Source organism: Notechis scutatus, chromosome Z, assembly GCF_049901735.1.
Source record: "Notechis scutatus isolate UNSWTSFEM ecotype Mainland chromosome Z, rNotScu1.2, whole genome shotgun sequence".
NCBI lineage: Eukaryota > Metazoa > Chordata > Lepidosauria > Squamata > Elapidae > Notechis > Notechis scutatus.
The window spans coordinates 141306174-141450352 of NC_142025.1; the positions used below are offsets into that span (position 1 = coordinate 141306174).

General features: G+C 41.2%; 5 protein-coding genes and 1 non-coding gene across 9 annotated transcripts; 2 read left to right on the plus strand and 4 right to left on the minus strand.

The window, feature by feature from the left end:
• Positions 1 to 2115: 2115 nt before the first annotated feature.
• On the plus strand, positions 2116 to 23844 carry PRSS8 (serine protease 8; the record flags this gene model as incomplete). Its single annotated transcript, XM_026683499.2, has 4 exons — positions 2116 to 2282; positions 4255 to 4529; positions 21119 to 21285; positions 21758 to 23844. Coding segments are annotated over 4 exons (990 nt in total), but the record flags the coding sequence as incomplete, so codon positions are not given.
• A 633-nt stretch (positions 23845 to 24477) lies between these two features.
• On the minus strand, positions 24478 to 45177 carry KAT8 (lysine acetyltransferase 8). Its single transcript, XM_026683489.2, has 11 exons — positions 44761 to 45177; positions 41561 to 41635; positions 38121 to 38296; positions 37295 to 37348; positions 36737 to 36901; positions 35880 to 35969; positions 32363 to 32503; positions 31155 to 31248; positions 30684 to 30834; positions 29421 to 29575; positions 24478 to 26047 (listed from the first exon to the last, which is right to left on the minus strand). The coding sequence occupies exons 1-11, from the start codon at positions 45020 to 45022 to the stop codon at positions 25983 to 25985; spliced, it is 1428 nt and encodes a 475-aa protein (XP_026539274.1). The 5' UTR covers positions 45023 to 45177; the 3' UTR covers positions 24478 to 25982.
• Positions 45178 to 50839: 5662 nt separating this feature from the next.
• Positions 50840 to 61367, minus strand: LOC113422496 (uncharacterized). Its single transcript, XM_026683490.2, has 2 exons — positions 61161 to 61367; positions 50840 to 53428 (listed from the first exon to the last, which is right to left on the minus strand). The coding sequence occupies exons 1-2, from the start codon at positions 61213 to 61215 to the stop codon at positions 52233 to 52235; spliced, it is 1251 nt and encodes a 416-aa protein (XP_026539275.2). The 5' UTR covers positions 61216 to 61367; the 3' UTR covers positions 50840 to 52232.
• Positions 61368 to 67855: 6488 nt separating this feature from the next.
• LOC113422486 (apoptosis-associated speck-like protein containing a CARD) lies at positions 67856 to 78775 on the minus strand. Of its 2 annotated transcripts, XM_026683472.2 has the most exons (3): positions 77618 to 78775; positions 75912 to 75971; positions 67856 to 70785 (listed from the first exon to the last, which is right to left on the minus strand). In XM_026683472.2, the coding sequence occupies exons 1-3, from the start codon at positions 77892 to 77894 to the stop codon at positions 70502 to 70504; spliced, it is 621 nt and encodes a 206-aa protein (XP_026539257.1). In that variant the 5' UTR covers positions 77895 to 78775; the 3' UTR covers positions 67856 to 70501. The 2 variants fall into 2 exon arrangements, with proteins under 2 accessions (XP_026539257.1, XP_026539258.1); XM_026683473.2 differs by lacking the exons at positions 75912 to 75971; positions 77618 to 78775 and adding an exon at positions 72453 to 72833.
• Positions 78776 to 88197: 9422 nt separating this feature from the next.
• Positions 88198 to 98531, minus strand: LOC113422484 (uncharacterized). Its single transcript, XR_015746119.1, has 2 exons — positions 98202 to 98531; positions 88198 to 90576 (listed from the first exon to the last, which is right to left on the minus strand). It is a non-coding gene; the product is annotated as an uncharacterized LOC113422484 (transcript).
• A 17800-nt stretch (positions 98532 to 116331) lies between these two features.
• TRIM72 (tripartite motif containing 72) lies at positions 116332 to 139454 on the plus strand. 3 transcript variants are annotated; one of them, XM_087948277.1, is made up of 8 exons: positions 116490 to 116587; positions 123038 to 123101; positions 125384 to 125811; positions 127463 to 127558; positions 129577 to 129807; positions 130476 to 130498; positions 135036 to 135154; positions 138336 to 139454. In XM_087948277.1, the coding sequence occupies exons 3-8, from the start codon at positions 125407 to 125409 to the stop codon at positions 138905 to 138907; spliced, it is 1446 nt and encodes a 481-aa protein (XP_087804403.1). In that variant the 5' UTR covers positions 116490 to 116587; positions 123038 to 123101; positions 125384 to 125406; the 3' UTR covers positions 138908 to 139454. The 3 variants fall into 3 exon arrangements, with proteins under 3 accessions (XP_026539255.1, XP_087804403.1, XP_087804404.1); XM_026683470.2 differs by lacking the exon at positions 123038 to 123101 and having other exon boundaries at positions 116332 to 116587; XM_087948278.1 differs by lacking the exons at positions 116490 to 116587; positions 123038 to 123101 and adding an exon at positions 116738 to 117812.
• Positions 139455 to 144179: the final 4725 nt, after the last annotated feature.

The following is a 144179-nucleotide window of genomic DNA, read 5'->3' on the forward strand; positions in this document are numbered from 1 at the left end:
GCTTCTGCCACCTGTTGCCCTGCTGTTCAAGGCAAAGTAACTTGGGAAGGTAACCAGAGTGTGTTCTTAGGTGCAGCATACTCGATACACTTCTTCCAAAATGCTCTTAAATAAAAATAAGGCCTGGAGACTAAAACATATGAAGAACGGCTGTAGGATTTGGGTTTGTCTAGTCTTAAAAAAGAAGAAGAAGAAGAAGAATTAAGGGTGACACAATAGCAGTATTCTGAGGAGCTGCCACAAAGAAGAGGGGGCCAAATTATTCTCCAAAGAACCAGAGGGCAGGACAAGAAACAATGGTTGGAAACTAATCAAAGAGATAAGGAACCTGGGATTAAGGAGAAACTTCCTCACAGTGAGGACAATTAACTAGTGGAACAGCTTGCCACCAGAAGTTGTGAGTGCTTTATCACTGGAGGTTTTAAGAAGAGTCTAGAGCAGGGGTGTCCAACCTTGGCAACTTTAAGACTTGTGGACTTCAACTCCCAGAATTCCTCAGCCAGCAAAGCTGGCTGAGGAATTCTGGGAGTTGAAGTCCACAAGTCTTAAAGTGCCAAGGTTGACACCCCTGCTCTAGAGTCAGTCACTTATCTGAAATATTATAGGTGCTCCTACTCGAGCCAGGAGCTGGACTAGAAGACCCTTCCAGCTCATTTGTTCTAGTGTCCCAAAAGTTGTGTAGCTCAGCATTGGGCCCAAATTAAGGCCAGTTTTGGATCAAAGAGTTAAGGCCAGGTAGTCAGCAGAATCAAGGGGAAATTGGCTTCCTTTGGACATTGGGTGTAGACAGATAATCCTTGACGTTCAGCTATTTTTTAGTGACCACTCAAGGTTACAACAGGACCAGAAAAAGTGACTTATGACTGTTTCTCACACTTACAACCACTGCGGCATCCCCATGGCTCATATTTATGATGGTTGCCATGTCCCAGAGACATGTGATCCCCTTTTGCGACCTTCTGACAAGCAAATTCAACGGGGGAAGCCGGATTCCCTTAACAACCGCATTACTAATGTAACAATTGCAGGGATTCACTTAACAACTGTGGCAAGGAAGGCCGTAAAAAGGGGCAAAACTAACTTAGGAACCGTCTCACTTAGCAGCAGAAATGTTGGGCTTAGTTATGGTCATAGGTTATGAGTTATGGCCATAATGCAGCCTCCCAAACATGGTTATAACTTGTGGTGGTAGTCCATTAGGTTACCCATGTGACAAATCCAGTTTTACGACTTTTTGTGATGGTCATTAAGTGAAGGCTATGGTTGGTAACTGAAGTGATAGTTCAGTATGGGCCAGGCTTTGCTGAAAACCAGAAGTAAATGCTGCTTTTCAGCGAAACGGTCATGAAACACAGGTGACTGTGGGATCCTAACCCATCTGAGGTGACCATGGAATGGGTGGTGGTGGTGGCGGCTGGAGCACTGCATCTGGATCATAAATACCCTCAGGTAGCTCTGTCACAACTCTGAACAATCTCTAAGCAACCGTAAGCTGAGGACTACCTTTATACGAATGGGGAAAAAAACATTTTTCATCAACGAGAGGTGTAAGTAACACATTATCAGGTGTCTTTATGTCCTTCTAATATTGCTTTTCTCTTCTTTTTCATGTCCCCCCCCCCACCTCCGTTCCTGTTCTGCAATCATGAAAGAGGTCAGCACACAAGGTAAGAGATTCATGAATGTTGCACCTTCTGCCTGTCTTTTTACCTTCCCTGTTTTTCTCCTGGCTAATTGAACTCTGCCCTCCCGTCTTCAAAACCCCATTTGCTTCTGTTTCTAAAAATTGTGGTTTAATGATCATACGTCTTTCTATGCAAATCCTTGATTCTGCGACCTTTTTCAAAATGGGAGTCACATGATTCTTGGCCTTCAAGATTGAAGTGACAAAGGTGCACGTGCTTACCTTTTCAGCAAGAAAAACAGGAAGGCACTGTTAAAATAAAGACCAGAGATTTCCTAGCTGTTGATTATTTTTCATATTAACTTCTCCTGGAACAGAAGCATATTCTTAATTTATCCCGTGGCTGTACTTGGCAGCCAACAATGAATGACGCAATATCATGAATTCTAGAATGGATTCCTCCCCTCCCCCACTCATGAAAATGTCATCTGTCTGCAGCGTGTGGAGTGCCTGCCCTGGGACGGATCGTGGGTGGTTCTGACACTCGAAGTGGACAGTGGCCATGGCAGGCCAGCCTGGACTTCAATGGTCATCATGCATGTGGGGCAACCCTCATTGCCCCCCAGTGGTTGGTTTCAGCTGCACATTGCTTCCCCAAGTAAGTCAAGCATCCCTCAAAGTTTGATTAGTGGTAAGGGCATCAGGCTAGAAACCAGGAGACTGTGAGTTCTAGTCCCGTCTTAGGCATGAAAGCTGGCTGGGTGACTTTGAGCCAATCTCTAGAAGGCTGTGAGTTCTAGTCCCACCTCCGGTTTGAAAGCTGGCTCTTTGGGCCAATTTCTAGGAGACTTGAGAGTTCTAGTCTTGCCTTAAGCATGAAATTTGGCTGTGTGACTTTGGGCCAATCTCTAGGAGACTGAGTTTTAGTCGCGCCTGGGGTTTGAAAGTTAACTAGGTGACTTTGGGCCAGTCATTCCCTCTTAGCCCAACCCACCTCAAAGCGTAGTTGTGAGCAAAGAAGTAGTAAGAAAGCACTGGTAGTCCACGACTTAACAACAGTTTGTTTCGTGACCATTCAAAGTTACAATGGCATTGTAAGAAGTCACCATTTTTCACACTTAGAACAGTTGCGGCATCCCCGTGGTCACATGATTAAAATTCAGATATTTAGAAACTGGTTCATATTTATGACTGTTTTTGTGTCCTGCTGTCATGTGATCGCCTTTTACGTCCTTTCTGACAAGCAAAGTCAATGGGGAAGCCAGAATCACTTAACAACTGGGTTACTAAGTTAACAACTGCAGTCTTTCAGGTAAAAAAGAAAAGTCGTAACATGGCCCAAAACTCGCTTAGCCCACGTCTCAACATAAATTTGGGGCTCAGTTGTGGTCGTAAGTTGAGCACTATCTGTATGTTCATCACCTTGAGCTATTTGTAAAAATAATAAAGCGGGGATTTAAAAAAAATCTAAAAAAAATATGTGGGTATTAGGAAACAAACCCCTGTGCTGTTAGTTTCTTTATAGAAAAAGTTTCAAGGCTTCTGGGTTCAGACTCCCAGAGCTTGATAATATAGATACAGATTAACAGAGTTGGAAGGGAACTTATAGATCATCTAGTTCAACCCCCCGCCCAAGCAGACCCTACACCATTTTTGATAGATGGCAGTCCAGTCTCTTCTTGAAAGCTTCCAGCGGAAACGGATGTGGCATTGTGGCGTTTGTAGGAAGCAAATTACTAGGAGATTTCAACTCTCTATAAGTATGCCTTCATCTTAGTCATCGCAAGTCCTGCTGTTAACCATTGAGAGTTTCCAAACTCTTTGGATATACAGATTGGTCCTTGAGTTATGACCACAACAGAGCCCCAAAATTTCTGTTACTAGGTGAGATGTTTCTTAAGTGATTTTTGATCCCTCTTATGACCTTTCCTGCCAGAACTGTTAAGGGAATCACTGCAGTTTGTTAACTTAGCTCACAAGGTTGTTAAGTGAATCTGGCTTCCCCATTGACTTTGCTTGTCAGAAGGTCGCAAAAGGGGATCACATGTCATTGGGACACTGCAACCATTGTAAACATGAGTCAGTTGCCAAGCATCCCAATTCTGATCATGGTTACTAATGGGGATGCTGCACTGGTCGTAAGTGTGAAAAATGGTAACAAGTAGCTTTTTCAGTGACGTTGTAACTTCGAATGGTCACTAAATGAACAGTTTTAAGTTGAAGACTACCTGTACAGTCAGTTTATGGCTATGTGTCATACTAGCTTAATGCTATCTTACATTAGATTAAGACAGTGGTCTCCAAACTTGGCAACTTTAAGACTTGTGGACCTCAATTCCCAGAATTCTCCAGCTAGCAAAGCAAAGCAAAGCTGGCTGGATAATTCTGGGAATTGAAGGCCCCAAGTCTTAAAGTTGCCAAGTTTGGAGACTCCTGCATTAAGATGTAGGCTATATTTAAACGTTGGGGGGAGGGAAACTCAGGTGGATTATGATTGCCTTCTTGCCATGCTTGGGTGCTTCCAAGGAAAATCTGTTTGGTCCATGCTGGGAAGAGAAGAGTGGGACTGGATGCATTTGGATGATCTTACAGTCTTAGGATCTCAGAAATGACCTTCCTCCTCTCCTCAGGGTGAATGAAATCGCATTGTATGACGTGATCCTGGGGTCCTACCAGCTGAAAAACCCCTCGCTAGACGTCAAAGTGATGCAAATAGACCAAGTGATTAAGCATCCTGATTTCAATGAAGAAGAAGGCTCTCAAGGAGATGTAGCCCTGGTGAAACTCAAAGCCCCGGTTCTGTATTCTCGGACTGTACGGCCGATCTGCCTGCCTGACTCTTCGGTCAGCTTTCCGGAAGGCATGACATGCACCGTCACCGGCTGGGGAAACATCCGTGAAACTAGTAAGATTTTCATCTATAGATTTCATCTAGGGCTGCCATCCCTATTCTTTTCCAAATCCTAAGCGGCCTCGAATGAATTAATTAATGAATTATTGGCCAAGCGTGATTAGACACACAAGGGATTCGTCTTGGTGCATATGCTGTCAGTGTACATAAAAGGAAAAGATACATTCATCAAGAATCATAAGGTACAACACTTAATAATAGTCATAGGGTACAAATAAGCAATCAAATCATACTAGGAAACAATTAATATAAATTGTAAGGATAGAAGCAACAAAGTTACAAGTGGGAGGGGATGGATGATAGGAATGATGAGAAGATTAATAGTAATAGTAGTGCAGACCTAGTAAATAGTTGGACAGTGTTGAGGGAATTGTTTGTTTAGCAGAATGATGGCATTCGGACAAAAACTGTCCTTGAGTCTAGTTGTTCTGGTGTGCAGTTCTCTATAGCATCGTTTTGAGGGTAGGAGTTGAAACAGTTTGTGTCCTGGAGGTGAGGAGTCTGTAAATATTTTCACAGCCCTCTTTTTGACTCGTGCAGTATACAAGTCTTCGAAGGAAGGCAGGTTGGTCGTAATTATTTTTTCTGCGGTCCTAATTATCCTCTGAAGTCTGTGTCTGTCCTGTTGGGTTGCAAAACCAAACCAGACAGTTATAGAGGTGCAGGTTGCTGTTGGTATTATAAATCCCAGAAATTCTCATCAACTAGCCGGATAAATGTGGCACTTGTGGCTTCAGTTGTACCCAAAGGATGACATGCTTTTTTATTTTCTGATTTAAAGTATGCAAGGATGCTGATATATACGAAATGGTGAACCATTTCTGTACAGGTAGTCCTCAACTTACAACAGCTTACTCAGTGACTATTCAAAGTTAACAATGGCATTGAAAAAAAGTGACTTATGACCTTTTTCACATTTATGAAAATTTTTCACACTTATGAGATAAGTGAGCAAAGAAATGAAACAACAGACTTTGATATTCTGAAAATCCATAACTGGCCTTTATTAAGATAGATACTGCAGTATCGTTCACCTTTAACCCAAACCGAACACAGTATGAGGAAAAGGGACACCCCTTCCAGTAAAAACCACATTATATACCCATAAATGGTTACATAAATGGTTATACAACGCTTCCTGTTTTTCACATAAAAATTACAGAGAATCCCATAGGAAAGTTGTGGGTTTTTTTACATAACTTCCCCCACTTGCCAGTGGAAATTCCCAACATTCTTCATTTCATCATTTATCTCCAGATATCCTGTTTTGCAAATAACAGAAGATTTACACAAGTGATCATTAATATCTATCAATTTGACTTATGTCAGAGCACCCTAGTACATATCTTCGACTTAAGCCAAGGACAAGTTTTGCAATCCTGTATAATTTTTAACAGAAAAACATATTGCATAAATGTTCTGATCTTTAAAAGTTCAGGCTGCAAACACAAAATGGCTTCAGTTCGGCTCTTTATATTCTCAGGTGTAATGGGCCAAATTTCCATATATAACAATCCACCATTTTTTCTTTTTAATCAATTTACACCTGAGAATTTCCATCAAGTTCTTGCAACATAAGCCTAACTTCCTGCTGACTAAAACTTTTATGCTTTACTTCAGTTTTCTTAGGCTTACAACAGCGGAAACACAATTCACACAGTGGTAAACATTTAACACAAATACATGAAATAAGCACTATTGCAATGATTATAACAATACCAAGAAATATCTCTTTTATCCAGGCAAAATCGGGCAACCAGGAAGTTAATACATGCCATATGTGTCTTAAAGCATTACTATTCATAACATAAGTTAAATGGGTAGTTATATTATGTAAAACTTTCAGCTTAGACTCAATAAATTGTGACTTGTCTTGAATATCGAAACAACACATTCTGTTGAACTCCTCACATCCGTGACCCATTCTAAGAAGTATATAATCAATCGCCACACGGTTCTGTAGCACAGACTTCCTTATTTCTCCCATCTCATCAGCTAGGGCTGCAATAGCAGAGGAAGTGACATTAATACTTTTAGCCAAAGCACTACCTAAATGTCCCAACTGCAAATTATTGTAATATGTAGCTCCCCAAGCAAATATTCCCAAAACACCTGCTTCTACTTTAGACAATACTACTACTTCATCATCACAATCTGAAGAATAAGCGTCACTAAGAGCTGATCTTTTCCCTCTATATTTCTTCACGTGTTCTCCTACAGACTCATGTTCAGCTCCCCACCAGGCCACTGGCCATCTAACTGTAGGATAAGCATGTATAATATGAGGTTCTTTATAGCAATCGCAATAGCACTTAGACTTATATACTGCTTTATAGTGCTTTACAGCCCCCTCTAAGCGGTTTACTGAATCAGTATATGGCCTCCAACAATCTGGGTCCTCATTTTACCCACCTCGGAAGGATGAGTCAACCTTGAGCCTGGTGGGATTCGAACTGCCAAATTGTAGGCAGCTGGCTGTCAGCAGAAGTAGCCTGCAGTACTGCAATCTAACCACTGCGCCACTGAGGCTCCTTTATTGCTCTTTATTGTTAGAAGTATCCTCATGTTCTTGAACGTGGACATGTTCATGTTCCTCTCTTACTACCGTATCATCTGGCACAGGTTCCCTATAAAACCTAGGATCATGATATAGATTAGAATTCATAACTTCATAGTATAACTTAGTGTCTTTGTTTATATTCTTAGCATGAGCAGTTGCCATAACAGTCATTAAACGGCCAATCATACAAGGTCCACCTTTTGCGTTAGCTGGTATAAATGCATATGCACCACAAAACATAAACCAACCTCTAGGTAAATACAACACATGTGTCATTCCATCTACTTCTTCAACCTCTGTACAATGAAAAACCTCTTCAGTAGGCAAATAATTAAAAATGGTTTTTTCATGCTTTTTTTCTGGATGCTTATACTTAACACAATCATAAGCTGGAAAAACTGCCTTAACTTCAATAACCAGCTTTTTCTGATTTGTCCATTTAGTTGGCTTCACAGGAGATCCAAACAAAGTAATCACTTTTGACAAATTATATAAGGTATAAGTATCAGGATGTATAACAATCCTAGATTCACCCACCAAAAATTTTCCTGGCACTGGAACTCCTATCAAACAAGTAGACATGATGTCTATAACTGTAGTCTCCCCCTTTACACAAAAAGAAGAACTGTTCAAAGCTACTCTCATTAATTCCAAAAAAACATTTTCACTTTTAACAACAGGCTCTTTTCCTTTAATATGTCTTACACTTCTACTTAAAACTCTTGGAGCTTCAAGATATCCCACTGTACATCTACCTCTCCAGGTAAATGGGAGTTTTGCAATGGCTAAACTGCCACACAAAAACATTAACTTCTTCGGAGCACTTCTCAATTCAATGAATGGCATAAATAATATCTCTTCCAGAGCTCTAAGTCTCATATAGGAAGGAGAATAATTGCCATACATTTCAAAACAATGATCATATAATTGCTCCATCCTCTTAGACAAATCCTTATGATTAATGGCAATGTCATATGTGCGGTTACATGTCAGGTATTTTCCCAAATACAAACCATCATCTAAGGTGGATCTTATACAGATTCCAGCCTCAGCCATAGGTTCCATTGATGTCAGTGATATCTGCCCTTCGTATGCTGACTGTCGGGTTCAGTTTGGAAACATAACAGTTGCCACGTTAAGGGATAACCAGGCAATATTTCAGAAGCCTCCATTCCTACCCCACACAAGGCAATAATCACTATCAACATCATTTTGACAAATGGGCTAGGTCCCCACCCACCTTAATGTATGTAGTTTTATACTTCAAAACTTACAACCAGTCAGGGACTTACATCCAATTCTTTATCTTCTGCACTCAAATGACACAATACCTGTGTACACCAATCTATTCTTTCATGTCTTAAAATAATCAACAATACAAGAAAAAAATGCATTACACTCAACCAAATAACCAACACCTCCTCCCAAAGTTCCATAAACCTAAACTGAACTAGACATAGACTCACTATCCCCACTATCTAAAAAAAATAAAGAGTCCAGTCTTTTAAAACTTGCTTCAGCCAGAGACAGGAGCCGGATCCACAGGTCCCTTCATACATGAATGATGTGTCCAACCTCGCTCATGTGTCCTCACAGCTGATTCAGTAGTCAACAGTACCTGGAACGGTCCTTCCCAAATAGGCCTCAGCTTCCCAAAGCTCTCCACTGCTTTATCAGGACCCAGTCTCTACTCTTAAAATTATGCGCTCGGAAATCAAACGGTGGTGTTTGTGCCAAAAGTCCTTTGGACCTTAAAAGAGAAAAACACTGGGACAAACCTTGTATATATTTTCTAAGAAAAATATCTTTAAGTTCTATTCTAGACATACTCACACTTCCAGTATAAGGTATTCCAAACATTATTTCATATGGTGAAATTCCCATATCCGTTCTAGGACAAGTACGCACTCTCTATAGAGCTAGAAGTAAACATTTCGTCCAGGGTAATTGAAGTTCTAACATCAGTTTCTTTAAGGTGTTTTTATAGTTTGGTTCATTCGCTCCACCTTACCTGAAGACGTGGTGTATCCAGACAGGTGAAGCTGCCAATCTATTCCCAATTCCTTCATAATTCCCTTTACCACATGAGAAGTAAAATGTGTACCTCTATTATTATCAATGGATTCAACTAATCCATATCTGGGTATTATAAGGGGGAAAGGGGTCAGTATATTGTACATGAAACCAAGGCATAACATAACTCAGCTGAGAATCTAACTTCTTTTTAGTCAAAACAGCTTTCAAGGCATTGATCCAGTACACATCTGATTCTCCAAATCGCGACCATCTGTAATTTGGAAGTTTTAAAATATGATTTGGCCATTCCACTGTGCAATATTCAATCATCTGTATCTTATCTAGGGGCGTCATATATTTAATTAACCAAGCCTCATTCCACTGATTAATCAGCTCTCCAAGAGGAGAGTATGCTGGAATGGACGGAACTTCACTAGTAACATCTGGTTTCTTAAACCAGGAATTCCAATTTCCCATTTCACCACCACCCCTTTCACACAGGAAATGACAAGAGAGAAAGAAACACAGTGCAGGCACACACTCCATACAGACTCCAGGCAAACTAAGCCAAATTTTAAAAAATGTTGCAACCCGATTTATATATAAAAAAAACCCAGATAGAGCTCACCTGATTCCCCAGTGCACCTCAGCTCTCGTGGCCACTGCAAGCCAGCACGGTCCCAGACTATGTCAATCAAACGCAGGCTACCAGGAGCAATCCCCGGACGAAGGCTCTTCCAAAGCACAACAAACTGCAGCAAAGTGTAGCAGGAGCACCCTTTTTGCAATCCAGAAAAACCAGCCCTCCAGAGGAAAACTGTCCTGTCTCCTAGCTGGCTCGCCAATTGTGATAACTGAGCAAAGAAATGAAACAACAGACTTTGATATTCTGAAAATCCATAACTGGCCTTTATTAAGATAGATACTGCAGTATCGTTCACCTTTAACCCAAACTGAACACAGTATGAGAAAAAGGGACAGACCTTCCAGTAAAAACCACATTATATACCCATAAATGGTTACACAACACTTCCTGTTTTTCACATAAAAATTACAGGGGAAAGTTGTAGATCTTTTTACATAACTTCCCCCACTTACCACTGGAAATTCTCCAATATTCTTCACTTCATCATTTATCTCCAGATTTCCTGTTTTGCAAATAACAGAAGATTAAGTGATCATTAAGTGATCATTAATATATAGTGATCATTAATATCTATCAATTTGACTTATAATGTCACAGCGCCCTAGTACATATCTTCGACTTAAGCCAAGGACAAGTTTTGCAATCTTGTATAATTTTTAACAGAAAAACATATTGCATAAATGTTCTGATCTTTAAAAGTTCAGACTGTGAACACAAAATGGCTTCAGTTTGGCTCTTTATATTCTCAGGTCTAATGGCAAAGCTGGCTGGGGAATTCTGGGAGTTGAAGTCCTCCAGGCTTAAAAGTTGCCAAGATTGGAGACCCCTGTTCCAGACAATAGTTTGAAGCCATTAATGAGAAAATGCAGAAGAATGTAAGCCAACATTCACAATGGTTGAATGCTTCCTTTAGAAGAAGAAATGGTTTGGGATTGTTTAGCTTGGAAAAATATTGACTGATCAAGGTATATAGAGCTATGCACAGACAATGTGGAGAATGTGGCCAAGGAGATTTTCTTCTTCTCTGAAAACAGTTGGATCAGGGAGAATCTAATGAAGCTGTGAAGAGATCTAGAATAGACAAAAAGGCATCTTTACACTACACAATAATTGATCTGTGGAGTTCATTACCGCAAGAATGGGGATGACTACTGACTTTATGGGGACTGGACACATTCATGAAGAATTGCTCCATCAAGAACAGATGGTCTTGAAGACTTAATGTTATTTCTGGGTTGATAACAGATAATTAGAGTTGGAAGAGATCTTGTAGGTCATCTGTTCCAACCCCTTGCCCAAGCGGGAGACTCTACACCATTTTTGACAGATGGGAGTCCAATCTCTTCTTGAAAGTCTTAAGTGATGGCGCTCCCACAACTTCCGAGGGCAAGCTGTTCCATTGGTTGATTGTTCTCACTGTCAAAAAGTTTCTCCTTATTTCCAGGTTAAATCATGTTCAGTTTCCAGCCTTTATTCCTTGTCTGGCCTACAGGTGCTTTAGAAAAGAGTCTGGGAGTTCAATAACCAGTCATTTCAGTGTGCAAAGATGTCTGACCACATATGTGGTGTTTATTATTTTATACTATTTTTACAAGCAAAGAAGAGTAACATAGATACAGTATTTGGATTGGAGAATAGAAACCACATGGGTGAAACCTCTCAACCACATTGGTACAACCTCCCAACCAATCCTTAAGACTAGTGGTGATATCGGTAAATGAGATCATCTATAAGTCCGGGATTTTCCACCTTCATCAAGATACACCTTGATAAGTAATGAGATCATGCAAATAGCCAAGATAAGTAATGAGATTATGCAAATAGCAAAAGAAGCCCATATAGGCATCAAACACTTCAGTTTGCTGCTAGCATCTTGCGCCATCTATAGGATTTCAGGAGCTACTACATTTCACTCTTTTTTATTTTGTTAGATAAAGAACAATCATAAAAGGAGTTAGGGGAGGACTCATAATAATCATTAGAAGAGCACACTTGCAGTTGTTTATATAGGGCATATACTTGACCCTTAGGCAATGTAGGAGAGGGTTTGGGGCAAAAAGCTGTGATACAAAGAGAAGGGAGACATTGAATAAGGTAGCATCCGCTAATTAAAAGAGCAATAATAATAACTGCATAGCGTAAAATATTTCCCATTAAACCTGTGGGTAGCCAAGCCCAAAAACCTTCCCAACAAGATCCTACATTATCCATTTTTAAATCTGAGGCCAAATTGTGTAAAATATTGAGCTTATGCTGGATGTTTCATGACTCATCAGAAAGATAACAACATAATCCCTGGAAACTTTCACAACCCAAATGTTGACGTAGAAGCAAATAATCAATAGCAGCACGGTTTTGTAGAATAGCTTTTCTTAACGTTTGCATCTCATGTTTGATTGCTGAAATTGCTGAAGAAGTAGCATTAATTGTTTTTGCTAAATTACATGCAACAGAATTAAGGTTAAGATGAGCACGGGTAGCAAGTGCTGGCACACCTACCATAAACACAGTAGTGCTACATATTCTGCTTTATTAAGTAAGGTTGCTTCAGAGTCACAAGTGTCATCTAGTGTGACCCCTCATCGTCGAGAACGATTTGAATGAGAAAGTTGTTGTTTAGAAAGCAAAACAGGAATCAGCCAGCTGAGGCAGCATTGCGCTTCATTAATATTAGCAGGAATATAATTAAAAGTTTCTTTACCACATGTAAAAAACCATCCTTGCGGCAGCCAAACATGGGCAAAGTGAAAGGAAGTCTCTTCAAAAGCTGTGCAGTTCAAAGTAGGTGAGATGTGAAATAACATGATTAGTTGTTTACCCTCGCTGAGGTGTGGCTCAAATGGCTCCTGAATAGGTATCAATAGATAAATGAATATATTTCCAGGGAGCCAAAGAGGGAACATGAATAACATCCATTTGCCAAAGTTGATTAGAGGCAAAACCACAAGGATTAATTCCTGTGTCCCCAGACGGGGGTGGCCCAGAGCATTGAGGACAAGATAAAACAATTTGTTTAGCTTGGTCAAGTGGAATATGACAAGCTTGTGCTAGGCCTCTAGCATTTTGATGAAAAAAAGAGTGACCGAAGAAAGGATCTGAACATAAAGTAGGTAAAATATGAACAGCAGCATCAGCATAACTATTGCCTTCAGCAAGAGGTCCAGGAAGGGAGGAATGACTACGTATGTGAGCTACATAGTAGAACTGCTTTCGATCCTGGAGCAGTTGCTGCAATGTTAAAAACAAGGCCGTGAGATTAGGATCCTGGGCGTGATATAAGCACCTGGAAGATTAAGAATAAGTTGACATACATAATGAGAGTCAGAAATTAAATTGAAAGGTTGTTGAGAAAAGGTTTGGAAAGCTAAAATAGCAGCAGCTAATTCTGAACATTGAGGTGAGGATTGCACTGCAGTGTAGGACACTTTCCAGGTATCATCATCCTTGTAAGCAATCACTCCTCTCGTTCGCCCACCATCTGAAAAAATAGTAGGAGCTTGAGGCAATGGAGAAGGAGAAAGTAATGGACGAACAGGAAAAGAAGAGGTCATTAAGCAAGCAAGCCGAGGATCTTTAGGCAAATGATATGCAACACGGCCTACAACAGGGGTCCCCAACCACCAGGCCGCGGACCGGTCCCGGTCCGTGGAGCACTCTGTACCGGGCCGCAAAGAAAATAAAATAAAAAAATGGCGGCTTTCTTCGCCTTTGGTGAATGCTGCTGGGATCAGGGATCAAGGACACAAATGAAAGAAGGGGAGGGAGGAAGCAACCAAAGCCTGTCCTGCTCTCCGGCTCAGCAGCTTCGGTTTCCTCCCGCCTCGTTCCTCTCTCAGTCTCTCTCTCGCTCCTCCACCAGCCCAGGAAGAAACTGCTTCAAAGAAGCCGGGGGGTGGCTTTTCCTGTCGCTGCAGCTCCTCCGAAGCACCCGTTCACCCCCACCCCGCCCGCCCACGCATGGCAGTTCAATCCAGTGCTCCATTCTGCCTGCCTGCCTGCCTTCGTTTCTGGTTGATTCGGAGCAGCTTCGGCTGAGAATAATAACTATTCGCCTCTTTTTATCAGCGAAGCTGCTCCGAAACAACCAGAAACGCAGGCAGGCAGGCAGGCAGGCAGGCAGAACGGAGCACTGGATTGAACCGGCGCAGGTGGGCGGGTGGGGTTGAACGGGCGCTTCAGAGGAGGTGCGGCGACAGAAAAGCTACTCACCCCGCTTTTGAAGCAGTTTCTTCCTGGGCTGATGTTAGAGGTCCATCGTAGCTCTGAATGATCCCTAAACAAGGACTACAGGAGCTTCCTAGGAAAACACACTGACTAAATGCTCCTCATTCAATTCCTGTTTTCACCAAACAGAGATAAGAGAAACATCTGCATTAAATTTTGTAGCTACACAGCTGGGCAAGACCTAGAACTAGAGAGACTGCAGTCAGGTGTCTTTAATGCTAGTTGTAGGGTAAACATAAAGTTTTGGGAATGGAAAATAGAACACACCCCCCCCCCCCGCCGCCAGTCCTTGAAAAAGTGTTTCTGCTTGAAACTGGTCCCTGGTACAAAAAAGGTTGGGGACCACTGGCCTACATAGTCAGTCAGAGCACATTGAAGAGATAAATTATTCTGAAAATAAAATTGAAAATCAGACTTTGGGATAGGAAAAATAATATTTATTAAATTGGTCCCATTTCTCCGACAAGCTTGAGTTCGTCCTAAAATTATTATTTCTGCAATAGTTTAAATAAATAGTTGGACATTTTGAGATGGGGCATGAGGTAAATAAAGCCATTCAATACAATATACTTTTTTTTCTGCTAACACTGCTGTAGGCAGTTTATTAGTAGGAAAGATCAAAAGAGTTAACTGACAATTTCTATGAGGAATGCGATCTACAAACTGAATACTTAATATATTATTAATCTGCTCAACTACAGCAAGAGCAGCAGGTGTAACTGTAATGAGATCTGCAGGTTGTTTTCTTTTAGTTAATAAATCAAATAATGGACTAAGTAAATGTGTAGGTAAAGAAAAATATGGATGAACCCAATTAAGGGTGCCTAACAATTGCTGCAAATTAACCAAAGAAATAACTAGGTAACTTCAAAAGAGGGAAAGCTGAAGCAGAATAAGATTGTAACATTTTATGGCCTAAATAAAGATAAGGAGAGTGCAGCTTCACTTTTTTGGAGCAATCTGCAATCCATAGACACTTAAATCATTTTTTTAGTTCAGAAAGCCAATTAGGTTGTATTTTTGGTGCTCCAATTAAAATATCATCCATATAATGATAGACTAAAACCAATGGATGACGTTTGTGAAAAGGAGCTAATGCTGCAGCAACGTAAAGCTGACATAATGTGGGACTATTTAACATGCCTTGTGGCAAACTGTCCAATGATAATGTTTATTAGGTTCTGAATGATTTACTGCAAGCACAGTAAATGCAAACTTTTCTTGATCAGAGGGGCATAAAGGAATAGAGAAAAAACAATCCTTTAAATCAATTACCATTACTTCATGATCTTGAGGAATCAAATTAGGGTTAGGTGTCCCACTGCAGGGGATCCATAGGTTGAATACATAAATTAATGGAACAAATAGACGCCATTTGCCACTAATAGACGCCATTTGCCACTTTTCTTTTTTATGACAAATACAGGGGTATTCCATGGGCTATTAGAAGGGACAATATGACCAGCAAGCAATTGATCACTTACTAGCTGATGGAGAGCCGTTAATTTTTCATGTGACATGGGCCATTGATCAATCCATACCGGCTCTGTAACCAGCCAATTCAATGGAAGGGCAGTAGCCTCAGTCTTCCAGAGTAAGGGTGGCTCCCAATTTACTGAGCAGGTTACGTCCCCAGAGGCTGACATGAATATCTAATACAAAAGGACAGACCTGTATGACCAAATCTGAATTAGACAAATGAGCTGAAATAAATTGTGCACTTTTTTAAAAACAAGTTTTATTCAATTTATCTAAAACAAAACAAAACAAAAGCTCTTTTCGGTGTACACCATCCAGATCACCACTTTTACATGCATATATGACAATAATTACCTATTCATTTTCTACATTCAATTTCCTATCTTATCCATTTTTAACCTAATTCTCCAACTTTTATATAAGAAAAGGAACAAACAATCCTGTTCACTAGTATTACTTTCATTCTAAACATCTTCTCAGTTCATTTCAATTTATTTCAGACATTTCTTAAACATTAACATTTCTTTTAAGCATGACCTTTTCCGTGATACTCTTTTCACACTTAAATTACTAATAATTCCCATGTCTTCATACTTATTACCTTTTAATTCTTTTACCTGTCAGATTTGCAATTCCATCGCATATTCTTTCCATAGATTCTAGATTAATACAAGCTTTTACGTACAAAATAGAACATGTTCCCCTCTCCTTTTACTAATTTGGGAGTGTCACCTCAGTGGTTTAAATATATCTTAATTTCCTCATTTTAATTCCCAATATATATTTATTTTAATTAGTTATAATAATAATCATTCCCTAAAAAAAGAATTATATAACATTGTACTTTTCAGTCAGATTCTGCAGTATATTTTCCCCCTTTACTTCCATAGAGTTTTATTTATAATACCAAAAAAAAGAAGAAGAAGAAAAAGCGATTAATCCATTTAGCTAGTCCTGGTCACTGATATTAATCTCATTTTAAAACATCCTTACAATTCATTTCAATTATTTCAATATATATATAATAAACATTGACCTTTCTTGTAACAATAAAAATAAGAACATGCATTCATCTAATAAAAAAAAAATCAGTGCTTTCCCCTCCTCTCAATGGTCTATATTCCCCTATTTTCTAGATAACTTGTAATTGCAAATATATTCTTATTACCCCTCATATCAGTGTGGAATCCCCTTTCTTAATCCATTAACCATTATCCCTATGTATTCTAAATAAACAATTTTTTCCATTATTTTACAATTCCCATATTTCTTTCCTTCCTGTTCCTGTTCCTCATTACCTCTCTTCCCTTTTATTTTCCCAAATCTTTTCTCCGTCTGATTTATATCCCTCTCCCTCTTTATATCTTCCTTCCCCTTCTTATTTTTCTGCTGTTTCTTCCTGTCTTTCCCACTTTTACAGGTATTCCCCTTTTTAGTTACTTTTTGGAATCTCCTATTTTTAATTTCTTTTTCCTCCCCCTTCTTTTCCCTCCTCTTTGTAATGTTCTTTGTGTTGATTGTCTATTTAAGATGGCTTCTTCTTGATCTAACTCCTCCTTCTTTGAAGTTTCTTCTTCATGTTCTTCAATCGCCATTTCCATAGCTTTTAACACCGAGCAAAATGATTCGCCTCTTGCATGTAGTAGTTCTTTCATATTTTTAAGCATCATTTTTAATTCCCACAGAAATATCATCGTTGCACACTCTTATATCTTATAGTTTTTAAAATCCACCAAGCTTCTCTTTTTCTTTTTTCTTCTTCAGGTTTTCTGAATTCACAACTATTCCAACACTGGGTTTATACCAAAGTCACCGATTAGTCCAACAATTTGTCTTTTCTTACTTTTTCTTTTATTCTAGTTCAGCTTTCACTTTCGGAGTACTTGTTTTGTTGTTTCAATATTTCCTTTTCATTGTATCGAATCAAGTTCATAGAGAAACAGGAATTTTTTCTTTATATTTTCCAGTTTAAATTTTGGCCACAAGATGGCACTTTCCATTATACAAAGTCCTCCCCCTCCCCCCCATTTTATTGTTGAGGGCTTTCCGAGCCTCAATATTCCAAAACAACCAAGTCTCCAATTTGTATATCTCTCCCTTCTTTTTAATACTCTTAAATCCAGCTTTAATTTATGCCTGTTTGTTGCCCATATATTTTAATTCAATTTATTTAAGTTTCTTGTTTCGGCTTCTTCCTCTCCCGGTTCGAAGCCCCATTCAGCTGTCAGAGTTATTCTCTCTCTCTCTCTTTTTTTCCCATCCCTTTATAATTCCGCTGCTTTCTTTTCTTTCTTAAAAATTCTTAAAGCATCAATCTTGGGGTACCTTTTATTTAGTTGTTGCGCCAAATTGTCCCGGTTCTTATGTTGTCCACCTCCTTCTTCTCTCCTGAACAAATCTTAATCCAGCTAAATCCTCCTCTTTAGGGTGGTCATTTTGGACCACCGCTCGGTCGTCTTTGGGGGGAAAAATGCCAAGCCCAGAGGAGGGAGATGCAGCTCTCCTCAACCTGGCTGGTGGCTTTCCCTTACTCCACTGCCCCTCCAAGGCAGGTTCAACCCATAACCATGGTGATTGGGGCTCTCTGATGAAAGAACATGGACCGAGGCCAGACAGTTGCGGTCCCCGGTCCATCGGCAAGGAGGGCTTAACCCGGAAGTCCCATAAATTGTGCACTTTGATGTGCATGTTGATGACCCTCTACACCCGACACACTTGGACAGGGCTCAGTTGGCCAGGCATCAGGCCACTGCCTGGCAGAAATCACTGAAACATCCGCTCCAGTGTCTAAAATTCCCCCAAAGGGTTTATCCTGCAACACAATGATCTGACGGGGCCATTGAAATGTAATCGGCAGCTAGTGATGGCAGCTATGATGGAAGCGGCCAGGTCAGTAGAACCAAAACCTCCTTCACCTCTCTCTTTTGACTCTCCCCCTGATGGGACAAAATAAGGCAAATGCAGGAGTTGAGCAGGGCTAGAGTAAATGGGCAAAATTTGAGGAAAATTAATCCACAATTGGACATAAATGATTCCAGTATAATCAGAATCTATCACTCCTGGGATAACAAAAATACCTTTTTTACCCATGCTGGACCGGGGAAGGACAAGCTCCACATAATTTTGTGGCAGGGGGCCTGATAATTGTGATGGAACTATTTGAACCTCCCCAGGAAATTTAAAATTCACTTCATCCTGCAGTATTAAATCAATACCAGCACTACCTCTTGTAGCAGCAGGAGTATTTTCTATTGTTGATTTATTGCCTCTGTTTGGACTGGGGCCAGAGACTGGCCTGGTCGGCCATTTCCTGACCATCATTCCTTTGCCCAGTGATAACCCTTCTGACACTTGGACATTTTGTTTTTGGTCTTATTTTCAACTCTTGTGTTCCTAAATTATGACGTCCCCATTTAAAATGACCAGGTTTACCACATTTGAAACCCTTTCTTTTAGACTTGCCGTCTTGAGACAAAGCAGCTATAAACAAGCTGCCTTGAGATAAAGCAGCCGCCAGCAAATTAGTTTGATAAGAAGCTGTTCCTACATTTTGACATGCTTTAATCATTTCCGCCAAATCAGGGTTAGCTCTCAGACCAATAATTGCCCTTCTACATCAGAAGTAGCATTTTCCTTTGCCAGCTTCATTAATAACTCCTGCTGAGCCTCAGGATTGTCTATCTGCCGCCCGTAAAGCATCCTGTAATCTGTTTATAAAGTCAGGATATGGCTCAGTAGCCTTCTGCCTGATATTAGAGAAAGCTTGATGAGGCTTGCCAGAAACCGGCACTTTTGAAAATGCTCAATAAGCACATTCTGAAGAAATCTGTTACGTGGTACCTGGTAAAACAGTTTGAGCATCAACTGGAGCAAAATTGCCAGATCCATACAATTGCTCAGGAATGAAAGCCCCCCGAATGCTGGGCACGCACAGCACATTGATGTCTAAACTCACTGTCCCAAACCACATATTGAGCTAGAGTAAGCAACATAGGAAAGGAAGTTTTCCAATCTTCAGGTACTAAAATATGAATTCTTATAGTAACTTCTAACATTCCTTGAGCAAAGGTACTTCCCAACCCCATATCTTTAATTCCTTTTCTTAGTTTCTGTTAAAATTGCATATGACAGAGGGTGATATTCTACTATTTGAGCTCCATTTTGATCTACTTGTCCCGTGGCATGCACTGGACACACAGAAAGCATTTCTGCTATTTCTTCTACACACACACACACACACACCCTTTGTCTAATTGTTCTTCCAATATTTTCCTTATGGGGGTGTACCCTGGCTGTGAAGCAGCAAAAGATATAATCTCTTCAGAAGGAGCTGTAAGTCCAATTGAAAATGATTTTGGGGAGATAATTTTTACCCGATCATAACCAGGAGGGGGCTGGTAGTTAATCGTTGCCCCATTGAGACATCGGAGCCAAATTGTTCTACTGCTTGATGGCATTAATACCATCAATGTAGTATTTGAACCGGAGCCCTGGGTTCAAGATGTAAAGTATGCCCTATCTTTATCCAATCCTGTAACCTGAGCGTCCCACGCTCAGGGTACTAGGGACAAAGCTTTCCTATCTCCCCAATCGGCTTTTTTATGTCAGCCTCAGGTACTTTTGCATCTGATTTATGTAACAGGAATTTAAGTTCCTGAGCATGTTTCTGCTGGTGATGAGATAGATTGCAGCCCATACTTACCTCTGATTGGTCCCGTAGGATATCATGCGCACCTTAGGTTCCAGATGAAGGCAAGTATGTTGGTAGCTGTGTCCCTGTAGGGTAATGTCCCTGGTCGGGCGCCACTTGTGGGAGTTCAATAATCAGTCATTTCAGTGTGCAAAGATGTCTGACCACATATGTGGCGCTTATTATTTTTATACTATTTTTACAAGCAAAGAAGAGTAACATAGATACAGTATTTGGATTGGAGAATAGAAACCACATGGGTGAAACCTGCCAACCACATTGGTACAACTTCCCAACTAATCCTTAAGACTAGTGGTGATGTTAGTAAATGAGATCTTCCATAAGTCTGGGACTTTTCACCTTCACCAAGATGCACCTTCACCAAGATAAGTAATGAGATCATGCAAATAGCAAAAGAGGCCCATATAGGCATCAGACACTGCAGTTTGCTGCTAGCATCCAGCGCCATCTATAGGATCTCAGTAGCTACTACAAAAGAGCTTGACCCCTTCCTCTCTGTGGCTCAAATATCGGAATACTGCTATCATGTCTTCTCTGGTCCTTCTCTTCATTTGACTTGCCATCCCCAGTTCCTGTAACAATTCTTCATATATTTTATAAAAGGTTGGGGACAGGAGGTCTACAAAGAGTAGCTTGATGTCATGACAGTAGGAGTAGAGCATGGCTCCATGCGCATTCATTCCAGAGACATCCGGTTGGGAGAGAAAAAGTGTGGGGCTAAGAAACATGTTGGACTGATCCAGAAGGAAATACTCTTTTAGTTGCCTGAGGTTGGTCAACAGTTGTAGAGAAGACCTCTTGACTTCCAGGAAGTTCTGAAATCCAGCATTTCTTAGTTTGGGTTCCCCACCCAGGGGAAGACTGTCCCTCCTACTTAACACTTAGAAATAAGATTCTTCAGGATGTCTTGCCTCCACACTGACTCTATACCGTCCCCTTCCCTGTAGCGAGCCTCCCCTCGCCCATGACGCTACAACAACTTGAAGTGCCCATCATTGGTCTGGACACCTGCAGGTGCTTGTACAGAAGGAACCCAGATCCTGAGGATTCCCACACCCTCCACCGTGACATGATCTGTGCCGGTTTTGTAGAAGGCAAGAAGGATGCCTGTCAGGTGAGGCCACTGGGAGGACGTTAGGGGTGCTGTTAGTTGGCCAAGTGAGGTGGTAGTGATGGCAGTAGGATGCCAGGCCCTGAAAGCCATCCTCTGCAGGAGTTATCGGACATTTTATGAGGATTGCACAAGAAAGCATTCCTTTATTAGAGGAGGCTAATAAAAACAGTTGGGTTTTCCAGTGCTTTAGGCTAGACCAGTATTTCTCAACCGTAGCAACTTTAAGATGGGTGGACTTCAACTCCCAGAATTCCTGGGAGGCTGGGGAATTCTAGGAGTTGAAGTCTACTCATCTTAAAGTTACCAGGTTTGAAAATCACTGCTATAACCTCTCTCTGTTTCTGACTCCTGTTCATATTATCAGACAGTATGCTTATTGGATTTTCTACTACTTTTCCCTTTGCAAACTCTACCACCCCTCAAAAAAACCCAACCGTTACATGTCTTTAATTCCTTTTGTTTTTATTTTTAGGGTGATTCCGGAGGCCCCCTATCCTGTCTCGTGGACAATGCCTGGTTCCTGGCTGGTGTTGTGAGCTGGGGATACAGCTGTGGGGCTGCCAACAGACCTGGTGTTTACATCCGACTTCCTTTCTATGCTGACTGGATTAAGGAAAACGTTCCAGAAGTGCAGCTTCAGCAAGTGACAGTCCCTACAAAGGCCACCCTAGGAGAGGCCTTGTGCTCCAATTCTACAAGAGAAGGAGGCGGCACCTATGATGACATCCAGCCCTTACCAGGCTGGAACCGGCCCCTCGACCCAAACAAGAGCCCTCCCAACTATTCTGTTTCCCTAGCCTACAGAGTTGGCCTACCACTTCTTCTTCTCCTCCTCCAGGCCTGCCTGTGGTAACTTTCCACTCCCACCCTGTTGTGCAGGGAAAGTGGTTGTCTTCCTGTTTTATCCTCCTGGTGATGGTCTCCCTATTTCATAGTCTGCTGTGCTTCAAGCTTTCTCTTTCCACACTGGGTGCAGAGAAGACAGCGTGATTCGATTAGGACGTGGTACTGTTCTGCCGAAGCCCGAACTGCCTCACAGGTGGTCATCGAGTGTGTATTTTGTAAATCTACCTGTGGTCTTGGCCTAGCGTATGGCTTTTGAAAAACTTCACTGCTTCACTCCTATTCCTGACTTTTACTCCGAGGATCTAATTCATAATTATCTGGGAGTGTCTCTTTTTTTGCCTCTTTCCCTGCGACTTGCTTGGCCTTTTTTTTTTTTTTTTTTTTAAATCATAGTTGGGATACAAATCTGTAATAAACCTGCTTTGTTACTGTGGACATAATTTCATAAGTCAGAGGGAGTCTAGTCTCCTTTTTAGGCAAATTCCTGAACTGCATTTGGATATGACTAATCTCTCTGTTGAGTAGTTGGCATCCTTCTCCAATTGCATTCCTCACACGTTTTGAAACGTGATCGGTTTCAAGGCAGGTTCCTCTCTGTCCAGTTCCTCCTTTCCTGCTCATAATGTGAAATTCTCTTGTAGCCTTCCTAACAGTTGTTGTGAAGACAAGGTCCTCCACAATAGTTGGACGTTATTCAAGGACCAAAGTTGAGCCCTTTGAAGAGTCAGTCAGCTGAATCCTTTCTTCCTTATGGATCGAATTGAGATCTGATGTCTTGCCCAACAGGACAATTCAGAGAGCAGCATAATGTGTCCTAACCTAATTTCTCTCTCTTAAAGATCAGTACCTTGCCAAGTATAGATAATGCCATTAGTTAACTTGGATTGATGGGAGGATTTTTACAGGGTTGGTAGTTCTACTGTCTTAGGCTGTCATGGTCTCAGCTTATGTGAAACAGGTCAAGGTAAGTACAATGCAACCACCGAGTTGTGGAAAAGGGATATATATTCTATAGGATCCCTTCCACCCATGTTTGGTTTACTTGACCCTCGTTTCTCCATCTTCTGGGCTCCCTATGTCACTTAGTATTTACCCACCCCTCCTTCTGGCTCACAGGCTGAATAAAAGGAGACTCGGCAGAGGTAGAGACTTTGAAACCAACCTGTTGCCTTTTGATCTTGGGCTGGGTGATCAGGCCCCTTCTGTGTGCTGCTAGCCTTGCAATTTTGCCTGATTTAAGTTGAAATTGTATAGGGGTGGAAATGTAACCTCTGGATGTTTCCGTTGCATAATTTATGAATCCTTCCAAGGTGGGATGAGGGCAGAGTTTCTGGGCTGTGTGTACACCTCAGTTCGGAGATACCATCAAGTTTTCATTTTGTGACACCAACTGTCAGCCTGACAGATTTATGGAGCAGCACGGAATCCAGTGAAGGAGATGAAGAGGACCGCTTGTTTCCAAGTACGTTTGGACAGAAATAACTCCTAGCACGGATGCAGAATTAAAAGAAGTGGGACTTGATCGAAATTCAATGAGGATCGAAACTGCATTCTTTGGGGGAAAGAGGATTGCGACTGTATTTAGATAATTTTATGTTTGCAACACACTTTTTTTTTTAAAAAAGTAATGTATGCATCATCTTTTAAGGAAAGATTAAAATCAGTTGCTGCTTTTGAAATGAAGGGTTTTAATAAACAGTAATTCTACACTAATACGGCTTTTATTTATTACCAAAGGGAAGCTTTGTGGACTTTAATTTCCCAAGAAATGTCAAGGTGGAACTAGGGAAAATTTAACAGATAGTGAAGCATTTGCTTATGAGCATTAAGATCTACAGGTAGAATTCTCCAGAAGACATGCAGGAAGTACCAGGATCTGCATTGCCTACAGCTGAGCATACTGACTCATGCAATTGATCTTGTCACATGAGCTGTGCAATGAATACGTGGCATGAGTTGGTCAACAGTCTGGGATTATGATAGGTGTGCAATTCTTATACAAAACTCTCACCGGACCCAAGCCGATCAAGAAAAACAACCCAGTCATATTGAGGTTGAGTGTGTTAGTCAAACCTTGTGAAAATGAGGAAGAGATGCATTCGTAAACCCCTTCACAACAAGGGTAAGAAGTGTGAACTACCTGTTACGAAAAGGACATAGTTTCTGTGACCTAAGCATACTGATACAAATCGGTCTTCATGTTCTGCTATAGGTTTGTTCCTCCTTAGAAGGATCTTTTCTCTAGTTTCCCAGCGCTGTTCCTTGTCGCTGGCAGTTTTTTCACTGTGCCACCATTAAGGATCAGCTGTAGTTCTTGTAAATAAGTCATAAAAATGGCACAGCACATGGGTTATGTTTTTTTTATTAAAATATTTTTTAAGCAGAACACACTATATATATATGGTATACACAATAAAAACTACAGCAACTATGTGACTAGATGTTTCTACCCAAGACATCCACAAGCTTCAGCCTCCCTCCCAAAATCACGGTCCTCAGGACTGAAAGTATGCGAGGACCTCAGCGGAAACGGGTGGTATGGAGACCGGCAAGTTTTTCCTCTTCGGTCCACTTGATCGCTTCAAGAGACTTTTGATCTTTTGGAAAAGTCCCTTCTCATTTGATCACCATCAAATGCGGTTCATACGATGGAAGGGGAAATGTTGAGTAATATCCTACAATATCCTTCTAGAAAAACTCCCAATCCGGAGTTTGTCTGTTCATCTGGGTAGCCATTTAGAAGGGCACCTAAGTTAAAAGCATGTTTTTTCCTACCCTCGTTCAGCATTTTGTTCCCAGAGAGAACCATTTCCTTTGAGGCTCTGCAAAAGGAATTAGTTAATTCCTTTTAGTAACATCATATAAGCAACACTGCACTATGGAATAGCCTTTTTATAGGTGCCTATTTCCACTTTTTCCTGAGTCTTAACACCCAAATCCTGACTCTCATGCTGCTGGCTACTCAGCTTTCAACTCTAAGAAAACTTATTTTTTGGGCAGCATTGAACTTAAAAATTGACTCTGGAGCCAGTGATACTACTTCAAAACACACTCTCTCTCTTTTCCCACATTGGTAATAGCTATGTGACAGTGGAAGGATTCAAGCTGCTTATCTAGTATACCTAAAAACATGCTTTGATAGAATGTCCAAAGTACTTGCCTCTTTTTGAAGATACGGAGAGTGACAACAGATCTACCAAGAGACTTAAGAGAATTTACAGAAGACACATTTTCCCCCAAAATTTTGAACCAGGCTGATTGTTCAATGTTTCAATGTTGGAGATCTCCAGCATCTCTTTTGGAGAAGTCAATCCTCCTTCCTAGCTTAGTCAATAATCTAGTTTTCAGTATTACTGATAGTAAATGGTGCCTCCAACTTGTGTCGACCATTTGCTGCTCAAATATCCAATCCCTGTGTTTATTTACTGCTCAGATCTTGTTCTACCATAATTCTGCCATATTTAATCACCTGTTAGAACTGTCAATAAGAAATAATAGAATGATTTATCTGCTCCTTTTATGATCAGAATGAAGATACCACTTCTATTTTAGAGAAGACACCAGGTTTGGCAAGAAAGGAAAAAAAAACAGTTCTATATGCAGCAACAGAAGAAAAAAAAGTGGGGGGATAAATAAGTAGTTCTTCATTCAAATGAACCCACCTAGGCAGAATTGCTGCAAACTCAAAAAACACCTGTTTTCAGGTGTTTCTCATAACCCCAAACTACCTGTTTCATGTATGTTCTTTCAGTACAAGACTGACAGCAATGCTAAATTACTGAACATATTCTAAAATAAAAAAAAGCAGATGTGGAGCCAAAACCTTTCAGTTTTTCAAGACAGTTTTTCCTTCACTTCTTGGAAATCTTGGCTTGCTTGTGTTTAGGAGGGGCCCATCTCAGGCAGAGAGAATCCACTGGAGAAAAGAGGGAGGAAAAAGGAAATAAGAAAACTTGGTAGGGAGGGTAAGGGGAAAAGAGCAGAGCAGTCAAAGCCCATCACCATCTCGAATGGGCATGGATGTCCCCGCCTCAACTGAGAATGCTGAAGAAATTGAACAGGTTGACCAAAGTGAGTACTAGAGAAAGCACAACAGATACCCACCCTGAATAAAATTATGCCTTGGGTTGGTAACATCAAAAACAAATGCAGGCTTGACTTACAACCATTCAGTGACTGAAGTTACAACAGCATTAAAAAAAAAAAGACCTATGACCATTTTTCACACTTACGATGGTTTCAGCATTCCCACAATCACCTGAACAAAATCTGGATGCTTGGCAGCTGGCTCATATTTATGACGGTTGCAGTGTCCCGAGGTCATGTGATCTCCTTTTGGAACTTTCTGACAAGCAGAGTCAACGGAGAAGACAGATTCACTTAACAACTGCAGTGATTCATTTAACAACTGTGTCAAGAAAAGCTGTGAAATGAAGCCAAACTCACTTATGTTGCTTGGCAACATAAATTTTGGGATCAACTGTGGTCCTAAGTTGAGGACTACCTGTAAGTGCCATATCAGATTCATTTTAGATTTAATAGATCCTTGCTGGCCATTCAGGCCATCGTGCAAGAGTTTATGCCTTGTTTGTACCAGCTTCACATCTCTTCAGCTCTGCCCAACAGGCAGCTCCTGACCCAGCCCCCCCCCCTTCTGAAAAGGAAAGAGATTTGTGAGGGGGTCCAAATAATCTCCCTGGAGCTCCTGTTATATAAATGACATGTTTAGGTAACAGGAGCAATGTCATCAGCCCCCTGGGGGAAAAATAATAATGCCCCTTTCAGAAAGAATTGGCAACATCTAATTTGTTCCAAGATGACTCTTAATAGACACTGGGCATGGTTGCCAATAAATTGAAAGCAAGTTATGTGGCATTTAAATGTTTGCACTCATAATATACAAATATTTGAGTTTCTTTGCGTTTTATGTATATTGGCAAGGGAGGACAGACAACGCTTTCTGCCTAAAACAACCTTGTTCTATGAATGTCCATCACTTGAAACACGCTTCAAATAAAAGGCTAGCCATTTCTCAGCGTCTCTTCTGCATTCCAATATGGGAACATGAATAAATAATCCTGCCCGGCTATCTTAGGGGAGTTAAATATTAACTGCCTCGGCTGGTGCAAGGGAAATGAAATCAGTTAACAGTTTGAAGTCCATTCCTTGGAAGGAATCCAAGTGCGTCAGTGTAGCTGGGACTAAAGGGCACGGCAAAGACCGGACAGCTGTTCTATGAGTCAGGAAAACTAAAAGTTTAGGAGCAAGAAGCCCTCAGCACTCCGTAAACATGTAGGTGAAAAATAGAACACAGAATAGGAGGACTTGGAAGGCACCTTGAAGATCTTCTAGTCCAACCCTCTGCTCAAGCAGGAGACCCTATACCATTCTCAGACAAGGGGCTGTCCAATCTCTTTGACACTCTTCTTAAAAGCTTCCAGTGATGGAGGACCCACAGTTTTTTAAGGCAAGCCGTAACACTAGTTAATTGTTCCCATTGACGGGAAAGTTTTCCTTATTTCTAGGTTGGTTCTTTCCTTGGTTAGTTTCTTTTCCTGCCTTCAGGACCTTTGGAAAATAGGACTCCCCCCCGCCTTTGTGGCAGCCCCTCCAATACTGGAACGTTGCTATTATATCACCCCTGGTTCTTCTTTTTACTAGACTAGATATACCCAGTTCCTGCAAATGTTCTTCATATGTTGCTTAAGAATGCTGCTTAAGGAAAAACTGGGAAACTGAAGTCACCACAGGTAGTCCTCAACTTACAACCACAATTGGTACAAAAACTACTATTGCTAAGCAATGGAGTCATTGTAAGTTGTGTTCACTTTTATGGCCTTTCTACCATAGTCATTAAGTAAATCACATGGACTTTAGCAGATGTAGCTTCCTCCATTGACTTAGCTTTTGGAAAAGCTAAGGAAAGGGAAAGTCACAAATGGCAATCATACAACCCTCGGACATTGCAACTCTCCTGAAAATATACCTGGTAGCCAAATGCCCAAATTTTGATCAGAGGGACCACTGCAATGGTCACATGTGCGAGGACTGATCATGAGTCACTTTTTTCAGCACAGTGGTAACGTTGAATGTTCATTAAATGAATGATTGTTAGGGCTTAAAAGATCGATCTCAAGAACTTTAGAGCACTGAAGATCAGGAAAAACTACAGATAGTCTTTGACTTACAACCTCAGTTGAGCCCAAAATTTATGTTGTTCAGTGAGACATTTGTTAAGTGAGTTTTGCTCCATTTTACAACCTTTCTTGAAACAGTTAAGTGAATTACTGCAGTTGATAAGTTAGTAACTCAGTGATTAAGTTAAGCAAAGCCCCATTGGGGTTTGCTTGTTGGAAGGTCATAAAAAGGGGATCAGGACACAGCAACGGTCATAAGTATAAACCAGTCTCCGAGCATCTGAATGTTGATCACGTGACCGGGGTGCTAGAAAGGTTGTAACTGTGAAAAACAGTCATATTTCACATTTTTCAGTGCTGTTGTAACTTTGAACAGTCACTAAGCGAACTGTTGTAAGTTGAGGACTACCTGTATATGTTTTAGAGAGAAAGAAAAACAGACATCTCTACACCCACACAAGAAAGTTAAAAGACAGGAAGCAACATGCATGAAGACGGTTAAAACTGGGAATTTAAAGAAGTGATAGGTGGCATTAAAAAAGGAAGTAAGATCGAGGCAATGCAATTGTAAGACTGCTTGGAAGCCGCTTCTGGACTTTGTTCTTGAGGTGGAAAAAAAATGAAACTTTGATTTTGGGTTTTACCGATTAGATAGACTTGTTGTTACAGAAATGGCTAGTTTATGCTACTATGTAAAAGTATAAGTTGAGGTTTGATGTTACTGCCTTATCCTACGGCATCAAAGGGAGTTGGAAGTAAATGACTTCCCCCCCCTTGCTTCCCCCCACTCTTCTCTTCCCTTTTCCCTTCCCTAATATCCCCATTTACTTTTGTATTTCCTTTGTATGCTGTATTAAAAACTAATACATTGTTTAAACCAGAACTGCACAGGCAAAAAAAGTTGCGGGGGGGAGGGGAGCGCTGCAAGGCAAAAAGCTAAATCTAGCAAATTTAAGAAGTAGGCTGGAGATGATTTCAATTCTGCTATCACTGCAGATCTGGAAATGGTACGCAGGCAGAGAGAGAAAAAGAAAGAGAAAAGGGAAGGAGCGCCATGTTGAATATCCCAATACAGATCTCAAGACTTTGAGCCGAAAGCGGGATGAACTGCTACTGCGTCCTGCCCCCCACCATTTTCCCATTGGCCGGTACCTGTGATTGGCGGCTTCTTATACTGAGCACTTTTGAGATGCTCCTCCACCAACTTGGGAGTGACGCAGATGACGTGCTGCCCCTTCCAATACTTGACCATGTTCAGGGACTGCAAGGTGCTGATGATGTCATTCTGCGTGATGCTCGTCATCTGGCTGTGCCGAGGGAAACAACACGGTGCGCGTCAGCCAAACAAGGACCAGATAAGGGGAGGTCAGGGGCCCTTTTAAATAGGCCTCATGACGTTCAGTGAAGGCTGCTCCATGGTCAAATGCTACAGAAGGGCTCACGGTCTCAAGGCCTCAACACCCACATCCCTTGCTATAGGCCGTCCTCAGCTTACGGCCAGAATTTCCATTGTAAGTAAGGCAGTGGTTAAGCGAGTCCTGCCCAATTTTGTGACTTTTACTATGGTTAACTGAATTGCTGCGGTTGTTAAGCGAATCATACAGTCGTAAGCAAATCTGACTCCCCCCCCCCCGACTTTGTTGGAAGTTGACAAATGTTGGCTCCCAATTAATTATGGATCACACGACTGCAAGACTCTGCAGACATCATAAATACACGGCAGTTGTCAAGCCCCTGGATTTTGACCATGTGACTGTGGGGAGGCTGTGACGGTCATAAGTGTAAGGACCCGCTGCAAATCAATTTTTCAGGGCCGTTGTAACATCAAATGGTCACTAAAGAAATAGCAATTTAAGACTTATATTCCGCTTCACAGCCCTCTCTAAACAGTCTGCCCCCAAGAATCTGGCTCCTCATTTTACTGACCTCGGAAGGATGGAAGGCCGAGTCAACCTGGAGCCCCTTCAGAATCGAACTCCAGGCTGAAGGCAGAGTTAGCCTGCAATACTTACAACAGCTCATTTAGTGGCACTGAAAAAAGTGACCTATGAACATTTTTCACAAGACTATTGAAGCATCCTCGTGGTCATGTGATTTATATTCGGATACTTGACATTTATGATGGTTGCAGAGTTCAGGGGTCATGTGATCCCTTTTTGCGACAAGGAGAGTCAATGGGGAAGCCAGATTCATTTAACAACCATGCGACTAATTTAAGAATTGTACTAAGGAAGTGAGAAAAGTTGTAAAATGGAGCAAACTCACTTAACACATTTCTCACTTAACAACATACATTTTGGGCTCAATGGTGGTCATAAGTTGAGGACTACCTGTACTGCATTCTAACCACTGGGCCACCAGGGCTCTTTTTTACATTTTACTGCCTGTATGACTAGTAGCCCAATCTCCACTCACCTGAGATCCTTGATGGAAAGGGTGCCTCGGAAGTCCCGAAGAATCTCGAGTAACACCCAGGACCAATAGCTACGGTAGCTCAGCTTGCCAAGGTCCGAAAGGGGCTTTTCGGGGGATCCTACTGTGCTTTCCAGTTTGGAGAGCTCATAGCCTGGGGAGGAAGAGATCAGAAGTCAAGGCCTCAAAGCACCTCAGTTCAGGATCCAGGCATTTCAAGGGCAAGGAAAAGCTCAGACCAGATCAAAACTCACACGCTTTAACCAAGGGACTTCAAAATGTTACAGTTAAATATTCAGAATCGTGATTCAGATTAGGTACCCCTTAAGTGATCGGGATACCAGGGGTGGTAGAAGTTGTCATCAAGGGGACAATGGATCTATCTATAAATCCAATATCAGGAAGCAATGAAGAGGCTGATAATCAACTCTGAAGTTTATCCTTATCATTCTATGGCTAAGAAAACAAGCTTACTGAATGCGATGAGGAATTTCCCATAACCCCGTCTCTGGTAAGGGGGCAAGGTTAGGATACAAGCCACATTATTTCCATCTGGAGATTCCTTCTCCTAGAGGGGAAAAGAAATCACAGGAGTCAAACAAATGACGCCGTGGAATCTAACATTATTAAGCAGAGAAATCAAGATCCAGAAACATGTATTTTTTTTTTTAAAAAAAGTCACCAATTGCATCTGTTATATCTGGCAAATCTAAAAAGCTTGCTCTACTGTCATGGATGAAATCTCTGCTTCCTGTCCTGCTGCAAACTTTCTGCTAAACTAATTTTCGTATTGATTTATTTACCATTGTCTTTCCTTCCTTATGTATTTTAAAATTACCTATAACGTTTGTACCCCATCAATCATCCAAACGCTCAAGGTAGCCTGAATACCATGTTCTTTTCCAATTTAATTCTAAGAGCAATCTAAGAACAATTTCTTCTCTCCCTTTCTGTCAGATGTCAAATTAATAATAATTGAACAAATACTGACATGTTTCTGAAACTGGATTTTCTACTTCTGAGCTTTTCTTACCACACACTAATTTTAAACACACTAATTTTAAACACACAGAAATAAGATTCTAAGTGCTCACTTGGGAATGCACATAAAAGAAAAAAGCAACAGCACTCTTAGTTTAGAATATTTGCTGAATTATTTGGATCAGCCATGGTTTGGTAGAACTGAAACCCACAATGCTTGGATGGCTGTGTGCAAAATAAGACAGAGGTGGAGTGAATGGGGCCAGTACAAATGGCCTCTCTTGTAAAAAAAATTCCTGATTTTCATTCAGCCCTAATTTTCCAGAGCTTTTCCTCCTTTCCCTCTCCACAACCATTCTTGATATCATCCTTGCCCCTCCCAATCTTCCTAGGACCATCACTTTTCTCAACTTTTTCCCTGTTCACATGAGGACCCAGATTGTTGGGAGCAATGTAAACCACTTAGAGAGGGCTGTAAAAGCCCGGTAAAGCGATATATAAGTCTAAGTACTATTGCTATCTATCCCAAAGCCCTTGTACCTAGAACAACTGTTTTAGTCCCTGGGTCAAAAGAGGCTAAGTTTTGATTCAGCCACCAGTAGTGCACAGAGTATTTTGCACACCCCTAGGGTTTGTCCAACCCTTAAGATCACAGCTAGTTACAATTCACTCTCCACCCTGTGAACACCTGCAGCCAGTACCTTGGAAAAGTAGCCAACGATATGGGCTCCTTGCCTGTCCACCTCAGTAAGGATGTAGAAGACAAAGGGCTCCACGTCAAAGTAGAGGGTCTTATGATCCAGGAACAGTTTGGCCAAAAGACACAAATTCTGGCAATAAATCTGGGGGGAGCAGGGGGGAGGCGGGGAAGAGAAATCAAGAGGCAGTAAGGACACAAGCAAAAAGTATGGAATCTAGGATCAAAGAGAAGGAACACCGGCTTGCCTGAATGTTCGTTTTCTGTCTATGTGGAGTGAGCCCAGATAGGATGGGTTATCTCAGCTTAAATCAATAGGACTGAGTCTGCTCAAATTCAAGCTCCGCCCCTTTGTTGTGGCCACTCCCCAGCTTTCGACGAAGCATCAAGGCAGACAACACGTGATTCAACTACAGCAAATAAGCAGACACACATTAATGCACCCCCCTTGCCGACCCCTGACCAGACGAATCAGGGCGGGGCTGGACTCACTCCACAAAGACAGAAAATGAACATTCAGGTAAGACAATGTTCCTTTTCCTGTCTATGGTTACTTGAGTCCAGATAGGATGGGACAAAGAGCCTGCTAATTCCAGGGAGGGCAAAAGTCTGGTCCTACTTACGTCACTGTTCATGTACACTTTGCAGGACTCTTCTGCCGAAAACGGCATCTGCCGCAGCAAAAGTATCAATGCGATAATGGCGGATAAAAGGAGACAGACAAGACCAAGTGGCCGCTCTGCAAATCTCCTCAATGGGGGCTTGAGTAGCCTAGGCTGCCGTTGTCGCTGCACTCCTGGTGGAATGTGCTCTCAACCCTCTCGGAATCGGAAGAGCCATCGTGTAGTAAGCCTTAGTGATGCAGGCCCTAATCCACCTGCCCACCGTCATAGGCGACACCTTCAACCCCAAGGAATTGGGTTGAAATGAGGCAAACGGCGCCTCCGTCCTCCTGATGTAAGTCTTCAAAGCCCTCCGCACACCCAGAGTGTGCCAAGATCGCTCGAGAGAGTGGGAAGGAGCAGGGCAAAAATTGGGAAGGACAAGTTCCTGTGCTCTATGAAATCTGGAATTGATTTTAGAAATAAAGGAGGGATCTAAGCGCAGCACCAGTCTGTCTGCGTGGAAGACACACAAGTCCTCCTTGACAGAAAGAGCGGCTAACTCCGAAATCCTCCTAGCCGAAGTGATGGCTATGAGGAATGCCACCTTGAGAGGAAATACAAGGTTATGGATTTAAGGGGTTCAAAGGGTGGGGACATTAAAGCTTTTAGAACTTTGGGAAGGTCCCAGGTGGGAAATCTGTGAACCACTGGTGGTCTTATATTGGAAGCCCCTTTTAAAAAGTTACAAATAGTCTGATTGAGACAGGGAACCTTTACGATGCAAAAACACTTCCATTTGCGCCGACCATCTGTCTGCCAACTCTTCAGCCAAAACATTCTACGGGCAGCGATGGATGTAGTGATGGCCTTGGAGGCAAACCTGGCGCTATTCAAAGTAGCGTCTGCAGTGAATTCTGTGGTTGCGGCCAATTTATGAATATCCTGATGAATGCGCACGTCAGATGCAGGGACATGGTCCTGCAACTGGCAAAGCCACCATAGAGAGGATCTTGTGAAAAAGGAGGCGGCCGAAGCCTCCTTAACTGCCCAAGCAGCTGCCAGGTGAGTGCATGCACTGGAGGGATTGCTTGATCCTCTTATCTTCAGCTTTTAGTGCCTCTTCAGGATCTGTTGGATTGGATGAGGCAGAGATCATAGCTGCGACTGGTGCATCAACTGTAGGCACCTGCAGGGAGCTTGTTAGCTTGGGCCCCATGGTAAAGAACGCCTCTTGTTGGCCAACAGCGATGAGGAAGTATCAGGGGCTTCCATCTGTTTTTGTATAACACTGAGGAATAATCTAGGGACAGGCACCATTTCTGGTCTTACAGCTGGTTCATCGAAAAGTTGATCAGGTGGCACCTTGCCATCACCCTCTGTTTCACCAACATCAGCCCCAGGCCACAACTTTGCAGTTTTTTTGGCTTTGAATAATAAAGCCCTAAAATTCTGTGCATCAAAAATGCCAGTAAAAGAAGGTCTCTCCGGGGCCATATCCTCATCCTCTGAGAAATCAGATTCTTTCTTCTCTTCTTCAAGGGCTCTGCCAGCAATGCTGGGTAACAAAGGCATTGGTGAACCTCTGTCTCTGAAGGAACAATAGGTTTTTCAGACCTATTTCCAGAAGCCTTTGTTTCCTTCTGGACTTCTGGTTCAGCTCTGGCTTGAGGGGCCCTCCTCTTCTGTCTGCTTCTGGATTTTCCTTTGGAAGTGGAAGGGCTTGGTTCCCTTTCTTGCTCTTTATCAGCCATCTCACCTGGAGAATGAATTAATTCACAAGAAAGAGGCAGGGAAGGGAGGGGACTTGCTGGAAGGAGGAAGGAGAATTAATAAATCCACCACAAGTAATTAATGCAATAAAAAGGCCAGATCTAGAAACAAAATAATCATCTTTCCTGGTAAGCCGGCTTAGCAAGCCTGTGAAGGCAACTGCTGGGCTGCAGCACACCCTGCCGGTCACACACCAGGTTTTGGACCTGCAAACAGGTCAGAATGGCGCCCACGCGATTTCCTCAGTGCGGGAGACTCCCTGACGCTGGTCTGCAACCCAGCACTGGCAACGTGGCTGATAGCGCCCTTCAGCTGGGGGTAATCCCTGCCAGCTGGGATCGGGCCGATGCCCGATTAAGCGGCTACTTTGCTTCCTCCAAACGTTCAGCAAAGCTCTCTGTGGCTTCTCCCAGATCTTCAAGCCTGTAGGCTGCTGTGCTGAGCGTTTTGCAGCCAAGGCGATCAATACAGCCAACCAGGAAGCGAAAGAGAAACCGCAAGCAGTTTCTATTGCTGCCACGCTGCTGCGCCAATCAGCTGGCTGCCCTTATCAGGCCGATCGCCCAAGAGCCGTCCCACGTGGTCTAGGCTCCCCGCACTGAGTCTGAAGCCCTTCACGCTGTTTCCCAGTTCTGGGAGCTAAAATTAGCTCACTCACCAGTCTCCAGCAGATTCCAAGCCTCAAAGGTCTGTTTAAAACTTTTTTTCCCTTTTTACGATCAGGCTCCAATTACAGCTATATTGGAGCCTTGTAAAACACGTAGAGTCCTGGCTAAGACTGAGTTGAAAACTGGGGGGTGGCCACAGCGAAAGGGGCGAAGCTTGAATTTGAGCAGATTCAGTCCTATTGGTTTAAGCTGAGATAACCCATCCTATCTGGACTCACATAACCACAGACAGGAAAACTACCTGTTGTTTGGCTTATTTTAAAAGGGACTTGCAAACGTGGGGAGAAGTAAATTATATAGTAGTTAATGTCTGTTTATGACTGTTGAGAGTGACTGGCTTTGTAGCTGAAGAGCCAGATTTTCCAAACAACGAAGATGGAAAATGCAGGTTCCCAAAATAGCAAAATAGACACTTAGGCCACAAAAAATGAGCACAGGAACAGCCACAAGAAACCCTGCAGCTGAAGTGGACTCTTACCTTGTGATCTTTCCCATCCACCTCATATACTGAAATGTTGTTTTTGCGATAGATTTCTTTCCCTGGAGGTTGCCGCCACTGACATTGGCCCTGGAACAACAAGACGACAACCTATGAGTACCAAAATTGATGTTTTTTTTTTCCCTGAGGAATTCCACCTGATGACTTGTTCAATGCAGCTTCTGCATTTATTTGGCTTTTGACCAGGTTATTATTCTCCAGTTTCATTTTAGCATTGTTCGTTTAGATTTTTCCAGCTGATAGGACTGGAAGTACTGAAACTAAATACAGGTAACCTTTAACTTGCAGAAGTTTGTCTAGTGACCGTTCAAAGTCATGACGGCACTGAAAAAAAATGACTTACAGCCATTTTTCACACTTATGATCACTGCAACACCATGGTCTTGTGATCAACATTCAGCTTTTTGGCAACTCTTGACCTTGGCCTCTTGACTCGTATTTATGATGGTTGTTGGGTCCTGCCATCATGTGATCGCCTCTTGCAACTTTCTGACAAAGTCAACGGGGAAGCCAGATTCGCTTAACAACCGTGTTATTAACCTAACAACTGCAGTGATTCACTTAACAACTACAGCAAGAAAGGTCGTAAAACAGGGCACAACTCACAACAACTGTCTTCACTTAGCAACAGAAAATTTGAGTTCAACTGCGATTGTAAGTCGAGGGCTACCTGAACGCAAATTCAAATGTACTGATATTCACAGATCCCCAAACACTGCTTGCTCTGCCTTCTGATACTGTCCCATTCCACTTACAGGTTCTCTGGTGCTCAATTCTCTCCCGCCCCAACCTTCCCCAGCCCTAGGCCCCTGGCAACTGTCCTCCCCGTTGCGTACAAGGTGATAGCGGTAAGTCTTCTCAAACTTCATATACTTGAGGCAGTATTCGCAGATCCACAGCTTGGGCTGCTTCCCGTAGTCTTCTGGGAATGGTGAGAAATACCAAGCATCAATCTCATAGTTCCCGATATGGATTTTGTCCACGTATTTCACTTTGGTGATCTGAGAAGAGACAAAAGTAAGCGGTGTTCTACAAACACAATCAGAGCAATAGCAGTTAGACTTATATATCAAATATATATATATTCCCTGGCAGTGGGAAGAGACAGCTATAGCAATGGCACCTAGACTTATATACCGCTTCACAGTGCTTCACAGCCCTCTCTAAGAGGTTTACAGAGTCAGCCTATTGTCCCCAACAATCTGGCCCCTCATTTTATCAACCTCAGAAGGATGGAAGGCTGAGTCAACCTTGAGCTGCTCAGAATCGAACTGGTCAAGTGAGCAATGTGTTAGCCTGCAAAACAGCATCCTAACCACTGTGCCATCACGGCTTGTAATGCTCCCTTTTCCAAAACTCTTTGGGTTTCAAGCCAGGTACGGATAAACACTCACCGCCTCATGTTCTTTCTCCAAAGCTGCTGTGGTGGGGTCCATCTCAGCATATGTCTGTGGTGGGGGAAAAAAACAAATTGAGTACCAACAAGCATTTCCTGGAAAAACCACTTTCTACTGCCACCATAAAGATAGCAATAGCATCAAAAGTACAATTGTGTACAGGTAGTCCCCCGCTTACAACAGTTCATTTAATGATCGTTTGAAGTTGCAACAGCACTGAAAAAAGTGATGTATGACCATTTTTCACACTTATGACCATTCCATGATCACATGTTCAAAATCCAGGAAATTGGCAATTGGCACGTGACGGTTGGTGTCCTGGGATCATGTGATCCCCTTTTGCGGCCTTCTGACAAGCATAGCCAATGGGGAAGCCAGGTTCACTTAACAAATGTTCCACCTTCCCTAACTTAAGAACTGCAGTGATTTGCTTAACAACTGTGGCAGGAAAGGATGTAAAATGGAGCAAAACTCACTTAACAATGGTCTCATCTAGCAACAGAAAATTGGGGCTCAACTGTGGTCTTAAGTCGAGAACTGTGTTGTTTTTTTCCACCCCACCTCTGGAATGGACAGAGGTAGTCCTCAATTTACGACCGTTCATTCAGCAACCACAGCCTCTCCACTGCCTGAGGTGCCCCATGCTCCACATGATTACAATGGGGAGGCTCGGGATTCCAAGGGTGCCTCGCTTAATGAGAGCAGCAATGGAATGATTGTAATAAAATGGGCACAATTGTGGTTTTTGTGAGTTGAGGGCTACCTTCACTGTGTAGCACAGCACAAATTCCACCTTCCCAGCCATCCCTCCCTTGCACATCACCTTTTGGACATGGTTGATTTCGTCATGCTTGCGCTTCTGATTGCGTGTGATCTTGCGCTCGGGCTGCTCAGAAAGCTCATTCATGTATTGATCGGTATTCTTTTGCACAGCATCTTTGACTGTCTTGGTGAGGGCCAGGCGGTTCTTATCCACCCACTCATCCAGACGTCGGTTGACTGTGAGAGACGGAGGAGAGATAGGAGATTGCAAAAATCTCACCATTCCCCCCACTCCCCTTCTAGCCATTCCATACAAAATGTTCTTTAGCTAACAACTGAATTATGGGAACGAGAAGGCCGATCCACCCTGCCTTGCTCTACTTTGAGGTGAACAGAATCTACTGATGGACCTCTAGATCAGGGGTGTTCCATCTTGGCAACTTTATGACCCGAGGACTACAACGCACAGAACTCTGGCAGCTGAAGTCCGTAAGGCCTTGTTGGACATCCCTGATCAAGATGATCAGCAAGGATTTCTGACCGCTAGGGATTTATCAACAACAAACAAAAATCACCACTGGAAACAAAGCTTTGGCTGTTGTCCAAAGTTGTGCACAGCAGCTTCAATTCTGGTATTAGAAAAAATTAAAACCCTCAATTGACATTAAGCAGAGTCTTCATCCTAATTTCCATCAATAAACTCTCCTTCAGCTTCTTCCTTGAGTTCATTATTGAACTGAAGGCATACAATTTTTTCTTCTGCTTCTTTTTTCTTTCCTCCTACAAACTGGGATAATTGGCACAACATGAGTTACATCACACTGTGCTAAGGCACACTATGATGGTTCTTTATCTAACAATTTATCATTAGTGTGCAGAAAAAATACAACTTTACTTAGAAAGCTACCTAAAGCTACATCTACACTAAATCTCCCTAAACTCATCTAATCTCAAAGTCAACTTAATTTATGGAACAACGGTTCTTCCAGTAGAGCTTCCATCGAGGAGACCATGATCGTGTGTGGCTTCGATCCGTGCTTACCCTGTTGAAGGGGTCCCTACAGGACCGGAACCATCAGACCCTCCTCGGAGGGGTGGGGGAAGAGGGGGAGACCGACAGCCGGGTTGAGGGGAGCCGCATCTCCCCTCCCTGGCTTGCTATACTACCCTGGAAGACAGGGAGAAGAGGCAGTTTTAATGGCTGCCCTGAAGACAGGAAGCTACCAGGACTTAAGTGTGTGCTGGAGTGCTGAGCGGCGTGTAACCAGATAAGAGAAGCTGAACTTTTTGTTTTAATAACCCTGAAAAGCAGAAAGAAGGATTCCTCGCTTGAGAGTATAACAGCAGCGAATGGAAAACAAGAGGACAATATAAGGTAAATAAAAACTGAACTATAAAAGAGCTATAATCTTCGGGGGATGGGATTGGGAGACCCTGTGCTGTCTTCGTTCACTTCCTTCCTCTGCGGCCACTCTCAGTCAGTATTGATAGGAGGGGAGAGATCCAACCCTCGCCCACTGGTTTACGGGGTTCCGCAGGGCTCGGTACTCTCTCCGCTCCATTCAACATTTATATGAAACCGCTGGGTGAGATCATCCGTCACCATGGACTGAGGTATCACCAATATGCTGATGATACTCAGCTGCATGTCTCAGCCCGTGGTGAGTTAAGTGTTGCTGTGTTCTCCCTCTCACAATGCCTGGAGGCTGTTAGGGGCTGGATGGGGAGCAATGGGTTGAAACTAAACCCTTGCAAGACCGAGTGGCTCTGGGTCTGGGGTTCATTGGTTCAGGGAGAATTGCCACCTTTAGTCTTGGATGGGGTGGCACTACCCTAAACAGACCCTGTGCGTAATCTAGGGGTTTTCCTGGACTCACGACTTCTGTTCAAAGAACAGGTGGCAGTCGTGGCCAGGAGGGCCTTTGTGCAACTGTGGGTTGTGCACCAGTTATGCCCTTTCCCGAACCAACAGTCCCTACTCACAGTCACTCATGCCCTGGTCACTTTCTGTCTTGATTATTGCAATGCGCTCTATATGGGGCTGCCCTTGAGGAGCATCTGGAAGCTCCAGTTGGTGCAAAATGCAGTGATCCGCATGGTTTTATGCAGACCCCAGGGTGCACATGTGTCACCTCTCCTGCAGGAGCTGCGTTGGTTGCTGATTTGCTTCCGGGCGCAATTCAAGGTGCTGGTTTTAAAGCCCTTCATGGCTTGGGTCCGGGTTATCTGAGGAAACATCTCTTGCTAGTGACATCTACCTGACCCATTAGAGGGAGGAGGCAGGGAATGTTGCATGTCCCACCCCTGAGGGAGATACACTTGGTGGGACCTAGAAGAAGGGCCTTCTCTGTGGTGGTTCTGTCTCTCTGGAACAGAGATTAGAATGCCCCCCTCATTAATGCTATTCTGAAAGGAACTGAAGACCTGGTTTTGCTAACGGGCCTGGGGAACCAGGAGAGGGATGGAACCCATCAAATAGCTAGTGTGATCCGCTGTTGTCAGGGTTGGGGGTGGGAGTTGTTGTTTTTTTGTTTTTTTTTATTTTATTTTTTGTTTTCCCAAATTTTGTTCTATTGTATTTTACTAATTTATTTGATTCTTTTTGTTAGTTCTTATCGTTTTTATTTTTTCTTTTAAATATGATTTTACATTGTGTAAGCCGCCTCAAGTCACCATGGGAGAATAGGCAGCAATATAAATCAATCAAACAAACAAACAAACGAATAAATAAATAAATAAAATTAAAACTTTGAAAAGTGGAAGTGATATAGAGCCCCACTAATGGTACAAGACATTTTTTTCCTGGATGACTTTATGGAAAATTACTGGTCTTTTAAATGCGTGAATGAGAAAAGATATGAAATAAAAGACTTTAATAGAACAAGAACCCCGGAAGCTTAAAAGAAAAAAAAAAGGGGGAGATTGCAGCAAGAGGATAAATGAAGGCAATATCTTGGGACTGTTGAGGGTTGATGTGCAAAGGAAACAGAAAGTCCAATAAGGAAAAGAGAAATAAACGGAGCCTCTTGGCAAGGATTACAATTAACTTTAATAAAATAAAAAATAACACAATTGATTAAAAAATGGAAGAAGCAAGCAAAGAATTTAAGTTGGAACTGCAATCCGTGAAAGAAATTTATCTAAAGATTAGTTGAATGGATAATAATTTGAGATGATATTAAAAAAGTTGAAAATGTAACTATGACTATGTATAAATATTGTAATCTGGAACCACGCTGCTCACGTGAAGAGATGTGTAAAAAATAAAAATAAAAAACTTTGGGAATAAAAAAAATTATGGAACAACTTAATTTATGGAAGACTTCAGGAAAATAAATAAAAGCACAGTTATATTTAATTAGATTAATTCAGATGGTTAGGAATTCAAGGAATTATCATTCCAGTTTATCTGCAGGGCATGAGATTAGGGAAGACTGAACTAGATCAGGAATTCTAATTTTCTCTTTGTTATTCAGATCAGAATCTTAAAACACCACTTACATCCTACATAGTGAACATAAAATTCCTCTCTGGCTTCTTGTTCGTTGAGCCGAGACTGAATCACCTCTGCAGAATCTGAAGGGGAAGCAACCATAAATCTGGTTAAAGGACATTTCAGTTATGAAAAGTGAGAAATATAAGCCAGTAAAAAGACTACAAAGCACATCTTTTTTTTCAAAAGGCAGCAAGCTAGCAAGGAAAAAGCCTATAAAAATTTAGTTCATTCTTACCATTCAAGCTTGAGGCATTGATATGGATCTTGTGTACATGTAGTCCTGGACTCATGACCATTCAAAGTTACAACATCACTTGAAAAAAGTAATTTTTTATAGTTCTTCTCACTTACAAACATTTTTCATACTTACAAGTCAAGCATCCCCTTGGTCACATGATGAAATTTCCATTGCTTGGCAACGCATCTTGAGGTCATGTGATCACCCTTTGCGTCCTTCTGACAAGCAAAGTCAATGGGAGAGCCCAATTCACTTAACAGCCATGTTAGTAACTTACTATGATTCACTTAACAATTATAAGGTCGTAAAATGGGGCAAAATCCATCGATGTTCAATTGCAATTAAATTATACAATGTTCAGTATATTAGAGGTAATCCTCAACTTACAACTGAGCCCAAAATTTCTGTTGTTAAGGAGACATTTGTTAAGTGAACATTTGCCCCATTTTATAATATTTCTTGCCACGGTTGTTAAGTGAATCACTGAAGTTGTTCAATTAGTAATAGGGTTATTAAATGAATCTGGCTTTCCCATTGACTTTGCTGGTCAGAAGTTTGCAAAACAGCATCACGTTACCCCGGGACATTGCAACCATCATAAATAGGTATGAATCAGTTGCCAAGCATCTCGATTTTGATCACATGACCATGGAGATGCTGTGGAAAACAGCGGTAAGTCACTTTTTTCAGTGCCATTAGAACTTTGAACAGTCACTAAACGAACTGTTGTAAGTCCAGGACTACCAGTACTGTTAATCAGATGTAATAAGGATCACAATTTTAAATGACTGTACTGACACTTGAAGCTGGAAGAACAGACAGACATCAGGCAGCAGTATCAGTCTAGCTTTGTGTATGATGTAATCGTTTATATGAAAATGATCCTTCCATTGGTGGCTCCAAAACCGTGTTATCTGCTTCAGAGCCCAATATGATAAGCTTCCTTCTTCTCCTTGCAGAAATGGATTAAATGAGGACACCCGAGCATTTCACAATTATGTGCAGCTCATCTTAATGCTTAACCCTACACAGAATGAATTTGGCTTTAGATATTTTGTGGCATTTTAGGAATCTTTAAAGTAATTTGAGATTCTAAGTTTAAATCAATAATTGTCTTTATAAATAATAACTACTATGCCAGTGTTGGAGTTCGAGGACAACTAGTAACAAATGGGCTACAGCAGTTTTGTGGACGGGCACCAGAAGGGGGGTGGGGGGTGGGAGAGGAAAGAGGGGATGATTCTGTGTGACTACAGCTCCATTTACACAAATGGAGCTGCACATCTGAGCACACTTGCCCCCTTATGAGACCCGATACTGAGCCATGGCCCAGGGACCTCTGGACTATAGGCTTCAGGGCTGTTGGCTGAGCAACCAGACCCGGCAGCTGTAGGACAACTGGAAAAAAAGGAGTCTACCCGTCATAAATATACAAAGATTGAAAACAAAGAAATAATGACAAAAACCAGTCAATAGCAAAAGGCAGTGTTACTTACAGCGGCTTACAATCTGTGATGATACTTTTAATACCTCATAAAACATCATCATCTGCCTATCCCAGGGTCTTGGGAAGGATTCACAGGTAGACAAAAATGCCAAATTGGGTCTAAATATCTGGCTGATTGGGCAACCAACAACAATAATAACTTTAGAATTCAAACAGGTAAGCACCTGCCACATAACATCCCAGAATTAATAACTATCAATAAGAAAGACAGAAAATCTGGATAGTGATTGTTGCAGTACCTGGGGGCTGCAAGAATAGAAGAGAAAAAATTACAAAATGCAAAAAAACCCTGCAAATAGAGTGACTAGCGACTAGCATAGAAAGCAAAAATGGTATTAATAGTAATAGGCCCAAGTAAAAAAGAGGCCATCTTTCCTCACCTCTGGTAGAGGGTTTCCTGTTTGAGCAGAAGGTTATCGGACTAGTAGACCTCCAAGTTCCCTTGTAATTATGTTATTTTGTCAACACAAGGCAGCATTCACAGCTGCCTTGTATTTTTCTCCACAACAGTCATTCACTAAACTTCCAGGGACATGGGTAGGCTTGAATCTGGTCCTCCTTGGCCGTAGTCTAATATTTGAACTACAGGTAGGTCAAAAGACCAACATTGAGCCCACATTTCTGTTATTAAGTGAGACATTTATTAAGTGAACATTTTCCCCACTTCACGACCTTTCTTGCCACTGTTGTTAAGTGAATCTCTGCAAAGTTGAAAAGTTAGTAACAGAGTCATTAAGTGAATCTGGCTTCCCCACTGACTTGGTTCATCGGAAGGTGGCAAAAGGGGATTATGTGAGCCCAGGACCCTACAACTGTCATAAATACATGTCAGTTGCCAAGCATCCAAATTTTGATCACATGACCATGGAGATGCCGCAAAGGCCATAACTGTGAAAAACAGCCTTAAGTCACTTTTTTTCAGTGCCGTTGTTACTTTAAATGGTCACTAAATGAATTGTTGTATGTCAAGGACTGCCTGTACATTTAGTGACTGTTCAAAGTTATATTTGAAAAAAGTGACTTAGGACTGTTTTTCACACCTAATGACCATCGCAGCATTCCTATGGTCATGTGATCAATATTCAGATGCTTGGCAAGTGGTTCATATTTACGACGGTTGCAGTGTCCTGGAGTCACACAATTCGTTTTTCGAATCCCCTGGTCATATACATTTTTGCAACCTCCTGACAAGCAAAGTCAATGGGGAAGCCAGATTCACTTAACAACCGTGGCCAGAAAAGTCGTAAAGTGGGGGCAAACTCACTTAAACAACTTAGCAACGTAAGTTTTGGGCTCCCTAACGGGAGGACTCCCTCTGCTTCAAACCCCGGGATGTCCTAATCGTCGATCAAAGCGCATTGCGGCAAGCGTTACGACGACGCGAGTCCTGGAATACACAAACACACACAAACAGAGCGCTGAAACACAAAAGGGAGGGAGGGCGGGGAGGGGGCACTTACGCCACGTCCCGTCCCCTCGCCGACATAGGTAGGTCTCTCCGATCTCCACGGTGACTTCAGCCTCGCGAGAGGGCGGCGACGAGGACGGGCGGCTCTGGTGGCCCAGGCCTCCCGCGCTGCCTTGCCTCGGCGCCTCCTCTTCCTCTCGCCCCCCCGGCCCCAGGCGTCGTGAGTCCGAGCCGGGGGGGCTACCCCGGTCCCCTCCGCCTTCGTCCGCAGCGGATGCCGTGTTGCCTCCTCCGGGCCCGCCCGCCGCTGCCATGACAACCGCCACAGCGACAACAACTCAGGCGCGGGGAAGACACCCCAATCGCATCTAACGGCTCTCCCCCCACAACTACCTTACAGGCCCAAACCGGAAGTGCTTTCCCTAGGTCATCATAGAGAAAAAACTTCCAGGCGAGGGCGCATACGTGTGACGTCACCAGCACTGGTCACATGATGCCACTCCTTCCTCTTGAGCTGTACTGCTGGGAGACCGAGTTTCCTGGCGGTCTACGGAGATTCTATCATGGTTGTCTCAAAGGTGCTTTGTTTTTAAAGGCAACTGGACTTTTTTTTTTTTTTTTGCTAAAGTCCAGTTGCCTTCTGGAAAAAAAAGCACTTTTGGGATGAGTTCCCTGACATTTGATTCACAGTGATATTAAGGTGGAGAAACCTGTGCTTTCTTTTTCAGGGATACCGTGTCAGACACCGATGGACCTTCAGATATTAATTTACAATTCTCAGAAGTTCCAGCCATTATAGCTAATGAGGAGGAATGATGCGAATTGTAGTTCAAGAACATCGCTGCAGCATTGTTTAGCACGGTGGAGATTGTGCTTCCCCAGCTGTTACCCAAATTAAGTGGGATGCCCTTTTGTTGGCCATAGGGATTATTTTATGTTAAAACTGCTCAATAAAGAGTAAAGCGGGTATAATTAATTTTGCCATGGGCCATTATAGTTATTATTATGCATCATGTCTAGTGAAAAGGACATGATAGCAATGTTCCAATATTTGAGGGACTGCCACGAAGTTCGCATTCAGTTTTTGGTCACCACATTACAAAAAAGATGTTGAGACTGGAAAAAGTGCAAAGAACAACAAGTAAGATGATTAAGGGCTTGGAGATAAAAACATGAGTGGTTGCAAGAATTGGGAATGGTCAATCTAGAGGAAAAGAAGGACTAGGGGAGACATGATAGCAATGTTCCAGTATTTGAGGGGCTGCCACAAAGAAGAGGGGGTCAACTTATTTTCCGAAGCACCAGAACAAGAAATAAGACAAGAAACAAAGGATGGAAACAAATCAAGGAGACAAGCAACCCAGAACTAAGGAGAACAATTAAATCAGTGGAAGGGTTTGCCTTTAGGTGCTCTATCACTGTTAAGGAGAGACTGGACAGGCATTTGCCTGAAATGGTATAGGCTTTCCTGCTTGAGCAGGGGGTTGGACTAGAAGACCTCCAAGGTCCCCTTCCAACTGTATTGTTTTGTTATATTGCAAGTATGTAAGATAATTAAATTGAAGGGACTGAATGATCAAAAGATACCACATATCGAGATATACAAAATCAGACAAAGATTAATTAGGAGATAAGACTCATAATAATCTCATGGTCATGTAGGATCCTCTGAATATAAATATTTGGAGTTCCAAAGGAACTTAATTTAAAAAAATTGTCATGCTTCTTGTGAGAATTGGGGCTTGTGAGAATATGGGGCTTTTAAAGAAAGGTAATTGTAAGTTGTATAATACTACATCAGAGATGCTATTGAAGGATTTAATGCATTTGATTATCTGAGACACTTTCCACTGACACTTTTTTTGTAAACTTTGATGAAAAGAATATTTTTTAAAAATTTTATAAACCTGATGCACCGCAGACAAAGCTTGAGGCTGTATGAAATTACATTTTTAATGAGCTGTTATTGAGAAACACTGATGAAAGCATATGATTACAATAAATCTTAAACACCATCAGTACAAAATTAATAAAATGCACTAGGGCAAATATTCTATACACAGCCTTTTACTCAATTGTTATTCAAGAGTAACACTAAGGAACTTACTTAATGTACAAAGGACAGGAATGTTTCTATTGTTCTCTATGAAAAGAGCCAGCATAAATGAAAACAAGGCTTTTAAACAATCTTTGATTTCAGACAATTTTTTGATGCCCTATTTGGTGAGTTTTAAGTTAAGTGCTATCATGGCAAGTAAAGCAATGTTTTAAATTTAACATTGCTCTTCAAATTTGTTGTAGAAATTGTTTTATCTTATATTCTAACCAGTGGTGGGATTCAAATTTTTTTACTATCGGTTCTGTGGGCATGGCTTGGTGGGCGTGGCAGGGGAAGGATACTGTAAAATCTCTAGTCAGAAGTGGTATTTGCTGGTTTTCAGAACTACTCAAAATTTCTGCTTCCGGTTCTCCAGAACTGGTCAGAACTTGCTGAATACCAACTCTGCTTCTAACTCTGTTTTTGGTATCCTATTTCCCCATGAGTGCCAGTTTGGTATAGTAGTGAAAGCATCACTACTGAGACTAAGTTCTAGTTTCATGGCTCCTGCCTTAGATACAAAGCCAGCTGGATGATCTTGGGCCAGCCACCTACTCTCAACCCTAGGAAGGAGGCAATGGTAAATCACTTCTGAAAAACCCAAGAAAAAGCCAAGAAAACCATACAGAGTTGACCAGTCTCCAAGAATTGGACACAACTGAAAGGAAAAAAAAGTATTTCCCATAATGTACAATTTTGGAATAACTGGGCTACATCAACTTATTGTTTTGACCCTGTGGGCAATAATATTTTCTTAAAAATTGAGGATGGATTGACATAGAAAAATTGGATGAATGACTTCTAAGAATTGTGCAAGATGTGATGCGAATAATTCATGAAATAGGAGAATGCAGGAGGAATTAGTTAAAGCTTTGAAACCATCCAAAGATATCTACAGATAGTCCTCAACTTACAACAATTCATTTAGTGCCTGTTCAAAGTTACAACACTAAAAAGAAAGTGACTTATCTTTTTTCACACTTATGATCGTTGCAGCATTCCTATGGTCATGTGAAAACAAGACATTTCTTCACACAGATGTTAATTGAATTGCTGCAGTTGATAAAATTAGTAACCTGGTTTTTAAGTGAATCTGGTTTCGCTATTGACTTTGCTTGTCAGAAGTTCCCAAAAGGGGATCTTGTGACCATAGGATACAGCAACGGTCATAAGTATGAACCAGTGGCCAAGCATCTGAATTTTGATCACGTGATCATGGGGATGCTGCAACGACTGTGTGAAAAACAGTCATAAGTCACATTTTTCAGTGCTGTTGTAACTTTGTCCAGTCATTAAATTAACAGTTATAAGTAAAAAACTACCTGTATTGTCATAGCCCTAGGATTTTCAAGGCTTTTGTTCTACTGTTTAGATGGTTCTCAACGTACGACTCTTAAGTCTGGCCGGTTGTTAAAAGGTCACAAGACTGCGCTCAATTTTACGACTTTTTGTGAGGTGGTTGTTAAGTGGATATGGCGGTCATAAAGCAAGTCATCTATTGTGAAGTGAATCCATTGCCCACAATGGGAGTATTTTTTGCTGAAATCTGGAAGTAAATGCCAGTTTCTAGCAACCCTCCCCCCATAAATCCAGGCCATGTGACCATGGGACAGTACAAATAGCCATTAAAGGTGGACCAGTTGCTGAGCAACCCAAATGTGATCGTGTGACCGCAATGAAGGGCCTGGTTATCAGAACTTCAGATCTGGGTTATAAGCAGCCCTGGGGCCTGCCCATTAAGCAGTCATAAATTGAGGACTACCTGCCTTCTTTCTGCCCGAATCCATGAAACTCACAATTCACACTACCTTGCAAATATCCCTCCCGTCGATTTTGTTTCGAAAAAGAGTGTGACTTCACCACTGGTATGATTCTCCTGCCCTAACATGCAGCTGTCACAATGAAGCAATCAAGTTGAAAACTGGGCTATTCCAACATTGTCACATACTACTAGGACCAGATCACACCCTATTTTCAAACATGTTACCTGATAGGGGAAATTCAGTCTCAGTGATTGAAACACTAGTTTCTGTGGAAACGACTAAATTACAGGTATGTGTGTCAGATAGGCTTCTGGGTTATTTAACTGTAGAATAGCATTCAGATTCATTTTGTTTTCATCCTGGCTCTTACAAATGGAGTTCCGAAGCTAATTCAGGAATATTGACTAAAAAAATACCACCCAAATTTGTCAATGATCTGATGACTTAATTAATGAGACACTCATATGTGACTTTTGGAGTTCAGTACTTCATCGATTGTTCACTTCTTGAGATGAGTTCATGAGATGTCATAGGTCACCACTAACAATGGTTCCTCCTGTCCATGGTTTTTGTAGTAGAGGGTCCACAGAGCTTGAAATGAATCCGGTACAAGTCATCAACAGAAAAAGTGAGCAATCCTAGAATTCTGAGCAGTTACACCTCTAAAAAGATAGGTCTGTTCCATAATGATAAAAGGGCATTTAGAAGTTTTTACAATTATTCTAAAATCCAGTCAATAGTCAAAATGTCTCAGTTCTCAGATAGAATTTTACAGTCTTGACAGTGAAAGGAATTCCTTTGAATAAGAACTGGTAGACGCATCAGTATGGAGTTTTAAATCACTTTGTAGTTTTCTTGTAGTTATCATAAACACACCATCTGAATAATGTCAACATTAATTAAACTTCTTTAAAGGGTTAATAGATGTTTTCTAGATAATACTGTGGTTAGCTCAATGAAAAAACATCAAAGTACAATTTTACCTTTACTTCGGATTAAAAAAACACAAAAAACCCAAGGAAAATAATCCAGAAAATAAATTCTACTATGCTTTCCTTGGCTATAGAGTATAAACAAAAAAACACACACCAAGATCCTTAGAAAATCCTTTTGCTTTTCCTCAGAGCAGATGGGAAACTGAAACTCCACGTCATGAGCTGCATGGTAGCAAAAAAACAAAGTTAAGCAAAGTAATTAGCTTTGAGTTTCCTATACCAGATAAAATAAGCTTGATCCATGTTGTGTCCCAAAGGCGCTTTTTTTCAGGAGGCAACTGGATTTTCTTGTTTTTTCTTTGAAGAGGTTTCACTTTTCATCCAAGAAGCTTCTTCAGCTCTGATGACAGAATGGGGAATGGAAGGATTTACATTCCTGACAGACAGCTGTTCATTTGCATCCTTTTAAATGGTTGTTGAAGTACTCCCACACCATTGAAAGAGTGTCCATCCCAAATTGTATAGCTAAGAGATGATTCTCAATTTGGGATGAACACTCTTTGAATAGTGTGGGGGTAGCAATGAATTTCCAGAGAAAAAAATTGCGGACTATAGGAACCAGGAGCCCTACTCAAGTGGCCATAAGGACACTGATAAACCTCCAAGTGGCCTCAACGACCCTCTAAAAGGATGCAAATGACCAGCTGTCTGCAAGGAATGTAAATCCTTCCATTCCCCACTATCCTGTCAGAGCTGAAGAAGCTTCTTGGATGAAAAGCGAAACATCTTCAAAAGAAAAAACAAAAATCCAGTTGCCTCCTGAAAAAGCACCTTTGGGACAACCACGAGTTGGATGACTGAGAATCTCTACAGATTCTTATGTTGTGTTAGTTAATATATAGGTAGTCCTTGACTTACAACCACAATTGGGACTGGAACTTCTATTTTTAACCAATGTAGTTGTTAAATGAATTATGTGACCCCACCCCATTTTACAACCATTTTTGCCAGAGTTGTTATGCAAGTTATGCATTCATTTGGCAAATCTGTCTTCTCCCATTGATTTTACTTGTCAGCAGTCAGCTGGGAAAGTTGCAAAACGGCAGTCACTTTAACACCGGGAACACGGCAACTATGTTAAATAAATGCTTGTTGCCAAGAACCTGAGTTGTAATCACATCACTGTGGGAACGCTGTAATTAGTCATCTTTTATTCAGCACCATTGTAACTTCAGGGACTACCTGGAATAAGATGTCAAGTTGTTAGCTCTTACCAACGATTGTAAACTGGCTATAATGGGAGCCTTCCGAAGTGACATGGCCTCTCTCACAACGCATTTAGTAAACATTCAAAGTTACAGCAGCACTGAAAAAAAGTGGCTTATGGCCATTTTTCACACTTACGACCACTGCATCATCCTTGTGGTCATGTGATCAAAATTTGAGGTGCTTGCCAACTGACTCATATTTATGATGATTGGAGTGTCCCGGGATCACGTGATCCCCTTTTGTGCCCTTCTGACAAGCAAAGTCAATGGAGAAGCCAGAATCACTTAACAACCGGGTTACTAACTTATCAACTGCAGTGATTTGCTTAATTGTGGCAAGAAATGCCGTAAAATGGAAGAAAACTCACTTAACAAATGTATCACTTAACAACAGAAAATTTGGGCTCAATTGTGGTCATAAGTTGAGGACTACCTGTACTGCATAAATTAAAAAGAAAAAACAACAACTGTAATTTGGGGAAGTAGCGCCTTTAAAAGAGGATAAAAGTGGCATCGTGAAGTAAACCGCCCAATTGTGACATTCACTAAGGTGGAAATATGGGTAGTCTCTACTTACAGCCATGTGCCTAGTGACCATTTGAAGTTATGACATGAAAAAATTGACTTGTGACCATTTTTCACAATTATGACTGTTGTAGCATCCCCATGGTCATGTGATCAAAATTTGGAGGCTTGGCAACTGGCATGCATTTAGGACAACTGTAGTGTCCTGGGATCATGTGATCCCTTTTTGCAACTTTCTGACATGCAAAATCAATGGGGAATCCAGATTCAGTTAACCACCTGTCAGGGCTCCGACAAATCCACCCCCATTCAAATCATAAGTCTCTAGCCGCATCTCTCAGAGTAAAAAAATTGATTTATTAGGAATGCCATGTTGGTGTTACCTGGGTAGAGTTGACACTAAGACACATCATTCATTTCCCCCTTGATCCTGGTCTTTCCCCCACCCCCTGGATGTATATTCTCCAATGGAACACATTCATAGCTAAAAGTCATCAATCATGCTCTCCAGTAATATTCTTGTGCGCCAACAGCTTCGGCTGCCTAGCAATTATGTAAAGCATTTTAGGAATGCACTACTTTCCCCCTCTCTTTCTGCTGGCAACTAAAAAGACCAAAGAAGTATTTTTTTAGTTGACACCACCGTGTTACTAACTTACCAACTGCAGTGATTCACTTAACAACTGTGGTGAGCAAGATCATTAAATGGGGCAAAATTCATTTAACTTGTCTTGCTTAGCAACAGTCATTTTGGGATCGATAGTGGTTTTACATCAAGGACTATCTTTGTAAGTTGGAGCACATCAGAAATTGCTTGAATCATTCAACAAAATATGCTATTCTAGGGATCAACCATATTTGGCAACAATTCTGCCTCAGACTGGGAGTAGCCCCCTGGGACTTAAAGGCTAGCCACTGGGCACTGGGGTTACACCCTAGGAGAGTAGCATATTAACACTGGTCCCCAAGTTAAGGACAGAAACCTGCTCTTCCCCTGGGTGGACATGGGCCAGGTGACGGGGAAATTGCTGCTTGTATCGGAAAGTTTTCCCACAGGCCGAGCAGGCGTAAGGCTTCTCCCCTGTATGGATCCTCTGGTGTTTGACCAGTTTGGAGTTGACATAGAAGCCTCGGCCACACTGGGGACACTTGTAGGGTTTTTCCCCGGTGTGGATCCTCTGGTGCTCGATCAGGGACGAGCTTTGGGAGAAGCACTTCCCGCACTCCTCACACCGGTAGGGCCGTTCTCCAGTGTGGACGCGGTTGTGTGAGACAAGGTGGGTCTTCTTCTTGAAGCGCTTCCCGCAGAGTGGGCAGGGGAAGGGCTTTTCCCCCGAGTGTGTGCGCTCATGCTTCAGCAGGTTGGAGCTGAGCGAGAAGCGCTTCCCGCAGAGGGTGCAGCTATACGGTTTCTCGCCGGAGTGGGTGCGCAAGTGCTTCACCAGGTTGGAGGTGCGGCTGAAGGCCTTCCCGCACTCCCGGCAGGGGAAGGGGGTCTCTCCTGTGTGGGTGCGCTGGTGCTCGGTCAGGGCAGAGCTGCGGCTGAAGCCCCGTCCGCATTCGGGACAGGCGAAGGGCTTCTCACCCGTGTGGATCCTCTGATGGCCCATCAGGGTGGAGCTTTGGGAGAATCGTTTTCCGCACACATTGCACACAAAGGGCCTCTCGCCTGTGTGAATTCTCTGGTGCTCAATGAGCACGGAGCTCTGCGAGAAACACTTTCCACACTCCGTGCAGTGGAAGGGCTTGTTCACCACTTTCTGGGGTGTGGAGGGCAGAAGAGGAGGTGGCGGTTCCAGAATTCCCAGGAGGTTGATGAAACCTGGAGGATCCTGGGAAACCTCTTTTGTCCGGCGTCTTCTCACCTGGCTTCTCCACCTCTGGTCTTCCACCTTGGCTTGGTTTTGGCAATCCTCAGCTCTTGAATAGCTATTGGGGACATCAAGCTCTTCCTGCTCTTTCTCACCTGCATTAAGAACACCTCTTGGTCTCCCTTCTCTCTCTAGGCTCTCCAGCATTAATGCTCTCTGCTCCAGGCTCAGAGTGGCTTCTAGGTCCTGCTTCTCTAGCCTTCCTTCTGGTGCTTCCTTCTTGAGATCTTCCATCTCAAGAAGACTTCCAACCCCAACACCTGCAGAGAGTAGGAAAAAAGAGTACAGGTAGTTCTCAACTTGCAACATTCATTTAGCAACTGTTCGAAATTACAACGGCACAGAACAAAGTGACTTACGACCAGTTTTCACACTAAATAATAATTGCAGCATCCCCATGGTCACGTGCAAGGGTGGAATTCTACTGGTTCTGACCAGTTCTATAGAAACCCTTGTTAACTTTCTAAGCAGTTCGGAGAACCGGTAGTTAGAAGCAATCTCCTTTTGTTTTTTTCCACCCTTATTACATTCTTGCCAGAACGCCTAGACTTCTTATCTCCGGATCTTCTGAGGCTTGACTTTCTTAAAGGGGAAGGGTTGTTTTAAGATTTTTACACTGCTGTTGGGAGAAAATGCTTCCCTGGACAATCAGCACTTTGAAGAAATAATTGAATAATGAAGCAGAGCTGTCAGAAAGAAGCTTTTAATGACAGGAAACCAAGATGAATGACATTCAGCAAGGCAGCTAGAAAGTTTGACATTCAAACGTGAGTTTATAAACCCTTTCTGAGTTTTGGTCTAAAACTGGTTTTTGGTGAAGGTTAATTCTGTGCTTGGTGACATTTAATCCTATGTTTATTGATGGGATAATTTTCCCTATTCAGCTTCAACAAACAATAGCTACAGTTGTGATTTAATTATTTGTATTGTGTTTGAATTTTTCCCTGCCTCGTAGTTTCTTTTTCTATCGGGGGTGGGGTGTCTTCCTTCACTGCTTTAGTGGTATCTGGCACTGTCCTTTTGGGGTGTACTTCCAAGAGGCAGGATGTAAGCTTGGCACTGATTTTTTTTATTGCCTTTCTGGGGGGGCATGTGACCTTTCCTTAAATCTGGATGGTTTCCTGAGGATATCTTGTGAGGTGAGTGAGACCAGCTGGTGTATTTAATTGGTGCAAATGGATCTAAGGATTGTTTTCCCCGGGTGTGCTTTTTCTGGAGAGCTTAAATGACCTCTCTGCTAAAGGGTTTCACTTTATGAGCAAGAGTTGGCTGCTGATAGTTATCATTGCATTTTAACTATTTTAATTCCTCAAGGTGCTCTGGCACCCTGCCTCATCTGTAACTCCGGCTTGCAGGTATTTTTAATCTAATGATTGATATTTAGGGCAGCTTTTTGCAAGCAAAGAAGCTTTTTGTATTTTTGTACAGGTAATCCTTGACTTACAACAATTCATTTAGTGACCATTCAAAGGTACAATGGCACTGAAAAAAGTGACTTATGACCATTTTCACGCTTATGACCATTGCAGCATCCCCACTGTCATGAGAGGCCAGGTGAGGAGAAAGGACATGAGTGATGTCGTTGGCCATGCCCACCTAGTCACATGACCACCAAGCTACACCTGCCAACTAAGCCACACCCACAGAACCAGCTGTTAAAAAAATGAATCCCACCTCTGGTGATGTGATCAAAATTCGGACGCTAGGCAACTGCCATGTACAGGTAGTCCTAAACTTAGGACCACAATTAAGCCCAAAATTTATGTTACAAAGTGAGAAATTTGTTAAGTGAATTTTGCCTCATTTTATGACTTATCAGTTGTTAAGTGAATCATTGCAGTTGTTAAATTAATAATATGGTTGTTAAGTGAATCTGCTTCCCCATTGATTTTCCTTGTCAGAAGGTCACAAAAGTGGATCACACGACCCCAGGACACTGCAACCATCATAAATGTAAGTCAGTTGCCAAGCATCCAAATGTAAATCACGTAACTGTGGGAATGCTGCCATGGTCATAAGTGTGATAAATGGTCATCAGTCACTTTTTTTAATGCCATTGTAACTTTGAACGGTCACTAAACAAACTGTTGTAAGTCAAAGACTACCTGTATTTATGTCAGTTGCACTGTCCTGGAGTCATGTGATCCCATTTATAACTCTGTCAGCTGGCTTCTGACATGCAAAGTCAATGGGGAAGCCAGGTTGGCTTAGTGACTGCATGATTCACTTAACAACTGCACACATTCCTTTAACAACTGCGGCAAAAAGGTCATAAAATGAGGCAAAAACTCACTTAACATCTGTCTTGCTGTTGTAAGTCAAGGGCTACCGGTATATAGATATCACTTTCTCCTAACTGGAGCCATTTTTTGCAGGGAAAATAACCTCGTATCCAAAACAGGTGTCTATGATGTACTTGCTGCCTTGACACACAGGGAGCTTGCCATTCAAATCTTCCACTCCAGTATTCATTGGCCAAATCCCACAGTGTTCCTAAATAGGGGCCTATTTGGGAGGAGGGTAGACTGAGGCCTCTCTTTTTAAGATGCAAGGAATGCTAGAACAACCTTCAGAAAGCTGTTGTCCCCAGATATGATTGGCTGCATTTCCAGTATGGCTAGTGGCTCAGATGCCTGAAGATTATGGAAGTTGTATCTGTGGAGTCCTTGGTGCTCTTTGAGCTTGGTGGCTTTCTTACAGAGAAATTCATTACAAATTTCATTAAAATCAATGAAATTTCATTTCATTATCAGTGCCCTCATAGCAGAGTTCCAATATCTGAGGGGTTGCCAAAATAAGCGTGGGTCAATCTATTCTTCAAAGCACCTGAAGGCAGATTAAGAAGCAATGGATGGAAACTAATCAAGGAAAAAAACCAACCTACAACTAAGGAGAAATTTCCTGACAGCTACAGCAATTAATCAGTGGAACAACTTGCCTCCAGAAGTTGTAAGTGCTCCAACACTGGAGGTTTCTAAGCAGAGATTGGACAACCATTTGTCTGAAATGGTACAAGATTTCCTGCTTGAGCATGGGATTAGACTAGAAGAACTCCAAGGTCCCTTCCAACTGTTATTCTGCACCAATGATGTTATCTAAGTAGGTAATTAAATGTCTGCAAGAAAACACCAAGAGAGCATTTAAGGACCACACAGTTCAACTTCCGGTTGCTCGTTGTCGGAGCGGAATCTGCAATTGTGCAGTTTCACTCCGAGCTCACTTGTTGGAGGGTCCCGATTGCGATTGGAACCACCCTAAAGGGGTGGTGAAGAAAGGGGGAATTGCTTGGAGGGTTGAGGGGAGCTGCATCTCCCCTCCCTGACAAGAAAAACCCCTTCTGAAGACAAGTTGCAGCGGTGGTCTAAAATGGCCACCATGAAGACGGGAAGCAGTCTGGGAAACTAAGACTGTGCTGGAACAGTGAAGTAGTGAGCAGAATGTGAACCAGGCGAAAAACATGGACTTTAAGGTACCCAGGAATTAAGAAACAAAGAACTATTTAGGAGGAAAGTGTGTAGAGGCAGCAACCAGAGAGAGTGGGAAGGAAATTGAAATTTATAAAATTGGCTTGAACTATTGCAACCAATTAACTTGGAGGAGAAAATTCAGAGGAAAATATTTGACCACAAAAGGCTTGGAAATTAAGTTGGATAACTATTGGACTTTTGGCACTAAATAGGGATAAGTAAATGCTGGAATTGAATGTGTTGAAAAGAAATAACGGCTAATAATTGAAATTAGTGAATTTAACAAAAGTTATATAATAAAAAAAAGGAAAGAGTGAAAGAAAGAGTGTAATGTGGAAACAGAACTAAGAGCACCACCTAATGGTACAGGAAAAATTTCCGCGACTCTTTCAAAAGTGCTTGGTCTTTTTAAAAAATTGGACTTTGGAACTTAAAAGAAAATAAGAGAAACTCCATTATAATAAAATGAAATAAAAATCCTGAAAAGTGATACCAGAATATTACAAGGGGAAAGATACTTGAAAAAACTGTTTTTGGAACCATCCAATGACTTTGGGGAAAAGTTGGAAAAGGACCTAACAGAAGATCTGGAAACAAAGACTTATGAACATTGATTGTTGAAAATTAAATACAGAAGATGCTGGTTGAAATAACATACTGGATTTTTGGATTGGGTACATTTATTAAGGAAGAAGGGGAAAAAAGGAGCAGGCACAATGGGGGAATTATTTGTTGAAATAAGACTGGATTTATAAGATATGAAGGAAATGATAAGTGAGTCTGGAAATGTGCAGCAATATATTACAGAAACTAGAATTGGCGATTCGGCTTGAAGAAGAACAAAGAGAACCAAAGGGGGAGGAATTAAACAAAGAGGAAACCGGTTCTGAAGATCAAGTGGAGCAACGACCATTTAAGCAGGGCGAAAAAAGATTAAAAATTAAAAATTTGTGGTTTGATGTGACAATGAAAGGGGGAATGGTTTGGAAAATGAAACAAAGGAAAGGGAAAAAGCAGAAGAGGGAAGTATAGAAGAAATATCGAGAGAGGGAGGGGGATAAAATAAATAATTGGAATGAAAAATGGAGGGAAATAATAATGGGAAAAAAGGGAATTAAGAGAAAGGACCAGAAAATAAAGAGAAACAGGAAGCAGACAAGAATGAAAATTTTTTTTTACATTGTTAAGAGGATGAGAGACAGTGGTGGGATTCAAATATTTTTGACACCAGTTCGGTGGGTGTGGGTTGGTGGGCCCCGCTTTGCGCTCGTGCACACGCTTTGCGTGCACGTGCACGCCAAACGCGCACTTGGTGCAGGTGCAGAGGCATTCTGATTCGCCTCCTGCAAGCCTGCACGATCCTGGTCACTTCAGCAGCTGCCGTGTTGGCACTCTTCTGTGGCACGCAAAGCGGCTGCACTTCAAATTCAGAGGGTGGGAGCCCGGATGGGCAGGTGGGCCCAACAGCAGAGCAGCAGAGAAAACTGGTTTAGTCTCTGCTGCTCATCGCTACTACCAGCTTGTCAGAACCAGGCCGAACCGGTAGAATGCCACCACTGATGAGAGATAATGGGTAAAAAAGGATAGGGAAGGAGATTCCGCAAGGTAATCTGTTGTGATATATAAGAATAAGTATTGAAAATAGATAAGATTGGAACTGATATTGTTTTTTTCCCTCTTTCTTTTCTTCTTCTTTTTAAGGATTATCCTTGTATTAGATATGGAATTTAATGAAATAAATATGGAAATGGGAATTAACAATAAGAATATTATATGTTAATTGATAATCATCAATGTATAAAACTATGGGGATCATTATGGAAATATTAATATCAGTATCTATAATTAATTGATTAGACTAATATTTTTGCAATGTATAAATATAAGGTGATTGAGAAAATACTATGCGGAAGTTGATTTAAAACATGTGTATATCTGATATGTAGTAGATAGGAAAATATTATTATTAAAGTAGAATGAAGGTGGTAAGCTCGAATTATCAACTAAATGGGAGAAGTTTTAGAACTAATAGAATAAGGATTGGTAAAATTGCACATACGACAGATAAAGGTAATATCGGTAATGAATATAGAAATGAGACAAGAATTTTAGATAATATTGTAAAGTAAGATATGAGACTATCCTAAGAAAAATGAAATAAGATATGAACTGAAATTGGATAAAATAAGCTTAATGAACTTAATATCAATAAGTAATAATGTGATATGGAATTGAATAAATAAGATGAATAAGTAACTATGGTCATGTTTGTATTGAGATGTAAAAACCTGGAACCACACTGCTTGCCAAAAGAGAGGGTTTTTTAATTTAAAAAATAAAAAATAAAAGAAGAAATTGAATAATGAAATTATCATATATGTTTAGATAATATGATGATTGGCACTAGAAGAAAGTATTGAAATATTGAATGATTAGACAATGAAGGATTATAATTTAATGCAAATATATGTATCAAGTGATATGATTAATGTTATTATTTTTGTTTGCACTAAAATATATGATGCATAGATGCCACACTGTTTATATATTGTTGTGTATATGCAGATTAAAATAAAAAATAACCTTGATTTTCAAAAAAAGGACCATACAGTTCAATCCTGGGCTACAAATATTCTTGTCAAGTTTCCAAAAGATGAAACGCATTCAAAAAGAAATATGCAAAGTCCATATTCCAAAACAAATTTATTTTATTTAGGTAAGCATCAAATTGGCAAAGTCTGTTGTAATTCCGGATCTGACACAAACCGGAATTACATCACATAATATTAATATTAGAAACAACCCACAAAAGTCACATTCCTCAATAAAAGGAAATCAACATTGCTTGATGTCTTCAAATTCCACATCCAGTTCTCAGCAGGGAAAGTCTCTGTTCCCACGGGAAGGAAAATCATTTAATCAAGACAATCCTCACTATCTATTCCATCCTCCCACTTTAAGAATGTGGCAAGCCCCAAACCCCTCCTCCTTACACAAGTAAAGAGAAAGGAAAGGAATATATGATTAGAATATAGAGCTGAATAAAATGGCTACACATGTCAATTTTGGGCTCGACAATTCTCTTCTATTGCTCCCATAATCTTTTTACAAATCTACATATTTTTGTCAATTGTAGAAAGCACAAGGCTGCAGACTGTCAGACAGGGAATCTTGTAACTAAGAATCCAATGTAGGAATTCTTCATTAGGAGCAGAAAATAGAATTACGGAAGGTACATCTCAACATGGCAGATTGTTCTACAGCAGGGGTGTCAAACTGGTGGCCTGTGGGCCGGATGTGTCACGTGTAGGCCATGACCACCCCAGCTCCATGAATGGGGAAAATATTGCAATACATCACGCAATATGATGCCGCAAGTTTGACACCCGTGTTCTACAGTAAACAGAAGTCAGTGTGTGGCATCATTTTGCTACCATCTTATATTAGCCAATCTAATTTTTTGGGCCTGTACAACAGAGTGAACCGCTGCATTTCATGCCAGGCTGACATGTCATGTTGTGGCTCAGTGCATCATGCTATCAAGAGCTATGAAATTCAGGTAATCTGTAGCTGAACGCAGCTGCCACCTGGCCTTAAGATGTTGATTGGGCCGGTTGAAAGCGAATGCAAGATGAGCACTGAGCCTGCAGAATTTAATTTATGGGGCTTGGAAAAAAAGCATTTAGTATAGCAATTAAACAAGCAGATGCTAAGAACCATTCCTGAATCTTTTTAGCATAGTGCAGCAACAGGGATAGGTTTCAAAAGAAAAATTTGCAAATTTTGAAGAGCTGCATCTTTGCAATTCCAGGCATGGACCCTTGGGCAACGAAACAATCTACTTAAATGTTTTCCTGTGTTCAGGTTTTCTAACTGGCCAATTGCTCTTCCACTGTGGTACAAAGACAGTATAAAGAAAGAATTCTAACCCCACACCAAGAGTATAAATTAAAAATATATTATAAATTAATTAATCTGCTGCCTGTCGCCTTTGTTTAAAACACTCAAATTTTAAAATACCCCTTCCATCTCCATTGTTTCATTTCCTCATTTCTCAATACTCCCCAAAATGCCTTCCTGAAGTTCCTGTCAACTATAGAGTTTAAAACCTCCTAGATAACACTGAGATGCATATTATTCTGATTTCCACTTTCCCGGCTTTTTCAAGACTGCATCAAGTTTTCAAGCTGCACATAACCAGCCCGAAGAATAGAGTCCATATTAAATATAATAATAATAATAATAATAATAATAATAATAATAATAATAATAATAATAATAATAATAATAATAATAATAATAATAATAATAATAATAATAATAATAATAATCTTGCATAATTGAGATACTAATAAATTGCACCAGCCTGCTCGGAGTTTTTGCCTTGCAAAAACAAGATAGGTGCTCTTAAAACATCTGTTATTTTCAGACGTTACGATTTCGTCTAAAATGAGCAGCTTCTGGCTGTTTTCTCCGCTCCTCTTCCAATGGCTTCAGGCTCATTAGATGAGATCTTTCTTCCTACCTTTGTCTCTGGATTCCTCCCTTTCCTCCGTCCCTCCTAAAGGCTCCTCTTCCATCTTAAGACCGCCCTCGTATCCTAGAAAATGGATTTTGCGAAATCCTTACACTTTTGCTTTTCGTTTCCTAAGGCGCAATCAAGAGCAGTTGCAAAACACCAGGCAGTTATAACAATCCTGCGGCTTGCAAATTGGTTATGCCTACAGAAGGATAAGAGGGAACCCAGTGATGACGTCATATCCTTGAAGTTCACATGATGCAGGGGGGAATTAGAGAGGGACGGGGGAGAATCTTGGGGGGCAGTTGCTAGGATACCAAAGGATACCAAGATAAGGACTTAAGGGGGAGGGGTGAAATGAGGACTTTACTTCAGTTACATTACAAAGGATGAGAACAGCTCCCCCCTCCACCCTTTTTTTCCTTTTCTTTTCATACAACTGGCAGAAATTCAACAGAAGAATTTACATGGCACAGCTTCGTGGAGGAAATCTGCCTACCTCCATACCCTGCCTGTTTTTGCAGCTTTCAGGAACAAAGTATCGAAAAATAAATGTGTCCTTTTAGAATGTGGTGGAATTTTAAGAATCTGCAGAATCTTAAAAGTTTTGGAGACTTTAATGTGTCTTGCTTGAATAGAGGAATGGACAGACCCAAATCTCTGCACTGCATGGCACAGAAGGGTATCAATAAAGGAGAATATTTGTAACTCAGGGTTGCTTTTATTTAGTATCTCTGACTATCACTGAGTGTTGTATCTTATAATTTACGATGATTGCATTTTATGATTATGATCATGATTTATGACTTGTTGCTTTTATGTACATGGAGAGCTTCTGCACCAGAGACAAATTCATTGTGTGTCCATTCACACTTGGCCAATTAAAAATATTCTTCTCTTCTCTTCTCTTCTCTTCTCTTCTCTTCTCTTCTCTTCTCTACTCTACTCTACTCTACTCTACTCTACTCTACTCTACTCTGCTTCTATTCTATTCTATTCTATTCTATTCTATTCTATTCTATTCTATTCCGATTCCGATTCCGATTCCGATTCCGATTCCGATTCCGATTCCGATTCCTACTCTTTCCTTGGTGCTATCTGAGCTTGGTTGTTTTGTTGCAGACATTTCATTACCGAAACTAAATAACACTACAGTTGCACTGGTGATGTAACCTTGTTTGGATAATGAAATGTCTGCAACAAAACAACCAAGCTCAGAGAATACCAAGGACCTCTCAAGGAAGAAGAGTTCTGGAGTTTTTGTTTTTTCTTGAACAGTTGCTGTTCCACAGTTGTAGACAGCTCATTCATTACTGGTAAAATGCTGGTTCAAAATATCCAACACCCTTATTCGCCTATGAATTATTATTTTTTTAAAAAATATCCTAGTGCAGGGGTGTCAAACACAAGGATCCAGCCCACAGGGCCGGCCTGGAAATAGTAGAGGACTGGTATGCGGTGCCTTTGCTAGCAAAAACAGGGCACAGCAGGGCTACCTGTGCCCTGTTTGCAGACTGGATGGCCTCCTGCAGTACTCTGCCAGTGAAAATGGGATGTAGGGGGGCCTTCCAAGCCAAAAACAGGCCCCATTTTGGCCCGTGGAGTGGTGCAGGAGGCGTTCATCCCATCTGCCATCAGTCCCGTCACCACTCCCCATGCCAGCCCACAGTGGACAACTACAATATTGATCCACCCCTTGAAGAAATCCAGTTTGATACCCCTGTCCCAGTATGTAAGTTTGTCCTAGTGTATAAGTTTGCTATAAACCTCTGGAACAATTACTTTGTAGTAGCATATACCAACTTATTGATATGATTGTCCCTTCTTTCCAGGCTGGGTTCCACACCAGGGGAAGCTTATTTTTATTTATTTATTTTATTTATTTATTTGATTTCTCAATCACTTACAAGATAATAGGTATAAGTATAAACATGAGTAAGAATACAGAAAATAGGTACGAATAAATAAATAAATTAGGACAGGGACAGGAGGCACGATGGTGCACTTATGCACTCCCCTTACAGACCTCTTAGGAATGGGGTGAGGTCAATAATGGATAGTTTGAGGTTAAAGGAGTGGGGGTTTAAGGATGTAGCTATAGAGTCATGTAGTGGATTCCAGGCATTGTCCACTCTGTTGCTGAAGTTGTACTTTCTGCAATCAAGTTTGGAGCAGTTAACATTGAGTTTGTATCTGTTGTGTGCTCTTGTATTGTTGCGGTTGAAGCTGATGTAATCATTGACTGGTAGGACATTGTAGCAGATAATTTTGTGTACTACGCTTAAGTCCAACCATAGGCGGCATAGTTCAAGATTGTCCAAGCCCAAAATTTCAAGTCTGGTGATATAGGGTATTCTGTTGCAAGCAGAAGAGTGTAGTACTCTTCTCATGAAATACTTCTGGACTCGCTCAATTGTATTAATGTCCGATATACAGTGCGGATTCCAGACAGATGAGCTGCAAATTAGTTTTGGTTCTTCATTTATCAAAGCCAGTTTCCAAAAAGTACAAGAACCTGTAACCGGCTCTCAGATTTATCAATTTATCAGGTTATTAATACACATTGATTAATACACATTGGTCAATAAGATGTTGTATACTGTATCATCACATATAACTACAATTTATGTTGACCTCCCACCATTTTATATAAAATTGGCATGATAAAATTGGCACCTTATTTCGTTGTTCTCAGGTTCTGAGTACAATGACAATAAATGTATCTTATCTTATAAATTTATCTTATCTTATAAAATAAGGCCAGTAGTTCCATTATGAAATGAAAAGATAAAAGTTATCTTTGATGAGTTGCACAAAGCATATAAATAAATGAAGCAATAATCCCATTTGCAACCCTATAGATTACAATGGGTTATTATATTGCAATGTATTATAATAACACATTGCAATCCACTTAATTAAAAAAAGGAAATCTGTACCTTGCAAAAGGTTGCTCCAAAACTCTTTTTATGCCTTATACTGTTTAGGTTCAAGGCTAGAAAGTGGGAGACTGTGAGTTCAAGTCCTGCCTTAACCATGAAAACCAGCTGGGTGACTTTAGGCCAGTCACTCTCAGCCCATCCCAACCGCACAGGATTGTTGTTGTGAGGAAAATAGAAGGAGGAAGATGTGCTGGATATGTTCACTGCCTTATTTGTAAAAATAATAAAGGTGGGATACAAATACATAGATAAATAATATAAATATTGTAATTCTGGCTTATTGTAAGCCAGTTTCTGGGAGATGACACAACTTGTTGAGATTGAGACACACTGGTTTATATCACAATAATATAAATAGCAGCTATTGCTGGTACTGATTTTTCGGAGTGCTTACCTAAAATGTCAACTAATAATGTGATAATATTGTCCTTTTATAAAACCAGATTGCCCAGTTGACAGCACAGTAATATCTAGGTTAGGGTTGTTTATTTATTAATGGAATTTCTCCCCTCCCGCCCCCTGGAAAATGAATTTACTCAAGGCAGCTTCAGGGACCAACATTTTCTAAACAGTCCTTGTTTGGCCCCCTCCCATTTAGCTTCTGGTAGATGGGGACCCTCAGCAGTGGCTCCCTAATTATAGGTAGTCCTCAACTTACAATGGTTTGTTTAATGACTGTTTGAAATTATAACGGCATCAAAAAAATTGAAATATAACCATTTTTCACACGTATGATTGTTGCAGCATAGCCATGGTAACATGATCAAAATTTAGAAATTTGGCATCTGACTCATATTTATGATGGTTGTAGTGCCCCAGGGTCATGTGATCAACTTTTGGGACCTTCTGATAAGCAAAATCAATGGGCAAACCAGATTCACTTAACAACCATGTTACTAACTTAACAACTGCAGTGATTCATTTAAAAACTGTGGCAGAAAAATCATAAAATGGAACAAGCCTCATTTAACAACTGTCTCAAATAGAAGTTTTGGGCTGAATTGTGGTTGTAAGTAGAGGACTGCCTGTACTTTGGTAGGATGAGTAGAAACCCAAGTAATGTTCAAAAATGCTAAACAGTATTTCAAGGAAGTAGACATAATATACAAGTCAATTCTTGAACATTTTTATTTAGTTTTACCTCTATTACAATGACTATAGTTGATCAGAATGTTAAAGGTGAATAATTCTTTTTTTGATCTGATTCAATAATTAAAACAAACGCTGCTATTTTCCAATGTATGTAATCTTTCAAATCTTTCTTCAATGCCAAGTAATTGTTTCAACCCATTGTCTTCTGTTTTCTAACAACTATAATGATTCTAAGGCACACTGGACTTATAACAAACACCTCCAGTTAAAGTTCTTTCTGTTATTGGGTTTGTTTGGGTGAGATGTTTCATTGCCCATCATCAGTGCTGGTGGGAATGGCTTTGTGCTGTCCAGACAGTTTATAGGTAATAGGAATTGAGATAGTTAGTTAGGAATTGAGAGCTGTCCCCTTAAGGGAATGCATCATGGTAAATGTAGTTAAGGTATTCTGGGAAATGTAGTCCATGTCATGTGGCCACATCTGTAATCCTGATTGGTCACTGAATTGACCCTTGGTGGGTTGGGGGAGGTTTCTTCTCTCTGGCTCAGACCCCAACAGCATGCTGGCATCTCTCCCCTTTGCTCCACTATTATGGGATGAAAGATCACAATCCTTTTACACCAGAAAGTCAGCTATGCAAAGAGTTGGACATTGAGATGAATCTCGATGTAACTGTAAGTTATATTGAGGATGCCTGATGAACCAATAAAAAGACTTTGTATGGATGCTTTGTGGAGTTATCTATCTGCCCTTATACATTCAGTCAGTAATTATAAAGAACAGAATAGTAAAAGGATGGTGATCTCTTCAAATTCCCAAGACAAGTAAAGGGATGGTGCTTATCTGGACTCCCTCAGTATAAAGACCATGAGGACAGAATAGGCTTGTTCTGTCAGTATTGCAATAGTCTTTGAGATTTTTGGTTGGACTATTGTCAGAGGTGGGATTCAAAATTTTTTACTACCGGTTCTGTGGGCATGGCTTGTGGGTATGGTGTGGCTTGGTGGGCATGGCTTGGTGGGCATGGCAGGGGAAGGATACTGTAAAATCTTCATTCCCACCCCACTCCTGGGGGAAGGTTACTGCAAAATTCCATTCCTTCCCCACCCTATTAACCTGCTTTCCAGCTTCGTTTTCCTGTGCAGGGCAACAAAAGAAGACCCAACCGATCAGCTGGGACTCGGGGGGCAGAGAATAGATGGGGGCAGGGCCAGTCAGAGGTGGTATTTGCTGGTTCTCCGAGCTACTCAAAATTTCCATTACTGGTTCTCCAGAACTGGTTAGAACCTGCAGAATGCCACCTCTTGTTTGACAGGAATTTGCTGACCTCTTGAGTATAAGTCTGATATTAATATTGGTGTTAATCTATGCTTATCTGGGTATTGATTGCTGGTGGAAAGGTGTTTTGGTCTTTTTCTTCCTTTTTTTTTTTTGCTTGTTGGTTGTCTCTTTTGCAGTATGTAAATGTTGTTGACACCTATCTGCCCATTGATGGCTAATTTGTCAGCATGCCAGGCTTCAAGGAATTAGCTAGGTTTTTTTGGATTTGGCTGGGCCTAAGATGATCAAAATTTCCCATTTGAAACTATAGTTAAATCTGTCCATACTTTGCAAAATTAAAGTTTTCATCACGTGTTCTGACTGCTAACTGGTGCCAAGGGATGCATCCTGTTGGTTTTCTGTCTGTTTGTTCTTGTAGCGGCTATTGCGGTCATTACATTCTGTTTTTTCTTCTGGGGCTGCTGGGTCTTTTGTTTGGCTTAGGATATTTTGGAGGACTTTAGTTGGTTTATGTGCTGCAATGATTCCATTTGCTCGTAAAGGTCTGCTGGGGGTTTCTGAGATGTTTTTGTTATCGTGATATATCCTTTTTATAGCTTGTGTTAGTTACGCTATATCGGGTTGATTGGTCAGGCACTTTTAAAATTTTTATTTAGTTATTAAGTTTGTATGCCACGCATCTCCCCTACAAGATGTCTCTGGGCAACTTTGATGAAGTTGTGTGGAAATCAATTTGGTTGGAAAATGTTGTATAGATTGTCTGTTTCCTCCTTTTGCTGCTCAGGGTTGCTGCAGTGTTTTGCTTGCCTGAGTAGAGATCTTACACAGATCCTTTTGTGGGAAATTGTTATTACTTTGACAACTAGGTTTGGTTATTACAAAAAGTAATAGTAATTTATTTATTACCAAAATAATAACCCAACCTCCTATGAGATATGTCAGCCCACCCAGCATAGGCTGTTCTCAGGAAATCTCAGCCTGGACCCAGGAAAGCAGCACGCAGGCTTTCCTTTCACGCTGCGGGGCAAGCCAAGTGAGAGGTGCTTTCACCATGGACACCCTGGGTTGCAAGGTATGCAAATGACTCCAGGCCTTTCCTGCAAGGCACCTTCAGCCCAGAGAGGATCCTGGCCAGGTAATACTGGTTTTCCAAGGGCCCCCAGATCTCCAAAGGTGTTTTTATCTTTCTCTTTTCCAGGAAGTGGGAAATCAGAGTTGCTCTACTCCTGAAAAAATATCCCCACAGGTTCCACATGTTATCCCCCCTCCCATGGAAAATGAGAAGTGGAATTGCCCAGGAGGGGAGCGAACCGGCAGCCATAGCGTTGTCCCCAATTTGGATCTGAGCCTTGTGTTGAAGCGGATGAAGAACTCCAGACTCGAGGTGCAGTTTTTGTTTCCTTTTATTGAAGCGCTCCAAGAAAAGGGGTCCTGGCCAGAAAATGCCTAGGAACCCTGAACAATAGAATTAGGAAAGCGTTATACAATTTCACTAAAGCGCAAGGTGGGATGAGGCAGGATATAAGAAATATTATCTAATAAACATTTTAGTAATGATCTAACCATTGTTCTATTGGTTTCTAGCCATCTCTATTCCTAAAACTTGACTAGTTAATTCTCTAGGAGTTATCTAATACATGTTATTTCCTCCAGGCCATCCATATTCTTAACTTCTAGCTGTAGTATGCAGGATGTCTAACTTTTGGTACTGTTATCAGACCTTTAACCACCCAAAGTTGATGCAAGTTTTACACGTTCATGTTCTCTGTGAATAAGCATTCTTTGTTCTTGCCTGTCAGGCTGCACAATTACAGTAGAACCTCTGGTCACCAATGCTTCTGACCACGACCAAATCGGGTGACAAGTAAAAATTTCAGAAAATGTTTGCATCTGGTCATGAACAAATAATCATGTGGCGATCAAACACAGCCGTGGCGATTTCCCCTTCCACGGCATTTTTAAAAATGCGCATGCGCAGTCAGTCTCGCTTTTGGTCATGACCAAATCGGGTTGCGACCGAAGTCATGGAACAGATTACGGTTGAGACTGGAGGTTCTACTGTATAGGCTTCCCAGTTTTCTTTCAAGTGTATGCCATAGCCTTGCTTTATTTTAGAAGACAGCTCACCAGTAGCTCCATGACATGGCTTTGGACCTCTGAACCAATTAAAGACCTTTCCCAACAGCTTCCTGAAGGTGTTAAATAAGAGGGATTAGAGCCTCAGTCCCGAAGCACTTTGCAAATTAAGGACTTTAAGCTTAGCCTTTCTCACCTGTTTGGAACCCTGTTACCCTATAATATCATCCTAACAACCTACTCCCCGAAACTGAGCCAGAACAACCATAAATGATCAATGTTATGGAGAGCTGCTAAGGATCAAAGAGAACCAGGATGGTGGTATCATCTCAATTTTGGATTTGCTACAAGTGATCAACAAGCATAATCAATGCTGAGTCAGTGCTAAAATCATCCTATGTTATAGCAATAGCACTTAGACTTATATACTGCTTTATAGTGCTTTACAGCTCTCTCTAAGTAGTTTACAGAGTCAGCATATGGGTCCTCATTTTACCCACCTTGGAAGGATGGAAGGCTGAGTCAACCTTGAGCCTGATGAGATTTGAACTGCCAAACTGCAGGCAGCTGGCTGCAGCAGAAGTAGCTTGCAGTACTGCACTCTAACCGCTGCGTCACCGAGCTTCAGTCATTATCTATATGGAATCAGGAATTTTCTTTTGTCATACCTTAAGAAGCTTTATGGCGCATTTGTAAAGATGGTGAGGTCCTCAGGAGATCCATTTCAGTACTGAACATATCCAAGGAAATGTAAGTGCAGCTGTTTTATCCAGGCCGGATTGATGAATAATACTTTGCTTTATTCTAGGAGAAACATAGTAAAATGCTAAAGGAAAGTGGAATAAATTTTTGTTTTTAGACCCCAGAATCCATATATAGATCCCCAAATAGTCTGTGTTTGTGATTTCGAAGAAAAAGTTGCTTAAAAATGTAAAACATCTCAAGGATATCTGAACTTTCATGTTCATAAAACAAGAGAGTCCAAAGGACTGAGAAGCTGGTCAAAATATATGGATTTATCAGTTTGCTCTATAATTGATCAGTTGCCCATGGAATAGAATGAGGTAAGTTTAACACAATAATATTCTCCCCCAGAAGAGGACACTCCTAAGGTGGGATTTAATATTTGTTTGCCAGTCTTTCTGTATCTTTCTTTGCAGTAGTAGATGATCTCCTACAACTGAGCAAGCTGGTTAGGTTTTGAATGGATCTGAGGATCCCAGTTTCTTATCCTAGTGTGGATCAAAGGAGTTACATAGCACATAGATCTTTTTTGAGTCCTGAAATGTGTGATGTCTTCCTTGGATGACTCTTCAGATTCTTCTCAGGTCAGTCCAAGGGAGGATGAACTCATTCCTGGCATATCAGGAACTAGGTTAATTAATGACTCTGAATGGCTGGCTGAAAGAGAGGGCTTCGGCTGGGGACACCTTGCAGGGGTGGACGGTCAATGAAAAGGAGGAGGAACTGCCTTCCGTGGTGGAACTGAGAGCAGAGAAAAGATAAGAGCAATGGAGATCTGCCACATTACTCAGGAGAAGGCCCTGCCCATTTTCATGGGTTGCACTGGAAAGCTATTTATCACAGCAGACAGAGGGAACGTGTTAGGTTTCTGGCTGGGTATGTTTGTTCCTGGTGCTTTGGCCTTTGGAGACTTTGAACTTCTCTTGCCAAGTGAACTTCTGTGGGTGTATTTCAGTTTGGCCTGGTGGATTTAAGTTTGTTTGGTGGACTTATTTGCTGGAGCGACTTTCCACTGTTTTATGGACTATTGGCTATTGCCTTGTGGATTAACCTTAGCCTGCTTGTGGCTGGATTTATTTGGGATAGTTCTGAAGCTGAGTGAAGGAAATTGCTGGGGAACATTAATAAACTCTCCAAACCACATTTATGTGTGTGAGAGAGAGAGAGTGGGGCAGCACAAAATGGTTTAATTTTCCATCTTCCTTGTTGCTTCATTTCCCTTCTAGGTCTTTGACGAGATACGGATTTACGTCCTTCAGTGCATTTTTCATTTGATCTTTGCAGTGGTCGTTCCAGCTAGGAACTAACTTATAAAGCTCTCGCATTTTCGCCTGATTAGTTTCCTTCGAACAGATTTCTTGGTATTGTCCTTCATTTATGATGGACTTCTGCAACAGCTTATCCAGCACCTGTTCCACTGTGGCAGTTCGCTGGATCAGCTGCTCCCTGAACTGGTCGATGAAATGCCGGTGAGAAGAACTAGATGGTTGATTCCCTGTCAAGAAATGACAAGAAGAAAAGAACTCTTATATGCTCCCAATATAGTCTTAGACTAGCTGCAAACTCCTTCTCTTTGCCTCAAGGCTAACATTCATCCTAAACAGCTCTCAGATGTGTGATCCATCCACTCCCAGAATTATCAGTGAAGGCCATTCTTGGCTGCGGCATTTGGGATGTTGAAGTGCACACACCTGGAAGTTGCATAGGTTGAGAAACACTGCTGTAGGCTTTGGGAACAGGGAGAGCAAGTTAATGATTTCTAACAGCATTTTAGGTCCTTCCCAAATAGTAGAATTGGGAGAAGACATTCTAACATGTTAAGAAGCATAAAACAAATGTCTTCAGTATATGTACCAATACAGAGGAAGTGTTTTAGAGGAAGTGGTCACTGAAAGGAGAAACAGGTTGTGCAAAACAGCATTCTAGTACATGCTGGCTGATTGCTTGAGTTTGACTTTCTGCCTGTGGAAACATATCTGAATTGCTCTGCCTTGGCCAACTTTTGTTATATGGAAAATAGCTTGGGGAAACACCAGATATTCCTACCTAAACATGCCAGCTCTTGTCCCTTGCTATAGCTGACCATTATAGCAGTAAACCTTTTGTTTTTTTTAAAGGAGAGCAACTTCTCATTTTTAAATATAGTACATAAAACTTCTTAAAGTTTCTAGGAAACTTTCACATTACTATTGTACTATTTATGAATGAGTGATAGCAAGCACAATGAGTATGTAGGTCATTTTTCATTGGGACTATTCTGTTCAGATAGTGCATAGAGTGTACGTGAATAAGTAAGACTTAACATGGGTACCATTCCAAGAAAGAACACTTTTCTGACAATTGAACTACGAGTGTCAGAAAAGGAAAAGAATGCTTTAAAAATGTTTTAAAATCCTAAATGCCATATCCAGAGCAGATGTTGCCAAGAAATCTGGGAAGTCCTTCTGAGGCGATTTTGTTCACAAATATTACACGCATGTAATCCAGAAGGAGAACAGATTAAAATAAAATAAAAAGCCAGATAAAGTTCTATAGTTCATAAACAGAAAAGAAATGATGTAATAAGTGAAAATAAGAAGGTGAGATTTTACAAAAAGGTTAAAAAAATTGTTTTTCAAATATGATAGGGAATGGTTATAATACTGTAATACTGAATACGTTAGCGAGGAATGTCTATACAAGAACTTCAGAAGATAGCAAGGGCCATAAGCATCTAAGGAAAAATATTATAAAATATGTGAGAATAAGGGAGCCCACCAAACTTTAAGAAGAGTAAGCAGAAGCTATGATGATTTTAAAGTTATTTTAGGAAAAAGATGCATACTTTGCTGTGCTTTTTTTTTTAAACACGACTTTTTGAACACCTATAATTTTAATGTTTTCTATAGAAACAGAAGGAAGACAGCAGAACTAAAAAAAAAACAACAACAACAACCCTTAGGCGCCAAAACAAAACATACCGCCTGATAAGTTTACTTGTTTCATTTTTGAATAAGCTTTACCAGAAAAAGTTCTCAAAAGGTGATTTCGGAAGATTTGGCAATCCGGTTTGCAACAAGAATGGCCACGGGGACAAGATCCTGCAAATGATTCCTCTGCTATCAAGCAACCCGGAACAGATCTGGATCAATTCTCTCCCCCCCTCAATCCCCCAGCCTTTACCGATTCCAGAGGCAGCCACTAGTTTTTCGGCTTGGGGATTGCAGTGGCAGCGTCTCAGCACCGCGGCTGTCACCTCTACGGCGTAATCCTGGCTGTAAGAGTCGAGCAGGAGCTCGCTCAAATCCTGCGCGTCCGCCTTCTGCAACCGCCCTCGGGGGATATTGTCGTAGCCCGGTTTGACCGGGAATTCGTGGAGGTTCGTTTTGAACTTTCGGAGCTCGTCCTCCGTCAAATCCTCCAGCGTCTCCTCCAGGCATTTTTGAATGGTTTTGGGCATATTTGCGCCCTTCCGGGATCAGCCCCAAACCACGAGTGATTCGGAGGGTGGCAGGGAATTAACGCAGGGAGAAAGTATTTTCGGTTTCGCTCAGTTCAGCGAGTCTTCCTGATGCGACCTCCGGAAAAGGGAGGATCCACCGCTGCCCTGGAAATGCAGATTGATCAGCCTCTTTCAACGTCCAAAAGGTGCTTTTTTTCAGGAGGCAACTGGACTTGTTTTTTCTTTGGAAGAGTTTTTTCTTTTCATCTGAGGAGCTTCTTCAGCTCTGACTGGATGGTGGGGAATGGAAGGATTTATATTCCTTGCAGATAGCTGGTCATTTGCATCCTTTTCAGAGGGTGGTTGAAGCACTGGGATGTTTATCTGTGTCCTCAGGGTCACCTGAGTGGCACTCCTGGTTCCTATAGTCTGCAATTCTGCCCCCCCCCCATCCATTTCTACTCCCACACCATTCAAAGGATGTTCATCCCAAATTGTATAGCTAAGAGGATGATTCCCAATTTGGGATGAACACTCTTTGAATCGTGTGGGAGTAGAGGGGGGAAAAAATGTAGGCTACGGGAACCAGGTGATCCTGAGGACACAGATAAACCTCCAGATAAAAAAGTGACATGACAGTTTTTTACACTTATGACAGTTGCAGCATCCTCATGGTCATGTGATTTACATTCGGATGCTTGACAACTGATTCATATTTATGATGATTGCATCGTCTCAGGGCCATCTGATCTCCTTTTGACAAGTAAAATGAATGGGAAAGGCCAGTTTCACTTAACAACTGGGTTACTAACTCTAAGGAAACTAGGCCTGTCCTGTAGAATCAGCTTGAAAGTTTATTTTGGAGGAATCCCTAGAAATAGGACCCAAATTTATAAAGAAAATGGAAGAGTTTGGTGCGGTGGCAGGTCTTAAAATAAACAAGGAAAAGACCAAAATATTGACAAAGAATCTTACAAATAAACAGAAAATTGAACTGACAGAAAAGATGGACATGCAGATAACTAAAAAAGTTAAGTACCTGGGAATTTTGCTAACAGCCATTAAAGAAGACTATACTAAATTAATCCAGCAAATAAAGACGGATCTGGATAAATGGAAAAATCTACAGCTGTCGTTGGTCGGAAGGATAGCTATAACAAAAAATGAATATTCTACTGAAATTGCTATCCTTTATTTCAAGTAACCCTGATAAAATTAGGAAAAAAGTTTTTTGAGGACTTAAATAGACTGATGTCAAAGTTCATCTAGGAAGGCAAAAAACCAAGAATCAAATTGAAAATACTACAAGACACCAAAAACAAGGGAGGGTTTGGGCTCCCGGATTGGGAACTATACTACCAGTCTTAAGTGCTCACATGGGTGAAGGAGTGGGTAAACTTAAAGAACAAAAGAATATTGACGATAGAAGAGCATAATCTACAATTGGGGTGGCATGCATCTATATGGTATGGGAAAAATAAGCTACATAGATACTTCCAAAGGCACTATATTAGAAGTGCTCTGTTGTCAGTATAGGGAAAAAAATCAAACAGAATCACTATATGAAAATACCGGTCTGGCTATCTATGATGGAAGTGCTAATATACCCTAATGTTTTAGATCCGGATAAAATTGTAAGATATAAAGATATACATAATGAACAAGGGGATTTAAAATCTAAACAGGAAATTAAAAAGCAGGGAATTGACTGGCAGCCACATATCCAAATTAAAATGAGACATAAAGAAGATACAGAAATATATATTCTATAAGGAACTCCAAGAACTGGATAAAATATTGTTAGGGATAGATGAAAAATTAATAAAGAAAATTTATAATTACTTATTGAATTTCAAAATGGAAGAAGAATGTGTAAAAGAAACTATGATGATATAGGCAATTTTTTTTGATACACCGTAGAATTAGATAATTGCCAAAAATTGTGGGAAAGAAATTATAAATTAACGATATCAACAGCTTACAAAGAAAACCTGTACAATTTTTTTTTTATAGATGGCACTTGCCACCAACAAGAATGGCAAAAAAGTTTCCAAATATGTCACCAGAGTGTTGGAAATGCAAACAGGTCCTGGGATCCTACTATCATATGTAGTGGACTGTCCAGCGGCAAAAAAAAATATTGGTCAAAGATAAAAAGATGATTAGAAGACAGCACAGCAAATAGATCTAAAACCAGAATCATTCTTATTAGGTATATTACTGGGGAAATATAATAAAAAAAACCACGTATGTAATGTGTAATAACAGCAGTTAGAATTACACATGCACAAAATTGGAAAAACGAAAAACCTACCGATGAAAAGGTAATTTAAAAAAATTAGAATATGCCAAATTGGATAGTTTAATGATGGAACTTAAAGAGGAAAGAAATTACTACTTAACATGGGACGGATTGTACAAATGATTAAATAACAGGTACAGAGATTAGTAACCATAATGAAAGAAGATTAACAAAAGAGAAATAAATACATGTATATAGATATATGTAAGAATATATGTTGTAAGCAATATCACTATCAGACTGCACGTGAATATAGATTAAAATGTATAGAGTGATAAATGTAATAGAGTGTTATGGTATAACTATGAAAACAATAGTTATAATTATGATGTACAATACTTGGTATTTAAAAGAGACTACACTGTATGACTATGAGAATAATGGTTATAACCAGAGGGTATAATATGATGTATATTTAAAAAGGACTTGAATAGCCAGTACACTGCCATTGCAAAACTGGAAATGTGATGTATAATAAAGGAAAATGTACATTAAAAATATTATATTTAAAAAAAGTCAGGATAGAGTTGGGATGACTGGATGCAACTAAGCATTTACTGGCCAGATACCTTTCCTTGCACTACGTGGAGTTCACAGCAGATATTTTTTCTTTGGCCCTAGGAGAGAAACATCTGCTCACTACCTAGGATTGAACTCTCAACCTTCCAAGTGGGAGGTGAGAGTCTTAATCACGTGTATACACAAATATGTTCTTTATCAAGGTTTTCATATCATCTCCCTGCCATTCCTTGGGGTTTAAGGGAGAAATCAAATGGTTGTGAAACTGAAATTCACTTAAATTTGTTCTAAGCCACATGTGTTCCAAGTGAGAGGATGTGGCAAGTCAATAAATGGTCATGCAGGCTAATTCCTATCTATGGATGGAGAAGGAACTCACCAGCTTGTCTTGAGTGGGTGCTGAGCTGGGGCACAGGTTCCTGAACAGAATTGGAGGCATCTGGAGGGAAAAAAAGGTTACTGTGCAAAACCAGCAATAAATAGACACTGCACATAATTTTGTCTGTCCTGTAGAATCAGCTTGATGGACCCTGGTGAGTTCGATTGGGGATTATACCTGAGGCTGTAGTACGCAATTTGATTGAGTTCTTCTTCTCCACCTAGAATGAAGCTGTGCTGGCAACTTTAGACTGGATTGCATTTATGCAGACACTCTTTATGTGAAGACTCTGCTGTGCTCTCTGGATTTTGGAGGACCTCCAGAGAATGAGGCCTAGAAAGAGTGAAACTGACTGGAAATAGGCAAGAGTCTTTATTATTGTGGTGATAAGAGCAGCAAAACCGGCTTCATTCTCTGCTCTTATTGTGTCCTCTGACTGCTGGCCAGAGGCTTTGTTCAGGGCAACAGCCCTACGTGGATAAGAATAAACTTGCTATGATAAATTATGTCCTGGCAATTTATATCTGGTTCTTCTGCCCCTGAAGATGACTTGTAATGTCAGTTAGCACAATTTCTGAGGTAAAAACAGAGACTGGAGTTCGATGTAATGAGTGCATCACACCAGTTTCTCTTTATTCCCTTTTCAATTGTTTTCAGACACAATTTAATGTGTACTGTCAAAATATAAAATCCTTTATGGTTTGGGATTATTGTATCTGAAGAAAATGCACCTTCATTTCCATTCTTACCTTTGTCCTAAGCAAATACAACAGAAGCTTTATTGCTTTATTCTTTGACCATATCCAAATACTGGAGGCCTAACAATCTTCAAAGCTTTGGGCACCCAACCTGCCAAGGGACACCCAAAGTGGTCTTTATTGCTTTTGGAGCATCAAAATACAGAAATAAGTTTGTGATGCTCTGATATTTCTAACTTTTTAGGGCTGCTTTTATTTTCTGTTACTAGATTACTCTTTATTGCATTATATTTATTATACATGGCATTTTAATGTCTCATATCTTTTATAAAAGGTATCAACTTTTAGCTTAATGCTTTCATTATTTCGATTTTATGGCTGTGCAGGTGTGTGTGTATGTGTGTATGTGTGTATGTATATACACACACATATATATACATATACATATATGTGTGTGTGTATTTGTGTGTGTATGCATATATATGTATATATATATATATATATATATTGTGTGTGCGCATATGAATATATAAAATATTCATAAACATTAGACAAATGCTTAAATAAATAATTGTGCCTGCATAATTAGCATGCACTGAAAAACCGATAAGCAATTGTGTGTAAAACTGGGCTTGGTTTCCATAGAAATTACAAAATATATTATATTTTATATTATAAAATATATTATATATAAAATATAACATATGAGCAAAGGGGGTAGATCTGTTTCATAGCCAACTTTTGGAAAGAGAAATCAGAATCCCAGCAAAGAAAGCTGAAAAGTTTTCAGAACTTTTCTGAAGTTCAGAACTTTTCAAAGAAATCAGAATCCCAGCTCTGTGGAAGCTGAAAAGTTGTTTCTTCCTTTGGCTGGTCAGTTGAGATTGAAGTAGCTCAACCTCCTCCAAAGTTCTGGCTTGGGAACTAAGATCCAACCCATCCGGGGCTTGCTGGAGCTGCCCCGGGGGTCAGTCTTTCTTCCGCGTCATCTCCGCCCGTCATCTCTACCTTTCCCGGTGTCCCTGAGAAGCTTCTGCGCTTGGGGCTTGCAGTTGCTGTCCGACAGCACCTTGGCGGCCACTTCCACGGCGTAGTCCTGGCAATAGTAACTGACCAGGAGGTCGCTGAGTTTGAGCGCGCTCGCCTTCTGCAGGGGTCCTCGGGGGATGTTGCTGAAGCCTTCCTTGACCGGGAACTCGTTGAGCTTCGCCTTGAATTTTTCCAGCTCGGTGTCCGTTAGGTTCTCCAGGGCTTCTGACAGGCAGCTGCGGACGCTCTTGGCCATCGTGCTCCTTCTCCTCCTTCCGAGAAAACGGGGACAATTTCGGAAGGAAGAGAAAGAAAGGCGCGAAGCGGAAAAGGCGCGCAAGGGGGAGGGGGAGGGAGCTCGGTCTCCGTTACTTTCGCTTTTTAGCCTTTTGTTTCCCGTTCCGGACCTGATCTGTTTATTGCTGCAGAGAATCTGGAGATTTCCGGAGGATCTGGTAGAATTAAGGATTCAGACGTGCAGTTTGCGCAACGCCTGAATTTTACAGGGACAGAGGAGCATATAAATAACATTGGGTACCCATTGAAAAAAAAAGAGACTTAGGACTAATTTTTCATACTTATGACCGTCGCAGCATTCCCAGGGATCGTGTGATTTACATTTGGATGCCGGACAAGTGGTTCATACTTATGATGGTAGGAGATCTCCTTTTGCAACCTTCTGACAAGCAAAGTCAATGGGGAAGCCAGATTCACTTCAACTACTGAGTTACTAAGTTAACAACTGCAGGGATTCCCTTAACAAACGTGGCAAGAAAGGCCATACAATGAGGCGAAACGCACTTAACAAATTTCTCACTTAGCAACATAAATTCTGGCCTCAATTGTGGTTGTAAGCCAAGGATTACCTGGAATGCAAATTGGGTCTATATATAAATAGCAATAGCACTTAGACTTATATACCGCTTCACAGTGCTTTAAAGCTTTCTCTAAGCAGTTTACAGAGCCAGGTAATCGCCTCCAACAATCTGGGTCCTCATTTTACCAACCATGGATGGATGGAAGGCTGAGTCAACCTTGAGCTGGTCAAGATTAAACTTCTGGTTCTGGACAGAATTCTAACCATTATGCCACCATGGCTCCTAATGCTAACAAATAAATTCAATTTGTTTGTTTCAGCCCAGTCTAACATTGTGTTTGTTTTATCCAGCAAAATTTGAGCCAATAATTACGCTGAGAGATAAAACTAAGGTTTAACCAGAGGCGGCATTCAGCAGATTCTGACCAGTTCTGGGGAACCAGTAGCAGAAATTTTGGGTAGTTCGGAAAACTGGCAAATGGAATTGTCATTAAACAAATGGCTGAAAGTCAAGGACTATCTGTATTGTGCTATGGGCTTTCATAAAATTCACACCTAAAAGGGATGTTAGAAAGCATGCAAAGGATTCCATCTCTCCATTTATCAGTGCAAAAATATCCGAACAGGAGTAGATTTGGTGAAGGCGGAGAAAGAAAGCCCGAGTTCAAAAAAGGATCGGATCTGACTGGGGTACAAAGGATTCCCCCCCCCCAAAATACTTTTCTGCACAGGAAGCAGAAAAAGGAGGACAGATGGGGAGGGGCAGCCATTCTTGGCCAAAGCAGCAGAACTAACTTCCTGCCGTTGCTTCTTCTCCGGTGGATAGATGCCGTAATGATCTTCTTGGGATGCAGAGGGAACAGCTTCCTGGTGATCCTTGCTCCCAGAATGTGCTGATGTACTGTTTTTGTGATGACAAATTGTATGTTCTAATTGGACACGACTGTATCTCTGAAATGACCTCTGCTCCGAAGTTCTTGCTTTGCAAACAAGCTCTCTCCACTCATGCCGGCAAACACCCCAAAGCAGGGCAGAGCAATAGGCCGCAGCCAGAATCAATTAGGCTTTTAGCAGCTCAGTTAATTTACACAAACTGAGAGTTAATTCTAATTCTGTCCCTTTATCGAACTCGACTTCAGCCCACCTCAATCTTCCTTAACCTTATCACCTCTCCCGATATATTGGACTACAACTCTCATAATGTTCATTTTACACAGTGTGGGAAGAAATATCCATCTGGTTGAGTTCCAAGTTGGGAGAAAGGTACTGGAGACAAAATGGATGCTGGAGGCTGATTGGAAAGAGGATCTATTTATTGATGAAGCGGAACCATCAAACAGCTGTGATTCTGGGCAGCTGACCACATGGAGTTGAGATGGGTGGGGTTCAGAGATGGTATTCAGCAGGTTCTGACCACTTCTGGAGAACCGGTAGCGGAAATTTTGAGTAGTTCGGAGAACTGGCAAATACCACCTCTGACTGGAGATTTTATAGTATCCTTCATCTGCCATGCCCACAGAACCGGTAATTAAAAAAAAAAATTGAATCCCACCACTGGTGGGGTTTATACCTTCTCTTGGGCTTTGCACTTGAGCTTCTTGTTCCTGTGCAAGAATATGTATTCTATTGGCTATTGTAAGGGTTATGTAGGGGTCATAGCTGAATCTATAGATTGTCTGAGCAATTCCTATTGTGGCTGAGGGCTAATCTTACCTTTGTTGGATCTTGGGTGGGGGTATTTACTTATGAATAAAGCTATCTAGCTCTTATCTCTTCAGTGCTGACATCTGTTGTGGGCTATTAAGAAAGGTGGGGGATGCTTTCTCTCTCTAAAAACATGTTTCCATTTCTTCCTTTGGGAAATATAATATTCTGCCTTTTTAATATTTCTCAAAATATTTTATTCTTCTAGGAGAAGGGTGGGTGCTACAACAGGAAGAAGCTTATTGGCTTATGAACTTCAATATATCAGGAAGGTGCCAAGTTGGTTATATTACAGGTTGTTCTCGTTTAGCAACCACAGTTGGGGTCCACAACTCAGTCATTAAGCAAACTGGTCACTATGTGCAACTGTACTGGTCTTATGATCTGACTTCAGCTTTCCTTTGCTTGACAGACCAGCAAAGGCTGTAAAAAGTTACTTTTTCATCACAGTCATAACTGTGAACAGTTGTTAAACAAGACAGATACTAAATGAGGACTACCTGTACTTTGAAGCTTCTCAACAGGGAAGCCATAATTTTAGTTCTTGCTAAATATTGAGAAGGTCCGTGTTAATTACTGCAACTGCTGCTTTAATAATAAACAATATAATTTGCATTGATACGCAGTCAAATGTAGCAGAAGCATATGGTTACATAAATCAAACTGTCAAGATTTAAAACCAGAGGAAATCGACCTATTTGCAATGAGAAAGTTTACCAGTTGCAATAATTATCCAACCTGAAAATAATGAAAATAAAAATCCCAAGTAATTGACAATCTCAGCAAATATGCTTCAAGTCTATTCCCTACCATATTTCCTTCCTATAACAACCATAGTATTAAAGGACATTTTTTCTCAAATCTCTACAGTGTTAAGTTTCACCAGACTGACATCTTCGGCAATTGTGTTAAATTAATGCTAATATAAATTATTCTCCCCATAATCCCTCTCCCAAAGGTATATCCCTATGTTATCTGTTTTAGATGACAGACCAATATTGAGGTTAAAGGATTAAGCAAAATGTAATTTCCTTCCAATCTTTGGGAAGGGTCCCTGGATGTTTCTTGAACCTGAGACCAATGCATACTTCAAAGACAGTTCTTCCAAAATTACTTTTCCTGCGGGGGTGAAGTAACAGGATGTGACCCTGTGTGCTTCAAAAAGCATAATTTAAATCAGGGGTGTCCAACCTTGGCAACTTTAAGATTTGTGGACTTCAACTTCCAGAATTCCTCAATTAGCCATGCTGGCTGGGGAATTCTGGGAGCTGAAGTCCACAAGTCTTAAAGTTGCCAAGGTTGGACCCTCTGACTTAAATCAAGAGTTGGGGGAAATGTTTTAGGTAAAGATCCAAAAGTATTATGAGCTGTCCTAAATGGTGTGGATTGTGGTGTATAAAAGTTAGTGAGGTCAAAAAGTAGACACTTTAAAAATAAAAGGAAAAATGCCTTTTTGAAATTGGAAATGTAATTCTTCCCATTTTTAAAAGCATTCACGAGGTTGAATAAAATATTTTGCTGCCTTTTGGCAGTGAACATTACTACTGCTACTACTGCTACTTCTACTATTACTGTACTACTACTACTGAATTTCTATGCTAACCTGGGGGCCTGGGCACCTATCCTGGAAGAGTGTTGTATGAGTCAATAGCACCATTCATTCCTATTATAATCCACCCATCTCTCTCTCTCTCTCCCTTTCTCTTTTTTTCCTTTTTCTTTTGTCTCTGTCAATCAAATGCTTTAAAATATGTCTTCCAAATGGCTATTTTTTTTGCAGTTGAGATAAAGAGCATATTCTTCTAATGAAGATCACTTTTGCTCTTTCATTGGTCAAATCTACTTACTTGAAGAATGTTAGGAAATTACCATAAATACAGGTAATCCTTGACTTACGACCATTCAAAGTTATAACACACCTACTAAAGGGGACTATGACCTGGATCTGACATTCCACTGATGCCTCCACCCCCCAAACTTACAAGAAATTGTAGCTGTACTTTTGGGGCACTTTGCAACACAGCTGCCAAGCTATTTGTGGCAACCTGCAATTGTAGAGAATGTTAACCACATTTTATGAAGGTTTTGCCAAAACCTAGCACATACTTCTGATTTTCAGCAAAACCATGCCATAGCGAACAATGGGTTTGTGTAATGACTGGGCCGTTCAATTAATGACTATGGTGCTCCTATGACCACTGCACTCACTTAATAACTGCTGCAAAAAAAAAACCCCATCTAATTGAGTTAATTGGTGCTTTTTTTATAACTGTCATCACTTCAATGGGCAGCTGCATTACAATTGTAACTCAAGGACTAGCTGTGTAGCTTTTCTGTTAGTGCTTACATGACCTTTACTGCTTTACTGTACGAATGACAATAGTCCTAGAGAAATGCAGGTCTTATTTTATTTCCACATTTCCACATGTTTCCGTTCTCTCTATCTTACCTGAACATTGGGCTTGATTTGCAAAAAACATAGTTGAAGGTAGCAGTGCAAAACCTTAAAGCCTTGTTCCATACCTTTCTCTCTCTCTCTTTTTTTTTAAAAAAATATTTTTGTTCTGCTTGACAAATGATCTATTGAAATTCCAGATGGTTTAGAAACTCTTCTGCATTATGTCAAGATGGTCCACCAGAAGGAAGAGAGGGGAAGGTGTTTGGTTTGGCAGCTTAAAAAAGAAAATTGTTTCCCCCACCCACCCATACCTCTTTGCGAAAGTGGTGGGGTCAATTTTCCAAAAGGAACAATTGAAACGGATGCCAGATCCTCGCCTTGGTTTCTCCCTCTGCAGAGCAGGTGCTAAGACAGAAGGGCTGCCAAGGAGGATGTTAAGAATTGCACAAGATGACATGAAGTCAAACCTGGGATGTTTGACGTATTGTAGCAGAAAGGAATAGAGTATTTCTTTGACAATAAGAAGTAACACCATTAAGATGGTTGTGTTGGATGACTCTACAGGGAGCCTCCAGCAGTTGTCTATACAGGTAGCCTTAAATCCACAATTGAGCCTGGAATTAATGGTCATAAGTCATGCTGATTATTAAACAGGTCATCGTGAAGGGGGACGGAGGGAGGGAGGGAGGAAAGAGGGAAGGAAGGATGGCGGAGAGGGAGGCAGGGGAGGGACGAAGGGAAGGCAGGAAGAGGGAAGAAAGAACGGAAAGAAGGAAGGGAGGGAGGAAGGGAGGGAAGGAGGGAGCAAGCAAGGGAGGGAAGGAGGGAGGGAGGGAAAAGGGGAGGGAGGAAAGAGAGGGAGAGATGAAAGAAGGGAGGGAGGGAGGGAGGGAGGGAGGGAGGAGCTTTCCTATGCTCCCCTACCAGATTCCCCCACAGAAACTCAATGGAGGCACTGGAAATCAAAATTTGCTCTTGCTCCCATCTTTTTACCCATCTTTGGTCATTCTGTTTCTTTGTTTAGGTAAGGAAAGCTTGTTCAAATGATGACAGAACGGGATACTGGTTGACTAGTCATCCCTAAGAGCCATCAAGCCTCTATAGATGAAATAGCCTTGAGTTCCATTTTGCCTTTTACTCCATCATGATCTGATTTCATTGCACCCACAGAAAAAAGGAGGTCCTAACCCTGCTATATAGGGCTTTAGTCAGATCCCATTTGTTCTTTGTGGACCATAGCAAACAGCAGTGAAAATCATTTCAGTACCAACCCATCTATCATTTGAATCCTTCATAAAGTCCTATGCGCCCACCACCCTCAATCCCCAAAATTAGTGATGCTCCAGAGCATTATACGAGAAAGATGGCAGGTGAAAATTTAGAAGCAAAAATGAATTAAAAATATATTAGAAGTTGCAAAGAAAATATTCTACAGGGCAGCCTTGTCTACACAAGGACGGAGGAGAAAAAGAAAAAAAAATCTCAGATATATTTTAGGGAATAAAGTCTTCAGGGGAACTTTAAAAAACATTGCAGATGTTATGTATGCTTTCTGACAAAGGAGCACTCCCTGTTCTAAGGTGATAATAGTTAAAACATATATCACATCAAAACTAGGCAAGCACGCTCTCACTTCTGATCTACATTTTCTGAAAATATATGCAAATAGAAGTTTGTTTATAAACCATAAAACCATAAAATACATAGAGATATCTTTTTTCAGGTGAATTTTCTGCACTAAATTAACGCATAGAGGAAATACAGTTTTAGATATCCCAGAAGTGAGGGGACTTATATCACCTTTGCCGGTGCTAAATAGTAACTAGGAATTATTCAAAAGTCCATATAATTGCTTCTCTGAAGATTTGCCAGAAGCCATACTTCCCAGTATTTTGAAAAAAATGAAATAAAAATATTTCCCTTGAGTTTTTTTTCAAAAATGCAGTCTAACTTTCCGCATGTTTATCAAGAAATTGTGCTTATTCCCAGGCACTTATTTTTCAGTACATGCCATATATCATTCCAATTCTACGATTGAATTATAGGTGATGTTTAAGTCACATATTCCCTCTTCCCCAATTTTTAAATTTTGTAAAATGTAGACATGGCAATTGATACAGATAAGGGGCTGATTTTTTTATTCTAAAACCAAATCCCCTTCTGGGGTCCCCTGTCCCCCCTACCAAATAACTATTTTTTTAACCCAGAGAGGAACTAAATCCCCAAGCAGTGCAAAATCACAGTAGATCTGGCGATATCGGTAACATCTCTCAGACATGCACCAGATGCCTGGAGCAGATTTACAAATTTTTATTGCTGTATTTTCTAAGCGGATGGTATGCCTGTGCGTATGAGTGAGCATGCATTCGTGCATTTTGATTCCTGCTTTTGCAAGTATGATTCTTAACACCCTTCTAGCCTCTCTTGCTTATCTTTCTCTCTATTAGACCTGACAGAAACTGTATTTATTTATTTATTTTGCTCTGGATAGCTCTGTTATCTGATTAAAAATAGCTAGAAACCTTAAAATCGCCTCAGAATGTTATTATCAATGCTTCAGAATTATTTGGAGTCTAGCAATACATAATGGAATATATCTTTTCTAGTTATACATATACATATACATTTACACATATACATATACATAAACATACACACACACACACACACACGTATATATATATATATATATATATATATATATATATATATATATATATATATATATATATATATATATATATATATATATATGGCATATTTTGAATTAGACCTAGAATGCTGTTAACAAACAGTTCATTGGTTTATAGCAACAATTGAAGCATGATCTGAATGTAATATAAACCCAAGTCTTTTTTTTTTAATGACATATGACACAGTAATTGGCACGCTTTGTGAATGAGCAAGGAATATCATTTTGTAATTTAGGGAAATCTGCTAAAATTGCAGATGGTTCCAAAACATGTCATTCAGAAAATATTTGTGGAATAATCAGAGTTTCGTGTTATTTTTTTGGTGCAGTTTGAAGATGAGAAATACTGAGAACAGGTTTTCAAAGGTTGTTGATTGCTTCACCCCTATTTTTGCAGGCAGAATAAAGAGGCTTGTGATGCATTAAAAAATACCAATTTATTAAGCATCAACATCTTGAATGATCCTTTTTAGCAGCAGATATGTTAGTCTCTTCCAGCCAAACAACTTGACTATCTGTTGATTAAAATAATTACTCCTGCTAATGGGTGGAATGAATGTTTCTTCAAATTTCAGTTGCTCTCCATTCCTTGTTCTTTGAATTTTAAATTCAGCACACTCACATCAATCTGAGATTCTTTTTTAAATTTGCACAAACAATGGATATAATATGGATGTACGATTTTGATACTTTTTCCTGGTCTTTATAATTGTCCCTAATATAGTGAGTTTGTGCATTGTTTTTGTAACCCACATATTTATTTAAAATATTTTGAATTTTTGAATTTGCACAAACAATGGATATAATATGGATGTATGATTTTGATACTTTTTCCTGGTCTTTATAATTGTCCCTAATATAATGAGTTTGTGCATTGTTTTTGTAACCCACATATTTATTTAAAATATTTTCATATTTTAGAGAGTTTGATAATTAGAAAACTACTTGACAAAATTTGGAGTGAATTTCAGTAGTATTTTGGTTCATGCATTAGTTAAAACTAAATAAGCGTGCACCATGGATATTTGTTTTTTCCCTGCAACAATACCACATTGATTATGATGCAAGCCTTCCTCCCCCTTCATACTTGTGTTGTTGCATTGGAAAAACAGATTTGTTTCACACATCAAAATGTGTGTCTTATGTGTCCTCCATCCCCAGGCACTTAAATGTATATATTGGAAATTCTTTTACATTGTAATATTATGATTCTAGGAGAGGAGAACCAAGCAAGACATGGAATTCTTTTAGACAAGTGTTGGTGTTTTTAAATAACTATGAAGGACTGTTTCATTGAACTGCTTTTGGGGTGCCTTATATTCCCTTAAATCACCTTGGAAATGGGAAATTAAACAATAGGTCAAAAAGAATCAAGAATATGGTACAAACATCACCACTCTTTTGCATGCAGAGCCAGTTTATTTTATTTTATTTATTTATTTTATTTGTCAATCGCTTACAAGATAATAGGTATAAGGATAAACATGATTATGAATACAAGAAATGAGTACGTATAAGAAAAATAGAAGAGACAATAGGACAGGGACGGTAGGCATTTTGGTGCACTTTGGTCTAGTGGTCTAAGAGTGGTAGACCATGAGTTCAAGTCTTACTTTAGCCATGAAAGCCAGCTGAGTGATTTTGGGTCTGTCACACTCTCTCAGTCCATCCCATTGTGAGAGGGATCTTGAAGTCCTAATGAATAATCACCTAAGTATCAGCCAGCAGTGTGCAGTGGCAATCAAAAGAGCCAACGGAATCCTAGGAGGATAGAATCAAGATTGCGTGAAATATTACTCCTGCTTTATAAAGCCTTAGAAAGACCACAGTTAGAATACTGCATCCAGTTTTGATCACCATATTATAAAAAAGAGACTTTTTTGAGACTCTGGAAAGAATGTAGAAAAGAGCAACAAAGATTATTAGAAGACTGGAGGCTAAAACATATGAAGTACAGTTACAGGAATTGGGTATGTCTAGTCTAGTGAAGAGAAAGATTAGGGGTGATAACAAGCAGGGTTCCAGTATTTGAGGGGCTGCCTGAAAGAAGACAGGGTCAACCTATTTTCCAAAAGACCAGAAGGCAAGACAAGAAACAGTGGATGGAAATTTAATCAAGGGGAGAAATAACTTAGAACTAAGGAGAAACTTCCTAACAGAACAATTAACCAGTGGAACGGCTTGCTTTCAGAAGTTGCAGATGCTTCATCACTGGAGGCTTTTAAGAAGAGACTGGACAGCCATTCATCTGAAATGGTGTAGGGTCTCCTGCTTGAGCAGGGGTTGGGCTAAAAGACCTCTAAGGTCCCTTCCAACTCAATTATTCTATTACCTCCCAAGGGTTGTTGTTGTGGAGAAAATAGGAAAAGGAAGATGTGTTGGATATGTTGGCCACCTTGAATTATTTATAAAAATAATAAAGGTGATATACAAATAAATACATGGATAAATATGAGAGGCTCATATTTATGAAATGTGAGGCTCTGATCACATACTTGCGGCTGCCACAGATCTCCTCTTGCTTTGACAGCACCGTATTTTTTGCAAGAGGGCTGGGTCTTCTTTGGTTGCCCTGCACAGGAGAATGGAGCTGGAAAGCAGATTAGTGGGGTGGGGAGGGAATGTGGATTTTGCAGTAACCTTCCCCCTGGAGTAGGGAGGGAATGGAGATTTTATAGTGTCCTTCCCCTGCCACGCCCACCAAGCTACACCAACAGAACTGGTAGTAAAATTTTTGGAATCCCACCACTGGGTTTAACTCTTTACTTCTGGTACTCTGCTTGGCATCGCATTGCATCCTCAGACATGTGCTGCTGCAACAGAGTAATGCAAATTGGGTCTATCTATATATGCTAACAGATAAATTCAATTTGTTTGTCTCAGCCCAGTCCAACAGTGTTCATTTTATCCTGCAAAATTTGGGCCAATAATCACGCTGAGAGGAAAAGTGAGGTTTAATCATTTATTTCTGCACAGGAATAAAGATGGATGCTTGGGACCCAGAAACAAATCAAGCATGGCTGCTGACATTCGACAAGTTGTGTTTATAGCATAAAACCTGTATTTCCAGAAATACCAGAAATGACGAAACTTGCCCATTGTTCGGCCTGCAAAAACTGCAGAGGCTTTCCTCAAGCCTCTGGGAGGCTGAAAAAGGCCTCAAACAGGCCGAAAATCAGCTGGGAAGTGCAGTGCAGGTAAGGGGGCAGAGCGAGGGGAGGCGGGGATTGCACACACATGCGCAGGGGGTGTGGGGGGGAGCTGCATGCATTGCCTTCTGGGTGCTGGCATGTGAGTGCATGCACAATTTTTGGCACAGGAGACCAAAAAGGTTAGTCACCACTGGCCTAAGAGGTCCTCTCTCCCTGGCCATCTAGGAGAGGATAAGAGATATAGTTTGGCACATCTGTAGGATATCAGACTGGATAACAAAGTTTTATTGTATCCTAATTTTTTTTTAATGTAAAGCTTAAAAGCACCAGCTTGGAACTTTAGTTTACTTTGAGCAATTCATTACAAAATCTTAAAGCCTGCAAAAAAAAAAAAAAAAAGGTATGCAATCAACAATTATTCCCGTGGTACAATTAATGGTTTTAAAAACAATCAGTTTTGTTAGTTGTGGCTCATTTGATGGATAATACAAGCTTGTATAGTCAACATTTGGTCTCCTGAGAATCAGAATATTGAGGAAATACAATAGTGGACAAAGAAATGGTAGGAAAGAATGTTTAAAGAAAGTCTTGCCAAGAAGAAGATTCATATGAGAAAATTTTAGTGTGATGGCACCGTCAAAGGCGGAGGGGGAGAGATAATTTGTGGAGAATCCCGGAGCAGCTGCTCCTCCACCCGGATGCACCGGCCTACCATGGACTGGAGGAGCTGCTCCGGGATGACCAAAGGGCCAGTCTTGTAACTACTGCAGCTCTGGAATATGGGATCAACTTTCCCACCAATGTCAGCAAGCCACCATCAGTCAAAATTCATATTAATGGTCCACAAGATTTAAAATTATGAGTTTGGTGGTCCCTGAGGTCCCAAAGGTTGGTGACCCCTGATCTACTCCAACCTCACCCCTCATCCAAGCAGGAGACCCTATACCGACAGGTGGCAGTCCAGTCTCTTCTTGAAAGCCTCCAGTGATGAAGCTCCCACAACTTCTGAAGGCAACTTCTGTTCCATTGGTTGTTCTCCATATTTCCAGGTTAAATCTCTCCTTGATCAGTTTCGATCCATTATTTCTTATTTGGCCTTCAGGTGCTTTGGAAAATAGCTTGACCCCCTCCCCTCTGTGGCAGCCCCTCAAATATTGGAATATTGCTATGTCTCTCTTGGTCCTTCTCTTCACCACACTAGCCATGCCCAGTTTCTTCATATGTTTTAGCCTTCAGTCCCCTAATCATTTTTGTAGGCAGTTGAATTTGGTAAGGATAGATGATTTGAGTCAAATGGCCAGGCTCAAATTATCCTACTCTGAACACACAATGAGAAATCCCAGCTTTCTGGGGAAGGCAGTATGGTGGAATGACAGAAGACCAATGAAGACCAAATGGTGGAATGACAGACCAATGAAGGAGAGTATTTGCAGCTCAGGTTTGAAATGAGGAGTCCTTGGTGCTTCTGTGAGCTTGGTTGTTTTCTTGCAGACATTTCATTACCTAACTGGGTAACATCATCAGTGCTAGTCCTAATGATCATTGCCAGCACTGATGATGTTACCTAGTTTGGATAATGAAACGTCTGGAAAAAAAGCAATCAAGCTCAGAGAGCACCAAGGACCCCACAAGGAAAAAAAAAAAAAGAAGACAACAAGCAGCAAGATGGATGGATTAGTTGAAGCGGTGATGGCTGCTTCATTGGAGGAACTGAATAGCCATGGAGGAACCACCTGGAGAAGATCTGTGTGATCATTAATTATGTATAACAACTTGATGGCACATAATAATTTCCTTGGTTCATCTCTCAGTTGTGAGTTAGAACAAAATGGCAACCTTTCCCCTGTTTTTAAGGATTTGAAGGCCACGAACTTGAAATTCTGCCATGGTAGAACTTGAAGAAAGCTTTGGATCCATCCAGATTGAGTTGCTTGAAGAAGAGGGTCTTCAAAGGGTTTGAAATTGTGGACATCTTGGTGGGCAGTTTTTGATATTCAATTAATGGAACATGGTTGAAGCAGAGATCTTGGAAACAGAGTTATGTACCGGTAGTAGAAGTCAAAGACTCTAATTGATGGAAGAAGAAGAATGATGTAGAACTTCTTTATTTTTTATTTAGCAGATCTATTACAGCCACCCCAGGACTCTGGATGATTTATACTTCATTCTTGGGTCCTAAAGGAAAAAGCAAAAATATTTTACATCCAGTAGAACAAAGGATTCAGTACAGGTAGCCCTCGACTTATAAAAGTCGAGGTAGTGACCATTTGAAGTCACAATGGCAAAAAAAAGAAGAAAGGTGACTCCTGATCCTTTTTCACATTTAGAACCGTTGCTGCAACCCCATGATCACAAGATCAAAATTCAGACACTCGGCAACTGTTTCATACTTATGACCGTTGTATGTCCCAGAGTCACGTGATCACCTTTTGCGCCCATCTGACAAGCGAAGTCAATGGGGATTCACTTAACAACCATGTGACTCGCTTATCAGCTGAAGTGATTCACTTAACAACTGTGGCAGGAAAGGTTGTAAAATGGGACAAAACTAACAACTGTCTCACTTAGCAGCAGAAATTTGAGACTCAAAAGTGGTCATAAGTCGAGGACTGCCTGTAATCATACTTTAAAAATAAATGCAGATAAAATAAAACTCATTGTGACAGGGTAGGGATGGATAATTTGTGGAGGAATAGAGCTTTCAATAGAGATAGTCCTTGACTTACAACAGTTCATTTAGTGACTGTTCGAAGTTAAAATGGCACTGAAAAAAGTGACTTATGACTGTTTTTCATACTTATGCCTGTTGCAGCATCCCCATGGTCACGTGATTTACATTCAGATGCTTGACCATTGACTCATATTTATGACGGTTGTAGCATCCTGGGGTTGTGCGATCCCATTTTGCGATCTTCTGACAAGCAAAGTCAGCGGGGAAACCAGATTCCACTGAACAATCATGTTCCTAATTTAACGACTGTGGCAAGAAAAGTCGTAAATTTCTCACTTAGCAACATGGTGGTCGTAAGTCGAGGACTACCTGCACTCAAGCTAAAAAAGAAAACAAAAAGAGCAATATGTGTTCTTTCCGACAGCCCTCATTCAAATAAGCAACGATCAACACAATTGGATAAACAATCTGGCAGAAAACAATACTCCAAAGAATCACCAACTCCTTGGAGTTTTTGGGGAGAAACCAGCAGGTCATGAAAGCCAGGTTTCATCTAAATTTGTTCTAAGCGAGATGTGTTGCAAGCAGTGGTGGGATTCAAATTTTTTTACTACCGCTTCTGTGGACGTGGCTTGGTGGGTGTGGCAGGGGAAGGTTACTGCAACACCCCCATTCCCTCCCCACCTCACTAGCCTGCTTTCCACTAGCTCCGTTGGCAGGGAATAGATGTGGGCAGGCCAGAGGTGGTATTTGCTGGTCCTCCGAACTACTCAACATTTCTGCTACTGGTTCTCCAGAACTGGTCAGAACCTGGTGAATACCACCTCGGGTTGCAAGTGAGAAGATAGGGCAAGTAAACAGCCATGCCGGTTGGATTCATAGCTACTGATGGAGATGTCAAGCAACTTGCCAGCTTTTCTTGAGTGGGTGCTGAAATGGCACCCAGGTGTCTATTATTGTGGTGATAAGAGCAGCAAAACATGTTTTATTTCTCTGCTCTTATTGTGTCCTCTGAGTATTGACCAAGGACTTTGTTCAGGACAAAGGACAACCTGGATCAGGAAGAACCCAGGGAGAAATTTGAGCCAATTAGTCCTGTGGAAGTAAACAGATCCCCCCTGTTGTGGTTACATCTACCTGCAAAGCTGGCTGAGGAATTCTGGGAGTTGAAGTCCACACATCTTAAAGTTGCTAAGGTTGGAGACCCTGGTACTGCTCATATCTAGTTGGTTGAAATGCCCTGGGAGGGGACATGCAGATGGATATACACAGGGGTTCCTGCTTTTTTAAGAGGTTTTTTTTTTTTACCAGCTCTTAAAGAGGCAGGGGCCTGTCCCCTCTGCAACCCCCCCCCCACCCCTTGCTGGAGCCTATTAATCAAGTCAGCTTTCCATCAATCTTTCCATTTTAGGGCAGGTGGTTGAAAGGATGTCACCCTACAGTTCCAGGGGACTTTGGGGGAAGTAGATTATCTTTCCCCCTTTCTGTGAGGCTTCAGGTTGGATGATGGTATACTAAGATAGCTTTGGTTGCCTTACAGGTAGTCCTTGACTTACAACCACAATTGAGCCCAGAAATTAGGTTGCTAAGTAAGAAATTTGTGAAGTGAGTTTTGTTCCTTTTTAAGACTTTTCTTGCCACATCTGTTAAATGAATCAGTGCAGTGGTTAAATTAGTAACAAAGGTTGTTAAGTGAATCTGGCTTCCCCATTGACTTTGCTGGTCAGAAGGTTGCAAAAGGGGATCATGTGACCCCAGGACACTGCAACCGTCATAAATGCGAGTCAGTTGTCAAGCATCTGAATGTAAATCATGTGACCATGGGGATGCTGCAACGGTCATAAGTGTGAAAAATGGTTATAAGTAACTTTTTTCAGTGTTGTAACTTTGAATGGTCACTAAATGAACTGTTGTAAGTTAAGGACTATCTGTATTTGATGTCCTTTGATGCAGAGGTATCCAACCTTGGCAACTTTAAGCCTGGAGGACTTCAATTCCCAGAATTCTGGGAGCTGAAGTCCACCAGGCTTAAAGTTGCCAAGGTTGGAGACCCCTGCAGTTTGATGGGCTTGGGATGGGTGGAGTGAATTTATTTTGACTCTCCTTAACCTCTCCAATGACTTTGATACCTTTTGACCTTGATATGTATGTATGTATGTATGTATGTATGTATGTATGTATGTATGTATGTATATATATATGTATGGTATGTATGTATGTATGTATGTATGTATGTATGTATGTATGGTATGTATGTATGGTATGGTATGGTATGGTATGTATGGTATGTATGTATGTATGTATGGTATGTATGTATGTATGGTATGGTATGGTATGTATGTATGTATTTATGTATGTATGTATGTATGGTATGGTATGGTATGTATGTATGTATTTATGTATGTATGTATGTATGGTATGTATGTATGTATTTATGTATGTATGTATGTATGTATGGTATGTATGTATGTATGTATGGTATGGTATGGTATGGTATGGTATGTATGTATGTATGTATGGTATGTATGTATGTATGTATGGTATGGTATGGTATGGTATGTATGTATGTATGTATGGTATGTATGTATGTATGTATTTATGTATGTATGTATGGTATGTATTGTATGTATGTATGTATGGTATGGTATGGTATGTATGTATGTATGTATGTATGGTATGTATGTATGTATGTATGTATGGTATGGTATGGTATGGTATGGTATGGTATGTATGTATGTATTTATGTATGTATGTTTGTATGGTATGTATGTATGTATGTATGGTATGTATGTATGTATGTATGGTATGTATGTATGTATGTATGGTATGTATGGTAAGTATGTATGTATGTATGGTATGGTATGGTATGGTATGGTTATGTATGTATGTATTTATGTATGTATGTTTGTATGGTATGTATGGTATGTATGTATGTATGTATGGTATGGTATGTATGTATGGTATGTATGTATGTATGGTATGGTATGGTATGTATGTATGTATAGAATTATATGGCCACCCACTCATTTTCAGTGACTCTAGTTGGCTTGCAAAAAATAACCCAATACAGGTAGTCCTCAACTTAGAACTGTTCATTTAGTGACCATTCAAAGTTACAACAGCACCGATTCGTGGTGGTGCTTCTGTCGAAGACGGACCAGAGACTGCAATTGTGCGTGGCTTTGATCCATGCTTACCTTATTGGAAGGATTGCTATGGGACCGGAACCATCTGACCCACCTCTTAAGGGTGGGGAAAGAGGGGGAGACCACCAGCTGGGTTGAGGGGAGCCACATGTCCCCTCCCTGGCTAGTTATACTCCCCTGGAAGACAGGGAGAAAGGACAGTTTAATGGTTGCCCTGAAGACGGGAAGTTGCCGGGACCTAAGTGTGTGCTGGAGCGGTGAAGTGGTGAGCAGTGTGTAACCAGTTAAAAGAACTTGAATTTACTTTTAATGACCCCGAGAAGCAGAAAGAAAGAGTTCTCGCATAAGAACATGACAGCAGCGAACGGAAAATAAGAGGAAAATATAAGGTAAATAAAAACCGGAGTATAAAAGAGCTACAATGAAACTAGAGACTGAATTTGGAATTATATATACAATTTGACATTAGTTAGGCATTGGACAGAACGCTGGACTTGCCTGGAATTGATTATAATTTAAAAAGCCAATGGTAGAAATGGTTGAAAATTAACAATATATTTGAAAAGAGGAAATAAAAGATCTTTGAAAAGTGGAATGCAATATAGAGCATCATCTAATGGTTAAAGATTTTTTTTTTCATGACTTTATGGAAAATTACTGGTCTTATAAATGTGTGAACGAAAAGATATGAGATAAAAGACTATAACATAACAAAAAACCCGGGAACCTAAAAAAAAGCGGGGGAAATGGTAACAAGAGGATAAATGAATACAATATTTTGGGACTGTTGAGCGTTGATTGCGACAAAGAGATAGGAGGATTAATACGGGAGATAGAGACAAACGGAGACTTTTGGCAAGGATTGCAATAAAAAACTTGAATAACTCAATTGATTTTTAAAAAAATGGAAGAAATAAGCAAAGAATTCAAGTCGGAATTGCAAATTGTGAGAGGAATGTTAAAAGAAAGAAGGGGATTATTGGCTATACTGGCAAAAATAATAATGGCAATGCAGCCCGCAGAAGAACAAAGGAAACCCAGAGAGGAGGAGTTAAAGGAAGAGAAAAGTGACTCAAGTGAACATGGAGAACAAGTGACATTGCCAAAAGACATTAAAAAAAATTAAAATTGTGACATTGATGACAGAGGTAATAAATAAAAGAGAAAACCTTCCCAGGATTAAACAAAAGAAGAAGAAATCGTAGAAGAAGAAACTTCAAAAAAGAGAACAGGAAAGGCCGGGGGAAAGATAGGTGACTGGCAGATGGAAATAAAAATAATGTTAGAGGAAAAACAAGGGATAAAGAAGAAAGATTTGGAAAACCTAGAAAAGAGAAAGTTGGTTAAAACTAAGAGAAATGACAAGGCAGAGAGATTTAGTGATAAGGGTTAAAATGGTATAAAAGGGGGATAGTGCAGTGATGGCTAACCTTTTCAGCTTGGTGTGTCGAAAATCGGAAAAAGTGTAGCCTTCCTCGGTCGTGTGTCACTTCAAGAAATATCAATAATTTGGTTTATGACAGACTGGGCTGGGGTGATCACACAGGGCTGTGAAACTCGCCTCCCTGGTCTCAGGGCTGCAGGTGCAGGATGTGGGGATCGGAAGGCCACCTTACAGGGCTGTGAACCTCATGGATCTCCTTTCCTCCTGTAGCGTTCCTGAGGTAATGAAACTGACAAACCTCAGTTTATGGCGGTTAAAACTGGTTCTCTGCTGCAAAGATCTTGCGGCAGCGGTGACACCACGCCTCCACACAACAAGCAGGGAGCAGGGATTGGAGCAGAGAACAGGCAGCCTCTAAATGTGCAGGTTTTCCCCACACCAACAGGCGTGTCAGTCAAAGTGCCTCGGCATGTCACGAGTGACACGCGTGTCATAGGTTAGCCATCACTGGGATAGTGTATTTTGGTATTTTTTATTAGAAATTTAGAATGGGGAGATTTGAAGCTTAAAATGTATTGGGAACTACCCTAAGAGTATTACATAACTATATATGAGAAAAGTGAAGATGGAGTGAGAGATATTAAGAGGGTTTTATTATTATTAATCAGTTTTTTTATTTATACGCATATCCTAAAATATGAAATTGAGTATTTAAATATAATTAGGACAACAGAGATAAACTGGATGAAAATATGGTATGATTAAAAAGTGTGACTTATATAAACTTTATAGATTAAAATTGATTAAAGGGAAGTAAAAAGAGAAAATCAATTTTCTGTTTTTCTTCTTTTTTGATTTATACATGAACTAGAAAATATAATTGATTAAACAAAGGATATGAGAAAATAAAAATTATGATGAATTAGAAGAGATCATATTGGAATGTTAAATATTTATAATGAGAATACTATACTATAATTAAAATAGGGGAATGCTTATTTAAATTACATGGGTAAATTTTGGTTATGTGGAAATAAAGAAAAAATATGAAATGGATATGTGAATATTGCTGGTATAAATATAAGATATATTGTAGATTGGGGAATATACCATGTGGATCCTAAACATAGTAATTTTACTTTATTTTTACTCTTTTTTATTATTTACTATATATTGGTCTTGAGAAAGTTAATGAAGATAATAATGTATAATGTAAAATAAAATAGGTGGTAAGCTGAAAATGGAAATAATAGGGGATAAAAAATTGAAAAAACCTGCTGAATACCACCTCTGTTCTGGATCCTGCCAGATGTACCTTCAACATTCCCTCCCTCCCTTTCTGGTTGGTTAAGTAGATGTAACTGGGAAGAGATGGTCCTTCAGATAACCTGACCTCAAGCCATGTAGGGTTTTAGAAATAGCAATAGCACTTGGGTTTATAAACTGTTTTACAGAGCTTTAGAGCCCTCTCTAAGCAGTTTACAGAGTCAGCATATTGTCCCCAACAATTGGGGTCCTCATTTTGCTGACCTCGGAAGGATGGATGGCTGACTCAACCTTGAGCCCCATCAGGATCCAACTCCTGGAGTTAACAGGGAGTTAGCCCTGCAGTACTGCATTCTAATCACCGAGTCACCAAGGTTCTTTCAAGGCGACAACCAGCATCTTGAATTGTACCTGGAAGAAAACTGGCAGCCAATGCAGCTCTGGGAGGAGAAGTGACATGTGCACACTTGTATCAGCAAAAAAAAAACAGTACAAGCCACTGCATTTTGAACCAATTAGAGCAGAGTTCCCCAAACTTTCCGGCTTTGTGGCCCATGGGGTGGGACGGGATAGTTCCATGCCAGTGGTGGTCCAACCTGTGCATGCAGCTCTATCGCTCGTGCCAATGAAGCGTGCACGCTCACCATTCGCGCAAATGGAGCACACATGCGCTCGACTGCTGCCAGTATGGATGTGCATGTACACTCGCCTGCCACTTCCATGGATTGGTTTCAAACTGCTTAAGGCCCAGTAATGGGCTATGGCCCAGGGGGTTGGGGACCCCTGAATTAGAGCTTCTGGATGCTTTTCAAGAGCAGCCCCATGTAGAGCATGTTGGCATTAGCCAAGACAGGAGGTGACCAGGACTTGAGTGACTGCGAGCAGGTATTCTTGCAAACTTAAGCTTGGGCTGAGGCCCAGTCCATCTGAGGCTTACTAGGTTAGAGAAGAACCCCCTATGAGCTGCGGTGGCACAGTGGTTACATTTGGCAGTTCGAATCTCACCAGGCTCAAGGTTGACTCAGCCTTCCATCCTAAAATGAGGACCCAGATTATTGAGGGCTGTAAAGCTCTGTGAAGCGGTATATAAATCTAAGTGCTATTGCTATAGCTAACTCTTCCTACTGCCAGGAGTTTCATCCTGAGCGGCTCAAGGTTGACTCAGCCTTCCATCCTTCCGAGGTGGGTAAAATGAGGACCCGGATTGTTGGGGGCAAGAGGCCGACTCTGTAAACCGCTTAGAGAGGGCTGTAAAAGCACTGGGAAGCGGTATGTAAGTCTAAGTGCCATTGCTATTGCTATGGTGGCTGAAACCGCTCATCCCACGTGCTACCTCTTTCTAGACGGCTCTGAGAAGCCTCTGAGCTTGAGGCTTGCAGTTGCTGGCCATCAACACCGCGGCGGCCACCTCCACGGCGTAGTCCTCGTTGTAGAAACTGACCAGGAGGTCGCTCAGATCTAGCGCGTCCGCCTTCTGCAGCCGCCCTCGGGGGATATTGTTGTAGCTCGGCTTGACCTGGTAGTCGTGGAGGTTCGCCTTGAATTTTCGGAGCTCGTCCTCCGTCAAGTCCTCCAGGACATTTCCGATGGTGGAACGGACGCTCTCGGCCATCGCACTTCTCCTGGACAATAGCGGGCGGCTGAATTTCAGGGAAAAAAAAAAAAAAAGGAAGTGGCTGTGTTTGCGCGCCCGCGCGCCCCGGAGGCGCAAAGTGCAGATTTTCGAAAGTGGGAGGACTTGATCGAAGGGCGTCGAGCGTTACTTTCGCCTTTCGCTTTCTCCTTTGTCGCTTGGGGGGCGGCGGCGGGATTTCAGGAGGGTCCCGCGGAGTTTAAGGACTCAGACGTGCAGTTTTGGCGACCCTTGAATTTTTCAGGACAGGAGAGCGCGAGTGGTTGGTATTTGCAGCACCTCGTTTGGCGTGACGTGGCATCTTCGGATGTGTGAGGCTAACAACGGAGAAATGCAAATTGTGCCTCTCTCTATAAGCACGAACCAAACAAATTCTCAACCTCCCTGGCCAGAGAGGTGTCGTTTCCTACATCTGTGGGATACCTGACTGGATAAAGTAGATGTAATGTCTCTTTAAGCAACTTTAAAGCACTAGCTTGGAACTTCAAGGCACAGGTAGTCCTCGACTCATAACAGTTCATTTAGTGACCATTCGAAGTTACAGTGACACTTAGAAAGTAATTTATGGCCATTTTTCATACTTACAATGGTTGCAGCATCCCCATAGGCACATGATCAAAATTCATTGACCATTGACTCATATTTATGACGGTTGCAGTCATATGATTCCTCCTTTTTGCAACCTGACAAGCAAAGTCAATGGGGAAGACATATTTACTTAATGATCATGTTACTAACTTAACTGCAGTGATTCACTTAACAACTGTGGCAGGAAAGGTTGTAAAATGGGACAGTCTTCACTTAGCAAATGTCTCAGTTAGCAATGGAAATGTTGGTCTCAATTGTTGTAAGCCAGGGACTACCTATACTTTGAACAATTCACTACAAAATTTAAAAGCAATTGTCATGCAAACAAGTGTTCTCTTGGTACAATTAATGTCTTTAAAAGCAATCAGTTTTATTAGCTGTGACTCATGGAGGTATAAAATATAAATGTTCAAGTAGAAAGCAATACCCTAATCTAGCAATTAGCAAGAAGGACACCTCAGCCCTGCCAACACTGGCAGGGAAAGTTACTGTATATAAACAAGAAACTTCATATCCACTAGCAAGGAAGATGTTACCTAATTTGGTAATGAAGCATCAGCAAGCAAGAAAAACCAAGTTCATAGAGCACCAAGGATAGCAGTAAAGCAATTAGGGAAAAAAACAACTGGTTCCAGCCATTATAAACAAATGAGTACCTCATATAACAAAACCTATAGAAAAGAAGACGTATATCATACATAAAGAAAATCATACACACTATAACAGAATAACAGAGTTGGAAGGGACCTTGGAGGTCTTCTAGTCCAACCCCATGCTCAAGCAGGAGGTCTATACCATCCCAGACAAGTTCAGAAGCTTCTTGAAAACTTCCAGTGATGATGCATCCACAACTTTTGAAGGCAAGGTATTCCACTGATTAAATTTTCTCACTGCTAGGAAATTTCTCCATAGTTCTTGATTAGTTTCTATCCTTTCTTCTTATCTTGCTTTCTGGTGCTTTGGAGAATAGATTGACCCCCCACCCCACTTCTTTGTACAAATATTGGAACACTATTATCATGTCATCTCTAGTCGTTCCTTTCGCTCGATTAGATTGTAGGAAGTTAGCACCCAACCCTCTCCTAGAAAATTGAAATATCCTGGGAAATATTAAAAGGGCAGAATATTTCCCCTAAAAAGAGTAGAAACTCAGAAGCAGAAACTCAACTCAGAAGTAGAAGCTCACCCCCACCTTTGTTAATGGGTGGGCCATTAAGGCCTGGCCCAGAATACTTTACATAACAAAGATCTCCAGGTAAAGCTACAGCAATTGCCCAAAGCCCTTTCAGTGCATCATCATCCAGCAAGGCTCAACCAAGCCTGGGACTCAGGGCAGCCTACAGAGTTGCCCCTGCATGGCCCCATGGGAGTCTGACAACCAATCAGAATACAAGCTCCAATTCAAATCCCAACAAAGGTTATAAAACCCAGGCATATGTTACTTTACAATCATGGGTTAAATAAACATATTTTCAACGTTCCTGCTTTAAGCAGGGGGTTGGACTAGAAGACCTCTGAAGGTCCCTTCCAGCCCTCAGGAAACATGGGTCCTTTTTTGCATTATCAATTAGCCACTAGATGGCGCTGTAGGATCCTTAAAGAGAACAGCAAAACTCTCACAAAATTGGAGAATGAGATTTCAAAGTGAATAAGGCCAGCCCATCCATCATGCCAAGCTGTAAAACGCTTTATTTCATTGTGGGTTAGTGTGAAGATAGCCATCGTTTGTAACCCATGGCTTAGAGTTTAGTATTTTGTGTGAACCAGACCTCTGTGATTTCTCCAAAATAATAATAAAAAAAACTAGTGGTATAAACTCCGGATTAGTGTGATATTTATTTATTTATTTATTTATTTATTTATTTATTTATTTATTTATTTGATTTGCCAATTGTTTACAAGATAATAAGTATAAATGTATACATAGTTGTGAATACATGAAATGGGTACATATAAGAAAAATAAAAGAATAAGAGAAACAATTTGGTCTAGAAGACACCAATGTCAATGATGACATCACAACTGTCCGAAACATCATCAGAAATTATCAAGCATCAACCATCTCCGCTGATGAAATACTTGACATTTCCCGCATTGACCGAGAGCTCAAAAATAGAGATGGCTCTGTGGCCCCACGCTTGTGCAGGGTCATTTGCAAAAATGAATCAAGCAAACGTAAATTCATTTATACTATAAACTCACTCGCCAAAACCAACACCATCCATAAGAACCTCCGTTGCCGCCCTGACCTAACCATACAGCAACGCGCCCGCTCCCGTGCACTCCGCATCGAACTCAAAAACCGCTCTAGATAATGGAGAGAAGGACCTGTACATTGACTACCATGCTGACTGTATCAAAAGTAAACCACTCAACCCAATACTCAGCTTTTACCCTCAACCACAACCCTACCTCAACCCATCCACCATCACCCAAGACTAGGCACGCACGCCCCAACTACCTCAATTCCTACTACTGCCGGCCTTAAATGCAAACTACTCAATGCAAGAAGCCTCGTGAATAAAATACCTGAATTTCTCTTCCTCCTAAATATGGCTAACTTCGACATTATATTTGTCTGTGAAACATGGCTCAATGCATCTCTCCCGACTCCATTACCACAGTAAGAGACTATCATGTTTACAGATCAGATCGTGAAAATCGTCGAGGAGGTGGAGTTGCTATATTCTATAAAAATCCTTACATCTAAAAATATCCAAGTTACCCAGGAGTTTGCCCTTCCTGAAACCATCATCTGTGAACTATCCTCAAATATCACAATTCGATTCTTACTATGTTACAGAGCACCTGATTATGACATCGAACATGTAAACAAGCTAAATACATTACTAACATGGGCTGCATCCTGCCCATACCCTTTTATCCTTCTTGGTGATTTCAATCTACCTCATATTAACTGGACCCTAAATGATTGTACAACTGAAATCATACACACAACCTTCTACAATGCTATTACAAATCTGGGACTGGAACAACTAGTAACCAACAACACTAGACTAAACAACTGCCTCGATCTCATCTTCTGCAACAGTTTGAACCTAATCTACGGAATACAATCTAAAGAACCCTTTTCCAGTAGTGACCACAATATGATCGACTTTTGTCTCAACATACATCCACACAAAAATCACCACAATGATGTAATCCCCTATTGTAACTTCAAAAAGGCAACTATGATCTTATAGACAACGATCTCTCATCCCTTGATTGGCAATCTCTATTCACTGGATGCAATACTGTTGAAGACCATTATAACATATTTTTACTTGAAGTCAAAAGAGTCATCAAACTATATGTACCAACAACAACTCCCAAAACAAAACAAAAAAGCAGATTACCCATATCAATAAGGAAACTTCAATCCAAAAAGAGATCACTCTGGCGGAAAAACAAATCTGGTCACGTTGCCAATTTCAAAAACCGATACAAAAATCTATGCCACCAGATAAAGACCGAATGCACCAATTATCACATTAAACAAGAGGAAAATCTTCTAAGCACCAATTCCACCCGTGCTTTTTACAATTTTGTAAACAACAAACTAAAAGACTCAAGGTCCATCCCTCCCTTGATAGGACCTGATGGTAAAGACTGCAACGACGACTCCATTAAAGCCAACATCTTTAACACATTCTTCGGCTCAGTATTTGTAAACAGCAATGGATCATGCCCAATATTTCCTAGCCGTACCACAGATAACAACAATGATCTAATACATATCGATTTCACAGAAGACAATGTTGAAAAAGCAATACGCAACCTAAAACCATCTCTATCTATTGGACCGGATGGAATATGTGCCTACTTCTTAAGAAAGCTATCCTCTGCCATAGCCAAACCTCTAAGCATAATCTTTGAAAAATCTTTCAGAACCAGCTCCTTGCCTAACCTATGGTCACAAGCCACAGTCATCCCCATCTTCAAAAAGGGAGACCCAAGCCTAGTTGAAAATTACAGGCCAATCTCCTTATGCTGCGTCACCTGTAAAGTCATGGAATCAATTATTAACCAATCCATCATCCTTCACTTAGAGACAAATAACCTACTCTCCAATAAACAATTTGGTTTCAGGAAAAAACTATCCTGTAATCTGCAACTCTTACACTGCAAAAACATATGGACGACACAACTCGACCAGGGCAAAACAATAGACGCAATCTACATAGACTTCTGTAAAGCCTTTGATTCAGTGGTACACGACAAACTACTCCTAAAAATAAAATCCTATGGTATCTCTGGACAACTGAATAACTGGATAGAAGCATTCCTGTCAAACAGACAACAAATGGTCAAAATCGGGAGCGTCCTATCAAATCCAGTACCTGTCAATAGTGGTGTTCCCCAAGGCAGTGTTCTAGGACCAACTCTCTTCATACTCTACATAAACGACCTCTGTGATCATATTAAGAGCAATTGCGTTCTCTTCGCTGATGATGTAAAGCTGTTCAACACCACAGACAATACTGCTACCCTACAAAAAGATCTTGACTATGTATCCGAATGGTCAAACAAATGGCAACTTCAAATCTCAACAAATAAATGCTCTGTCTTACATATTGGCAAAAAAATCAGAAAATAAAATACAAGCTGAATAGTCAAGATCTTGTTGATGACCCAAGCTCTGTAAAGGACCTTGGAATACTCACCTCTAATGATCTAAGTGCTAGAGCACACTGCAACTACATAGCCAAAAAGGCATTAAGAGTTGTTAACCTAATCCTACGTAGCTTTTCTCTGGTAATATCACACTACTAACCAGAGCATACAAAACATTTGCTAGACCAATACTCGAATACAGTTCATCAGTCTGGAATCCACACTACGTATCTGATATTAGCACAATTGAGAAAGTCCAGAAATATTTCACAAGAAGAGTTCTCCACTCCTCTACTCGCTGTAGAATACCTTATGCCACCAGACTTGAAATTCTAGAACTAGAAAACCTTGAATTACGCCGTCTTCGGTCTGACTTAAGCATGGTATACAAAATCATACATTGCAATGTCCTACCTGTCAATGAATACTTCAGCTTCAACCATAACAACACAAGAGCACACAATAGATACAAACTCAAAGTAAACCGCACCAAACTTGATTGCAGGAAATACGACTTCAGCAATAGAGTGGTCAATGTCTGGAATACTCTACCCCAGGGGTCCCCAACCGCCGGTCCGCGGACCGGTACCGGGCAGCGGAACAACCCTTACCGGGCCGCTGGTTGCTGGGCGCCGCCATCTTTTTGGTAAAAAGCGCTTCCGGGTAGAAAGCTCACCGGAAGCGCTGTTTCGTCATAAAAGATGGCGGCGCCAGCGCTCGGTGAGCTTTTCCGGTAGAAAGCCATTTCTACCCGAAAAAGCTCACCAGAAGCGCGCGCCGCCATCTTTTATGACAGCTGCGCTCGTGACGTCACCGAAGCGCCGTTTCGTCATAAAAGATGGCGGCGCCCAGTTGACTGCTGATACCGGGCCGCGGCGCCCAGCTGATGTCGGAACCGGCGCAGGCGTCGAAAAGGTTGGGGATCCCTGCTCTACCCGACTCTGTAGTTTCCTCCCCAAACCCCAAAAACTTTAACCTTAGACTGTCTACTATTGACCTCACCCCTTTCCTAAGAGGTCTGTAGGGCGTGCATAAAGCGCACCAACGTGCCTACCGTCCCTGTCCTATTGTTTCTCCTATTCTTTTATTTTTCTTATATGTAACCATTTCATGTATTCACAACTATGTATACATTTATACTTATTATCTTGTAAACAATTGGCAAATCAAATAAATAAATAAATAAAATAAAATAAATAGGACAGGGACGGTAGGCACGTTGGTGCGCTTATGCACGCCCCCAGCATCTCTACATAATTATTATTTGAGCTGTTACCTGTTAGATACAACAACACCTGGAAGTCTCAGCCATCGTGGTTGGCCAATATGGATTTAAATCTAAGTTTAGGAAGTGACATTTCCAGCAGTTAATGTATTAGCCCTCAACATGGTCCTTGGCAGGTTTTGGAACTGAATTTGAAATGGTGATCATGTCATAATGGATTGCACAAAAACGGAGTGATTAGAACTGGAAAGACAATGAAGCCATACAAAGTGTGCAGAGAAGAGCAACACAAATGATAAGGGGCCTTGAGGCTAAATTGTAAAATGTACATCTAAGGGAGCTAGTTATGTATGTTTAGTTTAACGAAGAGAAGGCTTAGAGGAGACTTGATAGCAGTCTTCTAATAGAATAACAGAGTGGGAAGGGACCTCAAGCTGGAGACCCTACACCATTTCTGACAGATGGCAGTCCAGTCTCTTCTTGAAATCTTCCAGTGATGAAGCTCCCACAACTTCCAAAGACAACTTCTGTTCCATTGGTTGATTGTTCTCACTGTCAGAAAAATTCTCCTTATTTCTAGGCTGAATCTCTCCTTGTCAGTTTCCATCCATTATTCCTTGTCTGGCCTCCAGGGGCCTTGGAAAATACCATGACCCTCCTCCTCTTTGTGGCAGCCCCTCAAATATTAGAAGACCGCTATCATGTCTCCCCTGTTCCTTCTCTTTACTAGACCAGCCATGCCCAGTTCATACGTTTTAGCCTCCAGTCCCCTAATCATCTTGGTTGCTCTTCTCTGTACTCTTTCTAGCGTCTCAATATCTTTTTCGTACTGTGGTAATCAGAACTGGATACAGTATTCTAGGTGTGGTCTTACTAAGATTTATAGAATGATATTAATGCCTCACGTGATCTTGATTCAATCCCTCTGTTAATGCAATTTAGGATTGCGTTATACTTGAAAGGATGGAACAGGAAAGAGGAACAGGTACATTCTGACCGACTCAAGGTTGACTCAGCCTTCCATCCTTCCGAGGTCAGTAAAATGAGGATCCAGATTTTGGATGGGGCAATACACTGATTCTGTAAACCGCCTAGAGAAGGCTGTAAAGCCCTGTGAAGCGATATATACTGTAAGTCTAAGTGCTATTGTTATTGCTAACTCTGCCCACTCGCAGCAGTTTGATTCTGACCGATTCAAGGTTGATTCATCCTTTCATCCTTCTGAGGTTGGTAAAATGAGGACCCAGATTATTGGGGCCAATAGGCTGACTCTGAAAACCACTTAGAGAGGGCTGTAAAGCACTGTGAAGCAGTATATAAGTCTAAGTGCTATTGCTATTATTCTCCATAGCAGCTGAGAGCAGGACAAGAAGTAATGGGAGGAAACTTGTCAGAGGGCGAGCCAACCTGGAAACAAGGAGGAATTTACTGACAGTGAGAATGAGGAATCAATTAACTGATCAATTAATTAATCAGGGGGATGATTTGCCTCCAGAAGTTCTGGATGCTCCAACACTGGAGATTTTCAAGAACAGATTGGACAAGCATTTGTCTGGGATGGTATAAGCACACTTGTTTTTGGCAGGGCACTAGGCTAGAAGATTTCTGACGTTCCTTCGGTTCTATGATTCTATGATAGAACCGCTCCCCAAAGCCTACAGATGATCCTCAATTTATAACCATTCATTTAGTGACCATTCGAAGTTACAACAGCACTGAAAAAAATGACTTACAACAATGTTTCACACTTATGACCATTGCAGCGTCCCCATCGTCACATGAGCAAAAAATCAAATATTTGGCAATTCACTCACATTTGTGACGGTTGTAGTGTCCTGGAGTCATGTGATCACTTTTTGTGACCTATTGACAAGCAAAGTCAATGGGGGAGCTAGACTCATTTAATAACCGTGCTACTAACTTAACAACTGTATTGATTCACTTAACAACTGCGGCAAGAAAAATCGTAAAATGGGGCAAAACTCCTTTGACAATTCCCTTGTTTAACAAGAGATATTTTGGCTCAATTGAGGTTGTAAGTCAAAGACTACCTGTAGTTTTTCCTGATCTTCAGTGCTCTAAAGTTCTTGAGATTGATCTTTTAAGCCCTAACAACCATTCATTTAATGAACATTCAATGTTACCACTGTGCTGAAAAAAAGTGACTCATGATCAGTCCTCGCACATGTGACCATTGCAGTGGTCCCTCTGATCAAAATTTGGGCATTTGGCTACCAGTATATTTTCAGGAGAGTGTCCGAGGGTTATGCAATTGCCATTTGTGACTTTCCCTGGTGACTTCTAAAAGCTAAGTCAATGGAGGAAGCTACCTTTGCTTAATATTCATGTATTTTGCTTAATGACTATGGTGGAAAGGTCATAAAAGCGAGCACAACTCACTTAATGACTGCATTGCTTAGCAATAGTAGTTCTGGTAAGTTGAGAGTATTGCTTACTCTCTGGAAAGCAGAGATAGAAATTTCTAGCAGTTAGATCGCAGGCATCTAGAACCCATTGCAATGATATCAGGATTAATAAGCTGTACATGATGATATTAGCAATAGCAATAGCACTTGGACTTATATACTGCTTCACATGGCTTTATAACTCTCTCCAAGTGCTTTACTGGGTCCTCACTTTACCGACCTCAGAAGGATGGAAGGCTGAGTCAGCCTTGAGCCAATGAGAATCGAACTCCTGACTGAGGGCAGAGTCAGCCTGCAATACTGCATTCCACAGTTCTTCCCCTACTAGAGATTGTAATGCAAATACTGCAAATGCTGTGTTAAATGATAGTGTGGGAAACAGAGTGTACTGTTTTTACAGAATTGTAAGAAGACATGCTGTCCTGTGAAGAAAATACATTGCATACATTTCTAATCTCATGAGCTAGGCTGAAGCTTGAGACTTGTGTGTAGGGACTAGGATCAGAGGCCTCTGCTATGCCACAAACCAATCTTAACCAGAATTTACTGATATGATAGTTACTCTAGAGACAACCCCTAGGAACTAGGGCCATAAAAGGTAAATAAGGGCAGGGGGTGATAGAATTAGAGTAATGGGAGAGGTAATCAGGGGAGGAGATAATGCATTCACTTTAGATTCTTGGGATAGGTTGTGACGGCATGAGTATTACACCAATGAGGAAAGGTTGGGGGTAAATTTGTAACGGCAATAGGGAATATAAGGCAAACATATTGATGATTTAAGGTATATCCACTGTACCCACATGTGTGGGGGCACCCTCTTTGCAAAGCAGTAAATAAAATTACCATTCTTTTCTCTTGGAAGTTTTGGCTGGCGATTGTTTATTTCAAAACTAGACAGTCAAATCCCACTATACTAGGCAATTCATAGCATTCGTGGATGACCTCTAATATTATGCACGCTCTATAATTTCCCCATCAGTAATTGCTGATGGTGAGAAACGAGGATTCCTCTATAGCAGGGGTGTCAAACTCAATTTCATTGAGGGCCACATCAGGGCTGTGGTTCCCCTTGGGGACCAGGTGGACGTGGCAGACTTAAGTGGGTGTGGCTGACTGGGTGGGCATGGCCAGCTTGACGCCACTCACTGGGCATGGCCGACTGGGTGAGTGTGGCTGGCTAGGTGGGCGTGGCCAGTTTGACGCCATTCCCCAAACTGCTGGCATGTTTCTTCTTTGTACTGGGTAGACCAGGCCGAAGCCATGCTGGCTCGATGTTTCCTCTTCGCATTGGGTAGACCAGGCCCTTACATTTTCCAGGATGGCCCCGTGAGCTGGATCTGACCACATGTTTTTGACACCCCCAATCTATACCTACTGGAAAAGGGTTTAGTTTCGAAACTGCTTCTTCCTCTAAAGCAGCTAAATTACTGATCCAGTTCTCCCCAAAAGGAGCAACAATTAATGCAGTGAAATAAATGTATTTCCTATAATCACACCTAACGGTGAAGATATTTCGCCAGCGGAACACATTGCCTTTGGAAGTTGAAGATTGCCTCATCACTGGAAGGTTTTAAGAAAAGACCGGACAACCATTTATCAGAACTAGAATAGGTCACCTGTGAGAGCAGGGGGTTGGATTAGATGACCTCCAAGGTCCCTTCCAACTCTGTGACTGTTACTGGAATAATATGTAAACCTTTATATGACTAGATGGCACCTGAACAGTGTCTATGAGCAGATGGTTTTTCAAATTATAAAAAGGACTGTTGGAACTGTCTTAAGTAGAAAGAAAAGGGATTAGTCTCCCAATGAACAGATAACCTCCACCCTGTAACTCGGTACATCGCTATGGCGCTACTTCAGATTAATTCGCCTTGTCAAAAAATAAACTAAATTCTGAAAATCTGTCAAAATTTCTCACAACTTAGTTATACCAAACAAAATCAAGGCAGGGGTATTATGAGTTTCTTTCTCGTGTTTCTTCTTTCTCAGGGCTAAGTAACCCCCCCCCCCCCGAAACTCTTATTTATTTATTTATTTATTTATTTGATTTATTTGATTTGCCAATTGTTTAAAAGATAATAAGTATAAATATATACATAGTTGTGAATACATGAAATGGGTACATATAAGAAAAATAAAAGAAGAATAAGAGAAACAATAGGACAGGGACGGTAGGCACGATGGTGCGCTTATGCACGCCCCCTACAGACCTCTTAGGAAAGGGGTGAGGTCAATAGTAGACAGTCTAAGGTTAAAGTTTTTGGGGTTTGGGGAAGAGACTACAGAGTCAGGTAGAGTATTCCAGACATTGACCACTCTATTGCTGAAGTCGTATTTCCTGCAATCAAGTTTGGTGCGGTTTACTTTGAGTTTGTATCTATTGTGTGCTCTTGTGTTGTTATGGTTGAAGCTGAAGTATTCATTGACAGGTAGGACATTGCAATGTATGATTTTATATACCATGCTTAAGTCAGACCGAAGACGGCGTAATTCAAGGTTTTCTAGTTTTAGAATTTCAAGTCTGGTGGCATAAGGTATTCTACAACGAGTAGAAGAGTGGAGAACTCTTCTTGTGAAATATTTCTGGACTTTCTCAATTGTGCTAATATCAGAAACGTAATGAGGGTTCCAGACTGATGAACTGTATTCGAGTATTGGTCTAGCAAATGTTTTGTATGCTCTGGTTAGTAGTGTGATATTACCAGAGAAAAACTACGTAGGATTAGGTTAACAACTCTTAATGCCTTTTTGGCTATGTAGTTGCAGTGGGCTCTAGCACTTAGATCATTAGAGGTGAGTATTCCAAGGTCCTTTACAGAGCTTGGGTCATCAACAAGATCTTGACTATTCAGCTTGTATTTTATTTTCTGATTTTTTTTGCCAATATGTAAGACAGAGCATTTATTTGTTGAGATTTGAAGTTGCCATTTGTTTGACCATTCAGATACATAGTCAAGATCTTTTTGTAGGGTAGCAGTATTGTCTGTGGTATTGAACAGCTTTACATCATCAGCGAAGAGAACGCAATTGCTCTTAATATGATCACAGAGGTCGTTTATGTAGAGTATGAAGAGAGTTGGTCCTAGAACACTGCCCTGGGGACACCACTATTGACAGGTACTGGATTTGATAGGACGCTCCCGATTTTGACCATTTGTTGTCTGTTTGACAGGAATGCTTCTATCCAGTTATTCAGTTGTCCAGAGATACCATAGGACTTTATTTTTAGGAGTAGTTTGTCGTGTACCACTGAATCAAAGGCTTTACAGAAGTCTATGTAGATTGCGTCTATTGCTTTGCCCTGGTCGAGTTGTGTCGTCCATATGTTTTTGCAGTGTAAGAGTTGCAGATTACAGGATAGTTTTTTTCTGAAACCAAATTGTTTATTGGAGAGTAGGTTGTTTGTCTCTAAGTGGAGGATGATGGATTGGTTAATAATTGATTCCATGACTTTACAGGTGACGCAGCATAAGGAGATTGGCCTGTAATTTTCAACTAGGCTCGGGTCTCCTTTTTGAAGATGGGGATGACTGTGGCTTGTGACCATAGGTTAGGCAAGGAGCTGGTCCTGAAAGATTTTTCAAAGATTATGCTTAGAGGTTTGGCTATGGCAGTGGATAGCTTTCTTAAGAAGTAGGCACATATTCCATCCGGTCCAATAGATAGAGATGGTTTTAGATTGCGTAGTGATTTTTCGACATTGTCTTCTGTGAAATCGATATGTATTAGATCATTGTTGTTATCTGTGGTACGGCTAGGAAATACTGGGCATGATCCATTGCTGTTTACAAATACTGAGCCAAAGAATGTGTTAAAGATGTTGGCTTTAATGGTGTCGTCCTTGCAGTCTTTACCATCAGGTCCTATCAAGGGAGGGATGGACCTTGAGTCTTTTAGTTTGTTGTTTACAAAATTGTAAAAAGCACGGGTGGAATTGGTGCTTAGAAGATTTTCCTCTTGTTTAATGTGATAATTGGTGCATTCGGTCTTTATCTGGTGGCATAAATTTTTGTATCGGTTTTTGAAATTGGCAACGTGACCAGATTTGTTTTTCCGCCAGAGTGATCTCTTTTGGATTGAAGTTTCCTTATTGATATGGGTAATCTGCTTTTTGTTTTGTTTTGGGAGTTGTTGTTGGAACATATAGTTTGATGACTCTTTTGACTTCAAGTAAAAATATGTTGTAATGGTCTTCAACGGTATTGCATCCAGTGAATAGAGATTGCCAATCAAGGGATGAGAGATCGTTGTCTATAAGATCATAGTTGCCTTTTTTGAAGTTACAATAGGGATTACATCATTGTGGTGATTTTTGTGTGGACGTATGTTGAGACAAAAGTCAATCATATTGTGGTCACTACTGGAAAAGGGTTCTTTAGTTTGTATTCTGTAAATTAAGTTCAAACTGTTGCAGAAGATGAGATCGAGGCAGTTGTTTAGTCTAGTGTTGTTGATTACTAGTTGTTCCAGTCCCAGATTTGTAATAGCATTGTAGAAGGTTGTGTGTATGATTTCAGTTGTACAATCATTTAGGGTCCAGTCAATATGAGGTAGATTGAAATCACCAAGAAGGATAAAAGGGTATGGGCAGGATGCAGCCCATGTTAGTAATGTATTTAGCTTGTTTACATGTTCGATGTCATAATCAGGTGCTCTGTAACATAGTAAGAATCGAATTGTGATATTTGAGGATAGTTCACAGATGATGGTTTCAGGAAGGGCAAGCTGCTGGGTAACTTGGATATTTTTAGATGTAAGGATTTTTATAGAATATAGCAACACCACCTCCTCGACGATTTTCACGATCTGATCGGTAAACATGATAGTCTCTTACTGTGGTAATGGAGTCGGGAGAGATGCATTGAGCCATGTTTCACAGACAAATATAATGTCGAAGTTAGCCATATTTAGGAGGAAGAGAAATTCAGGTATTTTATTCACGAGGCTTCTTGCATTGAGTAGTTTGCATTTAAGGCCGGCAGTAGTTGGAATTGAGGTAGTTGGGGGCGTGCGTGCCTAGTCTTGGGTGATGGTGGATGGGTTGAGGTAGGGTTGTGGTTGAGGGTAAAAGCTGAGTATTGGGTTGCGTGGCTTACTTTTGATACAGTCAGCATGGTAGTCAATGTACAGGTCCTTCTCTCCATTGTCTAGACGGTTTTTGAGTTCGATGCGGAGTACACGGGAGCGGGCACGTTGCTGTATGGTTAGGTCAGGGCGGCAACGGAGGTTCTTATGGTTGGTGTTGGTTTTGGCGAGTGAGTTTATAGTATAAATGAATTTACGTTTGCTTGATTCATTTTTGCAAATGACCCTGCAAGCGTGGGGCCACAGAGCCGTCTCTATTTTTGAGCTCTCGGTCGATGCGGGAAATGTCAAGTATTTCATCAGCGGAGATGGTTGATGCTTGATAATCTCTGATGATGTTTCGGACAGTTGTGATGTCATCATTGACATTGATGTCTTCTAGACCAAATAAGATGGCGTTTGGGACGTTTCCGTTCACGCTCAACGGCTTCTCTGATGAGGATTGGGATATCAATATTTGTCTGGGTTGTGTTTATTTGTGGATTGGGTTTTGGATTGGATTGTGGTTGTTTGGTAGAGATGTGGTTTGTAGCTATTGGATGTTCAGGTTTTTGCGTTGTGTCTTTTTTTTCAAGGTTGGATATTCTTTCTTTTACGGCGTCCAGGGATGCTACTATGATGTTAAGGGATGTTTTAATGGTTTCGATGGTAGGGGATGTTTCAATGGTTTCGATGGTATCAACTCTTTCAGACAGATCCAGTTTGGGTCTGCATGATTTGCAGAAATATGGAAACTCATTGGATGATTTTAGGTATTGAATCATCTGCTCAGGTAATCCCAAGCAGTCATGATGAGTGTATTTTTTACACAGAGAACATTTGATGGAGTTTTCATTATCCTTTAGATTTTGTAGCATTTAAGGCATGTGCAGGAGTCTTGTGGTTCATTGGTGGGGATCATCTTCTCTTTAGGTTGTGGTTTGACGTAGGATTTTCTTTTTGGCATGGTAGGATTGTTAAAATAGTACGTTGATTGAATTAATTAAAGGAACAATTTTGGGTAATCTATATAGCCAATATTACATCAAACAATCAATTGCAGTAATCTCTCAAGTCAGATAATATTCCTGAGCAACAATCAGCCTGATCAATTAATTACTCTAATCACTAATCAATGAATTACACTAATCATTAATCACACTGTTCATTTAAATTCACTAAATCAATGATTTTGCTATTCAATTAAATTACATGAATTTTGATCTTTTAAACTAGTCAGTAATCACACTATTTGCACTAAACACTCTAATCACACTAATCAATTAAAAACAATAAATCAGTTAAACCATTAATAAATATTTTATAGAAATTGATTATCTAATCGTTGATATAGGTGATGAGGTAGAAAAGTTGTAAGATTTGAGGTAATGAGGTAGTATTAAGAGTCTGCAAGGAACGGGTTAATTGTTTAACTGGCAGCTGAATGGGAGGAATTTATCGCTGTTTGAATAGCAGATCGCTATTACTCTGTAAACAGGAAGTTGTAACACAATGTTCCAAGGGTTTTTATCTGAGTGAAGGAAAGATTGAACAGCTCACAGGAAACTATTTGTTTTTGTTTTCCCTTGATGAATGAGATTTCTGGGCCCCTCCTAGTTAACTGAATACTCTTTCAAAGTTTGTTGCTTTTAAGAGAGAGAGGCACGTCTTGCACTGGTAAATTCAAACAGTTTATATTTTTACTATGTAGACTCAGATTTGTATTGACATTCACTCCTGGCTTTAATATACCTCTGCTTCTATCACTCTTGGAGTCCGGATTAGCAATTTGGCGAGAGAAAAGAGGGAAGAGGGAAATGGGGGCGGCAGGGTAGCAGCGGCAGGGTAGCAGCGGCAGCGGCAGCGGTGTCACCTCCGACTTTTTTCCCTCCCTTGCTGCTCGTCGTCTCCCCAACCAACTCCCAAATCCTAACTCCTAAGACACCAAGTTCCTGGGATCTTGGATTCCCAGCGGATCCCTTGCAAGATCAAGCCCTGCTTTTCTGCGGATCCGCCGCTCGGATTCTTCTTTGCCTGCGAGGCTCGTCCTGGTTAAAAAGGCGCCCCTCTACTCCTGGCCCTCGCCCGCTTGCCTTTTGCGCTCCGGGCTGTCTGTTTGCGCTCTTACGCTGGTCGTGAGAACGCCGCTCCGTGCCCGACGAATCTTTGTATCTTTGTCTTCTCTTACTTTTCCCTTCTCTCGTGACGATCGAGGATGCTCTATCCGCCGCCCCGTTTATCTCTAATAACTTCTTAGTCCAGGTTTCTTCAGCTTTCACGTGGGCCGATATTGTTTTGAAAGGCCAGCAAACCACCAAACGTTTACTCTAAACTAGTTCTATTCGAGTCTAAGTCCCGAGAGCGCCAAGCAAGAGGCCCCATCGGGCTATCTAGGCGAAGTTCGCCTGATGCCGCCATTTCCCTCACCGTCTTCCTGCCCTGCCGATCACGGGCGCCGCCATCCGATCAAGCAGCGGCTGGGGCTCCGGACGCCTGAGACAGGTTCGTCCTCCTCCCGATCGTTCCTCGGCCATTCACCGGAGCATTTCTTGCTGGGAGATTTGGCCAGCCCGAGGAGCGCACATTTCATGCCCGCCGTGGCTACGGCTGCAAGACCCGAGCCCTCGCCCGCATATGTGTGTGAGACACACAGGGCAGGTCCTCCCAAAGCCAGAGTTGCATAGATCTTCATGGATCTATGGAGATTCTCAGTCATTCAGTCATGGTTGTCCCAAAAAGGTTTCTTGGATGAGAAACGAAATGTCTTCAAAGAAAAAAACAGAAAACAACAACAACAAAAAGTCTAGTTGCCTCTTGAAAAAAGCACCGTCATGGTGTTCATGGGTCATTCATGCCTTCCAAATTTCCCAGGGCCTGACCTACATCCCATCCCTCAGCAGCAGCCAAAAAAGCTAATGCAATCCTAAGTTGCATTAACAAAGGGATACAATCAAGATCAAGTGAGGTATTAATAACACTCTATAAAGCCTTAGTAAGATCACATCTAGAGTACTACATCCAGTTTTGGTCACCGCATTATAAAAAAGATGTTGAGACTCTAGAAAAAGTACAGAGAAGAGCAACCAGGATGATTAGGGGACTGGAGGCTAAAACATACAACGAACGGTTGCAGGAACTGGGCATGGCTGGTCTAGTGAAGAGAAGGACCAGGGAAGGCATGAGAGCAGTCTTCCAATATTTGAGGAGCTGTCACAGAGAGGAAGGGGTCAAGCTATTTTCTAAAGTGCCTGTAGGCCAGACAAGGAATAATGAACAAGGAGAGATTTAACCTGGAAATAAGGAGAAACTTTCTGACAGTGAGAACAATCAACCAATGGAACAGAAGTTACCCTCGGAAATTGTGGAAGTGCCATCCCCGGAGACTTTCAAGAAGAGATTGGACTGACATTTGTCAGAAATGGTGTTGGGTCTCCTGCTTGGGCGGGGGTTGGACTAGATGACCTACAAGGTCCCTTCCCACTTTGATTACCTGTTTATCTGTATGGAATGATACAATTTGCTGCAGGCACTGTGACTGCCTCTGTAGGTGAGCATTCAGCCTTCAGTCATGAGTCTCCCTGCAATACTCATAGTGCAAGCCAGCCTCCCCATCATTTCTTGTAAACCAAGTCTGTTCACCTGTCACCCCATCCTTGGCCACCTACTCATTTTCCTCCGGTTATTACCCTCTTCCCCCCACATCCAGTTACAAGCTGGTAGTCCCTTGCAATTTCATTGGCTAGGAAATTGGATAGCTTCCTTCCGCAGCTGTTCTAAGTACTCAGAAATCCAAAGGCTGCCTTCCAATGGAACAGAGTCAGGATTTTCACAGAATAAAGTATAAAATTAATTCCTAGAGGGGTCTTGAGAATCTGAGCAAATAGAAGGGTGCACCTCAAAACCTAAGCATTCCAATAATGTGTCTGGTGGGAGTAAGGAATGACCTTACCATAGCAATAGTCACCTCTACCTCCTCCTATTGAGAGATGCACATAGAAAATTGAATGCCATTCCAGAAATATGATGTATCATTGGGCTATATATAGGAAGATCTGGGGTGGAACCAAGAACCATTCACTTGCCTTCTACATCTGTCCTGGGATGGTCACTGATCTTTCAGTCCTGGCAATCTGCTCTACCTTGAATAATCTTCTGCTCTAGTAAGAATCCTTTCCTTTCCTTTCCTTTCCTTTCCTTTCCTTTCCTTTCCTTTCCTTTCCTTTCCTTTCCTTTCCTTTCCTTTCCTTTCCTTTCCTGTCCTGTCCTGTCCTGTCCTGTCCTGTCCTGTCCTGTCCTGTCCTGTCCTGTCATTCTCTCTCAGTCTAGGAAGAAGAAGGCAGAGGCAAACCCTTTCTGAAAATGTTATCTAGAAAACTGCAGGGATTTGTGCATGTAGTCATATATAAAATGCATCTTTTGCAAATGCTTGAGGGAAGGATAGAAGTAAGTCAAATTTTGCAGAGAATGGCTCTTGTTAAACAGTCCAGTAGATCAGAGGAGAGTAAGGTCCATCAAGAAGAGTAGCAACAATAAATAGGTCTATTCTTTTATAGATAAGGTCTATCAAGCATGAAGGATATCTCCTTCCTTCCTTCCTTCCTTCCTTCCTTCCTTCCTTCCTTCCTTCCTTCCTGCCTTCCTTCCTTCCTTCTTTCTTTCTTTCTTTCTTTCTTTCTTTCTTTCTTTCTTTCTTTCTTTCTTTCTTTCTTTCTTTCTTTCTTTCTTTCTTTCTTTTTTTCTTTTCCCCTCTCTTTCTTTCTTAAATTTATTTGCTGTCTATCTTGTGTTTCAGGTGATTCTGAGCAGCTACAATCCTATGCAAACATTGGTTTAGCATAATGTATTTAATAGTTGTTGGCTTGTGTTACAAAATTTTGAGTTCTGCAGGGTTTTTCCTTGATTATAAAGGTAGAATTCAGTATCATTTTATTTTTTGTTTAATTCAAATACAATGAGTTGCAGAGGCGCAGTGGTTAGAGTGCAGTACTGCAGGCTACTTTTGCTGACTGACTGCAACTTGGCAGTTCAAATCCCACCAGGCTCAAGGTTGACTCAGCCTTTCATCCTTCTGAAGTGGGTAAAATGAGGACCCAAATTGTTGGAGGCAATAGGCTGACTCTGTAAATCGCTTAGAGAGGGCTGTAAGGTATTGTAAAGCGGTATATAAGTCTAAATGCTATTGCTATAAGGCAGGGGTGTCAAACTCGCAGCCTGCGGGTTGGATGCTTCACGTGCTTGCACTGCCCCCACCCGGTTTAGTGAAGGGGGAAAAAGTTCCATATACATCACGTGGTGCTGCCATGATGATGTGAGTTTGACATCCCTGCTATAAGGCAAGAAACCCCTGAAATGAGTATGATGTGGCTCAGCATAATGCAAGTATAGGTAAATTATAATTATATATGGTATGTTACAACCCAAATGATTTTCAAATCTCTGCAAGGAGGGTTGTTTTTTTCACAATGCCTAGAATTTCTATAATTGGCTGGTAACTCTAACTAATCTACATAAATGCTTGTTGATCCAGCCAATATATTATACTATAATAACTAGAATGGAAGGCAGAAGAGCAGAAACTATTGTAGAATTTCTACAATACATTAATAATTAATGTGTTATATTTGGGAGTAAGGAGTCCCATGTGGATATTAATCAGGAATAAAGTGGATTGCAATTTTCTTTCTTTTTTAAAATAAGTTTTTAAACAGAGAAAGAAATGATTATGGGAGTTCTTTTCAATTAATTGAATGAAAGATTTTCAGAAAGAATACCTGAATATACAGTATATACAATATTCTGTGTTAACAAAATTCCCTTTACTACTATAAACATCGGTTCTAAGCATGAAGTATTTGCACCAAGACAAATTCCTTGTGTGTCCAGTCACACTTGGCCAATAAAAAAATTCTAATTAGTATACTATAGACAAAGAGTATGGTAAAAATCTTTTATAATATGTGGCAAATAAATTCACATCCTGATATGAATCTTCATTCAAACATGTAACTTTCTGGTGATCTTCAAACAACCAAGAAAGAGAGAGAAAGAGAAACAAAAGAAAGAAAGAGAAAGAGGGAGAGAAAGGAAAGAGGAGAAAAAAGAGAAAAAGAGAGAAAATAAAGAAAATAGAAAGAAAGAAAGAAAGAAAGAAAGAAAGAAAGAAAGAAAGAAAGAAAGAAAGAAAGAAAGAGGGAAAGAGAAAAAGGAAGGAAAGAAAAAGAGAAAAAGGGAGAGCAAGAAAAAGAAAGAGAAGAAAAGAGAAAGAGAAGAAAAGAAGGAAGAAAGGAAGGAAGGAAGAGAAAGAAAGAAAGAGAAAAGAAAGAGAAAAAGAAGGAAGGAAATAAGAAAAGATAGAACATTTCTTCACATAAATTCTATGGTTGAATTTACAATTTCATGCAGTGCAAAACATTCCAAACCTCTCTCTTTAGGTGCAGATTAGATTAAAATGCACCCATATATTTCTGAGAATGAACAGAAAGGAGAGGCAGCCATCTCTCCAGATCACAGCACTGTTTTTTCAGCTATCTCAATGCTATTACCTTCTGAACTATTTATAGAAAATTTCCACCCTTCTTGCAAACAGCAGCTGCGTTGCAGGTTTAGCATTCCTTTCTTGCTTAAGGCAAACCAGACTAAGTCGGTTTCTCGTGCAATGAAAGCAACCACTGTGGCACAAAGGGAAAGCGGTCAGGAAAGCGAGTTAAGTCTGTCTCCCCAAAATCAGAGGGCTGGGCACATTGGGTGACTTCAGCATGGCCCTACCTTGCAGGCAACCTTCAAAAACACGGAGACTAAGAAGGAATGATGCTTCAAATGCCATCTTCTGAGCTTTTTTTTTTTTTTTTTTTTAAAGAAGGCAAACTAAACATCAAAACCCAACCATCCTCTTCCATACCAAAAAAAAAAAAAAAAGAATGAAAATAAATACCTTAATCCATATTTAATCCCCATATCTTGTGTGCCATTAAAAATTAGACCGTTGGCAAATACATCCAGGCAGTCCTCGATTTACAATCATTTGTTTAGTGACCGTTCAAAGTTACAATGGCAGTGAAAAAAGCGAGTGATGAACGTTTTTCACCCTTGTGACCTTTGCAGCATCCCCGGGGGTGACCTGATCAGAATTTGGATGCTTGGCAACTGGCATGTACTTATGACTGTTGCAAGTGTCCCAGAATATGGTTACCTTTTGCAACCCTTATTAGGGAAGCCAGATTCACTTAGCAACCAAGTTACTAACTTAACTGCAGCAATTCACTTAACCACTGTGGCAAGAAAGGTTGTAAAAATGGGGCAAAGACCCTTAACAACTGTCTCGTTTAGCAATGGAAATTTTGGACTCAATTGTGATCGTAAGTTGAGGAACGCTTATTGTTTGCCCTCAGAAATGCTCGCCTTCAGAAGCTGAGAGCGCTCCATCACTGGAGATTTTAAAGAAGAGGTTGGGCAGCCATTTGCCTGAAATGGTATATTCAGGGGTGGGCTTCTACCACTTCGCACCTATTCGCTAGAGCTGGTTGTTAACATTCTAAGCAGTTTGGAGAACCGGTTGTTAGAAGAAATTACTGGCCTAATCCTGTAAGGAAGGCAGGAAGGAAACATTCTGGTGTTGCTTACAGAAACTGCCTCTCCGTTAACCCTTATTACATTCTTGGCAGGACTAGACTTCCTGTCTCAGGAACTTCTCTGGAGTTTTTTCCCCCTCCTTTGCTGGTACTTTGCTTGTGTGAAATGACCATTCAAAGTTACAATGGCACTGAAAAAAGTGACTCATGACCATTTTTCACACTTACGACTGTTGCAGCATCCCCACAGTCAGGAGAGGCCAGGCGAGGAAATGTCAATAACATGACCACCAAGCCATGTCCACCCGGTCACATGACCACCAAGCCACGCCCACCAAATAAGTCACGCCCACAGAACCGGTTGTTAAAAAATTTGAATCCCACCCCTGGGTATAGTCTTTTGCTTGAGCAGAGGGTTAGACAAGAAGACCTCCAAGGTCCCTTCCAAGTCTACTATCTTTTTGGCACAAAAAAACTTCTATTTGTCATGCTCAGCACGGGATGAGACAGCTTCCGGGATTGTGGGTAGAAGCCTGAAACCAGCTTTCAAACATCCAGGGTAACAGCTTGACGTAAATGAGTGCTTCCCACTGGTAATGTGAATTTCTTATTTTACAACAACACAAGGTTTTTGGAAGACTAGAGAAGACCCAAAATAGGCCACCTAAACATTTGATGGGGAAGAGATGTGAGAGGAAACACAAGGGGGCTTGTGTGGCACAACAACAGAGCTCCTTCCAGAGGTCAGGCTGCTGGGAATTCGCAGAGCCCCTAGCTAAGATTCTGTGCAGTTTGGAGAATCCTCAAATCCCACTCCTGGCTGGCTCCGCCCACTCCACCCCTCCCAGAAGTCCCCAGGTGGACTGTTTTGGATGCAGGTAAGTGCAGGCCATGTGTGGAGGTTGAGGGAGGGCAAAAAATGGGCCTCCCTGGAAGTTCAGGAAATCTGGAAATGGGGCCCTTTTCTGGCTTCCAGAGAGCCTCCGGAGCCCGGGAGGCCATTTTCGCCCTCCCGGAGGCTCGAGGTAAGCCTCCGGAGCCTGGAGGGAGGGTAAAAACAATCCCCTGCTGTGGTGCAGGAGGCTGACTAGACCATGCCCACCATGGCCACACTCACCTAGCAACCAGGCAGAGAACCCCTTGCTAAAAATTTTGAAGCCCACCCCTGCCTCCTTCCTATTCCTTCTTGGCACTATCCTCTAATCCTGTCATAGAAATTATTCTGGGACATAGCTTGATTGGTTTTCCAGAGGTTTGGTAGATCCATGTTCAGAGAAATTCCAGTTAACAGAAATGGTGGAGGTGTCACCAGGATCATCCCTAGAGAGCTCATCGCGCTCACGTCACACCCTTCCACATGACAACGGGCAGACATGGAACAGAGAAGGACCAAGGGATCAAGATCTTAAATAAATTTTGCCTTGAGTTCTCTGGAAACCTTGTTTCAAAGGTAGATTCCCCCCATTTTAGCCAGACTCCCTGAATCTGGTCCTCTGTAAAGGAATTCTAGGAACTGAAGTGAAAGAACTAAAGACCAGCAAATGAAGGAAAGCTGCTTCAAATCGATGGGAGCCATGCAACAAAGATGCTCTTGGCCAGCTCAGTTTATTTCAAGGGAACAATGTACAGGTAATCCTTGATTTACAACGGTTCATTTGAAGTCACAATAGCACTGAGAAAAGGGACTTGACCTTTCTTCACGCTTACAACAGTTGCAGCATCACCCCAGCGATGTGATCAAAATTCAGATGCTTGGCAACTGACTCATATTTATGACAGTTGCAGTATCCTGGGGATCACGTGATCACTTTTTGCGACCTTCTGACAAGCAAAGTCAACGGGGAAGCCAGATTCATCGAACAACCATTTTACTAATTTAATAACTGCAGTGGTTCACTTGACAACGGTGGCTGGAAAGGTTGTAAAACAGAGCAAAACTCACTTAACAAATGTCTTGCTTAACAACAGAAATGTTGGGCTCAGTTGTGGTTGTAGGTTGAGGATTATCTCACTGGAAATAATTTAGGCAGTTGGATTCACCATAAGCCAAGGCTGAATCTTCCATTCCTGGCATAATGTGGTTCCTATCCTAAAACTCTTAGCAGCTTTTTTAAAAAAATTGTGTATTCACATTAATCTGCAGGAGCAAACAACTGTGTGCTCAGGACTTTTTTGAGGCACCAAAATATATCTAATTATTTTTATACCAATAAACTATGGGTGTAGAGCCTTGCTGATTGGAATCTGGTGCAGGGTGGAATGGAAGCATAATTCTTGCTTTGGTCAACAATTTAAGCTTGCAGCACAACCCTTGTTTCACAACAAGAATGCCACGTCAAGGGGAAACCAACCTGGCACCATCCATCAGTCAAAGGAGAAGCAGGTGCAGCAGAGTCTACATTATAATCTTGGCCAGAAAGAGAACTCTGCTGGAACAGTTGTGAGTTGACCTCTGATTGTAAGAAAGACACATTCTGCCTTATCTACTGACTCAGTGCTAAAGGCTGTTGTGTTGTTTCAACATTTTCTAAGGTGTTTGAGAATAGTTTTATTAAAAGACAATATATGCATTTTCAAAATGTATATTTTCTTAAAATTTTCACTGTTTTCTATTGTGAAAACTCTACTGAGGATTGATTTTAACAAGATTTGCTTGAAACAGTTCTACTCTATCCTTCAGTTTTTAATTTCCAGCTACTCAGATAATGCTACTTTTTTCTTCTTCTTGTGTCATATCTGTCATCGGATGTTGGTGATCATGTTGGCGATCCTATTCTTATCAATAGCCGTACGAAAAAGTGCTGTTGAGTTTTGTCCAAAACGGTCCCCTAGATTTTGAACCCATGATGTTGTTCTTCTGCCTGGACCTCATTTGCCGTCAATCTTTCCTTGGAGGATTAAGTGAAGTATGTCGTATTTTTCTGGGTGTCGCATCACATGTCCAAAATACTCTTAACTTCCGCTTTTTTTATGGTTTTGATGATTTTCCTTGACTTTCCCAAGTGGCTTATCACCTCCTCATTTCTGATTTTGTCAACCCAGCTTGTAGGTAACATCCACCTGTAAATCCACATTTCAAAGGAGGAGGAGGAGGTCTGGCAAAGTGGTAATAACAGGATAATAGCATTAATTGGGACTCTCTAAGCCAAGGTTGGACACCCCTGCTCTAAGCTGTTACAGATTTGACAGACAGATAATACTAGACACAATATGTAAATGTTGAATATACAGTTCTCGATTTACAACCACAATTGAGCCCAAAATTTCTGTTGCTAAGTGAGACATTTGTTAAGTGAGCTTTGCCCCATTTCACAACCTTTTTTTGCCACAGATGTTAAGTGAATCACTGCAGTTGTTAAATTCCTACCATGGTTGTTTAGTGAATCTGGCTTCTCCATTGACTTCGCTTGTCAGAAGGTTGCAAAAGGGGATCACATGACCCCCAGGACACTGGAAAAGTCATAAGTATGAGTCAGTTGCCAAGTGTCTGAATTTTGATGATGGGGACGTTACAACCGTGTGAAAAATGATCATAAATCAGTTTTTTCAGTGATGTTGTAACTTTGAACAATCACTAAATGGACCTTGAAGACTATCTGTAGTTACGGCTGCCATATCTGGGCTGAAAAAAATCTGAGCCTTCCCAAGGTAACACTGAAGAGATTCAGAAAACTAACCCACTACAGGTAGTCCTTAACTTACAACCACAATGGAGCCCAACGTTTCTGTTGCTAAGCGAGACATTTGTTAAGTGAGTTTTGTCCCATTTTACGACTTTTCTTGCCACTGTTGTTACCGTTACAGTTGTTACAGGTAGTAACCTGGTTGTTAAGTGAATCTGGCTTCCCCATTGTCCTTGCTTGTCAGAAGGTCGCAAAAGGGGATCATGTCACCTCAGGACGCTGCAACATGAACTGGTTGTCAAGCATCGGAGTTTTGATCATGTGACCATGGGGATGCTACAATGGTGAAAAACGGCCATAAGTCACTTTTTTCAGTGCCGTTGTAATTTTGAACAATCACTAAATGAACTGTTGTAAGTTGAGGACTACCTGTACTGTCATTGTGGTAGCTTGCCAGATTTTACAGCGCCAATATGAGAGTCATCATTAGCCCTGTCAGGAAGCCCTGTTCAGGGAAGGAATTAAGGAACTTGACCCCAATAGAAATCTGGAGATAAGGAGAAAGGTCAAAAATACTATTCTATGCATTATTTTCAGTCTACTAACCCCTACATTTCTTGAAAGTTAACAATGGGAACAACTGAGGTGGGGGGGTGGGGGTGAGATAATTTAACAAGATCTATAAAGAGGAATGAAATTCAGAGTAGGCCTGTTTCTGGCTACATGATTCTGGGATGAAGATATGGATCTCCAACTTCGTTGATGGTGACTCAGAAATGTTCTTGTCTTCTTCTGATAAACCTCCTATATTTGTTCACTGCTACTTTTCTTAGCAGGAGGGAAAGTACAGAAGGACCAATAGTGCTAGGTAGAACCAACTGAAATTTGGCAGAGCTGGAAGGTCACTTAACCTGAATCTCATGCTAAAAGGGAACCACAAAGTTAGAAAGTTTCTTTAAAAAGTTATAAAAAATATTGAAAACATACATCATCTTATTGGGACATGTGCTTCCCCCCCTTTTTTACTGTAATTTCATAATTTCAATTTTGGCCAGTGATCTCAAAAGCTTGAGGAGATCTAGATTTTGGAGAAGGCCTGGAGCTAGGACAACTTTATGTTATAACTACCAGATGTAGAATGCAAAGTTCCAGACCACCATTAGATGGCACCCTCAAAAAGGTGATGAGAACAACACTTTCCTGCCCTCTAATGGCCATTTGGATATTTGCAGGCCAGTTTTGATAGCCCTACTCTCTTTGGAAACCCACATATCTCTTTCCTCAAACAAAACATTCTCTACCCTTGCATCCCAACAGGGCCAAAATGTTACACAAGATGGGTGGGGGCTAAATTTCACATTATTATTATTATTTTCTATATCTTTCTTGATAGGGGATGGCATAGTTAACACTGCCTAATCTCTATGGAGATTCTCAGTCATCCAGATCATGGTTGTCCCATAGGTGCTTTTTCAAAGGCAACTGGACTTCCTTTGTTTTTCCTTGAAGACATTTAGCTTCTTATCCAAGAAGCTTCTTATCCAAGAAGTTCTTTTCTGAAACCTGAAGAAGCTTCTTCAATTGTCAAGAATATTGTGAGGAAGTAACCATGAGGTCATCATGCATTGAGCTCTTTATTCATATTTTCTATGTTTGGTGTTGGTTGCGCTGCAGAAAATAAGGCGACCCTGGTGTTTAATGGGGGCAGTAGTAGAAGTCCAAGCAAATGAGATTCTGGGTTCCCACTGTCATTCTTGGTTGCCAGGTGCCTGTCTCTCCACCATCACCATGTCCAGCTCCCAAAAACGCCTCATGCAGGGCATGCACCAGGACCTCAGCTGCCCCATCTGTCTCAAGCTCTTCCAGTCCCCTGTGACGACAGAGTGCGGGCACACCTTCTGCCAGGCCTGCTTGGCCCGTGTGGCCACCGAAGAGTCTGAGGGCAAAACTGCTCCCTCATGTCCCACCTGCCAAGCCCTCACCAAGGTGGAGCAGCTGCGGATCAACCAGCAGATGGAGCATTTGGTGCAGTCCTTCCGGCAGGTGCCTCGTGATCACTGTGAAGAACACCTCGACCCGCTCAGTGTTTACTGCGAACAGGACCGGCAGGTGATCTGTGGGGTTTGTGCCTCTCTAGGCAAGCATAAGGGGCACAACATCATTACTGCTGCTGAGGCCCACCAGAGGATGAAGGTAAGAGGTTGAGATGGAACACAGTCCTAAGGGCTTGGTGTCTTGTTCCTCCATCAGTGTCAGTCCAACAGGCACACCTAACGTGGATTCAGTCAGGCCATTGGTCAACCTAGCAAGAACAGGCTACAATGGGATTGCAAGCAAGTATTTTGCCGGTCGAAGAAATACCAAGGGTTAAACCTGGTACCATTCCTGCAAAATATATGCTTTCCCTCTGAGCTAAAGTCTTTGTCCTAAAGCAGGGATCTTCAAACATGACAGCTTTAAGACTTGTGGACTTCAACTCCCAGAATTCCTTCTCCAGTCATATTAACTCAGGAATTCTGGGAGTTGAAATCCATAAGTCTGAAACTTGCCAAGTTTGAAGACCCTTGTCCTAAAGTATGGATTGCAGGGATGGGATCCTACTGGCATAATAACTGGTTTGGTAAGTGTGCGCTTTGTTGCTGCGTGTGTGTTTACAAATCACTGGCTCCTGCAAGCATTCACCTTCTGCTGCTGATACGCGGCACTCAGCTGTGCCACGCAAAGCAGCTGAGGTGGAAAAAACAGGGAATAAAGCCCAGCCTAAAGCCCAGGCGGGTGGATGGGCCAAACAGAAGACCAGAAGATCATAGCAGCAAATCGGTTTGGTCTCAGCTGTTCTTCCGAGAACCGGGCCGAACCGGTAGAATCCCACCCCTGATGGTTGGGCATGTTATTGATTGATTCTCTCAAGCTCTGACATTTTATGAAAATTTACAAGAAAATTACATTAGCTTCCAATAAGCTTCCAGTGTGACTAAGGTGTGGCTGTCACTTATGAAGCCCTGTGTAGTTAATACTCAACTTATGATCACAACTGAGCCCAAAATTTCCATTGGAAGGCAGTTGTTAAGTGAGTTTGGCCAGATTTTATGACCTTTTTTGCCTTGTTTGTTGAGCAAATCACTGCAATTAGTTGAGTGGTCCTTCAGTGAATCTGGCTTCTCCCATTGACTCTGCTTGTTGGAAGCTGGTTGGGCAGGTTACAAATGGTGATCACATGACCCCTGGACAGTTAAACATAATAAATACATGCCAGTTGCCAAACACTTTAAACTTGTTTGTTACTCTGAGTCACCTTGGCAAGGTTCATCTGGATGGGTGGGTGGGTGGGTGGGTGAGTGGAACAACAGGTTGGTGGGTGGGTGGGTGGGTGGGTGGGCAGATGGGTGGATGGATGGATGCATGAGTGAGTAAAAGAGTGAATGAATGAAACTACTGGTAGTCCATAAGTGAATCACTGCAGTTGTTAAATTAATAACACAGTTGTTATGTGAATCTGACTTCCCTGTTGACTTTGCTTGTTGGAAGGGAATCACATGACTCCAGGACACTGCAACCGTCATAAATGTGACTCAGTTGTCAAGCATCCAAATGCATAGCATGTGAACATGGGGATGCTACAACAGTTGTAAGTGTGAAAAATGGTCACGGCTCACTTTTCTCAGTGCCAATGTAACTGCGAACGGTCACTAAATGAGCTGTTGTAAGTTGAGGACCAACTGCACTGTTTCCCTGAGGATAAAACAGAGGATTATGAATCTCCTGGAATATTTGCTCCAGATTACTTGTCAAATGAAATTTCTGTGTTTCGTCTCTCCTTGCTTACCATCCGGCATAACTGCAGAAGCAGCTCCCTCAGCAGCAGGTCCAGCTCCAAGAAGTCCAAATACGCAAGGAGAAGACGATTGCTTTGCTGAATCGGCAAATAGCAGAAGTTGAGGTATCAGTCCTGGATGTTTGTCTGTCCCTGTGTGAGAGAGACTCAGGTAGGTAGGTAGTAGAAAGATCACATGGTGATTTACAACGTACAAGATCTATAAAGATACAACATTAAAACGTTGGCTCACCAATTGCATTGCTCCATGCTAAGTAAACACACGCCTATCTTACATGTACATGTATACAAACAACATACACAAACACATGACACAGGTATTGTACGAACCTACATCTAGTTTATAGTGTAGAACTTATATTCTACAAACTTTATATTTAGGGAGAATATTCTTATCCTATGTCGCCTGTTCTCTTAGTTTTTCCTACTTTATCTTAATTTTAATAGTTCTGCATTTACCTTTTTATCATTTTATAAGCCACCCAGTTGTTAAAAAAAATGAGAGGGTGACATATAAATTAAATATACATATTGCACAAACATAGGGATGTGCACGCAAAATATTTCAAGCATATGCTCAGCAGGATTACAGTGATTGCTAGATTAATTACATTTTTTTTCTTAATACTATTTAGGAACTGTAGTTTAGTGTAAATCTGTGACTGTCCTATATTTCCCCCCGGACTCCTTGGTAAGAGAAAATTACTCTAAAACCAGATTAAATTCATATAATGGAGATGCTCTCTAGGTGGGTATAAGCAGGTTTTAGAAACACTGATTACAGATAAACATTTTTCATCATCTGTGTACTGTTTAGGGATCAGGCCACACAAGCAAATGAAGAACCATTCCCACTTGTCCTTCCCTTGTGTTGCTAGAGTCAGAAGAATAATTTCGGCTTCCAACTCGAGCAGGCGTTGTGCAAGAATAAATCATAATGAAATCCAGACAACTGTGAGGAAAGGAAATGTGTTTATTTCCCAAAGCAAAGAGCCTGTGGGAGTAGCTACAGAGAACATGGGGTACAAAGGGCTGTTTTATAGGGAAGTTTTTCCTCGGAATGGCTTGAGGAAGGTGGGTGGGTGTACATGTTGATCCAGAGGAGGTGTTGATCAAATCAAATGATGTGGATTGCATTTCTTCATTTGAACTGTGAGCGTTATAATTATGTTTACACTGTGTTAATTTAGTTTTGTGTGTTTGCTTATGTGTGTTTACAATTTGAAACAAATGTTTAATTAATTCTTATGTTTGCTATAATCTTAAAGGATTTTAGAGACTGTTAATAAATAACTTTGTTGGGGACCTTGCTTAGTTAAAATTTGATTCTGTACACACCAACGGTCAGAATCTTTTTGGCTTGGTGAACTGGCCGTGAGGTGAAGGGATAGTTCTCTATGTGCGGCAGGTGCACGTGTGAATGTGCACAACTCCATTTGTGCAAGCGGTTGGCACATGTGCCTGCCACTTGCACAAGTGGAGCTGAGTGCATGTGCACACTCACCCACTGCATGTGCAGCCCAGTTCCGAATGAGTAGTGGTTAAGGCTCGGAGGTTTGGGATCCCTGCTATACAATTGTTGGAAGTTAAAACCCACCCCTCTCCTAGAAAAATGAAATATTTTAGGATCTATTAAAAAGGCAGAATATTTCCCATAAAAGAGTAGAATCAGGCAGAAATGCACCCCCCCACCTTTGTCAATGGGCCATTAAGGCCTGGGCCAGTCTATTCTACATAACAAAGATGTACCTCCTTCAAGCAGAGCTATAATAGGAATTGCCCAAAGCCCTTTCATTACCCAGCAAGAGTCAACCAAGCCTGGGACTCAAAAGACAACCTACCAAGTTACCCCTGCATGGCCCCATGGCAGTCTGACAACCAATCAGAACACAAGCTCAAATTCAAAACCCAGAGAGGGCATAAAACCCAGGGATTCTCAGCACCCCTTCCTTTTTTTCTTTGCCCAAGCCATGTGGTCCTGTCCACCATTAAACCATCTTTCCAAACAGCCTCCATGTTTTCAGTGTCTTTTCCACCGCTTGGAACTGAACCCAGAAGGACATTTCTCCCAACACAATATTTCTGACACAATTACATAACTTTATACGATCTTCCCACAATAGGAAACGGTATCACGGTTCAAACACCAAGTAGCAGAGCAGCTGGGGGTCATGCGGTCTTATCTGGGAGCGCTGGAATCTTCCCTGGGCCAGGAGGCCGAGAAGGTGCAACAACAGGCCTCTGAGGCCTTGCAAAATGAACGCAAGACCATGGCCCGCTACCTGGACCAGCTCAAGCAGATGGAGATGGTCCTGGGTGAAGTGCAAGACGAGCCACAGACTGAGTTCCTGAGGGTGAGGCCACCTCCATTTTGATTCTTTTCCAGTCTCGATGACACTAAAAACCAAACCAAAGCCTGTTACGCTTCTGCATTGTATGCTCAACCTTATTGTAGGCATACGCGGTGTACAAATAGTCCTCGACTTACAACCATTTATTTAGTGACCGTTCAAAATTACAACAGGTGGCTTATGACCATTTTTCACACTTAAAACCTTTGCAGTATCCCCATGGTCACATGATCAAAATCTGGATGCTTGGCAATTGTCTCATAATTAGGATGGTGGCAGTGTCTCAGGGTCACATCATCCCCCTTTTGAGGCCTTCTGACCAGTGAAGTCAATGCTGGTCAGCTGGATTCACGGGAAGCTGGATTCACTTAGCAACCATGTTACTAACTTAACAACTGCAGTGATCCACTTAATAATCATGGCGTAAAATGGGACAAAATTCATTTAGCACATGTCTCGCTTAGAAATTATAAATTTGGGTCTCAATTGTGGTTGTAAGCCGAGGGTTATCTGTATTTGTATTTCAGTTTTTCATTCCCTAACCATGCTGGTAGGAATTCAAGAAGTCATGACCCTACAAACGGAAGGGCACTAGTTGTCAAAATCTGCTCTAATGATGGAAGACTACATGAACTTTGCTAACTTCTGCTTTTTTTTTTTTTCCTCTACAGAAATATTGTCTGGTTGCCAGCAGGTGAGCAACTATCCATTTAAAACAACTCACCAGCCAACCCTCTTCTCTGAATTGTGTGCATCTTAAGTATCTCTGAAATGGAGGGGGGGTCCTTGGTTCTCTCTGAATTTGGTGGCTTTCTTGTAGATGTTTCATTATCCAAACTAGGTAACATCATCAGTGCTAATAGGGAGTGGGCTTTGCACTCTTTATACTCTCTGACTCTCCCTATTAATACTAAAAATGTTACCCAGTTTGGTAATGAAACATCTAAAAGAAAGCAACCAAGCCCAAAGAGCACCAAGTACCCTTCACTTAAGTTCTTCCTTACCAGAAAAGATGTTCTTAGAGCCCAAAAGAAGAGGAGAGGGACAAATGATGACACGTACGTGACAATATGACATAACTGACACTGCCTATGTGCATGCATCAGACATTAGAATAGGTGTACACAATTTCATCCTTTGCGCAGCAATGACACACCATCAGTTTAACTTCAATGTTACTTGTTGAAGGTACTCTTAATGCAACCTGCAATTCACTTGCCTTTTAAAGGAACTGATCGTAGAATTCCTGTGTAGTTCTGAAACTACAGAAACAAGGCCTTACTAGAATCTCAACAATTAATTAGGTTTGTCTGTGTACAAGAAGAACAAGAGGACAATGCTCTGAATTAAGAACACCTTCCTGCCATTCACCAAAATCTCCAATGTTCCTTAATATTAAACTGTATAAACACAGAGGTTTTCTTAGTATATATGATTTATCATTTTGTTGTTTGTATGTACCCTGAGAGCTTATGCACCAGAGACAAATTCCTTGTGTGTCCCATCACATTTGGCCAATAAAGAACTATGCTGTGCTATCCTATTCCATTCCATGTTACTCTCTTTAATTTGAGACCTGATCTCCCAGAGTTTGATTTGTATTATAATTCTTTTATTTGGCTTTTGTTATGTCGCAGTGACATGTGGCATTAATTACTCAACTTCGTATATCTTCCTTTGGGATCTTACATTCCATTTCTCCCTTTCTCATCCAGCCATTGCTCTATTTCCCTGGAGCCCATTCAGTCTTCATCTGTCTCGCCTTGATTCTGTCTTCATACTTTCCCATCCCAAAGATTCTTCTCTAACTATTAATTGTACTAAGGCTAATTCAACTTATGAACCCAATTGAGCCTAAAATTTATGTTGCTAAGTGAGACTGTTGTTAAGTGAGTTTTGCCCCCATTTTACAACCTTTCCGGCCACAGTGTTAAGAGTATCACTGCCATTGTTACATTGGGAACACAGGTGTAAAGTAAATTCAACTTCCCCATTGATTTTGCTTGTCAGCAGGTGGCAAAAGGTGATCACATGACCTCAGGACACTGCAACCGTCATAAATACGAACTATGAATTTGGATCATATGATCATGGGCATGCTGTAACTGTTGTGAAATATATATATATATATATTTGTTTCCTTATGTTTTCGCATATGTATGGTATTTAGGTTTCTTCGGGTATTTTCCCACGTCATTATAGTTGTGCTTTTAAAGTTGTAGCAACTTTCAGCAGAATCTCATCTGCCATCCTCAGGCTTGTGTATTGTTCTTGTTAATCTTTGTGTCAGGCTTGGCAGCCGTTTTTGTTTGAGCACCAAATTCAAACAAAAACGGCTGCAAGCCTGACACAAGATTAAAAAGAACCCAATACACAAGCCTGAGGATGGCAGATGAGATTCTGCCAAACGCCGCATATAATAAAAGCACAAATATTAAGACGTGGGAAAATACCCAAGAAACCTAAATACCACACACACACACACACACACACACACACACACACACATCCATATTGTGTGTAAACAGTTAGTTCTGGGTATCATTCATATTCATCCAATTCATCATAACAATATTAGTAATCTCTATCACATTTGTCAAATTTAAGTAATCCTCATTATATTGTATAAACATATATAAACAAAAATGCCTAACTCCTCATCTTTATCTCTATCTTCATCTATGTCTTTCTTGTTCAATCTAAACATTTCTCTATTATATATAAACAAAATTAAATCTATCATTCATATTGATCCAATTCACATTAACAATGTTGGTAATCTCTACCATATTTATCAAATTTAAGTAATCCTCATTAAAAGTCTAACACCTGTAAACTTCTAGTCTTTCTATCTATTTTTTTATTCATTCTATATACATTTATGTTTCAATATTTCTCCTATCTAATTTTGTTTCTTCCTCCTTTAGCTTACAATCAGGCTACTTAAATCTTTAAAATGGCAATTCTTTCTATCCATCATCTCTTCTGCTCCTTAATGCTTCAATTCTTATCCATTTTTAAATTTGCCTCCCCCACTCCTCATCTTTATCTCTATCTTCATCTGCATCTTTCTTGTTCAATCTAAACATTTCTCCCAATACAATCTTATGCTGCCAATTCTCCCAAATGTCTGCCCATGTCCCAATCTCCTTATCAAAAGTATATTCATGTCTCTCCAATTGTCAATTTGTCTGTTCTATTTTCTTTGGCCTTTCTTCCTTTATCACCTGATTTGTCAGTTCTGTTTTTTGCTCCAGCCTTTGGTTTATTGGTTGATGTGGCCAATCTATCTGTTCTTTCTGCTTCATTTGCTTGCCATTTATCTGGTCTTCCTCTTCACTGAGCTATTGCTTCATTTGCTGATTTTTCTGATCCATATTCTTTTCCTGTTCGTGTTCCCTTTGCTGGCTTAAGTAATCCATTTCACCCAATCTTTCGGTTGATTCCACCAATTCACGGGCACTTTTCTTGATTCATTGTTCTTTGTGAGATGTTTTTCATTTTCTCATCCATCCCATCGATCAAATCCATATTTTGGAACAACAAAAATGTCTCATTAAAAAGTCCTTGTCATTTCCACAGCTGTTCCTTCAGCTCCAGTCATAGTAATGATAAAGTGGAATAAACAATCATGCCTCAATCTGATTCAGAGAGTCCAAAATCATAAAAGTATGGTTTATTGGTTTATTTTCTAATCATTAATAGATGACGCTCTCCTTTCAATTTTTTTCCAGCAGATGTTTATTTCACTCAATCTCCATTTCTTTCAAAACAAAATCAATTATTTAAATGAGCCAATTCCAGCATTTACTCAGTACTCTGATAGTTTTATTCCAGCTTCCCAGAGTCTCTTTTATAAAATGTCTTTCTATTTTTCCACCTCTGGTAAGCACAAGGCAGTAAACAGTTAAAAGTCCCAGCCACTAGCTATCAAGTTTCCTCCTCTGTAAATTTCTAGGAGTTTAGGGGTCACATTTCTTTTCTTCAGCAGATGGCGCTTTCAATTTACTTTTCAGCATGTCTCTTTAAAAATATTTTCTTCCGCCGCTTAAACAGTTATAGTTTTAGAGCCTCTTCTCTAGGTTTTTTTTTTTCTTGGAGTAATTTTTAAAGAAAAAAGAATAATTTCATCCAGCAACAATCTCTGTTCACTGCTTTTTCACTCCTGAACTCTCTTGGGTATTTTGGTTGTCCCCAACTTCATGGCAGCCATATTGACTGCTGTTGTTCCTCGTCTTTGGATGAGGGGGATTTTCCAAGTCAGGGAGGAGAGATGTGGCTCTCCTTGACCTGCAAGGTACCCCCCTTTACTTCACAATCCCTATAGGGGGGCTATGGCTTTCTGAGCCCTCCGATGCGGAAAGCATGGAGTGGGCCTGCGGAGCTCGTGGTCCTTGTCTCCAACGGCACTGGAAGCACAGCTTTTTTCAGTGCCTTTGTAACTTGAATGGTGACTGAACCATAAGTTGAGGCTTATCTGTACTGTAAACCTTTAGTTTCTCTGGCTCTGCTGACATTGTAAATAAGCCTTCCCATTCTTGCTCTGTAAGTAGCAGCATTTGGAGAATGATTTCTATATATTCTATATATAAACATATGGTGAATGGTTGCAGGAACTCGGTATGGCTAGTCCAGTGAAGAGAAGAACCAGGGGTGACATGATAGCAGTGTTCCTTAAGGGGCTGCCACAGAGAGAAGGGGTCAACCTATTTTCCAAAGCACCCAAAGGCCAGACAAGGAATAATGGATGGAAACTGATCAAGGAGAGATTCAACCTAGAAATAAGGATAAATTTTCTGACAGTGAGAACAATGAAACAAGTTGCCTTCAGAAGTTGTGGGAGCTCCATCACTGGAAGTTTTCAAGAAGAGACTGGACTGCCCTCTGTCAGAAATGGTGTAGGGTCTTCTACTTGGGCAGGAGGTGGACTAGATGACCTACAAGGTGCTTTCCAACTCTGTTATTGTATTCTATTTGACCATCATCCAACTTTTCTGTATTTCATCCTGCTCTCTCCAGATAGGTTGGATTATAACAATTCCCTTAAAATATGGGTCTTATCTTCCAGAATATGTTGGTGGGCTGTTTGTTTGGGAATCTTGTTTTAATAAACAATTAACAGTTAAATTTTATTAAATTTAATAAGGGGAAATCTAAAAGAAAAGTAGGGGAATCCTCTCCCCTGCCCCCAGCTGTGATAAAGCTGTCTCCTCCTTTTCTTCTTCCTGTAGATTACAGAAGATCCTGGGGGAATCTCCACCTATTGCCCGCATGGACATCCAGCTCCCCATAATTTCTGATGAGTTTAAGTTTCAAGTATGGAGGAAGATGTTCCGTGCAATAATGCCAGGTAGAGTACAGTACAGATTATTATAGCCTCTCACCAGTGGTGGGATGCAAAAATTTTCACTACTGGTTCTGTGGACGTGGCTTGGTGGGCATGGCTTGGTGTTCATGTGACTAAGTGGGCGTGGCCAACTCGATGTCACTCATGGCAAGGTGGGGCAGCAGAGACAGGGCAATTTCCTACATACCTTCCCCACCTTCCACCCTTGGGCTGACAAAATAAAAGCCCATCTAAAGATCGTGACTGCCTGCTAAGTTTGCCTTGCTGAATGGGTTTTGTTTTGGAGTGGGTTTTTTTTTTCCAGAAGCCCCTCGGAGATGCACTATATTTTTTATGGAACAATTTCTGCACCGCCAAATCTTACTGTACGTCATTGTTGTGGCGCTGCTTGTTGCTGCTGCAGGCACTGCTGCAGTCGCCAGGCTGCCCAAGTAAAGAACCACTGCACTGGGCAACTGGGAGGAGCAAAAGGGGAAGCCAAGGCACTTACCCCATAGCAGCCAACTTCACACTCTCTCGCTCCTGTGCTCACTTTCTCACTCCAGCTCGGCCCTCCCGGCGAGCACAATGAGTACAAAGGGAGGCAGACACCATGCCTCCGAGGAAAAGAGGAGGCAGCAAAGCCCTGGCTGTCGCCCTCACCTCCCCTACTTTTTCTCTTGGCTTCTTCCATGGGGACTGAGGAGTGACAATGAACAACCATCAAAGTCTTCCAAAGAGGGAAGCTTAGCACGAAGTAATGGGGAAAGGAGGGGCAGCATGGGAGGGGGTACTTTGATGTACAGTGGGGATAAAGGAACAATTGCTCGGTCTCTTGCCTACAAAAGCGAGGATGGAGTCTTTCCAAGCAAGCCACAACAAGCAGCAGAAGATCTAAAACTTGGGTGCTCTTAAAGTAGATCTTGAAGAGCTGGAAGACATTTTGTTAGATTGCCACCAAACTCATCATTGGGAGAGTTGTAGCCCCTGAATACATGAGAAGTGTTGGGCAGAATTCTTCCAAAGTTCAGCCAAGCCTCCTCCTCCTTCTCAGCCTCAAACATACACACAGAGCAAACACATACACACCTCATGGTGCTGGAGGGACTTGCCCAAGCACTGTCTCCTTGTAGAAGATCCCGGCGCTATGAGGTGTATGCTTGTTTGCTCTGTCTGTATGTTTGAAGCCGAGATGGAGGAGACCACTTGGTCAAACTTTCCCTGCCTCAGAAGCTGCTTGGAAGGCAGCTGCCATGGCCTGTCACTTTATGGTTCCTCCCCCTCCCTTCTGCCACCTGGCTTCAGTGTGTGAGTGATAGGGACTGGGAGAGTCAATCCCTTTTCCTCTAGCAGCGGCGGCCCCGCTGGGCTGCCTTTGCACAGGGTTGGATGGCAGGCGGCGTTGAAGTACCTTAAAGGGACAGACTGAGGCAGCTGCTTTCTGAGCAGCTCCACTGCAGAGGGAGGCAGAAAAGTTCAGCCAAATCTTCTCCTTCTCGGGCATTCACACAGAGTGTACACACATCTCATGGCACCAGGATCTTCTGTGAGAAGATGGCATGTGGGCGAGTCCCTCCAGCGCAGCAAGCTGGTGCAAAGAACAGGGTGGCGATGGCGGTGATGGGACTGCAGGCCTCTTTTTCAGCCTGTAGTTTTTGGTAGCTTTAGGTTCAAGAAGCTTGCAGCCACCACCTCTTTTTTGGCGTGAGAAGCCTCCAGCCACCACCTCTTTGCCAGCCAGAACCGAGTCAGCAGAGGCAGCTGAAGGCTTCTTGCTCTGAAAACTACCGGTGGCTGGAGGCTTCTTGTAAAAGGCAGCCAAGCCTCACCATGTCCCCCAGCACCACTAAGGCAGAATGGAAGGTAAGCAAGGTGAATGGGTGGCATGCAAGTAGGAAAAGGCCAGAGCCAGGGACTGATGTGTCCCCTGAACCAAGGTGGAGGGTGAGTGACCGGGCTGCATGTGGGTGGAAGGATGGTGAGAGCCAGGTCTGAAAGGTGGCCGAGTCTCACCATGTCCACCTTAAGATGGCGGCCTAGGCCAATCCGGGAGTCGGACCTCGACTGGAGGTTGCGGCAGCAGAGGCAGGTAGGCTGGGCAGGGAGTCGACTTGACCAGGGCTTGTGGTGGCGGTGCCCTAGGCCAGCCCACGAGTCCACTCGACTGGGGCTTGCTTGCAGGCTTACACACCCAGGGAGATCAGGGCCATGGCGGAAGGCAGACAGCAATGGCAGCCAAGTGGGTGAGATGAGGAGTGACTGGGCAGGGCAGAGTGGGGTGGGGTGAGCAAGCGGGCTGGAGTGGGGCCAGCCAGAGGTAGTATTTGCGAGGTCTCCAAACTAGTTAAAATGTTCACTACCAGTTTGCCCGAACGGGTCTGAACCGGCTGAATACCACCTCTGCTTGTCACATGACTCAACATAAGGTAACATTGCTGCTCTGAGAGCTAAGCTAAAAGTGGATTTTCTAAAGATAATTGAGGTAATCCTCGATATACAACCACAATTGAGCCCAAAATGTCTGTTGCTAAGCAAGATAGAGATAAAATGAGTTTCCTCCCATTTTACAACTTTGCCACAGTTGTTAAGTGAATCACTAGTTGTTAACTTAAGAACATGGTTGTTATGTGAATCTGACTTTGCCATTAACTTTTATTGGCAGAAGATCACAAAAAGTGATCACAAGACTCCAGAACCTTGCAACTTCATAAATATGAACCAAACATTTGAAATTTGATCATGTGACTGCGGGATACTGCAACAGTTGTAGGAAAAATAGTGATGTCACTTTTTCAGTGCTGTTGTAACTTCAAATGGTCACTAAATGAATGGTTGTAAGTCAAGGATTAACTGTATTCAGTATCTGTGTTACTCAACTCTGTTTTTCCAAAATTAAATTAATAATTTGTTGGGAAGACTTAATTCAAAAATAAGAGAGGCCGAGGCAAATATTTTGCAGTGGGTATATGACTGGGCAGCTTCATTCAGAAAAGCAACTTCTGTTCATTTCACAATGAAATATCTTTGCATATTAAGGAATGAATAATGCAGAATGAATAACTGCAATCATTCTTATGCTATTTTTTTTAAAAAATGTGGAAATTCCATCCACTGATTAAATCCTCTCCATGAAAGAAAAGAAAGGAAAAAAAAAAGAAAAAGTCCTTATTTTCACATTGCCTTTTTCCCCCCTGTCCTCCTGAAGCTTTGGAGAACCTGACCTTTGATCCAGCCACTGCCCAAGCCAACCTGGTGGTGTCCGAAGACGGGAAAAGAGTAGAATGTGTTGAACATAAACAAGCCGTGAGCACGGATGACCCACAACGGTTTGACAAATCCAACTGCCTGGTCTCACGCCAGAGCTTCTCACAAGGAGAACACTACTGGGAGGTGACCGTAGATGACAAGCCCCGTTGGGCTCTGGGCATCATCTCAGCTGAAACTGGGCGCAAGGGCCGCCTTCATGCCACCCCGTCCAATGGCTTCTGGCTGGTGGGTTGCAAGGAAGGCAAGAGCTATGAGGCCTATGTGGAGCACAAGGAGCCCCGGTCTCTGAAGTTGGAGGGAAAGCCCAGCCGAATTGGCATCTACCTGAGCTTCGACGATGGCCTCCTGGCCTTCTACGACGCCAGTGATGAAGACAATCTGGTCCAGATCTTTGCTTTCCGCGAGCGCTTTACAGGCACAGCCTACCCCTTCTTTGATGTCTGTTGGCACGATAAGGGCAAGAACAGCCAGCCTTTAATCATCTACACCCCAGAGTCACAAGAGCGATAACTAACCATGCTCTGGTATCTTCTAGACCAAGGGGCTCCAACCTTGGCCTCTTTAAGACTTGTGGACTTCAACTCCCAGAATTCTTCAGCCAGCAAATCTGGCTGAGGAATTCTGCAAGTTGAACTCCACAAGTCTTAAAGTAGCCAAGGTTGGAGACCCCTGTTCTAGACCAGCCTTCTAGATCTAGGTTCCTCTTAATGTGCTGAGAATGCATCGTCTAGCATCCTAAAATTCTAGACAATTGTAATCCCAAAAGGCTCTGGGGTACATCAAATGAGCAAAGGCCGCTATAAATTCACCCATTATCAGCTCATATGTATAGTAGATGATAATTGCGGTCTTCAGAGAAGCTGTTTCTTACTAAAGCTGCACATTACATTGTCCTCCCCAATTACTGGCAATTTTAACCCCATTGCATCCGGACTCCTAAATCATAGCCACGTTCAATTTGATGAAAGAAATGTCACTGTATCAGCACCAGTCTGCCATCTAAAATTTGGAATCTTGACAATTTTCTTGGTTTAGAAATAAAGGTTTATTATCCTTGTACCGTGTTCAGTAAAGATAAAACACACAAATGTCTGCAGACTTAGGAAGGAGAGGGGATGACTGGGGCTCGCCAAATTCCAGGAAGACAGACTAGTGTTTCTCAACTATAGTAACGTTAAGAGGCCTGGACTTCAACTCCCAGAATTCCCCATTTAGCATAGATTATAAGAGATTGGAGATCTAAATAGCTCCCTGTCTATAGCTGCTTTTTCTGTCCTATTACATCAGGAGTGTTGAACTCGATTTCATTGAAGGCCGCATCAGGGTAATATTTGACCTCGGAGGGCCAGGGGGTAGGCAAATTCGGGCGTGGCTGTGGCTGTGGTGGCCATGGGCATAGCCATGGTGGCTGTGACACGGGACTCATGTCGGAGGCATCTGTGGTGGCCAACTTCTCTGAGACCCTCCTTCACTCTCATTATAATCTATCTTCCTTCCTTCCTTCCTTCCTTCCTTCCCTCCCTTTTTCCTCCCCTCTTCATACTTCTTTTCTTTTCCTTCCCCTCTTTCCTTATTTTTCCTTCCTTGCTCTCTTTCCATCTTTCCTTCTTTTTCTTTTTCTTTCCTCTTTCCCTATTTGCATGCTTAAATGCAAAAGGGGAAACATTTCTCCTTTTGTTTTGTTTTTTTAAAAGTTTGTTTTGCTAGCCCTCTACCAGAGAAAATGGAGCTCTGTTTTTGCTGGCAGAGGCACCACGGGCCAGTCCTTTGCTATTTTCAGGCCAGACCTGTGGGCCAGATCTATGCACCCCATGGGCCAGATCCGGCCTGTAAGCCTTAAGTTTGACACTCTTGTATTATGTAGTCCTTATTCTATCGCTATAGTCCTCACTGGAAATTGTCACTTAAAGACCAACCATTTTAAAAATACCATTTTTTGTCATTTTTTAAACAAACATATCAAATTGGTTGAAAATTGATAAATGTCAATAAATAAGGACCAGGCTGAGTTCAAAGATGGAATTTACATTTAAATTTCTTGACATCGTTAGGGTTGCTAACAAACACTCAGAAACTACTAGGCACAATGGATTCATAGCAACCTATCGAATTTAATCCATTCTCATCTTTCTTAAAACCAAAGGCAAAATACAGGGGCAAATAGTTTTATGAGTTTGTTCAGTGAAAAAAAAAAATCTTGTATAAATTAATCCAAATCTCTAACAATGCTACATCAAAATTAAAAGAATGGGTAAAGCAAATGATTTCCAATCAACTAGCAGCTCCTCTTCTTGGAGACTTCAATATTTAGGAAATAAAATACTATTTTCCATGTGAAATATTTATTTATTTAGGTTATTGGAATTATAAGGCCATCCAACTCAAAACATTAGAATTGATGCTTTTGAATTGTGACGGAGAAGACTCTCAAGAGTCCTTTGGAGCAGTGGTGGGATTCAAATATTTTTACTACCGGTTCTGTGGGCGTGGCTTAGTGGGCGTGGCAGAGGAAGGATACTGTAAAATCTCCAGTCAGAGGCGGGATTTGTTGTTTTTCTGAACTATTCAAAATTTCCGCTACCGGTTCTCCAGAACTGGTCAGAACCTACTGAATATCACCTCTGCTTTGGAGTGCAAGGAGATCAAATTAGTCAATCCTGAAGGAAATCAACCCTGAATATCCTTTGGAAGGACCGACACTGAAGCTGAAGTTCAAATACTTTGGCCACCAAATGAGATGAGAGAGGACATCTTGGAAAAGACTCTGAGGTTGGGAAAGATGGGGGTCAAAATGAGAAGGATAAGAGGATAATGTCATCAATGCAATGAAAATGAATTTGGGAAACTCTGGGAGACAATGGAAGATGGGGAGCCTGGGTCACAAAAAGTCAGACGAGACTTGGCAACAGAACAACAACAACTCTGGGTAGTGCACATTAACAAAAACAGATACTAAACTGCAAAGACCTTCACATAATATCAAAGCGTACAGTACACATAATGAAAATGGGATATACAGAATAATACAGGTAATCCTCATTGTACAACTACAGCAGAGCCCCAAATTGTGATTGCTAAGTGAGAAATTTGTTTAGTGAGTTTTGCTCCATTTTACGACTTTTCTTGACATATTTGTTAAGTGAATCACTGCAGTTCTTAAATTAGCAACACGGTTGTTAAGTGAATTTGGCTTCCCCACTGACTTTGCTTGTCAGAAGTTCGCAAAAGAGGATTGCGTGGCCACAGGACACTGCAACCATCATAACTGTGGGTCAGTTGCCAAACATCTGAATGTAAATTACATGACCATGGACATGCTGCAATGGTCATAAATGTGAAAAATGGTCGTAAGGCACTTTTTTCAGTGCTGTTGTAACTTTGAACAGTCACTAAATGAACTGTTGTAAATCAAGAACTGCCTGTAATGGCTATGGAGCACCATAATAATAGCAATGAAAGGGGGGCTCCACTTAACACCTTGATGCAGATTAGTTTTCAAGCAGGGATGTTGATATTTAAAGGAGCAATATTCCTCAATGCAAGTCAGAGAGAATAGAGTAGAATAGAATAGAGTAGAGTAGAATAGAATAGAATAGAATAGAATAAGAATAGAATAGAGTAGAGTAGAGTAGAGTAGACTAGAATAGAATAGGAATAGAGTAGAGTAGAGTAGAATAGAATAGAATAGAATAGAATAGAATAGAATAGAATAGAATAGAATAGAATTTATTTTATTTATTTATTTATTTATTTATTTGATTTGCCAATTGTTTACAAGATAATAAGTATAAGTGTATACATAGTTGTGAATACATGAAATGGGTACATATAAGAAAAATAAAAGAAGAATAAGAGAAACAATAGGACAGGGACGGTAGGCACGTTGGTGCGCTTATGCACGCCCCCTACAGACCTCTTAGGAAAGGGGTGAGGTCAATAGTAGACAATCTAAGGTTTGTGGGAATTGCTATCTGTTTCCTCGCGCGCGTGCAAGGACAACGGGCCTTCTGGTAGTTGTTTGTAACACGAGGCGAGGGACAAGGTCGAAATGTTGCCACTTCTTACCCAGAATTGTAGCAAACTTAAACTTTACAGCTTTGTATTCTCATATGGTATTTTGTGTGATGTAATGAGTTTGTAACAACACACTAACAAAAAATTGCAAACGTTAACAAAGATTGCTTCTAATAAAAGAGGGTGTCAGAGCCTGCCCTGGGCTCTCATCCCGATTTGGCTTCAAGACGACTGCCTCAGTGTCTTCATTCATGAGAGACCACCATAACTGGTGACCCCGACGTGATCATCTGCGAGGTGGTACGTCTCTGGACCATCCATACTCATCGGCTGGCATAGCCTTGGTATACCTCATCCCTGATTCGATCGCAGGCGATCGCCGTGGATCCCTTCGTGAGTATGGGTGGAGGATTCTCTCAGGACCAGAAATTGCACATTGAGGAACTAAGAGAATCAACCAAACGAAATTTTTTCCTTTTTAAAAGAGGGGGCTCTCTTGAAAAACCCCTCAGTAAAGCCTCTTTAGACACTTCCGAAATGATGGCTGCAGCTATCACCAGAGGTAATAAACCATCTGGTAATTGTTACAATTGTGGGAAGCCTGGTCATTTTAAATCACAATGTCGAGCCCCGGCGGGGGGGCAGCAAAGCCCTCCGCCAGCAGAGATGCTCGACAGTAGAGGGGCCGGCAGCTAGCCCCCTCTCCCAAGGCTGCCCATATACCATCCACTGTGTATGAATTATCAATGGCAGAAGATGTGTTCATATCCTTTCCCCATCTCTGTCAGCACACAGCTTCCTCCTTCTGCCTCCTTCTTCTCCGATAAAACTCAAAGGAATCTCTGTGGTTCCCGATCTGCTCTATCCTTCCTCAAAACTCTCAGCCTCTCTCTCTTTTTTTAACAAACTTTGTTAATTTTTAAAGACATGCAGAACATGGATACACAGAAACACAAAACATAAAAGCATAAAAAATCTCTTTTCTGAAAGTTGCTTAGTCCCAGGTCAAAACTCTTGGTACAGACACAGATTCAGATTCATGTTCATTTTGCATACCATTGGCATTTTGCATACCATTGGCATTTTGCATACCATTGGCATCTTATTGGCATTTTCAATTTTCTACATAGCTTCTCCTCTCTTTTGAATTTTCTCGGTTTTATTTTGTTTATCTCCTCTCAATTCGAATCATAGTTTGTTATTCTTTGTTCTATTTCCAGCTATCCATTTATCTTTCTTCTTTGAAGAAAAACTTCTCCTGTGCACTGAATGGAGTGTGATGCCTTTAACTCTTTCCCCTATATTTGTAATACTTAATATAGAACACATAATTTGCACTGGGATTCTATCTGGTGCATTCTGAAATTGTGCAGTATTGTTATTCATTAGTGTTGATGTTCATTTGTGTCTTGAACATTTGGTGCATTGCTTTTTCAGTTAAACCACATCACATATTATAGATCATTATTTCATTGCAGTGTTCCCCCTTCTCCTACTTCAGATCTTTCATTTCACAAAAAGTTTCGCTGGGATAACATAGTCTAATCATTGATGTTGACAATCATTTATGTCTTGAACATTTTACCCCTTTCGGTTAGATATCATGCCTTTGTGGGAACACTTATGCTTTCCGGGATTGTTTTTCCCCCCACATCCCATGTCTTAAATCATTGTTTCATTACAGTACTCCTTTTCTTGGCAAAGGTTTCACTAGATTATACTGAGTGTTTTGTCACATTTTGAATTGCATGTTGTTTCCAGTTTTCTA

Coding starts and splice junctions, on each gene's coding strand:
- KAT8 (XM_026683489.2), bottom strand. CDS start 45,022: ATGGCAGCGGCGGGCGGGCCCGGAGGAGGCAACACGGCATCCGCTGCG. Junction 41,636..44,760: donor GCGAGGGGACGGGACGTGGC/GTAAGTGCCCCC, acceptor CTTCCCCTTCAG/ATTCTGCAGAGGTGATTCAG. Junction 30,835..31,154: donor GAAATTCCTCATCGCATTCA/GTAAGCTTGTTT, acceptor CTTCCTCCCCAG/GCTATGAGCTCTCCAAACTG.
- LOC113422496 (XM_026683490.2), bottom strand. CDS start 61,215: ATGGAAGAGGAGCCTTTAGGAGGGACGGAGGAAAGGGAGGAATCCAGA. Junction 53,429..61,160: donor GGAGGAATCCAGAGACAAAG/GTAGGAAGAAAG, acceptor TACTCTCTGCAG/GTGTTGGGGTTGGAAGTCTT.
- LOC113422486 (XM_026683472.2), bottom strand. CDS start 77,894: ATGGCCAAGAGCGTCCGCAGCTGCCTGTCAGAAGCCCTGGAGAACCTA. Junction 75,972..77,617: donor TCTCAGGGACACCGGGAAAG/GTAGAGATGACG, acceptor TTTTCCCTCCAG/ATGCCTCCAATTCTGTTCAG. Junction 70,786..75,911: donor CACCCACTCAAGACAAGCTG/GTGAGTTCCTTC, acceptor ATTTCTTGACAG/GGAATCAACCATCTAGTTCT.
- TRIM72 (XM_026683470.2), top strand. CDS start 125,407: ATGTCCAGCTCCCAAAAACGCCTCATGCAGGGCATGCACCAGGACCTC. Junction 127,559..129,576: donor GGCAAATAGCAGAAGTTGAG/GTATCAGTCCTG, acceptor TTCCCACAATAG/GAAACGGTATCACGGTTCAA. Junction 130,499..135,035: donor TATTGTCTGGTTGCCAGCAG/GTGAGCAACTAT, acceptor TTCTTCCTGTAG/ATTACAGAAGATCCTGGGGG.